The following is a 144179-nucleotide window of genomic DNA, read 5'->3' on the forward strand; positions in this document are numbered from 1 at the left end:
TAAATTGTCTCTGTAATTTGAATGAGTACACTTTAAATCCTTTTACAAGGATCTATTGGAGGGCAAGTCTGATGCCAGCAGCCGCGGGAATTCCAGCTCCAGTAGCCTCCACTAAAGCTGCTGCAGTTAAAAAGCTTTAATAAGGATCGAGCTTCGCCAGTCCCAGCCCCTGTGCCTTGGGGTGCCTCCCCGATGCTCTTCACTGAGTGTCCCGGGGGCCCGAAGCATTTCCTTTGAAAAAATTAAGTGTCCAAACTACAGGTGGTGTAGCTTGCTTAACAGCTGGGATAATCCGCTGACTAGCAGACACTGCTACTAGGCCCAAAGTATTTCCTGTGCTAGATGCAGTTAAAAATTTGTAATTAGATCTACAGGCGGTGGCTACTCTGCTGACTAGCAGACACTGCTACTACCCCCAAAGTATTGCCTGGGCTAGATGCAGTTAAAAATTTGTAATTAGATACTCTCGTTGGATGCTGAGAAAGCATTCCATAGAGTCTCCTGGCACGCCATATATTATTCTCTTAAAAAGCTTGGGGTAGGGGTCTAGGGGACCCTTTTATAGCCAAAATCATGGCCCTGTATCGCAATCCGTCAGCTAGGCTGAAGATAAAAGGAACATTTTCATCACCTTTCATAATCACCAATGGGACAAGGCAGGGATGTCCTCTGTCCCCTCTCTTGTACATCCTAGTGATGGATCACCTGCTCTCATCAATTCGTGAAAACCCCAATATTAGGTGGATTGAGGTGGGAGGCACCGAGTACAAGTGCTCTGCATTTGCTGATGATGTCCTAGTATATATCACTCAATCACATATATCCATCTGTAGCATCGGCGTCTCTGCCCCGTACTAGGCAGAGACGCCGTCCCTCTCACCTCCCCGCTCCAGGCGCGGCGTCCTCCAGCGCTTCTCTCCCTGCTGCTTCCGGCACGCGCTCCTTCCCCGGCAGTGTGCTTAGGGCGCGCGCGCGCTCCCCCTCTCTTAAAGGTACCGCGCGCGCCGTCCTAAGGAGTCCCCGACCAATTGCCGGAGGACCTCCCATATATAAGGCACCTCCTCCAAAATGGAGGTGCCCGAGCAATGTTGTTGCAAAGCCTTCACTCTGCTTCAGCCCTCAGGTCCCGTTACCAGTTACCTGCCAGTCACCTGCCAGATTCCTGCTTGTTACCTGCCAGTCACCTGCCAGATTCCTGCTTGTTACCTGCCAGTCACCTGCCAGATTCCTGCTTGATACCTGCCTGATATCCGCTTACCTGCTTGCAAGCCTGCGGTCCGATGGTCTGCCTTCCGACACCTGTCAGTCTGTCTATGGACCAGCCTGCCCTCTCACCTGGGAGCGCTCACCTACTACCTGTCTGCTAGCCTACCTGGAGGCTCCGCCGTCACGTGCTGTGACCACCTGCCTGTCCAGAGACTCTTGACCGCTCATCTGGGAGCGCTCATCTGCTACCTGCCTGCTAGCCTACCTGGAGGCTCCGCCGTCACGTGCTGTGATCACCTGCCTGTCCAGAGACTCTTGCCCGCTCACCTGGGAGCTTCCACCTGCTACCTGCCTGCTAGCCTACCTGGAGGCTCTGCCATCACTTGCCGTGACCACCCGCCTGTCTAGAGACTGTCCCCGTCACTTGCCGTGACCTCCTGCCCTTCTATCCAGAGACTGTCCCCGTCACTAGCCGTGACTACCTGCCCGCCTTCCCTGGGAGCCACCTGCTTCCTTACAAGGACTGCCCCCTTGTATAGTTGCTCAGAGGTTCCACCTCCCAGACCCGTTACACCATCCCTGCTGTTATGGCTGAAATAGATCACTTTGTTACATGGTCAAATTTTAAAATCAATGCAGCGAAGTCTGAGGCCCTTGATGTCTACCTCCCCAAATCCATACAGGATTCCATCCAGTCCAACTTTCCTTTTGCCTGGCCTTCACAGGGTATCAAATACTTAGGAATTCGTATTCATAGAGACCTCTCCCGTCTATTTTATCTTAATTTTGGGCCCTTTATTGAACAACTCCATAAAGATCTTACTTCTTGGACGGTGAAGGATTTTTTCTGGTTCGGCAGAATAAGTATACTAAAAATGAACGTCCTACCTAAACTCTTAAACCTCTTCCAAACCATTCTCGTGGTGATTCCCTCAAATTTTTGGAAAAGACTGCGGAGTAGCTTTTAGTCTCCCCAGGATGACACAGGTGGGGCAGATGGTGGTTGTCCCGGCCCGCTAGGCCGCATTGTAGCACAGTGAGCTTCGCACTGCAACTTATGCTTCATATCCATGTGACGGTTCATGCATGAAGTACTCAAACTATGGATTTTTTGGCCTCTACTTAGCTTTTGGTGACAAATGTTACAGATAACACGAGTTGGGTCATCCTTAGCGATCTGAAAAAATGCACAGACTATGCAAGGTTTAGAGCCCATGCGACTTTGCTACTAGCAATACTATCAAATGATTGGCTGGGTTAGATGCAGAGCGTCTGGGTTTGGTTGGGGGTCCCCACAGTCAGCCTAGGCTAGATTCAGTTAAAAATTCTCATTAGATACACAGGTGCAGCTTGCTTCGCAGCTGGGCTAATACGCCCAAAGTATTGGTAGACTCTATACTAAATAAGGAAGGATTCACTGACTGTGGTGGCCCCTCCATGGGCCATGGCAATTGATGGAGATTTGGTGGATGGTTATAGGAGAAAGCTCCTTAATAGAGAAAGTAGGTGGATTTATACTTTAAACAGCGGGTTTAAACATCAGACATGATTTGATGTATCATTATGAGTGATCATTTATAGATTATCATTATATATATGTTCCTTTTTTCTTCTTTTCTTTTTCTTTTTGATTATTTACATTTATATGCATTATTTCTATGCTATACGATTTTAACATGGTATGTGTGTTTAAATTTCTGATTAACTCAGCCTTGAACAGGTGCATAGCAGGACATGACATATAAATACCACTTCCTTGCTGTTTTTTTTGCTATGCAATGATTAAGTACTCGTATATATATTGTGCAGAAAGTAGGGTGAAAGTCCGCCCAGGCGGGAGGAAATTGGAGTTTCATAACACATATTTGAACTGAAGAGGTATTAGAGGCCTGCAATGGCCACAGATACTAATGGAGGTAATCAAGGTAGGGAGAGAGGCAAGAGGTCCGGTCATCTTAGTTATACGGGCCGGGTGAAACGACATAGCTTATCACAAGAGCGCATAACTAATGGCAATAATGAAACTAGACACTGAGCGCTTCAGAGAATTTTTCACAAAACTAACTATAGTATGGTCAGAGATTGTGCCGAGAACGGTATGGCATGGTACGTGAGACATCACGTCCATCGAATGGACAAGGCAGGTAATAAATATTTGGATGGTAAAATTTATAAGAGACAGAGGCTGTGTAGTGATACGACACCGACAACTGGAAGGAGATAACGCAGGTCTCATACGGCCCGACGGTGTTCACTTAATGGATATTGGACTGGACATATTCTTGTCAGGACTCCAGGACGGAGTGGAGCAAGCGTTAAGAGTGATGGTTGGGGGTCAGAGTCCTGCATACGAGTAAGCAGGCTCCTCCGTGGCCTGGAAATAGAAAGGACATGTTGGAGAGTTACACTTGTTGGCCAACTTGCCGTTGTGGAGATTAGAGACACAGGGCATGCTGCAACAAGCTGAATTATTTTAGAAATAAAATGCATTTCTAATGGAATGAGTATAAACAGTTAATAAAGCTGCGACCGATCCTCACCCATCCAGTTGTAAGAGTTACATGATTGTATTGTCAATGAAAGGGGGGCGTTAGGGGGTTGAGCATCTGGGTTTGGTTAGGGGTCCCCACAGTCTGCCTAGGTTAGATGCATTTAAAAATCATTATTATATACACAGGCGGTGCAGCTTGCTTCGCAGCTGGGTTACTACGCTGACTAGCAGACACTGAAGCTTTGGAGAAGACCTCTGAGTAAACAGCACTTCAGACTCAACCATCTGTGTTACCCCAAGCCATAGTGTATGTATTTTCATACGGTTAAAAGGGGGGGGGACCCAACCCATCTCTAATTGACGATGGCAACGTCACGTAAAACAAAGCAAGGGGACTCCAAAAAGAGTCTCCATTTTTTCCAAAAATTTGTGGCACAGACACCACTTAAGTGGCATCAATTGCCCCAGAGTTGCTTAAAACGGTTGGTTAGAATGAATACCACATACTGCTACTATGCCCAAAATTATTTTCCAGACAAGATGCAGCTAAAAATTATTAGTAATTTGCAAGCTGGTGGAGCTTAGTATAGATGGCATAATAGAATGAGTACCGCACACTGCTACAGGCCCAAAATTATTTTCCAGTCAAGATGCAGCTAAAAATTATTAGTAATTTGCAAGCTGGTGGAGCTTAGTATAGATGGCATAATAGAATGAGTACCGCACACTGCTACAGGCCCAAAATTATTTTCCAGACAAGATGCAGCTAAAAATTATTAGTAATTTGAAAGCTTAAAACGGTTGGTGAGGTGATTTTACAAAATCCTCAAGCTTTTACTCTCCCCAGGATGACACAGGGGTAGAAAAGTCCTTGCGGATCCATGATTTGTTCATCTTTATGAACGTGAGTCTGTCTACATTCTCAGTAGACAGCCGCGTGCGCTTATCTGTCAGCACACCACTAGCAGCGCTGAACACACGTTCAGAGAGAATGCTGGCTGCGGGGCATGACAAGATCTCCAAGGCGTAATTTTTCAGATTGGAAGCCCAAAAAGAGCAAGGGTCCAGTGACACAGTCATGGCTTCGATGTTTACTTGGAGATACTCCTGTACCATCCTCTCTAGGCGTTGACTATGTGTCAGACTTCTTGTCTCCTGTGGCCTTGCAAATGATGGGCTAAAAAAGCTGTGAAATGATTCCGCAAAATTGCTGTTATCAGCAGATACTGTGTTTCTGTTACGGTTTGAGTGGTGAAAACTCGACAGTCCCACGGTTGGCAAGTTAGAACTGTGAAATTCACTACGTGCACCACTGGTGTTTTGTGGAAAAGCACACGTAAGATTCTGCAACAGTCTCTGCTGATACTCCTGCATGCGTGAATCCCTTTCTATGGCAAGAATTATTTCGGCAAATTTACTTTTGTACCGGGGATCTAAGAGTGTGGCAACCCAGTAGTCAGGATTATTTCGAATAGTGCAGCAAGAAGGCACTCATGTGTCTTGCGCATCCAGGAGCACCAAGTCCCTGTTGTTTTGGTGGTGAGGTAACAATCATGCTTCCTTCCTCTGCCCTCTCCCCCCAACCTCGCACAACAGAAATGTGATCAAGGTCTCCCTCATCTGATGAGTCTTGCAGAGGTTAGCCCTTCCGCATACAACTCCTCCTCCTCTACTTCCTCCACCTCCTCTTGTCGCACCACCTGACTCCGAGTTCTGTTTAACATGTGCTCCAGCATGTAAATCACCGGAATAGTCATGCTGATAATGGCATCGTCAGTACTAAACATCTTTGTCGCCATTTCAAAACTGTGCAGAAGGGTGCATAGGTCCCTGATCTGAGACCACTCCTCCAGCGTGATTTGCCCCACCTCTGGATCCCGTTGGCCCAGGCTATACGTCAGAACGTATTGCACCAGGGCTTGTCGGTGCTGCCACAGTCGCTGCAACATGTGCAGAGTTGAATTCCACCGGGTAGGCACATCGCATTTTAGCTGGTGAAGTGGCAGGCCCAACGACTTCTGTAGAGATGTAAGTCGCTGAGTTGCGGGATGCGAACGGCGGAAGTGAGCACACAGCGACCGTGCCCTCTGCAGAAGGCCATCTAGTCCGGGATAGTGGCCTAAAAATTGCTGGACAACCAGGTTCAACACGTGAGCCATACAAGGCACGTGTGTGACATTGCCCCGGCGAAGGGCCGCACCCAGGTTTGCAGCATTGTCGCACATGGCCTTCCCTGGTTTCAGGTCCAGTGGAGACAACCATTCATGAAACTGGTTCTCCAGAGCTGACCACAACTCCTGAGCTGTATGACTCACATTTCCCAGACATTTCAAAGTAAAAACTGCCTGATGATGTTGAGCCCTGCTGCCAGCATAGTAAGGAGGCGGGCAGGATCCCTTTTGCGCAGTTAGAAAGCGTGTGGCATGAATAGACAGGCTTTGGGAGCAGGTGGAGGACCGAGAGGAGGTTGAGGAGGCAGAAGCAGTGGAGGAACTTCGAGATAAAGAGGATTGACACACAACTCGTGGGGACGGCAAGACTTGGACAGCAGCCCCTTGTCCTGCTGTCACCATAGTTATCCAGTGCCCAGCCAGCGACATATAACGCCCCTGTCCATGCCTACTCATCCAAGTGTCTGTGGTGAAATGCACCCTGTCACACACAGAGTTTCTCAAAGAAGCGGTGATGTTGTGTGCGACATGCTGGTGGAGCGCAGGCACACCTTTCTTTGAGAAATTGTGCCGACTGGGCATCTGGTACTGGGGCACTGCGACGGACATAAGGTCTCGAAAATCCTCTGTGTTCACCAGGCGGAAAGGCAGCATTTCTGTAGCCAAGAGCTTGCAGATGGTGAAATTCAACCTCTTAGCTTTCTCATGGCTAGGAGGAAATGGTCTTTTACTTGTCCACATCTGAGGGACCGAGGGCTGGCTGTTGTGCTTAGACGGGGTTGAGAAGGGTGTCCCCGGCAAACTGCCGTTCTGTGAGGAAGATGCAGGCAGACATGTTAGGTTGCCTTGATCCAAAGGTGGTGCTCTCGATGTCGGAGAGCGCTCAACACCAGCTGGTGTTTCCACCTCCAAAGAAAATGATGACCTGCCAATCACGCTGGCTGTTGCGGGCAAAGAGGTGGCAGGTCTGCATCCCAAAACAGGTGTGACTGCTGTCCCCCCAGTCACAGAGGATAAAGAGGCCGTGGATGCACAAGATGGGGCAGACGGTCAGGGCCGGCTCCAGGTTTTTCTGGGCCCCGGGCGAAAGAGTCTCAGTGAGCCCCTTTAATACATACCACGATTCATGATGCACAGATACCACAGAGAAATATATATATATATATATATATATATATATATATATATATATATATATATATATATATAGTACAATGCAAAGATTTCACTTCTTACATTACATGAGCGATATCTATGTAAATTCCACAATACCTCAGAAACCAGCGAATCGCTCCACACAGAATACTGGCCCCCATATAAGGCCCCATACGGAATACTGGCCCCCATATAAGTCCCCATACAGCATACTGGCCCCCATATAAGGCCCCATACGGAATAGTGGCCCCCATATAAGGCCCCATACGGAATACTGGCCCCCATATAAGGCCCCATACAGAATACTGGCCCCCATATAAGGCTCCATACGGAATACTTGGCCCCCATATAAGGCTCCATACAGAATACTGGCCTTCATATAAGGCTCCATACGGAATACTGGCCCCCATATAAGGCTCCATACAGAATACTGGCCCCCATATAACGCTCCATACAGAATACTGGCCCCCATATAATGCTCCATACAGGATACTGGCCCCCATATAATGCTGCATGCAGGCTGTTACCCCCCACATAATGCCCCATACAGGCTGTCCCCCCCTTATAATGCTCCATGCAGGCTGTTACCCCACATAATGCCCCATACAGGCTGTCCCCCCCTTATAATGCTCCATGCAGGCTGTTCCCCCCACATAATGCACTATGCAGGCTGCCCCCCCTTATAATGCCCCATGCAGGCTGTTCCCCACCTTATAATGCCCCATGCAGGCTGTCACCCCTCCTCTTTATAATGCCCCATGCAGGATGTACCCCCCCTCTTTATAAGGCCCCATGCAAGATGTCACACCCCCTCTTTATAATGCCCCATGCAAGATGTCACCCCCTCTCTTTATAATGCCCCATGCAGGATGTCACCCCCCTCTCTTTATAATGCCCCATGCAGGATGTCACCCCCCCTCTTTATAATGCCCCTTGCAGGATGTCACCCCCTCTCTTTATAATGCCCCATGCAGGATGTCACCCCCTCTCTTTATAATGCCCCATGCAGGATGTCACCCCCTGTATTTATAATGCCCCATGCAGGCTGTCACCCCCTCTCTCTATAATGCCCCATGCAGGATGTCACCCCCTCTATTTATAATGCCCCATGCAGGATGTCACCCCCTCTATTTATAATGCCCCATGCAGGCTGTCACCCCCTCTCTCTATAATGCCCCATGCAGGATGTCACCCCCCTCTCTTTATAATGCCCCATGCAGGATGTCATCCCCCCCCTCTCTATATAATGCCTCACGCAGGATGTCACCCCCTCCCTCTCTTTATAATGCCCCATGCAGGATGTAACCCCCCTCTCTTTATAATGCCCCATGCAGGATGTCACCCCTCCCTCTCTTTATAATGCCCCATGCAAGATGTCATCCCCCCATATTATGCCCCATGCCTCCATACATTAAAAAGAAAAAAAATCAAATACTCACCTCCCTCCTCCTCACCTGCTGCCGCTGCTCGGGTCCGGACTCCAGCGTTGCCGGCGTCGTCCCGCTCTGCGCTCCCTGTGACGGCTCAGGGGAGCGAGCGGTGGAAAGACGTCACCACGCCCTCTGACCTGAGACGTCACAGGGAGCGCAGAGCAGGAAGACAGCGGATCTGCGGAGGCACGGGGAGAGGTAAGTATCCGGCTGCTGGGGCCCTGAGCAAGCGTCGGAGAATGGCGGGCGCTGACATCGCTCTCCTCCGCCCATAGCCCAGCGGGGTGCGCGACCGCCAGTGGGCCCCCCTGCCTGCTCAGGGCCCCGGCACTTGCCCGGGTGCGCCGGGTGTTGACGCCGGCCCTGCAGACGGTGGTTGGCCCCGCCCGCTAGGCCGCATTGTAGCACAGTGAGCTTCCCACTGCAACTTATGCTTCATATCCATGTGACGGTTCATGCATGAAGTACTCAAACTATGGATTTTTTGGCCTCTACTTAGCTTTTGGTGACAAATGTTACAGATAACATGAGTTGGGTCATCCTTATCGATCTGAAAAAATGCCCAGGCTATGCAAGACTTAGCACCCATGCGACCTGAAGAGCAACCACAACTTGTGGTCAGTGTTAGAACTCTCCTGTTAGGTTTTTTTTAGTTTGCTGGTCACATGACCATTTTTGCCTATTTAATCCGGCTCCGCCCTCCTGGTCTTGCTGGACTTCATTGTATTTACTACTCTTGAGCTAGCTTGGTGCTCAGTTGCCGTCCCCTGTTAGTTTTGCTAGGTCTTCTGACATCTATGCTTTTTGTTGTGTGTTTGTCTTTGACTGCTACTATTTCTGCTAGGAGGTGTCCAACTTATCCCAGTCCCTAGTTCTTGTAGGGATCCCTCCCTCACATCTATAGGTCTTCGTACAGACTAGCCGAGGACTTTAGCGGGTCTGATCGCAGGATCAGGTTCCCCGTTACATCGTAGGGATCTAGTTTAGTTCTATTGTAGGGACAGTTCTCCTGTCTTTCCTTAGTGTTTGTAGCAGATCATAACAGTAAGTCCAGCCCTAAAAGAAAAAAAAAAAATTTTTCTAAGGAAATACCTCCAGTTTTCCATCATGGTCTCGGTTCAAGATTTGGCTCAATGCTTGCAGGGACTCTCTCTGGAGGTGGCCGAGCTCCAACAACATGTGAGTAGCTGTCCCTGGAGCGACTCTTCCTAAAAGTCGTTTATTTAATCTTACTATTCCTGAGAGAAAGGCTTTGGAGGAATACATACAGACAAGCTTGGCCGCCGGTCACATTAGGCCTTCCAAGTCTCCTGTGGCTGTTGGATTTTTTTTTGTAAAGAAAAAAGATGGCGGTTTACGTCCTTGTCTGGACTTTCGTGAGATTAATAAAATTACTGTACGCAATCCTTACCCACTGCCATTGATTCCTGATTTATTTAAGCAGTTAGTGGGGGGCCAAGTGGTTCTCTAAAATTGATCTCCGGGGGGCATACAATTTGTTGCGGATGAAGGAGGGTGATGAATGGAAGACTGCTTTTAACACTCCTGTGGGTCATTTTGAGAGTCTGGTTATGCCTTTTGGTCTTACCAATGCTCCAGCATTTTTTCAGAATCTTATTAATGACATCCTTAGACCTTTAATCGGCAAAAATGTGGTTGTGTATTTGGATGACATTCTGATTTATTCGCCTGATCTGGAGTCTCATTGGCGGAGCGTACGTGAGGTATTACAGTTATTAATGGACAATTCGCTTTTTGCTAAGCTGGAAAAATGTGAGTTCGCTGTACAGAGAATTAGTTTTTTGGGCTACATTATCTCCAGTGAAGGTTTTGAGATGGACCCGGTTAAAGTTCAAGCTGTGCAGGAATGGCCTAGGCCTATTGGTTTGAAATCGATACAGATGTTTTTGGGTTTCGCCAATTATTACAGAAAATTCATAAAAAAATTTTCTATTATTGTCAAACCGCTGACCGATCTCACCAGGAAAGGTGCTAATGCGGTTCAGTGGACTTCTGAGGCCATTGAAGCTTTTGTGTTTCTAAAGGAGAGGTTCACCTCTGCTCCCATCCTTATGCAGCCTGATGTGACTAAGCCGTTTTTGGTTGAGGTTGATGCTTCTTCGGTGGGGGTCGGTGCGGTGTTGTCTCAGGAAAACAAGGATGGAGTACATCCCTGTGCCTTTTTTTCAAAAAAATTTTCTGAGACTGAACTTAATTACGATATTGGTAATCGGGAATTGCTGGCGATTAAACTCGCATTTGAACACAGGCGTCACCTCTTGGAAGGTGCTGAATTTCCCATTCAGGTTTTCACTGATCATAAAAATCTGATCTATCTTGATGCTGCCAAGCGCTTGAATGCCCGTCAGGCTAGGTGGGCACTTTTTTTCTCGCGGTTTAATTTTTCCGTTACTTACATCCCGGGTACCAAGAATGTTAAAGCGGATGCTTTGTCTCGCAGCTTTTCTCCCATGGTCGGTGTTGAGGAGGAAGAGGAGAGCATTTTACAAGAAGGTGTTGTGATTGCTGCTTTGGACTCCTTTTTGGAGGATGAGATTCTTAAAGCTCAGGAGAATGCCCCATCTAACACTCCCCATGGGAGGTTGTTTGTGCCTAGGACCTTTAGGAGAGATTTGTTTGTTGAGTGTCATGAGTCTCGGTTGGCAGGTCATCCAGGAATTTCTGAGACCAAGAGACTTGTGGGTCGCAGTTTTTGGTGGCCTGGATGGCAGAAGGAAGTCATTAAGTGGGTGCGCCAATGTACTGTGTGTGCTAGATCCAAGTCTTCGCATGCTCCTGCTGCGGGGTTGCTTTGCCCTCTGGAGGTTCCTAGTGCACCTTGGACACATCTGGCTATGGACTTTATTACTGACCTTCCCCCCTCTGAAGGTTTCACGGTCATCTGGGTGGTCGTGGACCGTTTTAGCAAGATGTGTCACTTGGTTCCCTTCATCAAACTGCCTTGCGCTAAGACACTCGCTAAGTCCTTTGTCAAGGAAATTGTCAGACTACATGGTGTTCCTACTGACATTGTTTCTGATAGGGGACCTCAGTTCGTGGCTCGTTTTTGGCGTGCCTTTTGTGACAGGTTGGGAGTTCATTTGTCGTTTTCATCTGGATATCATCCTGAGTCTAATGGCCAGACAGAAAGGAAGAACCAGGATGTTGAGCAGTTCTTGCGTTGTTTTGTGGCAGACAATCAAGACGGGTGGTCTGAGTTTCTGCCACTTGCTGAATTTGCTCTTAACAACCATACATCCTCTTCTGCTGGGTGTTCGCCTTTTTTTTTGTTGTTCTGGGAGACATCCGTCTTTTGGGTCATTCTCCAAATTGGTTTCGGCTGTGCCTGAGGAGGAGAGTTTTTCCGGTGATTTGGAGAGAGTTTGGACGGATGTGCGTGGTAATCTTCAGGAGGCTAACAAAAAATCTAAGAGGTACTTTGATAGGAAATGGCAAGAGGTTTTGTTTGCTATTGGTGACATGGTTTGGTTGTCCTCTAAGAATCTGCGATTGAGGATTCCTTCTAAAAAATTGGGTCCCAAGTTCGTAGGGCCCTTTAAGGTGCTTCAGATAGTTAACCAATATGCTGTTAGGTTGGAGGTTCCTATGTCCTGGAAGATTAACCCGGTGTTTCATGTTTCTCTGTTGAAAAAAGCTGATGTGTCGGATGGTGACGCCTCTGCCACTGTTCCTCCGGTGGTGGAGGACGGGGAATATGAAATTTCCCGCATCCTAAATTCTAGACGGCATAGAGGGAGTTTGCAGTATCTCGTCGCTTGGAAGGGTTTCGGACCTGAGGATAACTCATGGGTGAGGGCGGATGATGTTTCTGCTTCCAGACTTGTCAGAGCGTTTCACTGGAGGTTTCCTGGTAAGCCTGGGCCTAGGGGATCCGGAGGATCCTCTTAGAAGAGTGGGTACTGTTAGAACTCTCCTGTTAGGTTTTTTTTAGTTTGCTGGTCACATGACCATTTTTGCCTATTTAATCCGGCTCCGCCCTCCTGATCTTGCTGGACTTCATTGTATTTACTACTCTTGAGCTAGCTTGGTGCTCAGTTGCCGTCCTCTGTTAGTTTTGCTTGGTCTTCTGACCTCTATGCTTTTTGTTTGTCTTTGACTGCTACTATTTCTGCTAGGAGGTGTCCAACTTATCCCAGTCCCTAGTTCTTGTAGGGATCCCTCCCTCACATCTATAGGTCTTCGTACAGACTAGCCGAGGACTTTAGCGGGTCTGATCGCAGGATCAGGTTCCCCGTTACATCTTAGGGATCTAGTTTAGTTCTATTGTAGGGACAGTTCTCCTGTCTTTCCTTAGTGTTTGTAGCAGATCATAACAGTCAGAGGCAGAGTTGTGTTTGAGGATGCAGTTGTTGACGTGCTTCCAGTACTACGTCTCTGTCCAGGAAGGCGCCACCTGACCTCGTCGTCAATAGCATCCTCCTCCACCTCCTCTGCTGACCTCATCGACTGGCTGACTGTGGGTTGACAGTAAGTGGGATCTGCAACCTCGTCATCATCACCCTGTGTGTTCTCACACCCGTTGTCCTCAGAGCCAACCTCTTCCTGCCCTGACAAAAAACTCAAGTTGTCGCTCTAATCAGGTATTTGAGTCTCATCATCGTCTTCCTCATTGTCTCCACCAACAGGAGTTACAGTTTGGGAACGAGGGTCTACATTATGGTCAGAACCTACTGCGTCTGGTCCTGGATCCGACTCATAAAGATTCTGCGCATCAGTGCAGATCATTTCCTCGCCTGGATTCACAGAAGCTCTAGAGCCGACCTCTGATTCCCAGGCTATAGTATGAGTAAACAGCACTGCAGACTCAACCATCTGTTCTACCCCATACTCAGACGGGCAGCTGGAGACTTGGGAGCTGTGAGGAAGCAAGTGCGATTGGGGTGACACCTCTGAGGACTGGAGTATTTGTGATGTTGAAGTTGAGGTGGAGGAGAGCCCACTTAAAGGAGCACTTGATATCCGTTGAAGCACCTGCTGTTTTTGTGCCTCATCTGGAATTTGTAGCGATTGGCGTGGCCGTAAGAAAGGGATCGTATCACATTGTAAGCTAAAAGAAGTAGACATCTTAGTTTGGCTGGAAGATGGTCTTTCTTCTGCAGATGTTACTGTTGCTTTAACACCTACCCCACGGACACAACCTTTTTTTCCCTTCCCAACACGCCTATTCCCCTTTCCACCAGCAGCAGGCCTTTTTCCACTCATTTTGGTGGTTAACTAATTGACAACGCTGGAGTTGTTTGCACAAAAAACGATGGATGGGAACCGAGCAGAGCTGAGTGGCCAAACTGTGGTATTAGCCCAAAAGGATTGGCTGGGTTAGATGCAGTAAAACAATTTTATTACATACACAGGTGGTGGAGCTTAGTATAGATGGATTAATAGAATGAGTCCCACACACTGCTACAAGCCCAAAATTATTTTCCGAGCTAGATGCAGCTAAAAATTATTTGTAATTTGCAAGCTGGTGGAGCTTAGTATAGATGGACTAAGAATAAGTCCCACACACTGCTACAAGCCCAAAATTATTTTCCGAGCTAGATGCAGCTAAAAATTATTTGTAATTTGCAAGCTGGTGGAGCTTAGTATAGATGGACTAAGAATAAGTCCCACACACTGCTACAAGCCCAAAATTATTTTCCGAGCAAGATGTTGATAAAAAATATTTGTAATTTGCAAGCTGGTGGAGCTTAGTATAGATGGCCTTATAGAATGATGCTATGCCCAAAACTTTTACTTGGCTAGGTGCAGTAAAAAAAATTGTATTCTATACACAGGTGGTGTAGCTTGCAACACAGATACACTACTCCACTGACTAACACACACTGCAAGAGGCCAAAAAGGATTTGCTTAGCTAGATTTAGCCAAATGCTGTGAAAAACACTAGCACAGCACTGGCACAGACCTGCCTGGCAAAAAGTCCTAGGAAATGCTGTAAACTAGTCCTCAAAAGGACTGCAATTACAATTAGTCCCTACTCCCAACCTATCTATTTAAGAGAACAGACCTGCCCGCTAAAAGTCGTAGGAAATGCTGGAACTTTGTCCTTAAAAGGACTGCAATCACAACTCTTCCCTACTCCCAAGCTATCTGTAGATTTGTGCGAAAATTGGCTTGAAATTAACAAGGTATAGCGCACACAGCAACAGCGGTGCCGTCTAACACGCAGCTGCAGCAGTGAGAAAATGGTAGCGACGGGGAAAATGGCTGGGTCTTATAGGGCAAGGATATGTGACATACACAGCCAATGACACATGCCCTTGCTTGTGTGAAAAAAAGCACTTCGCTCCGTGTGTGCGCTACTGATAGGCTGACAGATAGCACCTCCCCACTGTAAATGCGGGAAAGAGAAAAAAAAATGGAGATCTTCATTATCAGCATTACTGTGAAAAAATCCAGTTATGATTTTGGTGCACGAACAGTTATCGAACATAACCTCGAACAGCCGGATTTTTTTCAAATCGTTCGTGTTCGCCGAACGGCTCGAACACCGCCCAAAACAGCTCGAATTTGAGATTGGCGAGTTGAACTCTGCTCATCTCTAGTCGCTACAGAGGTATTGCATCTCACCTAGAGGTGTGATATCTCACTTCCAGGTAAGGATGGAGTGTGGCTCAGGACCCTAACACCCACATGCACTACACCACATTTCCGGGGGACAGGGCGACGATGCTCCCAAGAGTGAGCACAACAGCCCCTGCCCCTGGCTGGAGTGGGGGGAGGGAACACCTAGAAAGGGGGAACTCAGTAATGTGTGGGTGGGGAGAGTAGATCACGGGTGCACTGTATAGAGGAGTATATATGGTGGGCACCATCTTGGTAGAAGGGAGAGAGTGGTGAGAGAGGAGAGAGAGGAGAATTCAGGGAGCAGAGGCTCTGCATGAGCTCTGCTCCGCAGGCAGGCTAAATCACAAAGCCTGGGCCTGGAGGAGAAGAAAGGAGAGGAGAGGAACAGAGGAGGCTCCAGGAGTGGAATGAAGGGACCCCAGGGGTGCGGACCGGCCAGTCGCCACCGTACGCTACCAGAGTAGGGTGGTCAGGCCAGGAAAGGGAACCGGATCCCTCATCTAGTGGAGGAGAGCAACTACCCTCAGCTAGTAACCGGAGGCCGTGGGATTGCACATGCTACGGCCCCTCACTACACCCGTTAGGAAGGCACCATATAGGACGCAGGGAAATGGAACATACGTTTGCCCGCCAAGGCCCGAGGCAGCTGGACAGAAACGTGGTCAATTGTGGGGTACGACAGGCCAGAGGAAGGACACATGAAGGGGGTCCTGAAAAGCATTGCAGAGGTACCCGGGAGTTGACCGAGCCCCTCACCTGGTGAGCACAGCACGACGTGGGCAGCCATTACCTGCAGAAGTGGCTTGGAGTGTAAAACTGTGAGTAAAGACCCTAGACTGCATTACTGGACTCTGAGTCATTACTGTTGCTCCCGCGCACCATCACCCCCACCATCTGCACTCACTGCCCCGAGGCTATACTCCTCCCGTGGGGAGTTATACTACCCTCTGCTGCGCACACAACATCAGCCTCAGCGGTTTGCCCCGCAGCGGCGGTTCTCAGTGACCGCAATCCACGGGTGGCGTAGTCGAACATTTAAACGTTACAAAACCCAATAAACAGATCCGCCACGGGACCGGGTCGCCGCCACGGAGGCTACAACCCCCGGCATTACACAGAGACCCGGCTCCGGGTATTCCCCCACACACACACGGCCCAGGGGGCGCGTCAACTTTGGCGTAGTCGGCAGGATCGAAACCAACCTGTTATCATCGGGTATTGTGTGCCTAGAGACTGTTTCACTGTATTGAATGTGGCGCCCGCCCAAGAAGAACGGACTCCATTATGTGCACGCCAAAAGACAACAAGAAGCCACCTCCCATCGTGGGCCAGGTCCCAGAATGGCGCCAAAGACGGAGCCCACCCCCAACAGCCATGTGTGCAGCTGTAGAGATGTCCATCAACGTGGGGGGGCTGCCCCTGAGAGTGATTGTCAGCGGACCACCCCCAGCAGGGGCGGAAAGGAAAGAAAACCGAAGGGAAGGGCGTGGTTTGGATTAGTCTTGGCAGACCACACCCGGAGATGGCGGGGAGCGCCAGTCCCAGTATCCTGACCAGTGGCCTGCTGCAGGCCGAAGCGTCTCCGTGCAGCCTCGCGGAGCTGATGGCCCAGCTCCCCGGAGAGGACCCTGAATTCCTCGGGGCTGAGCTGGAGAATTTGGACCGGAGGATGGTCCAGGCGCAGCGAGAGGCCATCGCGGGGTGGAAAGAAGAGATGGACCGGCGGGTCGCGGCCCGGCAGCAAGTGGCGCTGCAAGCACCCGACAGCGTGCCTGCCCCTGAGGACAGAGGAGGACCGCAGGAGGCTGAGAGCGGCGCTGCGAAGGGAGCAGGTAAGGGGGGCGCCCCTGATACCAGCCCGGACGCCACTAGCCTGCCCCTGGACCCCGTCGCGGAGACGATCGCCACGGAAGTCGCTGCACCTCCTCCGCTCCCGCCACCTGCACCTAGGCCCCAAGCCCCGAGCGCAGAAGCCGGGCCACGTCCCACACCGTGCCCCTTGATTCCAGGTGCGGCCGGAAGCGGCCCGCTCCAGGCCCTGTCGCAAGGTCTGACTCCCCCGATGCCTTACAAGAACGAGCGCCCCCGGTCCCAACACTACCATCCCTGGGGACCGACTTATACAGTCAACTTGCCGGGGTTCTCGCAGGAGACGCGGGCGGACGCTGCTCGCAGACGGGAATTCTGCTGCCGGGAGATAGCACAGCTGGAGAAGGAGAAGCAGGCGCGGCGCCAGAGGCAGGAACAGCTGCAAGCCCGGAGCGCTGAGGAGAAGACCCGGACCCGCCGAGACCCCCAGGCTGCACGCAGTCCCAAAGTCATCGGGATCGTGGTCAGGTTCCACCAGGAGAAAGGATGGGGGTTCATTCGGGACCCGACAACCAACACAGACCTCTTTGTTAACCGGAGGGATGTGGAGAGTCGCCTGCCCGCGGGTCACCCGAAACGGGATCTGTTCCCGGGAGATCAGGTGTCATACACCCGACACCGAGGCCTGAGGGGGTGGTACGCCCTCAACGTTCAGCGGGTGGAAGAGCAGCGCTACCCTGAATCCTACTACGTGGAGGACCTGGATGGGTCTGAAGAGTACGAGGAGCAGGAACGTCCACCAGAGGGAGACCGCTATTGAAGAACAGCAGCAGGAACTGTACATAGTTACCAGTCAGGGTGAAAGAGTTTCAAGTCACGCCCGTTTGCAGACTATAAAAAGTTTGTTAAAGTTACCCGAAAAGGGTCTGTGAATTATCCGGCTGAGGACTGGGAGCAGCCAATCCTTTTTATCTGGCTGAGGACTGGAAGCAGCCAACCCTTTCTATCCGGCTGAGGACTGGGAGCAGCCAACATTTGTAAATAGTTGCACTTCTTAAAGTGCCCTCTATTGGTTTTATAAACACCTACCTCAACAGATACCCGAAGGTGTTTGAAAGTTTACACTTAGTAAAATTACACCTTATTGGGTGACATGGACACCTGGCCGCGGCAAGGACTGTGGCCTATTAAAGAGACTTTGCCGTTGAACTGTTGCCGATAATTTGTTGCGCATGAAGGAGGGTGATGAATGGAAGACTGCTTTTAACACTCCTGTGGGTCATTTTGAGAATCTGGTTATGCCTTTTGGTCTTACCAATGCACCAGCATTTTTTCAGAATCTTATTAATGACATCCTTAGACCTTTGATTGGCAAAAATGTGGTTGTGTATTTGGATGACATTTTGATTTATTCGCCGGATCTGGAGTCTCATTGGCGGAGCGTACGTGAGGTATTACAGTTATTGATTGACAATTCGCTTTTTGCTAAACTAGAAAAATGTGAGTTCGCTGTACAGAGAATTAGTTTTTTGGGCTACATTATCTCCAGCGAGGGCTTTGAGATGGACACGGTGAAAGGTCAAGCTGAGCAGGAATGGCCTAGGCCTATTGGTTTGAAATCGATACAGAGGTTTTTGGGTTTTGCCAATTATTACTGAAAATTCATTAAAAATTTTTCTATTATTGTTAAACCACTGACCGATCTCACCAGGAAAGGTGCTAATACGGTTCAGTGGACTACTGAGGCCATTGAAGCTTTTGTGTTTCTAAAGGAGAGGTTCAGCTCTGCCCCCATCCTTATGCAGCCTGATGTGACTAAGCCGTTTTTGAAGTTGGTGCTTCTTCTGTGGGGGTCGGTGTGGTGTTGTCTCAGGAAAACAAGGATGGAGTACATCCTTGTGCCTTTTTTTCAAAAAAATTTTCTGAGACTGAACTTAATTACGATATTGGTAATCGGGAATTGCTGGCTATTAAACTCGCATTTGAACACTGGCGTCATCTCTTGGAAGGTGCTGAATTTTCCATTCAGGTTTTCACTGATCATAAAAATCTGACCTATCTTGATGCTGCCAAGCGCTTGAATGCCCGTCAGGCTAGGTGGGCACTTTTTTTCTCGCGGTTTAATTTTTCCGTTACTTACATCCCGGGTACCAAGAATGTTAAAGCTGATGCTTTGTCTCGCAGCTTTTCTCCCATGGTCGGTGCTGAGGAGGAGGAGAGCATTTTACAAGCAGGTGTTGTGATTGCTGCATTGGACTCCGTTTTGGAAAATGAGATTCTTAAAGCACAGGAGAATGCCCCATCTAACACTCCCCATGGGAGGTTGTTTGTGCCTAGGATCTTTAGGAGAGATTTGTTTGTTGAGTGTCATGAGTCTCGGCTGGCAGGTCATCCAGGAATTTCTGAGACCAAGAGACTTGTGGGTCGCAGTTTTTGGTGGCCTGAATGGCAGAAGGAAGTCATTAAGTGGGTGCGTCAATGTACTGTGTGTGCTAGATCTAAGTCTTCACATACTCCTGCTGCGGGGTTGCTTTGCCCTCTGGAGGTTCCTAGTGTTCCTTGGACACATCTGGCTATGGACTTTATTACTGACCTTCCCCCCTCTGAGGGTTTCACGGTCATCTGGGTGGTCGTGGACCGTTTTAGCAAGATGTGTCACTTGGTTCCCTTCATCAAACTGCCCTGCGCTAAGACACTCGCTAAGGCCTTTGTCAAGGAAATTGTCAGACTGCATGGTGTTCCTACTGACATTGTTTCTGATAGGGGACCTCAGTTCATGGCTCGTTTTTGGCGTGCCTTTTGTGACAGGTTGGGAGTTCATTTGTCATTTTCATCTGGATATCATCCTGAGTCTAATGGCCAGACAGAAAGGAAGAACCAGGATGTTGAGCAGTTCTTGCGTTGTTTTGTGGCAGACAATCAAGAGGGGTGGTCTGAGTTTCTGCCGCTTGCTGAATTTGCTCTTAACAACCCTACATCCTCTTCTTCTGGGTGTTAGCCTTTTTTTTGTTGTTCTGGGAGACATCCGTCTTTTGGGTCATTCTCCAAATTGGTATCGGCTGTGCCGGAGGAGGAGAGTTTTTCCGGTGATTTGGAGAGAGTTTGGACGGATGTGCGTGGTAATCTTCAGGAGGCTAACAAAAAATCTAAGAGGTACTTTGATAGGAAACGGCAAGAGGTTTTGTTTGCTATTGGGGACATGGTTTGGTTGTCCTCTAAGAATCTGCGGTTGAGGATTCCTTCTAAAAAATTGGGTCCCAAGTTTGTAGGGCCCTTTAAGGTGATTCAGGTAGTTAACCAATCTGCTGTTAGGTTGGAGGTTCCCACCTCCTGGAAGATTAATCCGATGTTTCATGTTTCTCTATTGAAAAAAGGTGATGTATCTAATAGAGACGCCACTGCCACTGTTCCTCCGGTGGTGGAGGACGGGGAATATGAAATTTCCCGCATTCTTAATTCTAGACGGTATAGAGGGAGTTTGCAGTATCTCGTCGCTTGGAAGGGTTTCGGTCCCGAGGATAACTCATGGGTGAGGGCGGATGATGTTTCTGCTTCCAGACTTGTCAGAGCGTTTCACAAGAGGTTTCCTGATAAGCCTGGGCCTGGGGGATCCGGAGGATCCTCATAGAAGAGGGGGTACTGTTAGAACTCTCCTGTTAGGTTTTTTCGATTTTGCTGGTCACATGACCTTTTTTGCCTATTTAATCCTGCTCCGCCCTTCTGGCCATGCTGGACTTCATTGTAATTTCTACTCTTAAGCTAGCCAGGTGCTTTGTTACCGTTCTCAGTCAGCTTAGCTAGGTCTTTGGACCTCTATGTTCTATGTTGTTTGTTTGTCTTTTTACTGCTACAATTTCTGCTAGGAGGTGTCCATCTTTCTCCCAGTCCCTAGTTCTTGTAGGGATCCCTCCCTCACATCTATAGGTCTTCGTTCAGACTAGCCAAGGACTTTAGCGGGTCTGATCGGAGGATCAGGTTCCCCGTTACATCGTAGGGATCTAGCTTAGTTCTATTGTAGGGACAGATCTCCTGTCTTTCCTTAGTGCTTGTAGCAGATCATGACAATAGTTTATCCTTCAATGTTTGCAATGTTTGCAAGTCAACATTGGGGGATGAACTGTGGATGCTCCAGTAATGAGAATTAGTAACACCACCCCTTTCTCTTGACCTTTGGATGAAGTCTTGAAGAAGAACAGTTGTGAACTACATAAAGGAGTCTTTTTACAAAACCACTGCCAGGAACACTCTATGGGACAGCACTACAGAACACCATGAATCCATTAAGAAGGATACAGATTTGGTTTCTACAGGATGCCAGCTTAAGGGACCACAGCCCTGGCTGGAGGAATACAGATCTGCTCCATTGACTACCACAGAACCCATGGATACATCTGGGAAAACCAGGTTGGGACCCACCAGTCACCTGGTCCCATGGAGATGTTTGGAGAAACCAGGTTGGGACCTTCTGGTCACCTGGTCCCATGGAGAAATTTGGAGTAGCCAGGTTGGGACACTCCGGCCACCTGGAACTCGTGAATATGCTCAGAAAAAGCCAAGTCGGGACCTTCCGGTCACCTAGTTCCATGGATATGTTGGGAGAAGCCAGGTTGGAACCCTCTGGTCTCCTGGCCACGTACCTCAATGGACTGTCAGCTTTCTAAGCTTGTTGTTACCTCCTCTTTGTGGGTGCTCACCAAAAGTGGGGTGCCTTTGGTGGGGGTAGTCAGCCCCAGAAGCCCCTCGGATTGGCAGCTGCTTTAACCCCGGCGAGTCAGCGGAAGGGTGAGACTCTGTAATTTGCACCATAATAGGTATTTGCTGGGACTGTTCGATATGTTTATTGTGTGTTTGGTGGTTTAATAAAATATTACCTCACTGTTTTACAATCATCCTGTGTTGTTGTTTATGTATCTTCTATCAGTTATGGATTATAATGAGTGCGATCCGCTCCACCATGAGGGGCCCGATCCTCCCGGGGGCCCACGTTCAAAGATCCCAGCACAGCTCAGGACGGATTCTTGTAGTGCTGATGTTTGATAAATAGGATATTACAGCGCTCATAGAAAATAAATGTCTGACCTCTTCTTTCTGATGGGCATTTCAGAGTGAGGAGCTGCGCTCTGGACTCACCGCTGCACTCCCCATGCCATTGCGGCGGCCATCTTAATATCGATTTGTGCGGAGGAGACTGGGGAGTCAGACGGGGGTGTCAAATGTATGGACCCTTTTAACCGCAGGATGGAGGGTCACTGTGAATATTAATTCATGAACCACTGTGCATAGCAAAGCAATAAAATAAAAATACCAATCTCCTCCTGACTCTTTAATGCGGCTTCCAATTGCTGCTTTCCATTTTTTCACTTGAGCTCATGTTGAAGGACGCAGGCGGCGCAGCAATAATATCATCATCCCACCTGCGTCACACAGCCAGCGCCGGGCAGTGAGCTGAGGATGGATTCCTGCAGCAGCGCTGCTATATCCACCGCGGCGCAAGGGGGTGGTATGCCCTCAATGTCCAGAGGGTGGAGGAAGAGTACTACCGTGAGCACTACTGCTCAGAGGACCCGGACAGGTCTGAAGAACACTTTGAGGAGGAAGAAGGTGCGCAAGGAGGACACCGCTACTAAGGAGCAGCAGCGTACAATGTATATAGTTACCCGTCGGGGTAAAGAGACTGTTACCTAGAGTTACCCGTTATCGGGTCAGTTAAAGCCGGCTGAGGACAGGGAGCAGCCACTTTTTATGAACTATCCGGCCGAGGACTGGGAGCGGTCAATTCTGTAAATAGTTTCACTTCCTAAAGTGCCCCCTACTGGTTTTATAAGAGACTACAATAACAACTGACATCAGAACAAAAACCCGTTAGAGGTGGCCGAAGACGAGGTCCAGCAGCTGGATCAGCTACGCCGTGCAGCCACCCCAGGGCCTTCGTTGAGGGTTTACGAACGGGTCCCTCATGTTTGAGTTTACAAGTTTGTATTTTATAGAAAGATGGACACCTGGTTGCAAAGCGCACTGTGACCAGTTAACAAAAGTTTTACATGAAGAATGTTTATAAGAAAAATGTTTTATATGTGACAGATGTGGTTATAAAAGTGAAAAGAGTTTTAGAATGTTTTATATATGAGAAGAAAAGTCTTATAATATTGCTGAAAGAGAAAATGTGCCAATAACGTTAAAAGAGAAAAATTGCCTCCCATAAAGGGATGAGTAATAATGGTTTATAATTTTATATATGGATGCATTCTAAAACCTTGCATGTTTTTGAACTGTCTTTAGCTCTGATCCAGCCCGAGGACGTGCTGTGGTTTACCACTGGGGAATGTAGCGTCCCCAGGGTTCGGTTGCTACAGGGGTATTGCACCTCATCCAGAGGTGTGATATTCCACTCCCAGGTAAGGATAGAGTGTGGACCAGGGCTCAGTTAGCTGCACACACACACCCCATTCCGGGGGACAGCTCGACGGTGCTCCCAGCTGTGGGCACAACTGACCATGTCCCTGGCTGGAGTGGGGATGGGGGAAGAGAACCCAGTGGTTTAGGAGAAGAAAGGGGGCGGTTTCTGGAGCATAGGAAGGAGCTCATGGGGTGCAGGTCACCTGAGCTCAGGCTCAGAGAAGTAGATAAAAGGTGGGAGCCATCTTAGAGAGTTGAGAGAAGTGGTTGAGTCAGAGCAGAAGGGAGAGAGAGCTGACAGGGAGCAGCGGCTCAGCCTGAGCTCAGCTCCACAAGGCAGGCCTAGAGAGAAGGCCGGGGCCAGAGAGGAGAAGAGAAGAAGGAGAAAGAAGGAAGGAGAAGAGACAGAGGAGTGGAAGGGGTCCAGAAACAAGAAGGCAGAAGGGACCCTAAGAGTGCAGAACGGTCAACAACCGTTGCATACCCCATTATACCGGGTGGAAGGGTCAGGCAGTGGAAAGGTACCGGATCCCTAAGTTGGTGGAGGCGAATCTACCCTCAGCCAAGAACCGGAGGTTGTGACCATTTATTGGTGTGACCCCCCGCTAAACCTGCTAGGAGGGTACCATATAGGATAGCGGGAAGTGAAGGCCAACGCTTACCCGACACGGTCCGCGGTAGCCGGACAGAAGTCAGGACACTGGTGGGGCACGAGAGGCCATAGAAAGGACAGAAGGGGGTCCTGTGCCATAATCCTGAATTGCCTGGGGGTTGACCGAGCTTCTCACCTGGTGGACGCAGCACGGCTCGGGCAGTCCTTGCTGACAGAAGTGACTTGGATAACAACTGTGAGTAAAAGACCCTGGACTGCATCATTGGACTCCCCCAGCATCCACTTACACTGCCCTGAGGCTACACTCTTCCCGTGGGGAGTTATCCTACCCCTGTGCTGCACACTAACAACAGCCTCAGCGGTCTGCCTCGCAGCGGCGGTTATCTCTGACCGCAATCCACGTGTGGCGTAGTCGGACATTCACAAATCTACAAATAGATTGCCACAGCATTTGGTCTGACCACCCTGAGCCACGGGACCGGGTTGCCACTACTACCCCCATCAGCACCGTACACTAGAAGGCCCGGTTCCGGGTACCCCACGGCCCAGGGGGCGAGTCACTTATGCATCACTATTGCCCACAGACACTCATTATTGTACTGCTCTCCAGCCCTTCAGTGAACAAAATCTCTTCTGTAATAACAACATTTTTCATATTTTGACTCAACCGTCCAGAGCACATCCTGCCAATTTTCTGCACCCTGGTTCCTCTGTTTTAATGCATAGTTGAGTCACTTGGTCTTGTTTTGATGTGGAAGATATGACTTTTTCGCCACAATTCTGCTATGTAGACCACTTCTGGCCAGTCTTCTCTGAACAGTAGATGAGTGAAGCTGAGTCCCACTGGTTGCTGCCAGATGTGAGCTGATGGCACTGCTGGACATCTTCCGCTTTTGAAGGAAAGTAACCATAATGTGTCATACATCTGCTGCACTAAGTTTCCTTGGCCGACCACTGCATCTACTGACCTCAACGTTGCACATTTTCTTGTGCTTCTTCATAAGTGCTTGAATGACACATCTTGAACCCTCAATCTGCTTTGAAATATGAAATATGTGCCTTAGAGACCTTGCTGATGTAGTATAACTTCCTTGTGTATTCTTGCTCAGTCTTGCCATGGTGTATGACCAGACACCTGACTGTATTATTACAAAATCCCTGACTTTGCGCTGGTGTACCTAGAAGAATTGATGCTGTTTTAAAGTGAAAAGTTGGTCACACCAAATATTGATTGGATCTAGATTTTTCGTTTGTTCATTCACTTGTATTTTGTTAATTGATTAAATAAATCATTAACATTTCTATTTTTGAAGCGTTCTTACTTTGCAGCATTTTTTCTACACCTTTCTAAAAATTATTTTTATGTGATTGTGTCTTTTATTTGCTCATTAACCCCTTAATAACATCTGACGTACTAATACGCGTCTGTGCCCTGGGACTTAAGAGCCAGACCCGTATTAGTACGTCATCGCGATCGCGCGCGCACACAGGCTGTGCGGGCGCGATCGCCGCCGGGTGTCAGCTGATTGTCACAGCTGACACCCGGTACTATGTGCAGGGAGCGGTCCTGCACCGTTCCCAGCACATTAACCCCCGCGATGCTGCGATCGAAGTCGATCGCGGCATTGCGGGGGCAAGGGGAGGTGATCGGCGATACTCACCTCCTCTTCCGGCTTCCAGCGCAGTCTGCAAAGGCTTCCCGGGTGTTGCCATGACGACCCGATGTCGTCATGACAACATCCGGGTCACCAGAGAGCAGGAAGATTGCTTGGACATGCGCAGTGCATCTCCAAGCAATCTTCACACTGTGCACTTCTGACAGCCTTCATGGCATAGGGATCGTGCTCCATTCCTGTGCCATGCAGGCGATCAGAAAAAAAAAAGTGAAAGTCCCAGAGTGGGACAAAGTAATAAAGTGTATAAACTGTGTGAAAGTGGAAAAAAAAAAAAAAATGTGCAAAAATATTATAAAAAAATAAAAAAAATAATACACCAAAAATAAAAATATAATGTACCCATCAATAAATATTATTATAAAAAAAATAAAAAAAAAACAATAAAAGTACATATATTTGGTATCGCCGCGTCCGGAACAACCTGACCTATAAAACTGTCCCACTAGTTAACCCCTTCAGTGAACACGGTAAAAAAAAAAAAAAAAACGAAGCAAAAAACAATGCTTTATCACCATACCGCCAAACAAAAAGTGGAATAACACGCGATCAAAAAGACGCATATAAATAAAAATGATACCGCTAAAAATGTCATCTCGTCCTGCAAAAAAAAAGCCGTCATACAGCTCCATCAGCCGAAAAATAAAAAAGTTATAGCTCTCAGAATAAAGCGATACAAAAAAATATTTTTTTCTATAAAATAGATTTTATTGTGTATAAGCGCCAAAACATAGAAAAATGATACAAATGTGGTACCGCTGTAAACGTACTGACCCGAAGAATAAAGCTACCTCATCAATTTTACCACACGCGGAACAGAATAAAAAAAAAAAAAAAAACAATTCCTGAATTGTTGGTTTTTGTTTATTCTGCCTCCCAAAAATCGGAATAGAAAGCGATCAAAAAATGTCACGTGCCTGAAAATGGCACCAATAACAACGTCAAGTCATCCCGCAAAAAACGAGCCGTCACATGACTGTCTGCCAAAATCTGGAAAATTATAGCTCTCAAAATATGGCGATGCAAAAACTAGATTTTACAAAAAATGCGTCTTTTAGTGTGTGACAGCTGTCAGTCATAAAAACCCCATATGATTCTGGCATTGCTGTAATCACACCGACCCGAAGAATAAAGTCGTCTAATCACTTATACCGCACAAGGAACGGCGTCAAAAATAAACTCTTGGGTTAGGATTGGGCTAGGGTTAGGGCTGGGTTTGGGGCTAGGGTTGTGCTGGGGCTAGGGTTGTGCTGGGGCTAGGGTTGTGCTAGGGTTAGGGCTGGGGTTGGGATTTTTTTCAAAAGTAAGAAAAAAAGATGACGATATGGCGACTAGTGTTGAGAGCAAGTGCTCGCTACTTGAGTTTGCATCGGGTGCTCTGGTATGCATTGAGTATCGTGGGTATTTGAGTGACATGCTCGAGTCTCTGCCCCATATGCTTCGCAGCCAAAAAACTTTACGGGGATTGCCTGCCATGCACGAGCGATCCCCGCATGTTTTTTTTTGGGTGTCTAATAACCGTGAAACATGCGGAGCAGGGACTCGAGCATGTCACTCGAGCACACGCTGTACATGGTGCATACCTGAGTACCCGATGCAAACTCAAGTAGCGAGCACTTGCGCTCAAGAATAATGACAACTTATTCAATATGATGACCTAATGTAAACAAATTCTGTGCCGTACCTCTGGGTTCAAAATGTTCACTATACACCTTAATAAAATCCTTGAGGGGTATATTTTCCAAAATGGGGACACTTGTGGGGGAGCTCCACTGTTTAGGCACATCACGGGCTCTCCAAACGCGACATGGTGTCCGCTAACAAATTGAATGGAAAATCGGCTCAAATTGTTAGCGGACGCCATGTTGCTTTTGGAGAGCCCCTGTGTGCCCAAACATTGGAGCTCCCCCACAAGTGACCCCATTTTGGAAACTAGACCCCCCAAGGCACCTATCTAGATGCATAGTGAGCACTTGGAATCCCCAGGTGCTTCACAAATTGATTCGTAAAAATGAAAAAGTGAAAAAAAAAACACTTTTTCATTTTTATGAATCAATTTGTGAAGCACCTGGGGTTCCAAGTGCTCACTATGAATCTAGATAGGTGCCTTGGGGGGTCTAGTTTCCAAAATGGGGTCACTTGTGGGGGAGCTCCAATGTTTGGGCACGCAGGGACTCTCTAAATGCAAAATGCTATCCGCTAACAAATTGAATGGAAAATCGGCTCAAATTGTTAGCGGACACCACATTGCGTTTGGAGACCCCCTCTGTGCCCAAACTTTGGAGCTCCCCCACAAGTGACCCCATTTTGAAAACTAGACCCCCCAAGGCACCTTTCTAGATGCATAGTGAGCACTTGGAACCCCCAGGTGCTTCACAAATTGATTCGTAATAATGAAAAAGTGAAAAAAAAAACACTTTTTCATTTTTATGAATCAATTTGTGAAGCACCTGGGGTTCCAAGTGCTCACTATGAATCTAGATAGGTGCCTTGGGGGGTCTAGTTTCCAAAATGGGGTCACTTGTGGGGGAGCTCCAACGTTTGGGCACACAGGGACTCTCCAAATGCAACATGATATCCGCTAACAAATTGTCGGCTCAAATTGTTAGCGGATATCATGTTGCATTTGGAGAGTCCCTGTGTGCCCAAACATTGGAGCTCCCCCACAAGTGACCCCATTTTGGAAACTAGACCCCCCAAGGCACCTATCTAGATGAATAGTGAGCACTTGGAACCCCTAGGTGCTTCACAAATTGATTCGTAAAAATGAAAAAGTGTTTTTTTTTCACTTTTTCATTATTACGAATCAATTTGTGAAGCACCTGGGGGTTCCAAGTGCTCACTATGCATCTAGAAAGGTGCCTTGGCGGGTCTAGTTTCCAAAATGGGGTCACTTGTGGGGGAGCTCCAAAGTTTGGGCACAGAGGGGGTCTCCAAACGCAATGTGGTGTCCGCTAACAATTTGAGCCGATTTTCCATTCAATTTGTTAGCGGATACCATGTTGCATTTAGAGAGTCCCTGTGTGCCCAAACATTGGAACTCCCCAACAAGTGACCCCATTTTGGAAACTAGACCCCCCAAGGCACCTATCTAGATGCATAGTGAGCACTTGGAACCCCTAGGTGCTTCACAAATTGATTCGTAACAATGAAAAAGTGTTTTTTTTTTCACTTTTTCATTTTTACGAATCAATTTGTGAAGCACCTGGGGGTTGCAAGTGCTCACTATGCATCTAGATAGGTGCCTTGGGGGGTCTAGTTTCCAAAACGGGGTCACTTGTGGGGGAGCTCCAATGTTTGGGCACACAGGGGCTCTCTAAACGCAACATGGTGTCCGCTAATTATTCAAGCAAATTTTACAATCAAAAAGTCAAATGGCGCTCCTTCCCTTCCGAGCCCTACAGTGCGCCCAAACAGTGTTTTTTCCCCAAATATTGGGTATCTGCGTGCCCAGGGGAAATTGCACAACAAATTTTGCGGTCCATTTTTTCTTGTTACCCCTGTGAAAATAAAAAGAATTGTGTCTAAAGTAACATTTTTGTGAAAAAAGTTAAATGTTCATTTTTTTCTTCCATATTCAAAAAATTCCTGTGAAGCACCTGAAGGGTTAATAAAGTTCTTGAATGTGGTTTTGAGCACCTTGAGGGGTGCAGTTTTTAGAATGGTGTCACTTTTGGGTATTTTCTGTCATAAAGACCTCTCAAAGTGACTTCAAATGTGATGTGGTCCCTAAAAAAATGGTTTTGTAAATTTTGTCGGAAAAATGAGAAATCGCTGGTCAACTTTTAACCCTTATAGCTCCCTAACAAAAAAAAATTTTGGTTCCAAAATTGTGCTGATGTAAAGTAGACATGTGGGAAATGTTATTTATTAACTCTTTTGTGTGACATATCGCTCTGATTTCAGGGCTTAAAAATTCACATTTTGAAAATTGCAAAATTTTCAAAATTTTCACCAAATTTCCGTTTTTTTCACAAATAAACGCAAGTGATATCGAAGAAATTTTTCCACAATCATGAAGTACAATATGTCACGAAAAAACAATCTCAGAATCAGGGGGATCCGTTGAAGCGTTCCAGAGTAATTACTTCATAAAGTGACAGTGGTCAGAATTGTAAAAATTGGCCCGGTCATTAACGTGCAAACCACCCGCGGGGCTTAAGGGGTTAATAATCTGATATATCTTTTGGTATTTTGTGTATAGTTGTTTTTTTTACTGTTGGGGTAAATTGTAGGATATTGATTTCAGAGTGGTTTCCTGATCCTTTGATTGTAGGAATGAGTGGTATATATGTGCTAATAAATTAGGACAAAAGGTAGGAAATTTAGGAAAAAACTGAACATCTCAGCAGTAATAACATGCTGATTGTGATGTCATGAAGATGACTTGAATTTCCACCAATCAGATCAGCATGTTTCAGGTAACCCAGATAGAACAGTCCATGAAACATGAGTCACGGCCACTGTGAGGTAATAATGCTGATTAGAATTTCCACCAGTCAGAAAACAGAACCGCCCAGAAGAACCACCCAGGAGGTATGAGTCATCGCCACTGTGAGATCATAATGCTGACCAATCACAGAGCAGCCACACCCAGATTTTTCACCAATCTGAGAGCAGCCACACCCAGATTTTCCACCAATCAGAGATCAGCAGTGGGTATAAATAGCCGCTGCCGCCTGCCCGGCTTAGCCTTGCACTGGTTGGGTCTCTCTTTTTTTCTCTCTCTTGGTATCTCCCGGTATCTCTCCCTCCCCTCTCTCTCTCTCTCTCTTTGACCCAACGGCCCTCTTAGGGGCTACCCCAAATGTGTAAAAGATAGAACCAATATTTGTGTTGTTTGTCCGTTATATGAGCCTGTGATTAACCCCTTCCCACTCTTTGCCATATATATATATTATATACATAGTATGTGCAGGTGGGCCTTAAAGGGAATTTCCAGGACAAACATATTGATGGCCTATCCCCTGGCTAGCTCATTAATATCAGATTTGTGGAGGTCCGGCACGTGGCACCTCCACTACTCAGTTGTTTGAAACTCTGGCAGAGGTCAGATGTAAACATTGTTGAGGAGCTGAACATCACAGCTCTGGTCACTGTGTAGTGGCTGCTACCTGGTGCTGCAGATCAGCTCCTATTCCATGAATATTAGCTGACTTGCAGGACCCACAGTACAGTGAATGGAGCAGTGATGTTAAGATCTTCAAACTGTTTACATCTGAGTGTTGCAAACAACTGATGGGTAGAGCCAGTACCGCGTGTCGGGGCCCACCGATCTGATATTGATAACACATCCCCAGGATGGCAGCTCAGTAGATACCATACCAGGATGGGGACATTATACCAGAATGGGGTCACTATACTAGTATGGGGACATTTTACCAAGATGAAGGACGCTACAGTTAGGTCCATATATATTTGGACAGAGACAACATTTTTCTAATTTTGGTTCTTGACATTACCACAATGAATTTTAAACAAAACAATTCAGATGCAGTTGAAGTTCAGACTTTCAGCTTTCATATGAGGGTATCCACATTAAAATTGGATGAAGGGTTTAGGAGTTTCAGCTCCTTAACATGTGCCACCCTGTTTTTAAAGGGACCAAAAGTAATTGGACAATTGACTTCAAGGCTATTTCATGGGACAGGTGTGGGCAATCCCTTCTTTATGTCATTCTCAATTAAGCAGATAAAAGGCCTGGAGTTGATTTGAGGTGTGGTGCTTGCATTTGGAAGGTTTTGCTGTGAATTAAACATGCGGTCAAAGGAGCTCTCCATGCAGGTGAAACAAGCCATCCTTAAGCTGCAAAAACAGAAAAAAAACATCCTGGAAATTGCTACAATATTAGGAGTGACAAAATCTACAGTTTGGTACATCCTGAGAAAGAAAGAAAGCACTGGTGAACTCATCAATGCAAAAAGACCAGGGCGCCCACGGAAGACAACAGTGGTGGATGATCGCAGAATAATCTCCATGGTGAAGAGAAGCCCCTTCACAACAGCCAACCAAGTGAACAACACTCTCCAGGAGGTAGGCGTATCAATATCCAAATTTACCATAAAGAGAAGACTGCATGAAAGTAAATACAGAGGGTTCACTGCACGGTGCAAGCCACTCATAAGCATCAAGAATAAAAAGGCTAGACTGGACTTTGCTAAAAAACATCTAAAAACGCCAGCACAGTTCTGGAAGAACATTCTTTGGACAGATGAAACCAAGATCAACCTCTACCAGAATGATGGAAAGAGAAAAGTATGGCGAAGGCGTGGTACAGCTCATGATCCAAAGCATACCACATCATCTGTAAAACACGGCGGAGGCAGTGTGATGGCTTGGGCATGCATGGCTGCCAGTGGCACTGGGTCACTAGTGTTTATTGATGATGTGACACAGGACAGAAGCAGCTGAATGAATTCTGAAGTATTCAGAGCCATACTGTGTGCTCAGATCCAGCCAAATGCAGCCAAACTGAGGGGTCGTCGTTTCTTACTAGAGATGGACAATGACCCAAAACATAAAGCCAAAGCAACCCAGGAGTTTATTAAAGCAAAGAAGTGGAATATTCTTGAATGGCCAAGTCAGTCACCTGATCTCAACCCAATTGAGCATGCATTTCACTTGTTAAAGACTAAACTTCAGACAGAAAGGCCCACAAATAAACAGCAACTGAAAACCACCGCAGTGAAGGCCTGGCAGAGCACCAAAAAGGAGGAAACACAGCGTCTGGTGATGTCCATGAGTTCAAGACTTCAGGCAGTCATTGCTAACAAAGGGTTTTCAACCAAGTACTAGAAATGAACATTTTATTTACAATTATTTAATCGGTCCAATTACTTTTGGTCCCTTTAAAAACAGGGTGGCACATGTAAAGGAGCTGAGACTCCTAAACCCTTCATCCAATTTTAATGTGGATCCCCTCAAATGAAAGCTGAAAGTCTGAACTTCAACTGCATCTGAATTGTTTTGCTTAAAATTCATTGTGGTAATGTCTAGAACCAAAATTAGAAAAATGTTGTCTCTGTCTAAATATATATGGCCTAACTGTATATCAAAATGGGGACAATATATCAGAATGGGGACAATATACCAGGAAGGGGGACATTAAATCAGAATGGGGACATTATATCAGAAAGGGGAAATTATACCAGAATTGGGGACATTATACCAGAATAAGGGACACTATACCAGAATGGGGTACACCATACCCGGATGGGTGACACTATATCAGAATGGGGACATTATATCACAATGATGATGTTATACCAGGATGGGGGACATTATATCACAATGATGATATTATACCAGTATGGGGGATATTATAGCAGCATGGGGGACATTATGCCAGAACTGGAGATACTATACCAGGATCTGGGGCATTATACCAGCTTTGGGGACATTTTAGCAGAATTGGGAGCATTACACCAGCATGGGGGATATTATACCAGGTTAGAGACATTATGCCAAAATGGGGACATTATATCAAAATGGGGACACTATACCAGGATGGGGACATTAAACCAGAATGAAGGAAATGATGCCAGAATGGGGACATTACCAGACAGGGGCACAGGTGGGGGAAAATGTTATAGCATAAGGCCCAGCATGTGGGAGATTATTTCAATGAGGAGCCAGGATGGGGGACATTACTACATAGGGAGAGAACACATATACTGTATCTTTATAGGATCCAGAACGCTACAAGGGCCCATACATCTGACCAACATGCAGGTGGGGGCCTATCAGACTCTAGTTACTCCACTGGGTGGGACCAGATCATTTCCAGGACTCCTTGTTCTTTACATTGAAGATAATTCTTAATGATATTGGCTGTACGTTTGGGGTTGTTGTTCTGCTGAAGAAAACATTTGGATCCAATCAGACACCTCCATGATGATATTGCATGATGGATAAGTATCTGCCTCTATATCTCAGCATTGAGGGAACCAATAATTCTGACCCAATTTCCACCTCCATTTGCTGAAATGCAGCCCCAAACTTACAGGACCCTCCACCGTGCTTATGCATCACTATTGCCCACAGACACTCATTATTGTACTGCTCTCCAGTCCTTCAGTGAACAAAATCTCTTCTGTAATAAAAACATTTTTCATATTTTGACTCAACTGTCAAGAGCACATCCTGCCAATTTTCTACACCCTGGTTCCTCTGTTTTAATGCATAGTTGAGTCACTTGGCCTTGTTTTGATGTGGAAGATATGGCTTTTGCGCCACAATTCTGCTATGAAGACCACTTCTGGCCAGTCTTCTCTGAACAGTAGATGAGTGAAGCTGAGTCCCACTGGTTGCTGCCAGTTCTGAGCTGATGGCACTGCTGGACATCTTCCGCTTTTGAAGGAAAGTAACCATAATGTGTCATACATCTGCTGCACTAAGTTTCCTTGGCCGACCACTGCATCCACTGACCTCAACGTTGCACATTTTCTTGTGCTTCTTCATAAGTGCTTGAATGACACATCTTGAACCCTCAATCTGCTTTGAAATTTGTGCCTTAGAGACCTTGCTGATGTAGTATAACTTCCTTGTGTATTCTTGCTCAGTCTTGCCATGGTGTATGACCAGACACCTGACTGTATTATTACAAAATCCCTGACTTTGCGCAGGTGTACCTAGAAGAATTGATGCTGCTTTAAAGTGAAAAGTTGGTCACACCAAATATTGATTGGATCTAGATTTTTCGTTTGTTCATTCACTTGTATTTTGATAATTGATTAAATAAATCATTAACATTTCTATTTTTGAAGCGCTCTTACTTTACAGCATTTTTTCTACACCTTTCTAAAAATTATTTTTATGTGATTGTGTCTTTTATTTGCTTATTAATAATCTGATATATATTTTGGTATTTTGTGTATAGTTGTTTTTTCTGCTGTTGGGGTAAATTGTAGGATATTGATTTCAGAGTGGTTTCCTGATCCTTTGATTGTAGGAATGAGTGGTATATATGTGCTAATAAATTAGGACAAAACGTAGGAAATTTAGGAAGAAACTGAACATCTCAGCAGTAATAACATGCTGATTGTGATGTCATGAAGATGACTTGAATTTCCACCAATCAAAGAGCAGCATGTTTCAGGTCACCCAGATAGAACAGTCCATGAAACATGAGTCACGGCCACTGTGAGGTCATAATGCTGATTAGAATTTCCACCAGTCAGAAAACAGAACCGCCCAGAAGAACCACCCAGGAGGTATGAGTCATCGCCACTGTGAGGTCATAATGCTGACCAATCACAGAGCAGCCACACCCAGATTTTCCACCAATCAGAGATCAGCAGTGGGTATAAATAGCCGCTGCCGCCTGCCCGGCTTAGCCTTGCACTGGTTGGGTCTCTCTTTTTTTCTCTCTCTTGGTATCTCCCGGTATCTCTACCTCCCCTCTCTCTTCTCTCTTCTCTCTCTCTCTTTGACCCAACGGCCCTCTTAAGGGCTACCCCAAATGTGTAAAAGATAGAACCAATATTTGTATTGTTTGTCCGTTTTATGAGCCTGTGATTAACCCCTTCCCACTCTTTGCCATATATATATATTATATACATAGTATGTGCAGGTGGGCCTTAAAGGGAATTTCCAGGGCAAACATATTGATGGCCTATCCCCTGGTTAGCTCATTAATATCAGATTTGTGGGGGTCCGGCACGTGGCACCTCCACTACTCAGTTGTTTGAAACTCTGGCAGAGGTCAGATGTAAACATTGTTGAGGAGCTGAACATCACAGCTCTGGTCACTGTGTAGTGGCTGCTCCCTGGTGCTGCAGATCAGCTCCTATTACATGAATATTAGCTGATCTGCAGGACCCGCAGTACAGTGAATGGAGCGGTGATGTTCAATCTTCACACTATTTACACTTGAGCGCTGCAATCAGCTGATGGGTAGAGCCGGTGCCGCGTGTCGGAGCCCACCGATCTGATATTGATAACCCATCCCCAGGATAAATCATCATTATTATACTACTGGAAACTCCATTAATGGATTGTCTGGGATTAATAACACGAGCCCCTTCTTTAAGAAAATACAGTCCCTAACTGGTCACAGGATAAATGTGGGATTTCAGGTCACCCATTTACTGCAATATAGCTGGCAATGCCACCCAGCGGATCTAAGCAAGTCCCGGGGCCACAACAATATACAGCCAGAGCCCGAGTATAGGATGGAAGATTAAAAAAAATCTTCAAAAATGTATTTAGTATGAGGCATACATCAAAAATACATGCAATGCTTTTCCTGACAACTCTGAGTTTTATAATGTGGAAAAAAATGTTTAAAAAAACACTGAGTGAACACACCCCTAGCTGCATTGTGACTGTATATATACATATATAAGCTGCCCCTCCCCCACCATGTGAGCATTCTCAGCGTGTACTGACCAATGCTGTCCACCAGGTGGCATCAGCAGGAAATTACAGCGATGAGACAAGCACTGCATGACAGCCCCGCCCCAATCTGCCCTATACCAGACACGCCCCCTACCAACGCCCCGCCTCCGCTGCCATGACAACCGAATTATTTAATGGCAGAAAGAGAGACCTTATATGAGCAGAGAAGTAGCGGCCGGAGCGCGGGGTCCGCACAGGTGAGCGCCCCCATAACACAGTGTATGTACTGCACGTCAGCTCTATGGCAGACTGTCACCTGTGCTGGATCCAGTACGTGTTACACTTATATCTGTACAGAGACACAGAGGACGCTGCGGGGCCTGTAGCTATATATGTGTGTGTGTGTGTATATACAGTATATATATGTGTGTGTGTGTGTGTATATACAGTATATATATGTGTGTGTGTATATACAGTATATATGTGTGTGTGTGTATATACAGTATATATGTGTGTGTGTATATACAGTATATATATGTGTGTGTGTATATGTAGCACCCTGAGGATTCGGCTGCTACAGGGGTATTGCACCTCACTCCAGAGGTGTGGTATTCCACTCCCGGGTAAGGATGGAGTGTGGGACTGAGCTCAGTAGGCTGCATGGACTACATACATCCCATTTCCGGGGGACAGAACTACGGTACTCCCACCAAGTATATGTGCAGGTACGACAGCGTCTGTCCCTGGCTGGAGTGGGAGGGGGGTGGAACATCCCAGTAGTGTAGGGGCAGATAGGGGGAGTAGTCTGGGTAAAGCTAGGAGCTCATTGGGTGCTAGTCACCTGGGCTCACACATAGAGGGAGTATATAAGGTGGGCACCATCTTAGGACAGGGTTTTTTTAGCCTGAGGAGCAGAGCAGAAGAGTTCAGCCAGGAGGGCTGACAGGGAGCTGTGGCTCCGGCTGGGCCCAGCTCCAGAGCCAAGCCTGCAGAGGAGAGAGGAGAAAGAAGGACCCAGAGAGAAAGACAGAGGGAACCCCAAGAACCCAGAAACAGACCAGAAAGGGTGAAGGGTTGGCGGACACGGGTACCGGAACCCGAACTGGTGGAGGCCACTTATCCTCAGCCAGGAACCGGAGGTCGTGGTCAAGATTTGCCACGACCCTCACCAAATCCACCAGAAAGGCACACCAAGCATGGGGTCAGGGAACCCAGAGGAGGTTTGACCACTAAGAGACCCGAGGGAGCCAGCCAAAGGTGGATCCCTGGTGGGAACGGCCAGAGACAGAGAGAGAGAAGGGAGCTCAGGACCACGCTTCAGAACTGCCTGGGGGTTAGCCGAGTCCAGGACCTGGTGGACGCAGCACGGCTCGGGTGGTCACTCAAGGCCAGAGTGACTGAGAGAACACTTGTGAGTAAAACCCCTGAAACTGCATCTCCTGACTCTGACTCTTCTTACTGACCGTCACAACCCCCATCATCTTCACCTGCTGCCCTGAGGCCATACCCCTCCCGTTGGGGGTTATACCATCATCGCTGCACCCATACCACCGGCCTCAGCGGACTGTTCTGCAGCGGCGGCTGCAAAGCCGCACTCAACGGGTGGCGTAGTCGACATCCAAGTTAACATCTACTGCCATAGACTGCCACTTAGTTTAACACCCTGGGCACGGACCGGGTCACCGCCACAAGGACTACTACCCCCATCGAGATCCGGCTCTGGGTATCCCCCGCGTGCGCAACGCAGCGCAACATGGCCCAGGGGGCGCGTCATATATATACAGTATATATGTGTGTGTGTATATGCTGTATTACTGTATATATGTGTGTATGTGTGTGTATATACAGTATATATATGTGTGTGTGTATGTATACAGTATATATATGTGTGTGTATATACAGTATATATGTGTGTGTGTGTGTATATACAGTATATATGTGTGTGTGTGTATATACAGTATATATGTGTGTGTATATATACAGTATATATATATGTATGTGTGTATATGCTTTATTACTGTATATATGTGTGTGTGTGTATATATACAGTGTATATATGTGTGTGTGTATATATACAGTATATATATGTGTATGTATATGCTGTATTACTGTATATATGTGTGTGTATATATACAGTATATATGTGTGTGTGTGTATATATACAGTATATATATGTGTGTGTATGTATACAGTATATATGTGTGTGTGTATATACAGTATATATATGTGTGTGTGTATATATACAGTATATATGTGTGTGTGTATATATACAGTATATATATGTGTGTGTATATGCTGTATTACTGTATATATGTGTGTGTGTATATATACAGTGTATATATGTGTGTGTGTATATACAGTATATATGTGTGTATGTATATGCTGTATTACTGTATATATGTGTGTGTGTATATACAGTATATATAAGTGTATGTATATGCTGTATTACTGTATATATGCGTGTATATATATACTAGCTATTGAACCCGTTCAATTCCCGGGGGGCGAGCATTTTTATTGGTATGTGGTCTCCCATCCTGGTATTTGTGCTGCCCCCATCCTATTGTGGTATGCATGGCACCCCTCACCCCCTAATCCTGGTATGTATGGTCCCTCCACCCCCCAATCCTGGTATGCGTGGCACCCCTCACCCCCCAATCCTGGTATGCATGGCACCCCTCACCCACCAATACTGGTATGCATGGCACCCCTCACCCCCCAATCCTGGTATTCATGGCACCTCTCATTCCCCAATACTGGTATACATGGCACCCCTCATTCCCCAATCCTGGTATGCATGGTCCCCTCACCCCCCAATTCTGGTATACATGGCACCCCTCACCCCCAGTCCTGGTATGCATGGTCCCCTCACCCCCCAATTCTGGTATACATGGTACCCCTCACCCCCAATCCTGGTATGCGTGGCACCCCTCATCCCCAATCCTTGTATGTGTGGCACCTCTCATCCCCAATCCCAGTATGCGTGGTACCCCTCATCCCCAATCCCGGAATGTGTGGCACCCCTCATCCCCAATCCTTGTATGTGTGGCACCCCTCATCCCCAATCCCAGTATGCGTGGCACCCCTCATCCCCAATCCCAGTATGCGTGGCACCCCTCATCCCCAATCACGGTATGCGTGGCACCCCTCATCCCCAATCCCGGTATGCGTGGCACCCCTCATCCCCAATCCCGGTATGCGTGGCACCCCTCACCCTCAATCCTGGTATGCATGGTCCCCTCACCCCCCAATCCTCGTATGCATCGTCCCCTCACCCCCCAATCCTGGTATGCGTGTTACCCCTCACCCCCCATTCCTGGTATGCGTGATACCCCTCACCCCCCAATCCTGGTATGTGTGGCACCCCTCACCCCCCAATCCTGGTATGTGTGGCACCCCTCACCCCCCAATCCTGGTATGTGTGGCACCCCTCACCCCCCAATCCTGGTATGTGTGGCACCCCTCACCGCCCAATCCTGGTATGCGTGATACCCCTCACCCCCCAATCATGGTATGCGTGGTACCCCTCACCCCCCAATCCTGGTATGCGTGGTACCCCTCACCCCCAATCCTGGTATGTGTGGTACCCCTCACCCCCAATCCTGGTATGTGTGGTACCCCTCACCCCCCCAATCCTAATATATGCATGGTCTCCTCACCCCACAATCCTGTTATGTGCGGCCCCCTCATCCCTTTCACACTGTACACACATACGAAAAAAATAAACAGTTATACTCACTTTTCTTCTCTGTACGCCACCGCGCTGTCCGGTGCGATTTGCAAATGTGTCTTCAGTAAAATGGCGCCAATAGCGCAATGCGCACGCGCCGGTCCGACACCTTCACTCCCCCCCCCCGGTCTCCAGCGAAGAGAGGCACCGAGGCAACGCTCCTCCTGGTCAGGTAAGTATGTAAGTATGGCGCCGGAGATCGCAGTATGCGTTCAGTGTCTACGCATACCGCGATCTCCGGCGCCATACACCTCCTGTTACCTGTAACGACTGGATGCGTGCTTCTCTCTGGAGCCAGACTGCGCGTCACGCATGCGCAGTCTATAGAGGCTTCGGACAGAAACACGCATCCCCGGTTATATTATAGATATGTGTCACGGGTGTGTCGCCACGAAGATCGTCACGATTACACAGCCTGACTTCTCGCAGCTGACTTTTTGGTGCTTTGTGTTTTTCGGCAGTGAGGGAGTTAATTCTCTCTCTCTCTGTGCTAGACGAGGTCCAGCCTCGCCCAGCTGCAATCAATGCTGCTGTAGTGAGACTCCTTCAAATGCCTGCTGGTCTGTTAGGGAAGTGTCGGTGAAAGCATTTCATGCAGACTAACAGAGCGGATCGTGGTATTTGGAGTTTCAGAGATAAGTGCATTTGAAGTGTTTTTTCCCTTCCTCGCTTTATCATTTATCTCCTTTCCCGTTGGTGTTCCCTCTGTTGTAGTTGTGTAGTTTTTGTATGCAAGGTGGTTTTGGTTTTTCCCTTGTACTGTCTCGTTCGTCTAAGTACTGTGTGTGGGCATATTATTACTTGTCCCCTTTTGTTGTGATCGGGGTCCTTCTCAGGACTAGATTACTTAGGTGCAGGGATCCTCAGGAGGTAGGGGTTACGCTGGCGGCCTGGACCTCTGTACCTTTAACAGTACCTCCAGGTTGAGGGATTAGTCAGGGCCCCAGCTTAGGGTCAGCTTAGGCCCCCTACCTCCAGTATACAGAGACAGCGTGACATTTTCACCGACCACTTAGTTTTTCTCCAGCTACCATGGATCCAGTAGCCGGTCTAGCTCGGCAGTTGCAGAGTTTGTCCATGAAGCTGGCGGACGTTAGGTCCAAGGTTTTGTATCCTCGCGAGCAAGCCGGACCAGAACCTAAAGTAGCTCTCCCTGACAGGTTCACTGGGGGGCGGGACAAGTTTTTTGTTTTCCGGGAGGCATGCAAGTTGTACTTTCGGCTGCGGCCTCGGTCATCGGGGAGTGAAGAACAAAGGGTGGGAATTGTCATCTCGCTCCTACAAGGGGACCCACAATCTTGGGCGTTCTCTCTTCCCTCGGGCTCCCCGGCTCTCCAGTCAGTGGATAGGTTTTTCGCTGCTCTGGGACTCGTATATGATGACCCAGATCGGATCTCCCTTGCTGAGTCTAAGTTACGTAGGATTCAGCAGGGAGATCGTCCGGCGGAGGAATTCTGTTCGGAGTTCCGTAGGTGGGCCACGGACACCCAGTGGAATGACCCGGCTCTTAGGAGCCAGTTTTGTCAAGGTTTATCCGACAAATTACAGGATGTGTTGGCACAGTATGACTCTCCCGCGTCACTGGAAGCCGCTATGGCCCTTGCTATTCGCGTTGACAGACGGCTTCGGGAGAGGTGCGGGATAACTCTACCCCCTGTGATGACTCCACCTCCTACAAGGTCCCCTCATATGGTGGTTCCCCTGGTCAGTCCAGAGGAGCCTATGCAATTAGGAGGGACATCATTTCGGGGGAGGGGACCGGTGGTGCGCCATAAGACAGGAAGGTGTTTCTTCTGCGGGAGAAAGGGACATTTTATTGGGGGGTGTCCATCCCGTCCCTTGCAGAGTGAAGAGTCGTCGGAAAACTGTTGATCCCAGGTTGTGTGGTGGACGGCAATCTGGGAGTAGGTATTTCGTCCCTAGGTTCGTCTCAGTTTCTCGTACCGGCGGAGGTGGTGGTGGGTACGAGAACTGAGAGGATATCTGTTCTTCTGGATAGTGGGGCCGGGGCTAATCTGGTTGATGCTTGGTTTGCCCGGGTTCAAGGTATGCGATTGAGTGAGTTGGCTAAACCCATCCCCATATTCTCGATCGATGCCAGGCCTCTCGGTCAGGGAAGTTTTTTGCAAGCTGTGCATGACGTAAAACTTCAAGTGGGGGCGATACATAAAGAACTGTTGTCTTGCTACGTGTTGGAGGGTCTTCCCACTCCTATAGTGTTGGGCCTTCCTTGGTTAACTAAGCATAACCCGGTTATTAATTGGCAAACCAGAGAGATAAGCCAATGGAGTAAATTCTGTAATAAAAACTGCATGAACACGGTCATCGGTGCGGTTACTCCTTGGGTCTTACCTCCATTTCTGGCGGACTTTGAGGATGTATTCTCGGAGAAAGGGTGTCAGGAACTACCTCCTCATCGCGAGTATGACTGTTCTGTAAAACTGCTCCCTGAGGCCAAGTTACCTAAAGCTAGGTTGTATAACCTTTCTGGTCCTGAGAGGCAGGCCATGAAGGATTATATTTCAGAAAGTCTGGCTAAGGGGCATATTAGACCTTCATCTTCACCGGTGGCTGCGGGGTTCTTCTTTGTTAAGAAGAAAGATGGAGGCCTACGCCCTTGCCTGGATTTCCGTGAACTTAATCGGATTACGGTCCGAGATCCGTATCCGCTCCCACTTATTCCCGATCTCTTAAATCAGATCGTGGGCGCCAAATGGTTCTCTAAGTTGGATCTCAGGGGGGCGTACAATCTGATTAGGATGAAGGAGGGGGATGAGTGGAAGACGGCGTTTAACACTCCGGAGGGGCATTATGAGAACCTTGTCATGCCATTCGGTCTGACTAATGCCCCGGCGGTGTTCCAACACTTTGTTAATGACATTTTTCGCCGCCTGGTGGGACAGTTTGTTGTCATATATCTGGATGATATCTTAATTTACTCGCCGGATCTGGTGTCTCATCAGGAGCACGTTAGGCAGGTGTTACAGATCTTGCGGGATAATAAACTGTATGCCAAATGGGAAAAGTGTGTGTTCGCCGTACAGGAACTCCAGTTTTTAGGCTTCCTGGTTTCAGCGTCCGGTTTTCGTGTGGACCCTGGGAAAGTGCGGGCAGTTCTTGAGTGGGATCGGCCAGAGAATCTTAAGGCACTACAACGTTTCCTGGGGTTTGCTAATTATTACCGGAAGTTCATTCGTAATTTCTCGTCCATGGTTAAGCCTCTCACAGACATGACTAAAAAGGGGACGGATTTTTCTAGGTGGTCTGACAAGGCTTGTCAAGCATTCTCCTCCTTGAAAAAATGTTTTGCCTCGGCACCCATACTCATTCAACCTGATGCGTCACAGCCATTCATTGTAGAGGTAGACGCTTCCGAGGTAGGGGTGGGAGCAGTATTGTCACAAGGTTCGTCCCCTGGTAAGTGGCATCCGTGCGCCTTTTTCTCTAAAAAATTGTCGTCCGCTGAGAGGAATTACGATGTCGGCAATAGGGAACTCTTGGCCATTAAGTTAGCTTTTGAGGAGTGGCGCCATTTTTTGGAGGGGGCAGTCCATCCGGTCACCGTCATCACCGATCACAAGAACCTGCTATATCTGGAGTCCGCGAAACGTCTGAATCCCAGACAAGCTAGGTGGTCATTGTTTTTTACCAGGTTTAATTTTGTCGTTACATATCGTCCTGGGACAAAAAATGTAAAGGCGGATGCCTTATCTCGTAGTTTCCCTGGGGCCGGGAATACGGACGACCCGATTCCTATCCTTCAGGAGGGGGTGGTGGTTTCGGCAGTATGCTCTGAGCTGGAGGAGGAGGTATTGGAGGCTCAGGGGGACGCCCCTGTTGGACCTCCGGGGAGACTGTTTGTTCCAGATCAGTTGCGACAAAAGGTGATCGAGGCACACCATAACTCAGTTTTTGCAGGACACCCGGGGAGTAGAGCAACTGTGGATCTCCTCTCGCGTCGGTTTTGGTGGCCTAACTTACATAAGGAGGTGGTAACTTTTGTCGCGTCCTGTGGGGTTTGTGCGCGCTCTAAGACCTCACATACCCGTCCGTCTGGGGCCCTCTTACCTTTGAAGATCCCGGAGCGTCCTTGGACTCATCTGTCTATGGACTTTATTACGGACCTCCCTCCGTCTTCGGGTAAAACGGTCATACTCGTTGTAGTGGACAGGTTCAGCAAGATGGCACATTTTATCGCTCTTCCGGCTCTCCCTAATGCTAAAACTCTTGCGCAGGTGTTCATTGGGGAGATTGTGAGGCTTCACGGGGTACCCTCCGAGGTGGTGTCTGATCGGGGGTCTCAGTTTGTGTCCAAGTTCTGGAAGGCGTTTTGTGCATGGCGGGGGATGCATTTGTCGTTCTCATCGGCTTTTCATCCTCAGACCAATGGTCAGACGGAACGTATGAACCAGAGCTTGGAGACATATCTCCGGTGTTTTGTGTCAGAGAACCAGGAGGACTGGGCTTCTTTCTTACCTCTGGCAGAGTTTGCTCTTAATAATAGGCGGAGCGAGTCCACTGGTAAGTCCTCGTTTTTTGGGGCATATGGTTTTCACCCCCAGTTTTGTACTTTCAGTAGGGGGGGCTCTTCGGGGGTTCCTGAGGAGGAACGATTTTCCTCATCACTCGCTTCAGTATGGAGAGGGGTGCTGAAGAATCTGAATACTATGGGGAACCGATACAAACGTATGGCTGATAGGAGGAGAGTGTCTGGTCCGGACCTAAGTGTGAACGATCTGGTATGGTTGTCTACCAGGAATATAAAACTTAAGGTTCCCTCCTGGAAACTGGGTCCCAGGTTCATCGGGCCGTACAGAATCAGTTCTATTATTAATCCGGTGGCATTCTGTCTTGACCTCCCCCCTACGTTTAAAATTCACAACGTGTTCCACAGATCGTTGCTTAAGAGGTATGTGGCGCCGGTGGTACCGTCACCTTTACCTCCCCCTCCAGTGGTGGTCAAGGGTAACTTGGAGTTCCAGGTATCGAGGGTCATCGATTCAGGCTTTAATCGCCGGTCCCTTCAGTACCTGGTTCATTGGAAAGGGTATGGTCCTGAGGAGAGGATGTGGGTTCCTGCGTCGGATATTAACGCAGACCGATTAGTTCGGGCCTTCCACACGACTCACCCGGATAAACCTGGCCCTGAGGGTCCGGAGGCCCCTCGTAGAAGGGGGGGTACTGTCACGGGTGTGTCGCCACGAAGATCATCACGATTACACAGCCTGACTTCTCGCAGCTGACTTTTTGGTGCTTTGTGTTTTTCGGCAGTGAGGGAGTTAATTCTCTCTCTCTCTGTGCTAGACGAGGTCCAGCCTCGCCCAGCTGCAATCAATGCTGCTGTAGTGAGACTCCTTCAAATGCCTGCTGGTCTGTTAGGGAAGTGTCCGTGAAAGCATTTCATGCAGACTAACAGAGCGGATCGTGGTATTTGGAGTTTCAGAGATAAGTGCATTTGGAGTGTTTTTTCCCTTCCTCGCTTTATCATTTATCTCCTTTCCCGTTGGTGTTCCCTCTGTTGTAGTTGTGTAGTTTTTGTATGCAAGGTGGTTTTGGTTTTTCCCTTGTACTGTCTCGTTCGTCTAAGTACTGTGTGTGGGCATATTATTACTTGTCCCCTTTTGTTGTGATCGGGGTCCTTCTCAGGACTAGATTACTTAGGTGCAGGGATCCTCAGGAGGTAGGGGTTACGCTGGCGGCCTGGACCTCTGTACCTTTAACAGTACCTCCAGGTTGAGGGATTAGTCAGGGCCCCAGCTTAGGGTCAGCTTAGGCCCCCTACCTCCAGTATACAGAGACAGCGTGACAATATGTGTGTGTGTGTATATATGTATACTGTATATGTGTGTGTATATATGTATACTGTATATGTGTGTGTATATATGTATACTGTATATGTGTATACTGTATATATATGTATAGTGTATATGTGTGTATATATGTATAGTGTATATGTGTGTATATATGTATACTGTATATATATGTATACTGTATATGTGTGTATATATGTATACTGTATATGGGTGTATATATATGTATACTGTATATGGGTGTATATATATGTATACTGTGTATGTATATGTATACTGTACATGGGTGTATATATATGTATACTGTATATATGTGTATATATATGTATACTTTATATGGGTGTATATATATGTATACTGTATGTGTGTATATATGTATACTGTATATGTGTGTGTATATATGTATACTGTATATGTGTGTATATATGTATACTGTATATGGGTGTATATATATGTATACTGTATATGGGTGTATATATATGTATACTGTGTATGTATACTGTACATGGGTGTATATATATGTATACTGTACATGGGTGTATATATATGTATACTGTATATATGTGTATATATATGTATACTTTATATGGGTGTATATATATGTATACTGTATGTGTGTATATATGTATACTGTATATGTGTGTGTATATATGTATACTGTATATGTGTGTGTATATATGTATACTGTATGTGTGTATATATATGTATACTGTACATGGGTGTATATATATGTATACTGTATATATGTGTATATATATGTATACTGTATATATGTGTATATATATGTATACTTTATATGTGTGTGTATATATGTATACTGTATATGTGTGTGTATATATGTATACTGTATATGTGTGTGTATATATGTATACTGTATATATGTGTATATATATGTATACTGTATATATGTGTATATATATGTATACTGTATATATGTGTGTGTATATATATATATCTATACTGGATATGTGTATATAAATATATGTATATTGTATATACAGTACAGACCAAAAGTTTGGACACACCTTCTCATTTAAAGATTTTTCTGTATTTTCATGACTATGAAAATTGTACATTCACACTGAAGGCATCAAAACTATGAATTAACACATGTGGAATTATATACTTAACAAAAAAGTGTGAAACAACTGAAAATATGTCTTATATTCTAGGTTCTTCAAAGTAGCCACCTTTTGCTTTGATGACTGCTTTGCACACTCTTGGCATTCTCTTTATGAGTTTAGAGGTAGTCACCAGAAATGATCTTCACTTCACAGGTGTGCCCTGTCAGGTTTAATATGATAAAGTGCTTTATTCTTTGTCAGGTCCAGGGGTCCTGTAGAATGTGAATCCCTGAGGAGCAGCGTATCCTTGGCTTGTGCCAAGACAGAAGAAAAGTTGCTGAACACTTGGTACCCCAAAGTGATCAATCTATTTGCCAATCAAGATGTCCTGCAGTTGATTAAAGTGGACAAATTGGATTCCTTTTATAACTGCGTCTCGACACTTATGTCCAACCAGGTAAAGGCGGCTGCAAGATCCGTGATATATAAGGATTCATGTTCATTATTGTATCTCTGGATCAAACATAGACTCAGAGTGGTATTCCCATCTCATATATTTATGGCACATCCACAGTCTGAGGACGCACATCCGGCTGAAGTATATTGCTGCGCAGGGACATGCCGGGTCCCTGAGCTGCAATGCATGCCGCCAGACAATCAAAGGCCGGTAGCTGATGTCGGCGTGCCAGTCACGAGCGACGCATGGAAGTGACGTCATGCGCTGCCCGTGCCGGCACACTGAGATCAGCTACAGAAGAAGACGCCGCATGTCGTGGGAGCGGAGGAAGGTAAGAAGAATCATTTATTTTTGTTTATTTAATGCATTGGAAAAGAACGACAGAACATTATACCAGGAAAGGGTCAAGGATGGGGAGCATTATACAAGGAAGGGGCTCAGGGTGGGGAGAATTAGACAAGGAAGGGGCCCAGGATGGAGAGCATTATACAAGGAAGGGGCCCAGGATGGGGAGCATTATACAAGGAAAGGGCCCAGGATGGGGGGAATTAGACAAGGAAGGGGCCCAGGATGGGGAGCATTATATAAGGAAGGTGCCCAGGATGGGGGGAATTAGACAAGGAAGGGTCCCAGGATGGGGAGCATTATACAAGGAAGGGGCTCAGGGTGGGGAGCATTAGACAAGGAAGGGGCGCATTATATAAGGAAGGGGCCCAGGATGGGGAGTATTATACAAGGAAAGGGCCCAGGATGGTGGGAATTAGACAAGGAAGGGTACCAGGATGGGGAGCATTATACAAGTAAGTAGCCTAGGATGAGAGGCATTATACAAGGAAGGGTCCCAGGATGGGGAGAATTAGACATGGAAGGGTCCCAAGATGGGGAGCATTATACAAGGAAGTAGCCTAGGATGAGGAGCATTACACAAGGAAGGGGCGCAGGATGGGGAGCATTACAGAAGGAAGGGGCGCAAGATGGAGAGCATTATACAAGGAAGGGGTGCAGGATGGGGAGCATTACACAAGGAAGTGGTGCAGGATGGGGAGCATTATACAAGGAAGGGGCGCATGATGGGGAGCATTATACAAGGAAGGGGTGCAGGATGGGGAGCATTACACAAGGAAGGGGTGCAAGATGGGGAGCATTATACAAGGAAGTAGCCTAGGATGAGGTGCATTACACAAGGAAGGAGCGCAGGATGGGGAGCATTATACAAGGAAGGGGCGCAAGATGGGGAGCATTACACAAGGAAGGGGCGCAGGATGGGGAGCACTATGCAAGGAAGGGGCGCAAGATGGGGAGCACTATACAAGGAAGGGGCGCAGGATGGGGAGCACTATACAAGGAAGGGGCGCATGATGGGGAGCATTATACAAGGAAGGGGCGCATGATGGGGAGCATGTCACAAGGAAGGGGCCAAGGATGGGGAGCATTATACAAGGCAGGTGTTCAGGATGGGGGGCATTGTACAAGGAAGCGGCCCAGGATAGGGAGCATTATACCAGAATGGGGGTCATTATACCATGACATGGGCCAAGATGAAGGACATTAAACCAGGAAGGGCACAAGGATGGAGGTCATTATACCAGAATGGGGCCTAGGATGGGGGACAGGATACCAGGATGGAAGACATTGTTATAGGATGGGGGGCATTGTACCAGGATGGGTGACATTGTTATAGGAAGGGGCCAGGATGGGGGACATTATTACAGTAAGAGGCCCAGGACCAAGGACATTATAACAGGAAAGAGCCCAGGATTGGGACGTTATTGCTGAAAGGGGCTCAGGGTGGGGGCTATTATACACAGAAGGTGGATATTATAACAGGAAGAGGCACTGGATAGGGGATATTATAACAGGAAGGGGCCTAGAATGAGAGACATTATTATAGGATGGGGCTATGATGGGGGAAATTATTACAGGAAACATCCAAGGCAGAGGCGAACACGCGCATCATTATCGGATCTAGAATGCTACAAGGGCCCATACATCTGACCAACATGCTGGTGGGGGCCCAGGTCCAAATTTTGCACATCTACAGGAACATGACATATGACATAACAGTATGTCATATGTTGGGAAGGGTTTAAGCTACAGCACATTACATAGCCTCTTGCAGCTATATCAATGGAAAAATTAAAAAATGTATGGCTTTTTGAAGAAGAGAAGGAAAAAATGCAAAACAAAAAATTACCCGGTCCTGAAGGGATGAAGGAGTTCCCACCCACAGTAAATGTTGTCACGCAGCTTTCTTCTCTTATGGCCCAGTCCGTCTCCCTGTTTTCTGCACCACTCTCGTAGTCATGTATTTTTTCTCCTTATAAACACTAATATATACTTGCTGATTTCTCCCCCCACAGGTGAGAGACCTTCTGCAGAAAACTGTAGAAACTTATGTCCGTTTATTTGACCTGATAGACCTGCAATTTTTACCAATCTTCAAAATGCAACTTACATTTGATGACGAGAAAATGGATTTCTATCCAAGCTTCCAGGACGTAGAAGAAGTTGTACTATTTATATTAACTCGGATCTCCAAGCCCCTTCAGGAATCAGGATTTTTTTCAATGCTGACAACTTACTTTTTATAGTAGGTACATGTGTGACTCACAGGTAAAAACTGCAGTAAAAAAAATGGAAATTTGCTGCCACCATTTTGGAATATCACAGCAAAAAAAAAAATATAGTACTGGCTGATTTACAATTGCTATTGGCTGTCACCTAGTATATGAGCGTCCGCAGCAGTATTCTCCGGTGGGCCCCTGTAGCACCCTGAGGATTCGGCTGCTACAGGGGTATTGCACCTCAACCCAGAGGTGTGATATTCCACTCCCGGGTAAGGATGGAGTGTGGAACTGAGCTCAGATAGACTGCATGCACTACATACATCCCATTTCAGAGGAGCAGGCCGACGGTACTCCCACTTAGAAATGTGCAGGTACAACCGAGCCTGTTCCTGGCTGGAGTGGGAGGGGGGTGGTACATCCCATGTAGTGTAGGGGCAGATAGGGGGAGCAGCCTGGGTAAAGATAGGAGCTCATTGGGTGCTGGTCACCTGAGCTCACACATAGAGGGTGTATATAAGGTGGGCACCAACTAGAATCAGGGTCAGATGCAGAGAACAAGTCAGACGCAGAGAGTCAGGAGCAGAGGAGAGAAGAAAGATCAAGACCCAGAGTGAGAGAGGAGAAAAGAGAAAGACCCAGAGCGCAGAAGAGAAGGGACCCAAGAACCCAAATCAGAGCACCGGGTGAGGAGTCAGCATCAGGGTACCGGAACCCAAGCTGGTGGGGGTAAAAACAATCCCCAGCCAGAGACCGGAGACCGTGGGCAGTGTCTGTCACGGTCACCCACCACATTCACCCCGAAGGCACACCACATGAAGGGTCAGGGAACCCAGGGCCAAGGGTGTCCCAACAGAAGGCCCGAGGGAGCTGGACCTAGGTGAATCACTGGTGGGGACGGCTGAAGAAAGGACAGAGGGAGAGCTCAGGGCCACGCTCCGGACTTGTTTGGGGGTTGGCTGGATCCAGGACCTGGTGGACGCAGCACGGCTCGGGTGGTCACTAGCAGCTGGAGTGACCAGTACAACATCTGCAGTAAGTAAACACCCTTAACTGCACAACCCGAGTCTGTCTTCATTGCCGGCTGCACCGCACCACCACAACCCCCATCCTCTGCGCCTGTCCCCTCTGAGGCTATACCCCTCCCGTTGGGGGTGATCCCACCAAGCTGCGCATCCACCATCAGCCTCAGCGGACCCTGCTGCAGCAGCGGCCACAGCGACCGCATCACAACGGGTGGCGTAGTCGACACAAAAGAACTTTAGTAACATCTGTAAAGCTGCCACATAACACTGAGCTTGACGCCCTGGGCACGGGGCCGGGTCACAGCCGCTCGGAGACTACAAACCCCCATCTGATCCGGTGCCGGGTATTCCCCTCAAAAAGGAATATGTCCCAGGGGGCGCGTCAACTTTGGCGTAGTCGGCAGGATTACGTGCCCACAACAACCGGGTACTGCGTGCCTGAAGAAAAGTGCAAGTTTACCTCAGAAAGAAGTCTCCCGCCGGTTCCGGAGGGTCCACGCCATCGGACTCCATCACCAGTCGTTTCCCGCCGATTGTCCGCCATTTCCAGCTTGTTCCCGCCATCTGCAGAGTTTCCCGCCACTGGGCGACGCTTCCCGCCAAAACCGCAGATTTCCCGCCTTGGAAGAGCAGCGGACGCCATTATGGGCGTGCCAAAGGAGGGCAAGAGGCCACCTCCCATCGTGGGCCGGGACAGAAAATGGCGCCAAAAGTGGAAACCGCCCCCACCAACAGAGACTGTGATGCTGGAGGTGTCTGTCAGCGTGAAAGAACTACCCCTGGAGCTGACAGTCACCGAGTTGCCCCGGGACCGCCCTCTAAGTGGGAGGAGACGAAAGAGAAGAGAAAAGATGGGTGTCGCTTGGAGCAGTCTGGAGCGAGCGCACCCGGAGGCAGGAAGCCTGGAGAGGAGCAGCAGAAAAGCTCACCCGGAGATGGAGAGAAAGCAGAACAGCACCGGCCCGCTGGCCAGGAGTCTGCTAGAGACCGAGGAAGGAGGGCAGAGCAGCACCGGCCCGCTGGCCAGGAGCCTGCCGGAAGCAGAGCAGAGCAGCACCGACCCGATGGTCAGGAGCCTGCTAGAGTCCACAACCCCGCTAGGTCTAGCGGAGATCCTTGCACAGCTCCCCCGAGACCGGGAGTGTGCACAAACTGCCCTGGAGGGCCTCGCACGGAGGATGGCCCGGGTACAGAGGGAGATACTGGCGGAGTGGAGCCGGGAGATGGCTCAGCACGCAGAGACCAGTCAGCGGAGCACGCTACCCTGGAAGAGGAAGCAGACCGCCTCTGAGGATGGCGCGGGAGGACCCAAGGCCGGAGACGGCGCCGAGGAGGGAGCCGAACGCATGGAGGCAGGTAAAGGGGACGCCTATACCCCAAGCCGTGACACCGCTCACCTGCCCCAGCTCCCCGTCGCAGAGCCCGAAAGTCCCCCTGCTGTGCCCGTAGCCGCCACGTCACCGCAAGGGACTAGGCCCCGACCGGAAGCCGCCGCAGCGACCCCTGTGACGTCACGCGCCTCGACCCGGAGCGTGACAAAGCAGGAAATACCACCAGCCTGGTCGCAAGGCCTAGTACCCCCGGGCGCCGCATCACCAACAGCGCCCCCTACCTCCGCGGAGCCTCCGGCCTGGCCGCAAGGCCAGGTAGCCCAGGGCGCCGCCGTTCTTACGGTGCCCTTCACCTTCCAGATACCCCAGGCCTGGCCGCAAGGCCCGGGCAACCCGGGCGCTAACACCACCGCGCCCATCACAAGAGGACCCGGACGGGTCTGAAGCAACACCGTATCACTAAGAAAGAGCAGGAGGAAGACGCCGTTGAGTGCGGCAGAGCAGGTGCTGTAAATAAGTTACCCAATGGGGGTATAAAGAAACTGAAACTGTTGCTGCTAAAATAGTCCCCGTTGGGACCAGTGAACTGTTACCCGTTAACCCCTTCATCCTACAGGCTGAGGACTGTGAGCAGCCATTCCCTTCCCTCTACCTGGCCGAGGACTGAGAGCGGCCAACTTTCCCTGTATATAGTTGCGCGTCCTAAAGCGCCCCCTACCGGTTTTATAGGAAAACCAGTTTTTCTAAGAGACTGTCGCACTTTTCCCGGACACACGTTGCACAGTGTCCGGAGGAGGAACCAGAGACAAGAGAAGTCTACGAGAATGTTTATATAAAAAAGTTTTATATATATAATGTTTTATATGTTTATATGAAAAATTTTGTATGTTTTGGTGTTATTTATGTCTTTACAGCCCGAGGACGTGCTGTGATTTACCAGGGGGGAATGTAGCACCCTGAGGATTCGGCTGCTACAGGGGTATTGCACCTCAACCCAGAGGTGTGATATTCCACTCCCGGGTAAGGATGGAGTGTGGAACTGAGCTCAGATAGACTGCATGCACTACATACATCCCATTTCAGAGGAGCAGGCCGACGGTACTCCCACTTAGAAATGTGCAGGTACAACCGAGCCTGTTCCTGGCTGGAGTGGGAAGGGGGTGGTACATCCCATGTAGTGTAGGGGCAGATAGGGGGAGCAGCCTGGGTAAAGATAGGAGCTCATTGGGTGCTGGTCACCTGAGCTCACACATAGAGGGTGTATATAAGGTGGGCACCAACTAGAATCAGGGTCAGATGCAGAGAACAAGTCAGACGCAGAGAGTCAGGAGCAGAGGAGAGAAGAAAGATCAAGACCCAGAGTGAGAGAGGAGAAAAGAGAAAGACCCAGAGCGCAGAAGAGAAGGGACCCAAGAACCCAAATCAGAGCACCGGGTGAGGAGTCAGCATCAGGGTACCGGAACCCAAGCTGGTGGGGGTAAAAACAATCCCCAGCCAGAGACCGGAGACCGTGGGCAGTGTCTGTCACGGTCACCCACCACATTCACCCCGAAGGCACACCACATGAAGGGTCAGGGAACCCAGGGCCAAGGGTGTCCCAACAGAAGGCCCGAGGGAGCTGGACCTAGGTGAATCACTGGTGGGGACGGCTGAAGAAAGGACAGAGGGAGAGCTCAGGGCCACGCTCCGGACTTGTTTGGGGGTTGGCTGGATCCAGGACCTGGTGGACGCAGCACGGCTCGGGTGGTCACTAGCAGCTGGAGTGACCAGTACAACATCTGCAGTAAGTAAACACCCTTAACTGCACAACCCGAGTCTGTCTTCATTGCCGGCTGCACCGCACCACCACAACCCCCATCCTCTGCGCCTGTCCCCTCTGAGGCTATACCCCTCCCGTTGGGGGTGATCCCACCAAGCTGCGCATCCACCATCAGCCTCAGCGGACCCTGCTGCAGCAGCGGCCACAGCGACCGCATCACAACGGGTGGCGTAGTCGACACAAAAGAACTTTAGTAACATCTGTAAAGCTGCCACATAACACTGAGCTTGACGCCCTGGGCACGGGGCCGGGTCACAGCCGCTCGGAGACTACAAATCCCCATCTGATCCGGTGCCGGGTATTCCCCTCAAAAAGGAATATGTCCCAGGGGGCGCGTCACCCCCATGCAGGGATAGGACAACGAGTATATTGACTTTGTAATACACATTGCAAAAATATATGAGAATTATAAGTAGAAGAGTTGGATAGCATGAACACTTTTACAGGCTCGAACTGGCCAACAGGAGAACTGGAGAATCCTCCGGTGGGCCCCCATGAAGGGATGGCTCTCCACTCCAGTCCCCCATTAAAGTGCACCTGTCAGCAGGAGTGTGCTGAGTAAACCACATACACTGTCAGGAGGGCGACATTACACAGAGTAAAATGATACCTTAGTTGATGAAATTCGTCCTGTGGTTCTTGTGTAATCTTTGCTTTCAGTTTGGAAATAATGATATGCTTATGCTCCGGCGCGGCGTGTGGGGGCGCTCTATCTGGTGCTCTGCTTACATATTCATGTGTATGCTCTTATGACAGCTCACTGATCGTCCACTGACCTGCCTCCTATTTTACCTAGCCCCACACTACTAGATGCATTATGTAAAATAGGAAGCAGGTCAGTGAAGAAACAGTAAGGTGTCATAGGAGCATACAGATGAATATGTAAGCAGAGCACCAGATAGAGTGCCCCCCACAGGCCGCCCCAGAGCACGAGCATATCATTATCTCCAAACTGAAAGTAAAGGTTACACAAGAACCACAGGACGGATTTAATCAACTAAGGTATCATTTTAATCAGTGTAGTGGCACCCACCTGGCAATGTATGTATTTTACTGAGCTCAATCCTGCTGACAGGTGCGCTTTAAATGTATAAGTGGTTAACTCTGAATTTTTGGGGTGACAGATGGCCTTTAAGCTCCCTTTAGTGGCCACTGAGGATACACAGCATGGCAGCTTTTATTCCATGTCTATGCTGAGGATATGGAGCTTTGTATGGAGTTTTTGATTTATTTATATCATAATAGGTGGATGTTCAGGGGGTTTATATTAGAGACTTCTGCAGTATTCATGTCACTTTATAGAACGTTCTTCTTTGTCCAGAACATTCAGACGGTGCAGCCGTGGCTTTCTGGTAGTAACACGGTTCAGATCATCGAGGCCAAACTCCCTGATTACATCTTTGATTCTGCCGCGCTGAAGCTGAAGGAGGCCGACAGCCACAATCTACACCAACCATTCAGGCATTTCCAAACCTACGGTAAGCGGGACGTGCATCATTAAAGGGATGGTACATACGGAAAGCTGGACATGAGTCATTAAAGGGATGGTACATATGGTAAGCTGGACGTGAATCATTAAAGGGATGGTACATATGGTAAGCTGGACGTGAGTCATTAAAGGGATGGTACATATGGTAAGCTGGACGTGAATCATTAAAGGGATGGTACATATGGTAAGCGGGACGTGAATCATTAAAGGGATGGTACATACGGAAAGCTGGACATGAGTCATTAAAGGGATGGTACATATGGTAAGCTGGACGTGAATCATTAAAGGGATGGTACATACGGTAAGCTCGACGTGAGTCATTAAAGGGATGGTACATATGGTAAGCTGGAAGTGAGTCATTAAAGGGATGGTACATATGGTAAGCTGGCCGCGAATCATTAAAGGGATGGTACATATGGTAAGCTGGACATGAGTCATTAAAGGGATGGTACATATGGTAAGCTGGACGTGAATCATTAAAGGGATGGTACATACGGTAAGCTCGACGTGAGTCATTAAAGGGATGGTACATACTGTAAGCTGGACGTGAATCATTAAAGGGATGGTACATACTGTAAGCTGGACGTGAGTCATTAAAGGGATGGTACATATGGTAAGCTGCACGTGAATCATTAAAGGGATGGTACATACGGTAAGCTCGACGTGAGTCATTAAAGGGATGGTACATACTGTAAGCTGGACGTGAATCATTATAGGGATGGTACATACAGTAAGTAGAACGTGAGTCTTTAAAGGGATGGTACATACGGTAAGCTGGCCGCGAATCATTAAAGGCATGGTACATACGGTAAGCTGGACATGAGTCATTACAGGAATGGCACATAGGGTAAGCAGGATGTGAGTCATTAAAGGGATGGTACATACGGTAAGCAGGATGTGAGTCATTAAAGGGATGGTACATATGATAAGCTGGACATGAGTCATTACAGGGATGGTACATACGTTAAGCAGGATGTGAGTCATTAAAGGGATGGTACATACGGTAAACTGGACATGAATCATTAAAAGGATGGTACATACTGTAAGCTGGACATGAATCATTAAAGGGATGGTGCATACGGCAAGCTGGACATGAGTCATTGCAGGGATGGTACATAAGGTAAGCAGGATGTGAGTCATTAAAGGGATGGTACATACGGTAAGCAGGATGTGAGTCATTAAAGGGATGGTACATACGGTAAGCTAGACGTGAGTCATTAAAGGTATGGTACATATGGTAAGCTGGAAGTGAGTCATTAAAGGGATGGTACATATGGTAAGCTGGCCGCGAATAATTAAAAGGATGGTGCATACAGTAAGCTGGACGTGAATCGTAAGTATTAAAGCGATGGAACATATGGGAAGCTGGACGTGAATCTATGAAAGGGATGGAACAATCACAATCAGAAATCTCCTGCCGGCGCTTGCAGCGTGATCTTCCTGTGGACGCTTTGATCCTGATACCTTTCCAAAAGCCATTGAACCCAGTGTTAGGGGTTCCCAGAGGTGTGATCCTCATCTATCAGACATTATCATGCAGAAATACTATATATCATTGGTCTAATAAGCACTTCAAAGAGGATCTGTCTCTAGATTTCACCATATAAATGTAGATTATCAAATTGATCTCTTAGACCTGATGAAGCCAGAGAACTTGCTTTCATAAATCCATGTCCGATCAGCTGTATAATCCTCTTTGAAAGTTTTCTCCGTCCGACATTAAGATGAGTCTAGATACAACTATAAATTCTGTGTTATATTATTTGATAGTTGAAAGCTTCAGCTGGCTGGTGGATGGTTCAGCCGCGGAGAAAGTAGAAACTTTCTTATCCGAGGAGCACAGTTTGATGAATACACAGAGGTACGTATGTGTGATCATAATGTGTTTTTTTTTTACATATTGGACCTTCTTGCATATTATCTCAAACCGTCATTAAATTAACTCATCCCTGCACAGCAACACTGGCTTTGATGTTTCTAGTAAAAATCGACTGCGTATGCGCCGTTCATCATATGCAAGTTATCTAGGACTAGTCCAGCGGGACGTCACTTCCCACAAACAAATCCGACCTCAGATGCTGAGATCACACCCAAATCATGGCATCTTAGTCTCACCTGGCGAGGTGGATCTTCTAAGCCTCAGGTCCGGGTGGGCATGCGGACCCCGGGCGTTGGTGTGGTAAGCAGGAAGGCACATGAGCAGCAGGAATTGGCACTCAGGAATCTTGGGAGCTGCAGGATGGATGTAGCGTAACCCAGTAGGAATGGAAGAAAGTTAACGCAGAAGGTGGAGCACACCAAACAAAAGTCTAAAAACTCAATCCTAAGACCCAGGTGTGTGTCCTAACGGTCCATAAATAGGATTTAGGAGATTATGTCACTGAGCTACACAGGACAACCTGTAAAACCTGACGTGGAGCACAACACGGGACAGCAGACCGAAGTGAAGGAAGCAGAGCTCGGATACCCAAGACAGGTGTATAATACTTAATTTCACATGCCCAATTTGCATTTGACGGCCGGCACATAAAAAGTTTAGTTTTTTAAGGTAGAAACATTTTTGCCAGATATATACCGTGGATGTCAATGCAGGAATTTGGCATGCCTGAAGGACCTGACAGGTTCACTTTACGGGGACCCCCTTTGGTTCGTTTGAAGGGTCCCTTGACAATAAGCTGATCACAGCTGGAGTCGGGTGGACGCAGCAACAAGGACTAAGTTTCAGGAATCATTTTCTTACCATTCCCATTAGAATCAATACTGTCCTAAGTCCTACAGAGTGAGGGGTGCAATGTGTCCGATAATAATTGAGGGTCAAATCAGAAATCTCACTTGTAAACGAGACTGATGTATATTTGTATTCCAGTTTATAGAACAATTTCACACCCTGGCCAGAGATATCATGGGACCCGCACTTACTTCACCATGGTACACCTCGACTGCGATGACTTAAAGCAAGGCCTGGCTGACAAAGCAAAAAGTTTTGCAAATATATTACTAGATAGACTGGTGACAAATCACAGATTGGAGAATGAAGAGTGAGTAAAATCCTGGATTCAAGGAGGTTTCACAATAGAAAAAAATAATCTGTAATGGGCCTCTACCTGCCATGTGCCATTCAGGGGCCCTTGGGGTCGAGGTCAAGTGCTACTTCTGCTCTGATTTCATACAGTGAGTTATAGATGCTGATGCTACAGTAAAAGTTCAGAATCTCACATTACTTTACTTATGATACCATAAAATATCATCACATTCCAGTATATAATATACAGGTGCATCTCACTAAATTAGAATATCATCAAAAAGTTAATTTATTTCAGTTCTTCAATACAAAAATTGAAACTCCTATATTATATAGAGTCATTACAGACAGAGTGATCTATTTCACTTGTTTATTTCTGTTAATGTTGATGATTATGGCTTACAGCCAATGAAAACACAAAAGTCATTATCTCAGTAAATTAGAATACTTTATAACAACAGCTTGAAAAATATTTTTAAAATCCAAAATGTCTGATCAGTAAATGCCTCAATACTTGGTCGGGCTCCTTTTGCATCAATTACTGCACCAATGCTGTACGTACGTCCCTGGGTATAATTAGTGAAAAAAATAATATATAGGATTATTCCGATATTTCTTGTGTCCTGGTTAATATGTATTTTTCCATATATAGGTCATGTCATACTAGCTATACTTACCAGTCCCCCTCCAGGTTTCAGTGATGAGATCCCCAGCATGATCATGTGATTGCTGCAGCCTATCAGTGACTACGGTGGTAACCTGCTACAGCCAGTGATTGGCTACAGAAATCACATGTCCACATAGAGCAGGAAGAACACAAACCGATGGAGGGAACTGTAGTTGTGGAGCATCAGTATAATTTTATAACCTAAGTTTTTGGAAAAAATATAATTGGTGCAACCCCTGTGATTGTAGATGCTAGATACATTAATACATAGTGAGTTTCATTTTTTTAATTTTAGGAGTGTCAGCGGAGGATGAATTATCTTCTAGATGTTCATTTATTTGTACCTGAAGATATCATCCTGAACTCAACAGTGTTATTGTGGCCAAAAAATATCAACCCAGTGTTTGATGAAAACGACCAGGTATGTGGGCTCATTTCTGAAAATGGGGTCTCGGGTGCCAGCTCCAATGAAGCAGCAGCCCCCTGCAGTGTCCAGGTAATTAAACAGGGGACGCTCAGGGAGCATTTTTTGATAACTGTTCCTTTCTAAAAGCTGATTGAAAACGCCAAGCGTAAAGGAGAGGGCGAGCTTCTGGGGAAAAGAGAGAAGCTTGTGCTGGAACTGGAGAAACTTTTGCGTCGGATGGAAGAATTTGCAGAGTGCTCTGAGCTGGATATGATGCAGCAGGTATGATACTCACAGGCTGTGTTATAGTTTTCCCTCTTCTTATTTTCATTACTTTAAGACTCTTTTCATATTTGTACAGATCCTTTTTACCCCAAAACGCATCATTGTTGTCGTGAATGATAATTTTTTTGTGCAACACAAAAGATCATTTCACCCGACGAACAAGCGTTTGGCCATTCGTCGGTGATTGGCAGCCTATTTATACTGCACAATTATCCTTAAACGAGCGTTCCTGGGAAGTAGTTATAAAATGCTCCCTAACTCTGGTTTGGAGTTGCATTAGGCCTTTTTTATGTTGTTGGTTTTTTTTTTTGGGGGGGGGGTTCTATCCCTTTTTAAAGGCAAGAATCAAGAATATTGAGACTACAGCCAATAGTGTAACCTGAAGCTTCAATGCAAAATCTCCATTAGGGCCCCCAACTATTGCAGGTCTTTAATAGTAGTGATCTTCTCATATGAGTCAAAGAGACCTTTTGGGCCCCCCTTAGCTCCAGATGCAATTGCAACCCCCTGCACGCACTGTAGTTACGCCCTTGACTGCAGCATTATTTTTGCTATACAAAAAAAACCTATGAAAAAAACATAAACCCGACTGACCACCATTATCAGCCAGAACAGTCTTTATAGAGGCAGTCCCTAGTGCTTAACCTGAAGTGCAGTCAAGCAAAGGCAGGTCAGAGGCAGTCGTCACACCTGAGCACTGACGTATGAAAGCGTCCACTAGGCCTGAAACGCGTTGCGTCCAATAGGCCTGAAACGCATTGCGTCCAATAGGCCTGAAACGCATTGCGTCCAATAGGCCTGAAACGTGTTGCGTCCAATAGGCCTGAAACGATTTGAGTCCAATAGGCCTGAAACGCGTTGCGTCCAATAGGCCTGAAATGCATTGCGTCCAATAGGCCTGAAACGCGTTGTTCCAATAGGCCTGAAATGCGTTGCGTCTAACTCATTTTCTTTAATGGAGGCAGTCCGGTTAACCCTTTACTTATCTGTGTTTATTGTGCCTGGTTTCAGTAAGTGACAGATGTGAGGACTGTACAGAAGCGAATAGCAGATGCAGAGGAGGCGTTGGCTTATATTAACAAAGAAGAAGCACTGTATAAATGGGACCTTACAACATACCCTCAGCTGGATTCTTCAAAGTCAACATCGAACCTTACCAGAAACTTTTTGCACTGATTTACAAATGGCAAAAAACTGAAAAAAAGTATGTGCACCCCATTGGGGAATTCTGAGTTAACTCTTGGCATACCGTTATTTATTAACACCATACGTGATCTGTAGTGGAGAGTAAATGGCGCATTTAAACAAGCTGATGATCATTCCCAATTATCAGCCTGTGTAAATGTGCCAGTAATCACCCGATAAACAAGCAAAACACTAATTCGTCGGGAACGAATCATTTATGGCAGCAAAAATCATCTTTATCTACAGCACTTTGTCCCTTGTAACGTTATAGGGTCAAAGTATATCTAATAACCAATCGTTCTGTCCCCATCACTGTTCTTCGGTCCTGGAAATAACCAAGCGCCAAAAGTCTTGCATATATTACAAGGGGATTATGTGCTATTAAAGGGCTGTCCGGCCTTGGGGCACAAGTCTGCAGTCACTCCATGTGACTGCAGACATGTGAATCCTCACAGCATGTGTACTGTGCGCGTTATAAGGATTCCACTGCATCGGGAGCACAGGCGTGTGACAGCAAGTATGTGATTTGCATACATACGGTCACATCCCAACTAGACATATCCGGCCTTGCTCAATGCAAGCATATTGAGTGGAGCCAGACACGTCTAGTCGGAATGTGGTCAGAAGTATGCAAATCACATACTTGTGGTCACATAACAGCCCGTTCCCGGCACCGGAAAATCCTCGCAGTGGGTGCAATGTGAGAATTTACAAGTCCGCAGTTACATAGACTGTAGACTTGTAACCCAAGGCCGGACAATCCCTTCTGCAAAATAGGAGATAAATGTATGATCGGTAGGGGTGCTCTAACCACAGGGTCCTCCAGTAATCCTGAGGACAGAGGTTCCTAAGTCCACTGTGTGAATGGAGTGATAGTGCGCATGCGTAGCCAGTGCTCCATTCATGGGAGCAGTCATGCGCATGCGTAACCATCACTCCCATAGATGCACACATGCTTCATTCACAAAGCTGTATCTAGGACCACCGCTTTCAAAACTGCTGGGGGCTGCAGCAGTCGGACTCCCAGTGATCAGATATTTATCAACAACCTTGTGGATAGGTGATTAAACATTATTTATGGGACAACCATAGCCATAGATGTAGAAGAGAAAAAAAGCAGAATAAACAGTAATAGATGAGCTAAAAACATGAAATTTATCAAAATATGTCTTGAAAAATCTCACGCTTCCAGGTGGATCGACGGCGCTTTCCTTGACCTGAACGTAGAAAGCATGGAAGCCGAGGTGGACGAATTCTTCCAAGAGGTCTACAAGATGATGAAACTATTTCAGCAGAAGCAGAAGACGTTAGAAGAGGAGAAGAAAAAGGCGGCTCAACACCGGACACTGTCTGAAGATAAGGATTCGGTGGACGAGGAAAAGAAGGAAAGCCGCATAGTTCTCATGTGTTCTGCCATCACCGAGCAAATCAAGGCTTTTAAGGTAGATGCATCAAATAATGGATATATCAGTAATCTGGGCCCGGTTTGCTGGAGCGCGCTGTTACCTCCCAATCCCAGCCAACTTCAGCACAGTGGTTACTATCGAGACAGCAGCGGTGGTCGGTCTCCTAGGCAACGATCTCTAAACAAAAGAAAAGTGTTAATATCTCAAGAACGGCTGCAAATGTCAAGAAGCCGTAAATTGCAAAAGTGCAGGTTTTTACAATATCTATGAAGATGGGAATAACCCTTTAATTCATTTTTGTAGCCGTAATCCCGGGACACTGATTATGATTGACTCCTTTTCAGGAATATATCCCTCTGGTGAACATCCTTTGCAACCCAGGAATCAGAACCCAACATTGGCTCCAGATGTCTGAGATAGTTGGCTCTGAGCTCACTCCGAATTCTGGCACCAGCCTGAGGAAGGTTCTGGAGCTGAGCTTGGATCCGCACTTACACCAGTGTGAACAGATTAGTGTGGCAGCTAGTAAGGTAAGCATCTCTGGCTAATAAATGTGTATCGGTGGTCGAGAATACTATCCTGTTATTGAAATGAATAACAAACAATGGAAAACCGAAAAAAAACTAAAGGAGAATTGAGTTAAAAGAAAGCCGATAGCTGTCAGGGGAAAGTGCTGGAGCTTTTTACATTTTAGAAAGCAGAACATTTAGTTCCCACAAGGAATAAATTGCTGCAAACTGTTTGTCAGGGACTTTTTCCCATCTCGCTGTTTAATTAAGCATGCATGCTCAGCCGAGCAGGGTGTGAATGTGTATTGGGAGAAATAGCTGTCTACCAAATGGGCAGATTCGCCAGTGGCTATCTCAAGAGTGTGACAGTTTCGCCAGTGGCTATCTCAAGAGTGTGACAGTTTCACCAGTGGCTATCTTAAAAGTGTGATGGTTTCGACAGTGGCTATCTCAAGAGTGTCACAGTTTTGCCAGTGGCTACCTCAAGAGTGTGATGGTTTCGACAGTCGCTATCTCAAGAGTGTGACAGTTTTTCCAGTGGCTATCTTAAGAGTGTGATGGTTTCGACAGTGGCTATTTCAAGAGTGTGACAGTTTCGCCTGTGGCTATCTCAAGAGTGTTACAGTTTCGCCAGTGGCTATCTCAAGAGTGTCACAGTTTCTCCAGTGGCTATCTTAAGAGTGTGACAGTTTCTCCAGTGGATTTCTCAAGAGTGTGACAGATTCGCCAGTGGCTATCTCAAGAGTGTGGCAGTTTCGCCAGTGGCTATCTCAAGAGTGTCACAGTTTTGCCAGTGGTTATCTCAAGAGTGTGATGGTTTCGACAGTGGCTATCTCAAGAGTGTGACAGTTTCACCAGTGGATTTCTCAAGAGTGTGACAGATTCGCCAGTGGCTATCTCAAGAGTGTGACAGTTTCTCCAGTGGCTATCTTAAGAGTGTGACAGTTTTGACAGTGGCTATCTTAAGAGTGTGATGATTTCGACAGTGGCTATCTCAAGAGTGTGACAGTTTCGCCTGTGGCTATCTCAAGAGTGTTACAGTTTCGCCAGTGGCTATCTCAAGAGTGTCACAGTTTCTCCAGTGGCTATCTTAAGAGTGTGACAGTTTCTCCAGTGGATTTCTCAAGAGTGTGACAGATTCGCCAGTGGCTATCTCAAGAGTGTCACAGTTTCTCCAGTGGCTATCTTAAGAGTGTCACAGTTTCTCCAGTGGCTATCTCAAGAGTGTCACAATTTCTCCAGTGGCTATCTCAAGAGTGTCACAGTTTCTCCAGTGGCTATCTTAAGAGTGTGACAGTTTCTCCAGTGGCTATTTTAAGAGTGTGACAGTTTCTCCAGTGGATTTCTCAAGAGTGTGACAGATTCGCCAGTGGCTATCTCAAGAGTGTCACAGTTTCTCCAGTGGCTATCTTAAGAGTGTCACAGTTTCTCCAGTGGCTATCTCAAGAGTGTCACAATTTCTCCAATGGCTATCTCAAGAGTGTCACAGTTTCTCCAGTGGCTATCTTAAGAGTGTGACAGTTTCTCCAGTGGATTTCTCAAGAGTGTGACAGATTCGCCAGTGGCTATCTCAAGAGTGTGGCAGTTTCGCCAGTGGCTATCTCAAGAGTGTCACAGTTTTGCCAGTGGCTATCTCAAGAGTGTGATGGTTTCGACAGTGGCTATCTCAAGAGTGTGACAGTTTCACCAGTGGATTTCTCAAGAGTGTGACAGATTCGCCAGTGGCTATCTCAAGAGTGTGACAGTTTCTCCAGCGGCTATCTTAAGAGTGTGACAGTTTTGCCAGTGGCTATCTCCAGAGTGTGATGGTTTCGACAGTGGCTATCTCCAGAGTGTGACAGTTTTGCCAGTGGCTATCTCAAAAGTGTGACAGTTTTGCCAGTGGCTATCTCAAGAGTGTGACAGTTTTGCCAGTGGCTATCTCAAGAGTGTGATGGTTTCGACAGTGGCTATCTCAAGAGTGTGATAGTTTCGCCAGTGGCTATCTCAAGAGTGTTACAGTTTCGCCAGTGGCTATCTGAACAGTGTGACAGTTTCTCCAGTGGCTATCTCAAGAGTGTGACGGTATTGCCAGTGGCTATCTCAAGAGTGTAACAGTTTCACCAGTGGATTTTTTGCCAGTGGCTGACTCAAGAGTGTGACAGTTTCACCAGTGGCTATCTCAAGGGTATAACAGTTTCACCAGTGGATTTTCTCAAGAGTATGACAGTTTCACCAGTGGCATTCTCAAGAGTGTGACGGTTTTGCCAGTGGCTATCTCAAGAGTGTGACGGTTTTGCCAGTGGCTATCTCAAGAGTGTGATGGTTTAAACAGTGGCTATCTCAAGAGTGTGGCAGTTTCGCCAGTGGCTATCTGAAGAGTGTGGCAGTTTCGCCAGTGGCTATCTCAAGAATGTGGCAGTTTTGCCACCGGCTATCTCAAGAGTGTGACAGTTTTGCCAGTGGCTATCTCAAGAGTGTGACAGTTTCACCAGTGGCTATCTCAAGGGTATAACAGTTTCACCAGTGGATTTTTTGCCAGTGGCTATCTCAAGAGTGTGACAGTTTCGCCAGTGGCTATCTTAAGAGTGTGACAGTTTCGCCAGTAGCTATCTTAAGAGTGTAACAGTTTTGCCAGTGGCCATCTCGAGTGTGACAGTTTCGCCAGTGGCTCTCTCAAGGGTATAACAGTTTCACCTGTGGCTATCTCAAGGGTATAAAAGTTTCACCAGTGGCTATCTCAAGGGTATAACAGTTTCACCAGTGGATTTCTCAAGAGTATGACAGTTTCACCAGTGGATTTCTCAAGAGTGTAGCAGTTTCACCAGTTGCTATCTCAATAGTGCGACCAGATCAACTTTTTTTACAGTATGAAACTGGTCACTTACCCACTTACTTTAGATATATTGGCCGAACCTACATTTTTGACAGAACTAACCATCCAATGTGCATGGGGTTGAGATGGGGGAATGACGATCACAAATGTGGAGGTGATAACTTGAATTTCAACTGTCTGTTTGGCAAATAGTCCAGTTAGCTGAGACTGACATCTGCTTACTCTCCTCTTCATGTACAGGACATATGCACGCTGAGGTCAGATAGGCATGCATGTATATTTTGAGAGATGGGGTGGAATAGATAGCTGTTGGGTATCCTTAATGACCAACCTAAAGCTCAACCTAAAAGTCAACTTGATCAGCCAACAATCTAATGTGAATGAAGGCCGTCTCGCTATCCCCTGTTGGCAAATGTCGGAACAAAGAGGAATCTGCTACTAGTGAAAAGTTTCTGTGTTTTCTTATTAGGAGTTTTCCCTGTAGAAGGCGATGCATACCATGGAAGAAATGTGGGACTCCATATCCTATAATACCAGTCCCTATCGAGAATCTGGCGTTTCTATTCTATCAGCAGTGGATGAAATCCAAACCACTCTGGATGACCAAATTGTGAAGACTCAGACAATGAGGGGATCGCCTTTCATCAAGCCCTATGAGAAAGAAATCAAGGTATAAAATATTCACTTGCTTATTAGCAGAAGATAAGGTTTCATTAGGATCTCCGAGGCTAAAGTTACATGCGGCTCCAACTTACATGTAAAGGGGATGGTATCAAGGAGTCTCACCAAACTTTCCCTACAAATGTCCAACAATTCAGAATTCATATCCATTGAAAATTTATCTTCTAAAATGATAGCATTTTTTTTCTATCAATTTCATTTTATGTGTAATTAACTTTTTGCTCTCCTCCTTTAAGCAATGGGAGGAACGACTGATAAGGATCCAGGAAACCATTGATGAATGGCTGAAGGTGCAGGCCCAGTGGCTTTATCTAGACCCCATATTCTCTTCTGAGGACATCATGCAGCAAAGCCTGAAGAAGGACGCTTATTCCAGACTGTGGACAGAAACTGGAGAGAGATCATGAAACATTGCGTTAAAGACCCGAAGGTAAATGGATGCTTCATGGTGGACTGATACAAGAAAGCACGGTCATCTTGCATCCAGGATTGATGTTTTCCAAGAGTTCGTGTCCTGATGCTTCCATCACAAGGATTCCGGGTTATGGGGCTCCGCACTGCCTGGACTCCAGCCTCCCGCATCTTCTATTTTCTATCCAAATAGGTTCTCATTTTTTTTTCAATATGAACTATTGGCACAATAGTCAATGAATGTGACCTTTTTTCAGTCTCTATAACTATATAATGGAATCTTACTTATGGGCTATCTACTTTGTTTTAGGTTTTAAGCGCCACTTCTCTGACCGGACTTCTGGAAAAACTTCAGGACAGCAATGTGCTTCTGGATAAAATCATGAAAGGGCTGAATGCCTATCTGGAGAAGAAGAGGCTTTTTTCCCACGGTATAGTCCTTTCACTTGTTGCAATGATTCTATATACTACTTAAAGAAATTTTTTTTTCTTATTTAAACGCATTGAAATCATTTTTGTAATTGGATTTCATTAATAATTTTGCACTGTTTGCCTTCTATTGGCTCTGTGTTGCGCTGGCTATTGGACTTATTTGTAATCTGTCTTTTTTCAGCTCCTCTTAGCCGATTTATGACCACAGATCACATCAAAGCTGAATGTGCAGGAAACAAAAAGCCTAACGGTGCAACATTTTTAATGAAACTGAATTGTCGCAAATACTCGCAAATAAATAGGTATTCCCATCTCCAAGATCCTATCCCAATATGTAGTAGGCGTAGTAATAATAATAATATTAGCAAATACCTCCAGTTAGAAATGTAGTATAGTTCTTCTGATTCGCTATGTCGCTTTCCCCATGTGCAGGGCATTGCAGTAGCTTCGGTATCCATGGTTACGACCACTCATATAGTGACAGTTATTTGCTAGTGGTCGTAACCTAAGCTACTGCAATGCACTGCACATGGGGTAAGCGACAAAGCAAATCAGAAGAACTGTACTACACTTCTAATTGGAGCTATTTGCTAATATTATTATTATTATGCCTATTACATATTGGGGTAGAATCCTGGAGATGGGAATACCCATTTCAGTTAAGAAAAAAAAGTTCCCAAAGCTGGATAGCCCCTTTAAGCTAGCCATACGCATGAGATATGAGATACCCGTGGTCTGAATGGTTATTTGGCTATTTCTCCTGACTCCCACATATTCTGCTGAACAGTCATGTGTTTTTAATGGGGAGAGAGGAGAAAGTCGGTACTGGACACCTCCGGCAGCGGGTTATCTCCCCTGAGAACCAAAAGACCGGGTATTGAAATCCCATCTGCCCGATCCTTCTGGCCCTGACATCCTCTATCGGCGGAGAGTCTGAGACCCCCATACACATCAGTGGGTAGGCCGGTCCTGCTGCAATCGTCAGGTTTAAACTATTTTAATCCAATGTGTATGGGGACTGAATCTTTACTTTAAAGCTTTGCTTTTCTATTTTCTCACATAGACACTAATACAAATGGCGCCTGACCCAATACTTTAATGACATTTTTATCATATTGTGCATTTTCGCTTTAGCTTTTTCTTCCTGTCCAACGATGAAATGCTAGAAATTCTCTCTGAGACTAAAGATCCTCTGCGGGTCCAACCACATCTAAAGAAGGGCTTTGAAGGCATCGCAAAGCTGGAGTTCCTTCCTAACCTGGACATCAAAGCCATGTACAGCACCGAGGGGGAACGCGTAGAGCTCATCCAGACCATCTCCACCTCCGAGGCTCGGGGGGCCGTGGAGAAGTGGCTCATCCAAGGGGAAGATGTCATGTTAAGGAGCGTGCATGATGTTATTGCTCGGTCACGAATGGTACGGATCTACCTACAGACCAAAAGCATTAATTGGAACTAAACTAGTACTTTTATATTTGTATAAGATTATTTGGCGGCAGTGAATGATTTGTGGATGATGTATCTCTTGCTATAGAGCCAGGTAGCAGATCTTCTACCTGCAATCGGTAGAAATGAATTTGCTGGATAATACTAGTAAGGTTGTCCCTCTCTTAAATGCTTCTGTCAACGTAATTTAACTTTGTTTTTTAAAAGGCGTACCCTGAGACTGCAAGAAAAGACTGGGTGAGGGAATGGCCGGGACAGGTCGTGCTCTGTGTGTCTCAGATGTTCTGGACAAGTGAAGTGCATGAAGCTATCGGCAGTGGCCCAGAGGTACGGCATAAGCTCCTTTACTGATCAAGGTGGCTTCACTATAAAGTCATGGCTGGAAGTGTTGGCACCCTTGAAGTATTTTTCCATAAAATTATTGCAATTGCATGTGTATTTTTTGTTATACACATGTTTATTTCCTTTGTGTGTATTGGAACAACACAAAAAAACAGAGAAAAAAGGCAAATTGGATATAATTTCACACAAAACCCCAAAAATGGGCCAGACAAAATTGTTGGCATCTTTCCAAAATTGTGGGTAAACAATTTTGTTTCAAGCATGTGATGCTCGTTCAAACTCACCTGTGGCAAGTAAAAGGTGTGGGCAATATGAAAATCACACCTGAAACCCGATACAAAGGGGAAAAGTTGACTCAATCTTTGCGTTGTTACGTGCCACACTAAGTAGGGAGAACAGAAAGAGGAAAAGAGAACTGTCTGAGGACTTGAGAACCAAAATTGTTGACCAATATCTTCTTTTTGTGTTCCAATACACACAAATTAAATGAACATGTGAACAACAAAACATGTGTAATTGTAATAATTTTCTGGGAGAAATACATATATATACATTCATAGACAGACTTCATGTGTTCTCCTGCTAATAGATTGTCATATCCAGGGACGCAGCTTATAGGAGTTTCCAGGGGCGGATATACCATTGGTGCAACAGAGGTAAGGGGACCCACATTCACATCAAAAGATGCAAGTAGCTTCTTTCACAGTATGTTATTAGACTGCAAAGAGCCCATGTACTGTTCTTGCCCAGGGGTCTTCTCCTGGGGGTTGCAGTTGTTCAGCGGCTCAATATCTTGAAGGTACCCAAAAGGCTCCATAGTATTTGATAGTTGGGATTTTGCATTGATTCATGCATCTTGTCTAGAGATGAGCAACTAAATTTGCAGGACCTTGGTCTAAGAGAGCAGGTTAGTAGTCTGCGGCTGTTGGATAGGAGCCTTGCTAACCGCCTCTTACATGCCGGCATCCCTGGCTCCTCTTTTGATTAGCCGGCCAGGCGTGATGTCATTTGTGCCTCACACCACAACTATGACATCGACATCAAAAGAGGAGCCGGAGATGCCGGTTCATGGAGCTCCGGTCCTGCGGCCGTGGAATACTGACCCGACTGTTGGACCAGAGTCCTGCAAATCCATTCGCTCATCTTTACTCGCGTCATATCTACCAATAAGGGAAGACATTGTATGGGATTTCCCATAATACCAGCATAAAATGAATCCATCTGCATTGAGTTTTCCATGCTGTTTGTGGCAGGGTTTTATAGAGGTACATCTGGGTATTTGGAGCTCTGGGTTCAATCCAGATCTCCAACTTCTATAAAGATATGTTGTAAAATTGTTATGTACATTATAAAGTGCCTGCATATTGTGGAGTTCTCAATCTAGTCTGCAGCTTATAATCTGTATAGATTTCAGCCCCCTTGCAATATGTATGTTCTATGAATGTTTCTGCAGATGATTTCACCGTTACATCCTTCTTGTAGGGCCTGAAAAACTCCTATGATAATCTGCAGCTCCAGCTAAATGATATTGTGGAGCTTGTGCGAGGAGGCAAATTGTCCCAGCAGACTCGCACCACATTGGGGGCTCTCGTCACCATAGAGGGGCACGCTCGTGACGTGGTCATGGAAATGATCCAAACAGGTTTGTGCAAACATCATGGCTGGCACCAAACTTTCCAATACCATGTTCTATTTATTATACACTACATGGAGAAAGGTATTGTGCCCCCTCCACATTACACCTACAGGGGCTTTTATGGCCTCCTATTCTAAATCCATATACAGGATGTTAATATGGAGTCCGTCCCTCTACAGATATCACAGCTCAATATGCAGAGCACCTTCATACATTTCACCCCATTCCTATGTTCTTTCCATATCTATGTTATATTCCCCCCTCTTTTCTTTGAGTTTTCATAGGACACAATTGATCTTGTCACAGTAAAGCAATCTTGGGGTGTACTTACAATGACGTCTATGGGGCAGTAGTCATTTCTGCATATTGAGATGGTGGTCCCTATATAGGAATGTTTTGGCATCTGTATGTGTCGGCGTCCCCTGTATATGACTCATTGCCACAATTGATATTCTTTATAGTCAGTGTTTTGGATGGCCTAGGTGCAGTGTGTAATATTTTCTATCAATGGTGTGTGTGCCCTCCTCTGTGCAGTGTCCTTCCATAACCATGGATGTACTAATAAAGGGTTTTTATGTCAATTCCTTTAATGACCTTTTGTTCGGTTTCTTTGTAGGTATTATGTAATTCTCTGAATGGTCAGCCATTCTAAGCCTGAGCAGACATATGGCAATGTAATTGATGTGTGACTGACATTGTTCTTCCCTATGTTGCGGTGACATATTTATGCTGCCATTGTGCAGTATTTGTTCTTATTAATCATCCTAAAGGTGTTTAGTGGGGTTGAGGTTGAGAACGTGTGTGAAACAGTTCTGCTCTTCTATTCCCTTAGGGTTGGAAGCTACAATTGTTTAAAATGTCTTGTGCTGAAGCATTAAGATATCTTTTCACTGGAACTAAGGGGCCTAGACCAACCCCTAAAAACAAGGCCATACCCCCACTAGCAAACTGTACAGCGGGCACAATGCAGTTAATAGGGTAACGTTCTCCTGGCATTCACCAAATCCAGACTCGTCCATCAGATGCCAGATAGAGAAGTGTGATCCGTCACTGCACAGAACAGGTCTCCTCCAGAGTCCTGTGGTGGCGGCTTCACACCACTCCATCCGACGCTCGGCATCGTGCTTGGTGATGTAAGGCTGCATGCAGCTGCTCGGCCATAAAGCTCCTGGCGGGGGCGCAGTGTTTGTGGTGATGTTGTTACCAATGGAGTCAGGAAAGCGTTCTGCCCTCTGCTCCTCAGCACTCAGTGACCCTGCTCTGTAATGTTCCGGGGTCTCCTGAGTTGCTGCAGTTCCTTCTACTCCTTAATAATATCACTCACATGTGATGGGGGAAGATTTAGGAGGGAAGAAATTTAATATCCAGACTTGTTACCCTGGTGGCTCCTATTACAGGACCGCGCTGGTATCAGAGAGCTCTGCACCACCAGCCGTTCTGTCATATGTTAGTAACAGCACACAGCATGGGAGGGCGGATGTTATACACCGGGGGGCGTGGGGATTGATGTTATACACGGGTGGGGGCGAGAGTCTTAATGTTATACAAGGCCGAGGGGCCAGATGTTATACCCTAGGGGTACGAGGGGCTAGATGTTATACATGTCCGAGGGCTGGATGTTATACAGTGGGGTTGAGGGGATGTATTTTATACACTGGCGGGGGGGCGAGGGGCGGATGTTATACACCGGGGGAGGCGAGAGGCCGGATTTTATAAACTGGGGGCTGAGAGTCCGGATGTTATACACCGTGGGCAATGGAACTAAATGAAAAAAGCAGAATTCGGTGACTAGTAGTTTTGTCCTATAATGTATGTGCATTTGCCTTCCCTTTAGAAACTCTCCCTTGTGATTCTGCAGTGTCTTAGAGGTTGACTATCTTTTCCTACATTGCTCAGGAGTTTCTCATGAAACAGACTTCCAGTGGCTTGCCCAACTCCGCTATTACTGGGAGAATGAGAATGCGAGAGTGCGAATCATCAACTGCAATGTGAAGTCCGCCTATGAGTACCTGGGCAACTCCCCACGCCTGGTCATCACTCCGCTCACTGACAGATGCTAGCGGACTCTGCTATGATGTGATGGGTTATGCTCAGAAATCTTTTTGACTTTTGCATGATGCATGAAACTTATTAGAAAGTTTATTGATATTTCATACCAGTTCTTCCATGTTTCATTGGTAGATCGGTGCTTTTTATCTAAATCTTGGTGGAGCTCCAGAAGGTCCGGCCGGCACAGGAAAAACTGAGACCACCAAAGATTTGGCCAAGGCGCTGGCCGTGCAGTGTGTGGTCTTTAACTGCTCTGATGGTTTGGACTACATAGCAATGTCAAAGGTACATACAATGTTAAGCTGCTCCATTGCAGATAATAAACTGACTCCAACCGATGTTCTGCTGACATCTTTTGATTATATAGTACAGACCAAAAGTTTGGACACACCTTCTCATTTAAATTTTTTTCTGTATTTTCATGACTATGAAAATTGTACATTCGCACTGAAGGCATCAAACTATGAATTAACACATGTGGAATTATATACTTAACAAAAAAGTGTGAAACAACAGAAAATATGTCTTATATTCTTGGTTCTTAAAAGTCGCAGGTTAACAGCAGCTCAGATTAGAGACCAGGTCAATGCCACACAGAGTTCTAGCAGCAGACACATCTCTACAACAACTGTTAAGAGGAGACTTTGTGCAGCAGGCCTTCATGGTAAAATAGCTGCTAGGAAACCACTGCTAAGGACAGGCAACAAGCAGAAGAGACTTGTTTGGGCTAAAGAACACAAGGAATGGACATTAGACCAGTGGAAATCTGTGCTTTGGTCTGATGAGTCCAAATTTGAGATCTTTGGTTCCAACCACCGTGTCTTTGTGCGACGCAGAAAAGGTGAACGGATGGACTCTACATGCCTGGTTCCCACCGTGAAGCATGGAGGAGGAGGTGTGATGGTGTGGGGGTGCTTTGCTGGTGACACTGTTGGGGATTTATTCAAAATTGAAGGCATACTGAACCAGCATGGCTACCACAGCATCTTGCAGCGGCATGCTATTCCATCCGGTTTTCGTTTAGTTGGACCATCCAGGGCCGGCGTCAGCACCCGGCGCACCCGGGCAAATGCCGGGGCCCTGAGCAGGCAGAGGGGCCCACTGGCGGTCGCGCACCCCGCTGGGCTATGGGCGGAGGAGAGCGGTGTCGGCACCTGCCCTTCCCACCGCTTGCTCAGGGCCCCGGCAGCCCGATACTTACCTCTCCCCGTGCCTCCGCAGATCCGCTGTCTTCCTGCTCTGCGCTCCCTGTGACGTCTCAGGTCAGAGGGCGCGGTGACGTCTTTACACCACGCCTTCCCCTGAGTCGTCACAGGGAGCGCTGAGCGGGAAGACACCGACAACGCTGGAGTTCGGAGCCGAGCAGCGGGCAGCGGGTAGCAGGTGAGGAGAAGGGAGGTGAGTATTTGATTTTTTTTTTAATGTATGGAGGCATGGGGCATTATAAAGAGGGGGGGGGCATCCTGCATGGGGCATTATATAGAGGGGGGGTGACATCCTGCATGGGGCATTATATAGAGGGGGGGGACAGCCTGCATGGGGCATTATAAAGAGAAGGGGGGGGGGGCATCCTGCATGGGGCATTATAAAGGGGGGGGGACATCCTGCATGGGGCATTATATAGAGGAGGGGGGGGAACAGCCTGCATGGGGCATTATAAAGAGAAGGGGGGGGCATCCTGCATGGGGCATTATATAGAGGGGGGGGCAGCCTGCATGGGGCTTTATATAGAGGGGGGGTGACATCCTGCATGGGGCATTATAAAGAGAAGGGGGGGGGCATCCTGCATGGGGCATTATAAAGGGGGGGGGGACATCCTGCATGGGGCATTATAAAGGGGGGGGGGACATCCTGCATGGGGCATTATAAAGGGGGGGGCAGCCTGTATGGGGCATTATGTGGGGGGTAACAGCCTGCATGGAGCATTAAAAGGGGGGGGGGCTGTATGGGGCATTATGTGGGGGGTAACAGCCTGCATGGAGCTTTAAAAGGGGGGGGGGGCCTGTATGGGGCATTATGTGGGGGGTAACAGCCTGCATGCAGCATTATATGGGGGCCAGTATCCTGTATGGAGAGTTATAAGGGGACCGGTATCCTGTATGGAGCGTTATAAGGGGACCGGTATCCTGTATGGAGCGTTATATAGGGGACCGGTATCCTGTATGGAGCTTTATATGGGGGCCAGTATCCTGTATGGAGTTTTATTAGGGGACCAGTATCCTGTATGGAGCTTTATAAGGGGACCAGTATCCTGAATGGAGCGTTATATGGGGGCCGGTATTCTGTATGGAGCCTTATATGGAGGCCAGTATTCCGTATGGAGCCTTATATGGGGGCCAGTATTCCGTATGAAGCGTTATATGGGGGCCAGTATTCTGTGTGGAGCGTTATATGGGGGCCAGTATCCTGTATGGAGCGTTATATGGGGGCTAGTATTCTGTGTGGAGCGTTATATGGGGGCCAGTATCCTGTATGAAGCGTTATATGGGGGCCAGTATTCCGTATGGAGCCTTATATGGGGGCCAGTATTCCGTATGGAGCCTTATATGGGGGCCAGTATTCCGTATGGAGCCTTATATGGGGGCCAGTATTCTGTGTGGAGCGTTATATGGGGGCCAGTATTCTGTGTGGAGCGTTATATGGGGGCCAGTATCCTGTATGAAGCATTATATGGGGGCCAGTATTCCGTATGGAGCCTTGTATGGGGGCCAGTATTCTGTGTGGAGCGATTCACCGGTTTCTGAGCTATTGTGGAATTTACAATAGATATCACTCATGTAATGTAAGAAGTGAAATCTTTGCATTGTACTATATATATATATTTCTCCGCTGTATCTCTGCATCATGAATCGTGGTATGTGTTAAAGGGCCCACTGAGACTCTTTCGCCCGGGGCCCAGAAAAACCTGGAGCCGGCCCTGGGACCATCATTTATTTTTCAAAAGGACAATGACCCCAAACACACCTCCGTGCTGTGTAAGGGCTATTTGACCAAGAAGGAGAGTGATGGGGTGCTACGCCAGATGACCTGGCCTCCACAGTCAACAGACCTGAACCAAATTGAGATAGTTTGGGGTGAGCTGGACCGCAGAGTGAAGGCAAAAGGGCCAACAAGTGCTAAGCATCTCTGGGAACTCCTTCAAGATTGTTGGAAGACCATTTCCGGTGACTACCTCTTGAAGCTCATCAAGAGAATGCCAAGAGTGTGCAAAGCAATCATTAAAGCAAAAGGTGGCTACTTTGAAGAACCTAGAATATAAGACATATTTTCAGTTGTTTCACACTTTTTTGTTAAGTATATAATTCCACATGTGTTAATTCATAGTTTGATGGCTTCAGTGTGAATGTACAATTTTCATAGTCATGAAAATACAGAAAATCTTTAAATGAGGTGTGTCCAAACTTTTGGTCTGTACTGTATATACTTTTTTTTTGTTTTTCCAAGGGCTGGCCTCATCGGGAGCATGGGCGTGTTTTGATGAGTTTAACCGTATTGAGCTGGAGGTGTTGTCCGTGGAGGCCCAACAGATTCTCCGCATCCAGAGAGCCATCCAGATGAAGATGGACATGTTCATCTTCGAAGGAACAGAACTGAAGCTTAACCCAAATTGCTTCGTAGCCATTACCATGAATCCTGGCTACGTGGGACGTTCTGAGCTGGTAAAGAGTCCCAGTGCCTTGCATCGGGCCCTTCCACAACATTTCTATAGGATTCAGCTCAGGACTATGACTCGGCCATTCCAAAACTTTGTTTATTCAACCATTCTTTTGTAGAACGACTTGTGTCTTTGGGCCATTGTCTTGCTGCATGACCCACGTTTTCTTGAGATTCAGTACATGAACTGATATCCTGATATTTTCCTTTAGCATTTGCTGATAGATTTTAGAATTCATTGTTCCATCAATGATGGCAGCCGTCCTTGGCCAAGTGCAGCAAAACAGGCCCAAAGCATGTTACGATTACCATCTTTGTGTTTCATAGATGATAGGAGGTTCTTATGCTGTAATGCAGTATTTTCTTTCTGCAAACATATAGCTTCTCACTTAAAATCTCTATCTTGGCCTCATCCTTCCACAAAGCATTATTCCAGTTACCTATTGATGTGCCCAGGTGAGTTTTAGCAGTGGCATTTTAAATCGCATTGCCTTTCTCCTTGCAATCCTGCCATGCTCGCCATTGTTGTTCATTGTCCTTCTGATGGTGGACTCATGAACAATTACATTAGCTAATGTGAGGAGAGGCCTTTAGTTGCTTAGAGGTTACCTTGAGTTCCTTTGTGACCTCACAGACTGATGTAGCTTGAAGTCAAATTTATGCAGTAATATAGAAATTTTTGAGGGGTTCACAAACTTTCAAGTAAATACTAGGTTTACAAAAGAAACATAAGATTTCATAAAAGGGATTATTCTCCCCGAAATCTATATGAGATTGTACATTTCCTATGTATAATCACAACACCTGATGCCCTCATTTCTGCAAGCTCCTTAATATTGATGTCCCATTCTCCTATTTTCCAAAATGGACACAGTAGAGGTGTGGAGAGAGATTTGGAAAGTGTTAAAGGAGTATTCCCATCTCCAAGATTCTATCCCAATATGTAATAGGTGTAATAATAATATTAATAGCAAATACCTCCAATTGGAAATATAGTATAGTTCTTCTGATTAGCTATGTCGCTTAACCCATGTGCAGGGCATAGCAGTAGTTTAGGTATCCATGGTTACAACCACTAGCAAGTAACTAACTGTTACTATGAGTGGTCGTAACCATGGATACCTAAGCTACTGCAATGTCCTGGACATGGGGTAAGAAACATAGCTAATCAGAATAACTATACTACATTTCTAATTGGAGATATTTGCAAACATTATTATTATTATACCTATTACATATTGGGACAGGATCTTGGACATGGGAATACCCCTTTAACTACACTTTGACTGATTTCTTCTGATGTGGAATAGACACATCACTTTTAGGTCTGGGGTGGAGGATAGTGTAAATGGATATAATGGGTTCCCCGGCTCTATGCCTAGTTTACAGTAATTTAGTTTCATTTGTTGACTGACCCATCTGGTTTGCGCATTTCAGGTTCTTTTCCGGACTGTAGCAATGATGGTCCCCAACTATGCTCTGATTGCGGAGATCTGCCTTTATTCTTACGGTTTTCTGCACGCTAAACCTCTCTCGGTGAAGATGGTAATGACTTACCGGCTGTGCTCGGAGCCGCTCTCGTCCCAGTTCCATTATGATTATGGGATGCGTGCAGTAAAGGCTGTGCTGACCGCTGCTGGCAATCTGAAGCTGAAATTCCCTCATGAAAATGAAGAGATTCTTGTAAGTTCTGAACTGTTGGTCGCTTTACATCTCGTATAGGATAGCATTACCATCTTACCGAGAAGCATTTGGATCACAAAAATTAAAGATGTATGATTTTATAGTAGCAGACAGAGACTTGCAAATAATTTCTGCACATTACTGTTCCTGGCTTGTTAGATCTCATCTGTGCAAAAATGTCAAAACTATAGTTGTTAAACACGTAGCTTGTTCATCTTATGGGACAGTTTTGATTTTTAACTTAATCGCATGTATTTTAGGCTAAAAATCATTTTAACAATTGGGTTTTATTAAAAACGTTGCATCGCTTGGCTTTCACCGGCTTTTTGATTCCCTGCACATTCAATTTTGATAAGGTCTGTGGTCATAAATAAACTGAGAGGAGCTCAGAAAAAGACAGATAAAACATTTACAAACTCCCCGTCAGCCAGCAAAAACGAGTTCACTGACAGTATCTCACTTAACTCATTCTGCAGCCGGCAATTAACAGTGCAACACAGAGGCCACATGTATTCCCTATGGAAAAACAATTCTGCAGCATATTTTAGTGCAACTCAGCAGCGTTCCATTCCTCTTTTATCATTCCTGGAAATGTAGGAATTAATTGAAATCTGTCAATAACGAGTACCCTACACAGTCTGACAATGTCACCACTGTTTGGGCACAGTCAGATTGTATAGGGTTGTCCCCTATATAGATTATATATACATTATATATCATTTACACATACATTTCCAGGAGGTATAACAGAGGGACGATACAATGTAGAGTTTTAGGAAAAGAGGTTTCATCCTTATTTTTTGGAGAATACTATTCTTTACTAATACAGACATACCACAAGAACTGACGGCTCCTTTGTAATGGGGTTCCTCACTTTTAATATTGTTTCATGTCATATTGTATATGAATTATTTTATCATTTAATCCTTTTTCATTCTATTTAGCTCTTGCGGTCAATTAAGGATGTAAACGAACCCAAATCTTTGTCTCCTGATATTCCTCTGTTCAATGGGATTACCAGCGACCTGTTCCCTGGCATTCAACTTCCGAAAGCCGACTATAAGGTATTAAAATATAATAGTGTCTTAAAGGGGTTTTCCAAGACTTAAAGAGGACTTGTCCCTCGCCATAAATATGTAAATGCCGCTGTTCTCCTGACTCCGGCATTGTTTTTCTTTTCTTCCTGCTCCTCTCCGTTCCTGACATCTGTCACTCTCCTCTAGCCCTTTAAGCCAACTGGGCAAGGCCTTCCTGAAGACTCCCACAGAGAGGACTTGATGACCACACCCACTTGGCTATTAAAAATTATGAACTAGATTTCTATAAAGAGGCTATATCTCAGGAATGGAGAGGCGCAGGAGCAAAAGAAAAACAACACTGGATTCAGGAGAACACCGGCATGTACACCAGGTAATAAAATCGCATATTAATGGCAAGTGATAGGTCCTATATAGCTGGCCAGCTATCATTTAGATGACCGTTATCTTTCCCGGCTCCCCCATATTCAGGAATGCTCGCTCCTGTTTTCTCTATGACAGAGTCACTGCCAGAATCTTATGGCAGCTGCTAATTTCAGGGTCAGAAAGTAAGGATCGGGTGATTAAATTCCAACCGCCCGATTTTTATGTCCCCCAACATAATCTGTCATGAGGCCCCCATACACAGTAGATGGTAGACCAATCCCATTGAAATCTCCCGATCCTGATCCACTGCTTTGGAATTGGGTTACATGACCTTGTCACTCATCGTCCGGTCCCATTAGTGCAACCTGGGCAGCAGCACAGGGGCACCAGAGGTAAGGGGGCTCACTTATACCTCCAATGCAAGATGATCTGATGTAGAAAACAAATGGTTAAAACATGTTAGTGATTTATCGCTAGTTTAGTTGTAGGTTATGGAGACATTTTTTTTTTAGATGAATGAATCGATTTGCAGGAGCCTGATTCAATGGCCAGGTGTCATGGGTGCGTCAGATGTGACAGACAGTCGCCCTGCAGTTGGTTGCAGGAGATCCCTTCGTTTGGCATTACAGACATCTTCTTAGCGGTCTCACTGTAGGAACCAGCGGCTACCTCCCTCCTGCTCTAATTGACAATCAGGCCTGGGTGTTTAAATACTTCCTGGTTGCTACACAGAGGTGCCAGTGATATTCACATGTCCCCTTGTGAAGGCTTGGAGCAAGTGCAGTTCTTACTTCCTCTCTGGTGCTAAGAGGATGTGTGTGCCATCTCTCTGAAGTCGACTCAAGCTAAGCTACTTCCCCTGTGTCTGTCTCCCCTTGCTGTCTTTAGTTGTCAGTGGGGATCGACTAGTGCTCACCCCCCTTCCCTATCCAGGGCCAAGCGCTAAGGAAATACAGGGATAGGTTCCTGTGCGGCAATTGGTGAGGAACCAATATAGAGTGGGTAGGGGAGACAGGGTGATTGCAGATCAGCCTAGGAGGTCTCCATTTCCCCCTTTCCCTAGTGTCTGGGCTCCCTTCCCCTCATCCCTTTGTGTCGCACTTTGTCTTTCCTACACTGTGCGTGACATCAGGTCAGTGGTGGGCACTGAATGAGACCCCTGAGAGCCATCTTATTTCTTCCTGCACCCCGGCTCTTCTTCAGATTAGCCGGCCTGGCATGACGTTATGGTTGCAGCATGATGTACACCAGGCCATATAATCAGAAGAGGAGTCGGGGATGCCGGCAGCTAAGAGGCGGCTCTCAGGGGTCCCATCCAGCGGCCACAGAATACTGATCTGGGTCCTGAAAATGTATTCTCCCACCTCTAATTGGATCCACTGTAAACAGACTGATGAAATATTTTACCTTCCTTTTGCTCAGGATTTACTCGAATGCGCACAGGAGAGCTGTGCTGGACACAACATCCAGCCCGAGAAGGTCTTCCTGGAGAACATGATCCAGACGTATGAGATGATGATTGTCAGACACGGGTAAGCTGGAACTACAGAAGTCCATGGGACGGGGGATTTATTCTTCGCTGTTTCCATTTTATACAATGGACCATGCTGCATTTTGTTTATCCCGTACAGTTTTATGTTGGTTGGAGAGCCGTTCTCTGGAAAAACGAAGGTCCTCCACGTCCTCGCTGATACGCTGTCTCTTATGAATGAGCGAGGGTGCGAAGAAGAAAAAGTGATTTACCGGACAGTGAACCCTAAAGCCATCACCATGGGGCAGCTGTTCGGGCAGTTTGATCCAGTGTCACATGAGGTTCGTCTATGATTGGAATTATTGTTTATAATACTAATATCTTTGCTGAAAATGGGAAAATCTCCCCTTTTATGGCTTATAGACATGGTAGAAGGGGTTCCTTCAGAGACATAGACCCCAGCCATACATTGCCGGACAATCATTTTATTATGACTTACTCCCTGTTTGCACAAAAATTGGAAACTGTTTTATTTTCCCCATCAGACATGGAAACAACAAATTGTATTATTTATGGCAGAAATTAGCATAAGTTTGCATACTTCCAGATACATTCTGACTAGACTGTGTCTGGCCTCACTCAATACACTTGCTTTGAGTGAGGTCACGCACTTTTAGTTGGCATGTGACCGCATATATGCAAATCACTTACTTGGGGTCTCTCCCGGTGCCGGCACGTTCACATCAATAGGGGCCACGTGTAGTCAATACATGTGTATCATCAATATCATAATCCCAGGCGTTCCCTTTAATAATCCTTTCAATTGTTGGATTGTATTGGATTTTATGGGAAGAGCAATTTTATTGATGCCTCTCTTCATTTGCAGTGGACCGATGGGATAGTCGCTAATACTTTCCGGGAGTTTGCGTTATCTGAGACTCCGGAAAGAAAATGGGTTATCTTTGATGGACCTATTGATACGCTAGGGATAGAAAGTATGAACACAGTCCTAGATGATAACAAAAAGGTAACTCTCTATTTTACTTTGTGTAACTTTTTTTTTAAAATTTAACCACTTCCTGACCGCCCACTGTAGATAAAAGTCCGCGCAGCCTGGGCTCTGTGCAGCGCGGACGCTTAAAAACGGTGGGTTGTCCCGCAGCACTCAGGACCCCGAGGGTCCTGCAAGCGCTGCAGGTGCGGTGCAGAGCGATAGCTCTGACAGGGAACATCATCGGGACCTGATTGGATCAGGTCCCAGTGATGTTAACCCTTTGCTGTCTTCTATATGCCACGATCTATAGTGATCGCGGCATATAGAAAACAGCAGGAGGAGAGGGGGTCGTCTACTTACCTCTCCGACGACCCCTGATACCTTCCAGGACCTGGCGTTGCTATGGCAGCTGGAGGTCACATGACCGCCTCCAGATCTGCCATATATGGTGTCCTGCCAGGCTCAGCCTGCAGCTGAAGCCTGGCAGGAGACACTGACTGTGAAACAGTCAGCAAAGATCTCATGTAATGTAATACATGTCTATTACATTACATGAGATCAGTGATCAGAAAAATAAAAATTACTGCCCCATACAGGGACTAAGTAAAAATGTAAAAAAAAGTAAAAAAAATGTTTTCAAACTACTAAAAAAAATCACAAAATAAATAAAAATAAATAAATAAAATATTAAACCGATAAATCCGTATATACTTATGCAAAAACAAAAAAAGTACACATATTTGGTATCGCCGCATCCGAAACAACCCGAGCTATAAAACGGTCACACTAATTTACTCCTTCTGTGCACACCGTAATAAAAATAAATAAAAAACGGAGCAAAAAACTATGCTTTTTCCTCATATTGCCAAACAAAAAGTGGAAAAAAATGCGATCAAAAAGCAAAATGGAAATAAAAATGCTACCGCTGAAAACGTCATCTTATTCCGCAAAAAACAAGCCACCATAGAGCTCCATCAGCCGAAAAATAAAAAAGTTATAACTCTCAGAATAAAGCAATGCAAAAAAAATATTTTTTCTATAAAATTGTTTTATTGTGTAAAGCGCCAAAACATAAAAAATATACAGTAAGTGTAGTATCGCTGTAAACGTACTGACCCGAAGAATAATGCTGCCTCATCACTTTTACCACACGCAGAACGGCATAAAAAAAAACTCAAAAAACAATTCCTGAATTGTTGGTTTTTGTTAATTTTACCTCCCAAAAAACGGAATAGAAAGCGATCAAAAAATTTCACGTACACAAAAATGGTACGAATAAAAATGTCAACTCGTCCCGCAAAAAACAAGCCGTCACAAGACTCTGTCGGCCGAAATATGGAAAAATTATAGCTCTCAAAATATGGCGACACAAAAACTAGATTTTACAAAAAAAAGCGTCTTTTAGTGTGTGACAGCTGTCAGTCATAAAAACTCAATATGAATCTGGTATCTCTGTAATCGCACCGACCCGAAGAATAAAGTAATCTCATCACTTATACCGCATGAGGAACAGCGTAAAAAATAAATAAAACCAATTCTTCACCTGCTACTGATTTGTTTATTATGTCTCCCAATGTGCTCACCACACATCTAGATAAGTTCCCTAAGGGGTCTAGTTTACAAAATGGTGTCACTTGTGGGGGGTTTCCACTGTTTAGGCACATCAGGGGCTCCCCAAATGCAACATGGCGTCCACTAATTATTCAAACAAATTTTACATTCAAAAAGTCAAATGGCGCTCCTTCCCTTCCAAACCCTGCAGTGTACCCAAATAGTGGTTTTCCCCCACATATGGGGTATCAGCATACTCAGGAGAAATTGTACAGCAAATTTAATGGTACAATTTCTCCCGTTACCCTTATGATAATGCAAAATTAGGGGAAGAAAAACATTTTTTGTGGGAAAAATGTGAACATTTTATTTTTACGGCTCAATATTATAAACTTCTGTGAAGCACCTGGGGGTGCAAGGTGCTCACCACACATCTAGATAAGTTCCCTAAGGGGTCTAGTTTCCAAAATGGTGTCACTTGTGGAGGGTTTCCACTGTTTAGGCACATCAGGGGCTCCCCAAATGCAACATGGCGTCCACTAATTATTCAAGCAAATTTTACATTCAAAAAGTCTAATGGCGCTCCTTCCCTTCCGAACACTGCAGTGCGCCCAAATAGTGGTTTTCCCTCACATATGGGGTATCAGCGCGCTCAAGAGAAATTGCACAAAAAATTTTGGGGTTCAATTTTTCCTGTTACCCCTACGAAAATAAAAAAAAATATGTCTAAAGTAACATTTTTGTGAAAAAAGTTAAATGTTCATTTTTTTTCTTCCACATTCCAAAAATTCCTGTGAAGCACCTGAAGGGTTAATAAAGTTCTTGAATGTGGTTTTGAGCACCTTGAGGGGTGCAGTTTTTAGAATGATGTCACTTTTGGGTATTTTCTGTCATAAAGACCCCTCAAAGTGACTTCAAATATGATGTGGTCCCTAAAAAAATGTTTTTGTAAATTTTGTTAGAAAAATGAGAAATCGCTGGTCAACTTTTAACCCTTATAGCTCCCTAACAAAAAAAAATTTTGGTTCCAAAATTGTGCTGATGTAAAGTAGACATGTGGGAAATGTTATTTATTAACTATTTTGTGTGACATACAGTACAGACCAAAAGTTTGGACACACCTTCTCATTTAAAGATTTTTCTGTACTTTCATGACTTTGAAAATTTTACATTCACACTGAAGGCATCAAAACTATGAATTAACATATGTGGAATTATATTTTTAAGAAAAAAGTGTGAAACAACTGAAAATATGTCTTATATTCTAGGTTCTTCAAAGTAGCCACCTTTTGCTTTGATGACTGCTTTGCACACTCTTGGCATTCTCTTGATGAGCTTCAAGAGGTAGTCACTGGAAATGGTTTTCACTTCACAGGTGTGCCCTGTCAGGTTTAATAAATGGGATTTCTTGCCTTATAAATGGAGTTGGGACCATCAGTTGTGTTGTGCAGAAGTCAGGTGGATACACAACTGATAGTCCTTCTAAATAGACTGTTAGAATTTGTATTATGGCAAGAAAAAAGCAGCTAAGTAAAGAAAAACAAGTGGCCATCATTACTTTAAGAAATGAAGGTCAGTCAGTCCGAAAAATTGGGCAAACTTTGAAAGTGTCCCCAAGTGCAGTTGCAAAAACCATCAAGCGCTACAAAGAAACTGTCTCACATGAGGACCGCCCCAGGAAAGGAAGACCAAGAGTCACCTCTGCTTCTGAGGATAAGTTTATCCGAGTCACCAGCCTCAGAAATCGCAGGTTAACAGCAGCTCAGATTAGAGACCAGGTCAATGCCACACAGAGTTCTAGCAGCAGACACATCTCTACAACAACTGTTAAGAGGAGACTTTGTGCAGCAGGCCTTCATGGTAAAATAGCTGCTAGGAAACCACTGCTAAGGACAGGCAACAAGCAGAAGAGACTTGTTTGGGCTAAAGAACACAAGGAATGGACATTAGACCAGTGGAAATCTGTGCTTTGGTCTGATGAGTCCAAATTTGAGATCTTTGGTTCCAACCACCGTGTCTTTGTGCGACGCAGAAGAGGTGAACGGATGGACTCTACATGCCTGGTTCCCACCGTGAAGCATGTGTGATGGTGTGGGGGTGCTTTGCTGGTGACACTGTTGCGGATTTATTCAAAATTAAAGGCATACTGAACCAGCATGGCTACCACAGCATCTTGCAGCGGCATACTATTCCATCCGGTTTGCGTTTAATTGGACCATCATTTAGTTTTCAACAGGACAATGACCCCAAACACACCTCCAGGCTGTGTAAGGGCTATTTGACCAAGAAGGAGAGTGATGGGGTGCTATTCCAGATGACCTGGCCTCCACGGTCACTAGACCTGAACTCAATCAAGATGGTTTGGGGTGAGCTGGACCGCAGAGTGAAGGCAAAAGGGCCAACAAGTGCTAAGCATCTCTGAGAACTCCTTCAAGATTGTTGGAAGACCATTTCCGGTGACTACCTCTTGAAGCTCATCAAGAGAATGCCAAGAGTGTGCAAAGCAGTCATCAATGCAAAAGGTAACTACTTTGAAGTACCTAGAATATAAGACATATTTTCAGTTGTTTCACACTTTTTTGTTAAGTATATAATTCCACATGTGTTAATTCATAGTTTTGATGCCTTCAATGTGAATGTACAATTTTCATAGTCATGAAAATACAGAAAAATCTTTAAATGAGAAGGTGTGTCCAAACTTTTGGTCTGTACTGTATCTTTCTGATTTAAGGGCATGAAAATTCAAAGTTTGAAAATTGCAAAATTTTCGCCAAATTTCCGATTTTTTCACAAATAAAATCGAAGAAATTTTACCACTATCATGAAGTACAATATGTCAAGAAAAAACATTCGCAGAATCAGTGGGATCCGTTGAAGCGTTCCAGAGTAATTACTTCATAAAGTGACAGTGGTCAGAATTGAAAAAATTGGCCTGGTCACGAAGGCAAAAACAGGCTCTGGAGCGAAGTGGTTAAACAATTCTGGACTGCCCATATGATGATGCCATGTGTTTGGAAGCTTCTAATAGTTTTTTTGGCAACATCTGAGTTAATTAGAGACACACCTGTGGATGTTTGAACATTGGCGGCAGCCTAGGCACGGGAAATTGCCTAATCGTGGTGTAGATAATGTCGTCTGGTGTGTCCTTGGGTTAAAACTCCCAATGTCGGCCTGTACCAGTCTGTCCCTAAGGTTCAGAGGTCTTTTGTTACATACCATGACATATTGCCCATTATTATTGCTTTGTTCTGTATTTCTTATATTATGTTTTTACTTTTTTCACAGATCCTACATATATGAACCGGATATATCCTTTTTGTCACCCTATATAATATTTTCTATGTTACACTGTATTGCTTATAATGTTTTGCGGATGCTATATTACATGTACTCTATATAATATATATTTCCCCTGCCTCTCCCCTCTCACATGGATATGTATGTGTGTCTATTTATCAATCATCCCCCCCAGTCTTTCCCCTTCTCCCTGCATGTACCATCATATACTATCTGTATATGTTTCCCCAGCCTTTCTCCTCTTATGTATATGTTTATTCATTTTTTCCTTCTCCCAGGCATACATTAACATTTCCCCAATATGGTCCTCCCCTTCATCTATATTACCCTTATCAATTTTTAGCTACCGCTCCCTGAGCTCCTAATGGCTTTCTTTAGGTTCACTCAGCTCCCCAGTACGCATCCTGCGCACGCGCTGTTGTTGTTTTTTTCCCTCTATTTATATCTCATCCATTGTGTCGCGCGCATGCGCTGTCATGCGTTCCACGCAACCGGAAGTTGCGTTCCACGAGACCGAATGTTGCGTCATCGCATTCCGGAAGCAGCAAGTCACACAGCGCTATTTAAACACCGTCACCGCTCCTGACACCACACCACCACCGGCAGGATACACTTTCCAAGAGGCACATAGGTAAGAGCCTTCTGGGCTGATCATCATGACCCCATGTAGACTTCGGTATTTACCCACTTTTTCTGGTCTTAGGTCCACTTACCATACCCCGTAGGCATACCTCCTCGGCCATTACCACTATTATTGCTTAAGGCAAGTATTTTCGTGGCTTGATACAGGTTATATCTAGATACTGGTGACTCATTTTCCCTTTGCTGTCTATCCACAGCTACTATTGCCGGCTGACATTTTTCCCTTACGACAACAACGACTGGTTCTCTTTATTGTAATTTATCCTGAGCTTCTCTGCAGTCACGTGGATAGATTCCCAGATATTAAGCAGTACATAGCAACTAGGTATCTTGAAATTCTTTCACTTTACAACGGTCCGCTCCTTTTGTTTTGAGTGTATACGCTCCCTTTTCTCTTTACTCCCGTTGTTCTCCCTAATACTTTCCCTTTTTTCTCCCTTCCCCTCCTTTTCCTCCCCCTAGCCCCCCCCCCCTTTCCCCCCCTCCCCTTTTTTCCCCCTCGTCTTGTTCCATCAACATGTACCTATTTTTGTATATATTACTCAATGTATTATCTACTATATTGTATCTCACTTATGTCTTTATTTATGTTTATGCTCTGGTTTTTAAGCTCTTCTGATGCCCCTGAGGAAAACCCTGTTGGGGTTGAAACGTTGGGCAACTGTATACTGACCATGATTTGAACCAGTTGATATTGGAGAAATAAAGCATCTACTATTTTATCACCTATATGAGACTTTTCTATATTATTTGGTGTGCCGGAATCTTTATCTACATGGATGCATGTGTTGTATTCCTGGCACCCTTCTTTTTCAATAGTTGAGCTTGGTCTTTATTAATTATTGTCATTTAGTCATGTGACAGGTCATGTGACCGCTGATGTCGGCGGTCGCTTGACCTGTCACAAGACTAAATGACGTCATGGAAAGTCCTTTTACACCATCGCGAGCCGCCCAAGACACCGGACGCACCGGAGAAGGAGACCGGGGGCCATCGGAAGGCGAGTAGAATGTTTTTTTTGTTTACCATTTTTATTCTTTTTTTAACTATTAACTTGGTCACACTATATAAATCCATGCCGGTTGCAAGGATTTATATAGTGTGACCAAGTTGTCAAGCACTTTTCCAAGTGATGCTAAAATCGCTTGGAAAAGCGCTTGACAACCCGCATGCAAAAATGCATGCAAAAACGCTTGACAAACGCTTCTACCTGGCAGGAAAAACGCATGTAAAATCCGCATGCATTTTTCCTGCCAGGGAGATACAGAAAAAATCCGGAGCATTTTTGCTTCGTGGGCACTTAGCCTGCGAGTCTTATATGTTGGAAACCACCCAAAAGTGTTACCATTTTAAACACTGCACCCCTCAACGTATTTAAAATTGCTTTCATATAGTTCATTAACCCTTCTGGTTCTTTTCAGGAAGTAATGGAAAGTGGAATGACAAGAATGAAAAAGTTTATTTTTACAATCTAGATTTTGATAACTTCTGAACAGGCAATTATAGCCGGCATACTTTAAAGGTAGTTATTTGGCCATGAACTGCCAAGGCAAACATCAGGACCACACAATCAAGATATCAAGGTGCCGATAAAGTTAAAAGGAAGCCCCCACACTGTGTTAACTATTTAGATTCTATAATCACTATTGACAACAGAATCAAAGGGGTTAAACGTCCATGGTCTGTGCCAACACTGATCATGGCTGATGCAGCAAGTTGTCAGCTATAATGTACAGGTGACCGCTACAGGATAGTCACCTGTCGGGGAACGCTAGTCTCTTATATTGCAGATCAGTAAAAAGACGTCTATTGGTCAATAAGGGGTTAAGGATAACAAAGTCAATGTTTTGGAGCGGCCATCACAAAGCCCTGATCTTAGTCCTATTGAAAATGTATGGGCAAAGCTGAAAAGGCCGGTGCGAGCAAGACGACCTACAAACCTGGATCAGTTACACCAGTTGTGTCAGGAGAAATGGGCCCAAATTCCGACCTAAGAGTATGTGCCCACGTAGCGTTTTACAAGCGTATATGCTGTGGACTTTCCTCAGGGTAAACGCTTGTGAGACGCTAGGTAATCTGCCCCCCATGGTCCCCAAGGGGAATCCGCAAGTTCTATGCCCATGCTGTGGATTTTTCCGCAGCGTTTTTGATGCGCGCAATAATCCACAGCATGTCAATTAATTTTGCGTTTCCGCAAGCGGAATTGACTTTGCAATGCAATAAAAACGCAAGGCAATTCCGCATGTGGAAAACGCGTGATAAACGCAGGATAAACGCGCGTGGAATTCCGCATGTGGAAAACGCGCGATAAACGCAGGATAAACGCGCGTGGAATTCCGCATGTGGAAAACGCGCGATAAACGCAGGTTAGACGCGCGTGGAATTCCGCATGCGTTTTTCCGGGAGAGGACATGCGGAAATGAAGCAGAAATTTTCTGCTTCATTTCCGCAGCGTGGGCACATAGCCTTATATTGTGAGAAGCTTGTGGGAGGAAATCCCAAATGTTTCACCCAAGTCATTCACTTTAAGGACAATGGTACCAAATACTAATGAAATGGATGGAAAGTTTTGACTTTGTTTTAAGCATTTTTATTACTTACTGCATTCTCGCTCTCTCATTATTCTGGCATTTGGCAAATATTACAAATGATGGTAATCCTAATTGACCTAAAACAGGAAAGGTTTATTCTGATTTCATGTCAGATATGGAGAGAAACATGCAGATACTGTATGTCTTTTTATATAGTGTATGGAAACTTCTGGTTTCAACTGTATATGAGATATTGAAATTTAATTGGTCATATTGTAATTTATTTTGAATGAAGTAAGTGAATTCCCACATTAATTTGACATTATATAATAATGTCTTTATATTTAAATAAATCTCAGTGATTTCAACAATACAACAGGATGTTATTTTCTTATAATAAAACAATTAAAATAAAAAATTCTATTGTGGTGTTAATTTTGTAATATTGATTTCTTTATCTGTTTCATTTATGTCTCAGTGTTTGAAAAAGGCCTTTTGCATAAGGCTGAAACGTTACATTGAATTTTGGGATTTCTTTATGAAATAAAGAATTGCATTATCATTATGAATATTTGAGTGCCGAGTATCTATATATACACTGGCATGCCAGGCATGTCAATCTCCACAAGGAGAAAAATGACCCTTTAGATCCCAGTGAGAAGCCTCTCATACAGTCAAATCGGATCTCATGCTTTGTACTGACGAGGAGCAATACCCTGAAACACCGTGGCTGCAAATTGAGATTCTGGTTTGGCTTTTCTCCCAAGTCATGTGACAAGGCTCGTTAAAGGGTCGATATTGACTTTTAGGATTGCTACTTCCAATAGACTTGTCACTTATCTCACTTTTAGCAAATCAGAATATACCGTAGATCATATATAATAGAAATAATCATTATCCACTGTCTGTCTTTCCAAAAGTGATAATAGGAAGTGCAGCCATATCGGTTGTGAGCTTTGAATTCATTTCTCAGAAACAGACAGTGAACAGTCATTTTGTCAGGATGTTGTATCAATGACTAAGTCATTAGTTTCCAAGAAGCTGCTTTAAAATTGACAAACTACTTCTTCCTATTTTTGCAGCGGTGCAATATTGCCATCTTATTAGAGAAGAGCAGTTAAAGAGAATGTGTTATCAAAAAATAACCAATTGTTTAAATTACCTTTTTACATGAAATTTATTATTTTTTTTTACATTTTTTTTCACTATAGTAACCATCTAAACTAAAAAAACACACCCACAGATCCTGCAATTATCACCCTGGCCAAAATTAGTTTCATATTTCCTGTTGTATGCAGAAGATTTTTCAGCAGTTTTATTATCATGACTGAAAATGACAATGAAAGATGACACCTCTATATAAAGCAGATAAAGTAGCCACCATTCACTATAAATGATAGTCACAGCTCACCTCCTCACCCTTCCTTCACAATGAGTCTATTCTTAGGACTAGTGGCCAGTGTGAAAATTGTAAGACTTCAGGATTGCTTTTTTTGATTGTGATGTTAAAAAGTGAAAATCTAAAAAAAATGACATTTAAAGTAAATTTAATGTAATCCCTTCTCACCATGGACAGTTTTAGTTTTTGGGCTTTTTCTTTGTTCCTCTCCTTCTTTCTCCCCTTTCGTGTGACATAGCTGTATGAGGGCTGGTTTTTTTACCCTACAATATACTGGAAAACTGGAACAAAAATTCCAAGCGAAGTTAAATGGGATTGCGTTTTTCATTGTTTTTGGGTTTTGTTTCTAAGGTTTCATTGTGCAGTGAAAATGACCTGTGAACATGATTCTTCATGTCGAGCAAACTTGAAAAACCAGATATCAAACTTGTATAGTTTTATTTTGATGGTGAAAATATTTCAGTGATTCGGTCGATAGAGCTTTATGAGGGCTTGTTAATTGCTGAGGTTTTCATTAATAACATTTTTTGGGTTATATACGATGTTTCAATCCCACTTTTTCATGTACCAACATGGCAGCCATGGGGGCGGTCAGCAGGCTCATGGTTGCCACTGAAATCCATAAGCAGCACTTTCACTTAGTGAAGGGGGGTGGAAGGCAACATCCCATGGGCATCCAAAATGGTGAACCTCTGGGACATCGCACCTTAACTACCACGGTCAGGGATTTACTGCAGCATCTAAGGGGTTAACAGCAGCAACCAGAGCTGCTCTAATAGCGGCTTTTACAGACAAATACCGGCAGTATAACACAGCTGGAATCTGCAGGTATATTGCGGGTGGAGTTGCAGAGTCCACTCCACACACTCGCACCCAACATGCACTATACATGTAGGGCAGATAGGGGTTAAACAACAGAGGACACGTTCCTTTTAAGCACTTAAGAATGTATTTATTTTTTACTTTGCAGATAGTATACTGGCATATGCTTTGTACTTAAAAGGAATGTCTGCATTAGTTAATGTCTTTTTGTTAGAAGGGCCCCAATATGCTGACTAAAGGATGATCTGTTGCTGGCAATCTCAGCGATAAGCCATTTGTTGAAAAATCTGGCAACAAGCATTTAATTCTCCTGCACTGCCACCAAAGGAAACAGGAGGTACTGCACAGTATCCAGTGAAATCAATAAGCTGACTATGTAATGAATGAAGTCCTGGGACCTTCAAAGTGGGAATGACTCCATGTAACTGCTCTCTAGTCTGCATAAAATGGGTTCAGGTTTACAACGGAGAATCCCCACTATTAACCTGTATAGTGCCCCAAGTATGTGCAAGTGGTTTCTAAACCAGACAACCTCATTAAGTCTCATAACACCTTTGTCAATAAACAGGTATTCTCAAATTACTAAGTTGCTTTAATTAGTTAAACAGCATGAAAATACGCAAGTTTGCCACTGACTTGCTTTTTCTATCTGCTGTCATTCTCCTGCAATGAGAGCTTTTATCTTACATAGTGTAAAGCTCATTTCCATGGAGTTCAGCCACTAGTAGACCTTGGTAGAGAGTGTGCAGTAGTCACATTCCAGGAGAAAAGTTAACTCCTAACATACCGTTATCTCTGTCCAGCCCATTCATTTCTATACATCAGTTAGCTGCTCCCTTTAGGCTTTTGACGAGATGCTCTTATCCATCCTGTAGAATCACAATTCCTGGCACCCAGTATCTAGGCTCTCATTGTCTGTGGCTGCGTGCTTGCTCAAATACCCTGTTGTCTCTATGTGTAAAAATAGTGATAGTGATAGAGTACATTCCAGAACCAACCACTGATGGCTGAATGTGTTACAGCAGAACTTGTGCTGAGCTTTATAGTCCTAATAATACTACAGCTCTGCTGCTCATCAGAGCTATCACTCAGGGAGAAGAGCCCGTCCTGCCAGAAATCAGGAAGTAAGGAGACTGCACAGCTCTGAGCTGCTCAAGAGATCACTTATGAAAACTCCTTTTAGGCATCAAACATTTCCTTTGTTCAAATAGAAAGAATATAGATCTACATATTTTAGAATGTCGCTTGTCCTTGGGATCACTTGACATAACAATGTCACGTGATCCCAAGGAAAGCCAATGCCGACACGGCTGGAACACTGGAGGGGAGTATAGGTGTTATTATTTTACTGAGGGCAAAAATATATTTATGGAGAAGGAGATGTCCGAGTAGTAGAAAAGTGTTGGCTACTACTTTCATGGATGTGGACAGAAAGCTCTTTCTGAGTTCATTAAGTAGTTCAATCTGACAAAGGTTTCCAATAGAGTTGGTGCGAGTCAATTCGCAGGACCCAGTCCATCAGCCACATCCATAATCTGTGACCGCTGCATCGGAGCCCTGAGAACCACCTCCTACATCCCGGCATCCACAGCTGTTCTACTGATTAGCCGGCCTGATGCAATGTCACATATGCATCATGCTGTAACCATAAAGATGCAGCTAATCAGAAGAGAAGCAGGGAATCTTGGAAGGTAGAAGGCAGGTCTTGAGGCTCCTGTCCAGCATCCAAAGATTACTGACGTGGCCGATGGACCGAGTGCTGTGAAACGAATCGCACCAACTATAGTTTTCAAATAAAACAACAATGTCTAAATGGCTAACCAATATTGCATTAAAGGATCTATCTACTTTATTTCTCCCCAAAACTGTGCCTCTCTTGTCCATGGGGTGTGTCTGGTATTGCAACTCAGTGCCCCATTGATTTGGTTAGGGATAAGCTACAATATCAGGCAGCGCTCATGGGTAGTGTGAAATGTGTATGGAGTGTGGTCTGTATCTATGCTATTCTCTTTGTTTGAATTTTTTTTAATATATTTGTAGGTAACTCAAATGGATCATAAACTCAATCTCATAACCGATATGATTCACCACCTGATAGCAAACCAACAAAGCGGTCAGTCTACCAACAGAACACCGCACCGGAGCAACTCTCTGAACGACGGGAGCAACCTCTCCAGTACTCTGCCTACCTACCAACAGTTACAGTGCCAAGACGAGACCAAGATAATGCATCTTGATGAACAAACACAAACTAGTTCTTCTACTGTCCTCAATGCAGATATTCATTATTTTAATGAATGCATTTATAAGCAGAAAGTAAAATGAATGATGAAATTAGACTGAGTATCGAGTAAGTGTGTAACACTGTAAAGGACGTCTTGTCTATTCTCTGTAGATCCTATCAGGGTTCATTGAAGGTTTCTTAGAGGAAGGGACATGGAACATATGTGTATTGCTCCATGTAGAAACATGCAAGAAAGCATCTGATACATTGATGAATCCTTTCTCAGGAAGATTGTAGCTCATCGGCCTGTGGGATTGTAAATCGCTACGGGTCGTGCTGTAAAACTGGCAATACAACTGAACAATTACCCTGATTTTTTTTATTGTATTAAAATACACTTTTTACATTGATTTTCAATTGTTGGGGGGCCTAAAATGAAAATTCTTTTGAGAAAAATAGAAATAAATATTGTACTGTAGAAAATTACACTTCTTTTTTTTACAATGTATTTTTGGTAAAAATGGTATTAAAGAGTTAATTTTTCTTTATGATTTCTGATCACAATTTTTTTTTTCTGGAATATTTTTTGACATCTGATCAAATGTATTGTATTTTCTCAAAAATGTTGATATTTGCACATTGATTGGTTTAAAGCAGTGATGGCGAATCTTTTAGAGACCGAGTGCCCAAACTGCAATCCAAAACCCACTTATTTATCGCCAAGTGCCAACACAGCAATTTATCCTAAATATTGAGGTTTTACTGATACAAACAACTGATACAAAGAGCAGACGAGGGCAGCATAGAGCAGCCACAGAGAGGAGCAGGGGTAAGAGACTGCAGAAATAAAAAATGTGCTCACCCCCATCCTGGTGTATATGCTGGCCCTCCCCTCAATCCTGGTATATATGCTGGCCCTCCCCTCAATCCTGGTATATATGCTGGCCCTCCCCTCAATCCTGGTATATATGCTGGCCCTCCCCTCAATCCTGGTATATATGCTGGCCCTCTCCTCAATCCTGGTATATATGCTCCCCCCCTCAATCCTGGTATATATGCTGCCCCTCCCCTCAATCCTGGTATATATGCTGCCCCTCCCCTCAATCCTGGTATATATGCTGCCCCTCCCCTCAATCCTGGTATATATGCTGGCCCACCCCTCAATCCTGGTATATATGGTGGGCCTCACCTCAATCCTGGTATATATGCTGGCCCTCCCTTCAATCCTGGTATATATGCTGGCCCTCCCCTCAATCCTGGTATATATGCTGGCCCTCCCCTCAATCCTGGTATATATGCTGGCCCTCCCCTCAATCCTGGTATATATGCTGCCCCCCCTCAATCCTGGCATATATGCTGGACCTCCCTTCAATCCTGGTATATATGCTGGCCCTCTCTTCAATCCTGGTATATATGCTGGCCCTCTCCTCAATCCTGGCATATATGCTGGCCCTCTCCTCAATCCTGGCATATATGCTGGCCCTCTCCTCAATCCTGGTATATATGCTGGCCCTCTCCTCAATCCTGGTATATATGCTGGCCCTCTCCTCAATCCTGGTATATATGCTGGCCCTCCCCTCAATCCTGGTATATATGCTGGCCCTCCCCTCAATCCTGGTATAAATGCTGGCCCTCCCCTCAATCCTGGTATATATGCTGGCCCTCCCCTCAATCCTGGTATATATGCTCCCCCCTCCCCTCAATCCTGGTATATATGCTCCCCCCTCCCCTCAATCCTGGTATGTATGCTCCCCCCTCCCCTCAATCCTGGTATATATGCTGGCCCTCCCCTCAATCCTGGTATATATGCTGCCCCCCCCCTCAATCCTGGTATATATGCTGCCCCCCCCTCAATCCTGGTATATATGCTGCCCCTCCCCTCAATCCTGGTATATATGCTGGCCCACCCCTCAATCCTGGTATATATGGTGGGCCTCCCCTCAATCCTGGTATATATGCTGGCCCTCCCTTCAATCCTGGTATATATGCTGGCCCTCCCCTCAATCCTGGTATATATGCTGGCCCTCCCCTCAATCCTGGTATATATGCTGGCCCTCCCCTCAATCCTGGTATATATGCTGCCCCCCCTCAATCCTGGCATATATGCTGGCCCTCCCTTCAATCCTGGTATATATGCTGGCCCTCTCTTCAATCCTGGTATATATGCTGGCCCTCTCTTCAATCCTGGTATATATGCTGGCCCTCTCCTCAATCCTGGTATATATGCTGGCCCTCTCCTCAATCCTGGTATATATGCTGGCCCTCTCCTCAATCCTGGTATATATGCTGGCCCTCTCCTCAATCCTGGTATAAATGCTGGCCCTCCCCTCAATCCTGGTATATATGCTGGCCCTCCCCTCAATCCTGGTATATATGCTCCCTCCTCCCCTCAATCCTGGTATATATGCTCCCCCCTCCCCTCAATCCTGGTATATATGCTCCCCCCTCCCCTCAATCCTGGTATATATGCTGGCCCTCCCCTCAATCCTGGTATATATGCTGCCCCCCCCCCTCAATCCTGGTATATATGCTGGCCCTCCCCTCAATCCTGGTATATATGCTGGCCCTCCCCTCAGTCCTGGTATACATGCTCCCTCTCCCCCCCAGCCATTGTGCATCGCATATTAAAAAAAAAAAAAACACATAATAAACCCTCCTCCTCACCTTCCTTCTTCTCCCGCGCAGCGTCCTCTCCTGTAGTCGGCACATCTTGCTGAAGTGTATTGCCGCGCACGTACTAGCCAGGTCCGTGCGCGCTGCAGTACACGCTGCCGGCCAATCAGAGGCCAGCGGCCGCTGGCCTCTGATTGGCCAGCCGACGTCATGCTGGCCTCTGATTTGCCGGCAGCCGCTTCTGATTGTCCGGAAGCCACTAGCCTCTGATTGGCCGGCCGAATTCATGCTGGCCTCTGATTGGAAGGAAGCCGCTGGCCTCTGATTGGCCGGTCGACGTCATGCTGGCCTCTGATTGTCCGGCAGACGCTGGCCTCTGATTGACCGGTCGACGTCATGCTGGCCTCTGATTGTCCGGCCGAATTCATGCTGGCCTCTGATTGACCGGAAGCCGCTGGCCTCTGATTGACCGGCCGACGTCATACTGGCTTCTCATTGGCCGGCAGCCCTGGCCTCTGATTGGCCGGCAGCCGCTTCTGATTGTCCGGAAGCCGCTAGCCTCTGATTGTCCGGCCGAATTCATGCTGGCCTCTGATTGACCGGAAGCCGCTGGCCTCTGATTGGCCGGCAGCGTGTATTGCAGTGCACGGGCCTGGCTAGTTCGTGAGCTGCAATACACTTCAGCTCGATGTGTTTCCGTCCGAGAGAGATCGCACATCTAGCTGCAGTAGCGGAGCTGGTGCCGGCACTCGGCGGCTCAGAGTTCTCCCCGCCGGCCCGATCCAGTAGCGCTAGTGCTGCGGCCATGGTGCCCCCCAGGAGGGCTCTGCTGCCCCCTCTGCACGCTGCCATAGGTTCCCAGCACTGGTGTAAAGCATTTCTTCTTTTACAGCTGACGACCCAAAATTGGTGATTTTCTGAAAAAAAAATAAAATGGCCAGTCTGCATTATATATGGTGGAAGTGAGAATGTATCATCTGGATAAGGGGGTGGTCTTCACAGAGGGGTCTATGGAGAGAGGTCACTTTATAAGAAGCACATAGCATGGAATACCGGGGGGAAGCCTTCTGGCTCCTTATGTTGCTCCAGTCCGGAATGCTCCACTATGGTCCATCCTTCTATAATTCTTCTCTTACACTTTCTGCTGCTCGGTATATGGACGTATTCGCTCTATGCTGACAGGCACTCCCTTAGTATAGCCCATGTAATGCAAGGCACCACAATGTTGTAGGTTCTGACTACTGTGTAAGAAAACACCCACCCAGAGACCGGCCATAATCTTATAGTCTGGGTGTGAATACGCTGTAGGTATAGCTGCACTTTTGTTATTGAAATTTTGGTAATTTTATTTACCTTTTTGCATTTACCCGAATGAGGCTTGTGAGAAATCCTTAAATATGCTGCAGATTTCCCCTGTATGATGCTCACCAATCATAAGCAAGCAGCAACACAAAGAAAAGAAGAACACGCCCCCACCATAGCTCAAAGCGGGTTTCTTAGGGTATAAAGCTACGTTCTCACAATGAGTTTTTAGTGAGTTTTTTCGCTGCATATTTTAGAAATAATGCAAGTAACCTATCTTAATGGGTGCAGAAATTCTGCAACATCAAAAACTCACCAAAAGCTCATCGTGGGAACCTAGCCTAAGATGTGTAATGATGGAGAGTCCTGATCTCCTGGTCTAACCTTCTGCATGATTAGAAAGCAGAGGTAACAGCTCTTAGACAAGGAAGGAGCCGCACAGCTGAGTTTCTCTGTGTCACATTACAAACCCTTTTATTGACTCTCCTGATTATGGAGTGTGCCAGTATCACACTTATGTCTTCTGTGCTCAAGCAACTTGTATTCTTTCTACAGTGATATTAGGCTGTTATTACACCTCACACAGGAGCAGTGTGTTCTGGGTTACTTCTATGGTGAAATGCAATGACAGTCTGCTCTAATCTCACTGCAGAATGAGTACAAGTTGAGCACAACGGATCTAAGTGTGATACTGACACTGTGCTCTCATTTCTGGACAGGCAGTTTGGGATAGGCGCAGAACAGCAGAGGTGAGAGGGCCATAAGAGGAGGAAAGCTGTTAGAAAGGTTTGTAATGTTGCACAACTAAACTCTCTTGTGCTGCCCCTTCACCCACATAGACCTTAACTGAAAGGTATTAGTCAGTTGTGTGCTCTAATCATGCAGGAGGTTAGCCCAGGAGACCAGGTCTGTATCCTTACATCTTAGACACTGAGAAATCTGCTTTAAGCTATGGTGGGGATGTGATCATCTTTCTTTTCAGTGTTGTCGTCTGCTTATAATTGGTCAGCATCATGCAGGGAGAAGAATTTCTCACCCCCAGTGAAAACTCTGATAACATCTACTTGGACTTAATTTTTTTTAACTCATTAGGCGCCAAATACTTTCATTGCTAATATCTCTGCAAATGAAAGATAAAATAGAAAGAGCATGGATGAGATACCAGGACACTGTGTGTGGCACTTTATTATTATTATTTATTATTCTAGCTCCATTTATTCCATGGTGCTTTACATGTGAAAAAGTGGGTATACATAGCAAACACAATTGCAAAAATCTTGAACAAAAACGCAATGGCAAACTGGTACTGGAGGAGAGAGAACCTTACCTGCGATGTCTCACAATCTTCAAGGGATGGGTGAGGATACAGTAGGTGAGGGTAGAGCTGGTCATGCAGCGGTGTGGTGGAGCAATGATTACTGCAGGTTGTAGGCTTTTCGGAAGAGGTGGGTTTTCAGGTTCCTTTAGAAGGTTTCCACGGTAGGCGAGAGTCTGATGTTTTGGGGTAGAGAGTTCTAGAGTAGGGGGGATGCAGGGGAGAAATCTTGTATGCAATTGTGAGAAGAAACGATAAGAGGGGAGTAGAGAAGGAGATCTTGTGAGGATCGTAGGTTGCGTGTAGGTGTGTACCGGGAGACTAGGTCACAGATGTATGGAGGAGACAGGTAGTGGATGGCTTGGTATGCCACGCTTAGGGTTTTGAACTGGAGTCTCTGGGCAATGGGGAGTCGGTGAACCATTTGACAGAGAGGAGAGGCCGGGGAGTAGGCGGAAGGCAGGTGGATTAGTCGGGCAGCAGAGTTTAGGATAGATTGGAGGGGTACGGGAGTGTTAGCGGGGAGGCCACAGAGCAGGAGGTTGTAGTAGTCGAGGCGGGAGATGATGAGGGCGTGCACTAGTGTTTTTGCAGATTCATGGTTGAGGAATATGCGGATCCATGTTTTTGAGTTGGAGTCGGCAAGAGGAGGAAAGGGCTTTGATATGTGGCTTGAAGGAGAGGTTAGAGTCCAGGGTTACTCTGATGCAGCGAGCTTGTGGGACTGGGGAAAGTGGACAGCCATTGATTTTGATGGATAGGTCAGATGGGGAGGCTGAGTGAAATGGGGGAAAGATGATGAATTCTGTTTTATCCATGTTAAGTTTTAGAAATCTAGCAGAGAAGAAGGATGAGATAGCGAACAGACATTTTGGGGTTCTGGTTAGTAAGGAGGTGATATCAGGTCCAGAGAGGTAAATCTTTGTGTCGTTAGCATAGAGATGATACTGAAAGCCGTGGGACTCTATGAGCTGTCCCAGGCCGAAGGTGTAGATGGAGAAGAGCAGGGGTCCTATGACTTAACCTTGGGGAACACTGACAGATAGGATGCGAGATGAGGAGGTGGTGTGTGAGTGAGAAACACTGAAGGTTCTGTCTGTTAAGTATGAGTAGATCCAAGATTATTATGATCTGCAACATAAACTAGGGAAAGAAGGGGAGAGCTGTCCCCACAGTAAGACTAAGCTGAGTCCCTACGTTGTAGCAGGCAACCTGTTCCTTGTGAACAGACCCGCCTTCGTCCTCGGCTAGTCTGAACGGAGACCTATAGAGAAAGGAAGGGGTCCCTAAAAGAACTAAGGACTGGGACAAAAATGGGACACCTCCTAACAGAAGTTGTTGCAGAGCAAAAGAAAAACTGACAAAAGTACTAGAGGTCCAGAGGACCAAGCAAACTAGAGATAGATAGGCACAAAAGCACCTGGCTAGAAAGACAGTCTAAACAACACTGAAGTCTAGCAAGGCCAGAAGGGCGGAGCTGGAATAAATAGGAAGATGGTCACGTGACCGCAAAACACAAGATAGAAACAAAAACAAACAGGAGGGTTCTAACAGTACCCCCTCTTTTATGAGGATCCTCCGGATCCTCCAGGCCCAGGCCTATCTGGAAATCTCCTGTGGAAAGCTCTGACAAGTCTAGGGGCAGAGACATCATCCGCCTTAACCCAGGAGTTATTCCTCGGGACCGAAACCTTTCCAAGCGACGAGATACTGCAATCTCCCTCTATGCTCTCTGGAATTCAGGATACGAGAAATTTCATATTCGCCGTCTTCCACCACCGGAGGAACTGTGACAGTGGCCTCCCTATCCGATACATCAGCCTTTTTCAACAAGGAAACATGAAACACAGGATTAATCTTCCAGGAGGAGGGAACCTCCAACCTAACAGCAGACTGGTTAACCACCTGAAGCACCTTAAAAGGCCCCACAAACTTCGGACCCAATTTTTTAGAGGAAATCCTCAATCGCAGATTCTTTGAGGACAACCAAACCATGTCACCCACAGTAAACAAAACCTCTTTACATTTCCTCTTAAAATACTTCTTGGACTTTTTGTTAGCCTCTTGAAGGTTACAACGTACATTAGTCCAAACTCTCTCCAAATCACCGGAAAAATTCTCCTCCTCCGGCACCGCCGACCGCAATTTGGAGAACGAACCAAAAGACGGATGTCTCCCAGTACAACAAAAAAAGAACACCCAGCAGAGGAGGATGTATGGTTGTTAAGAGCAAATTCTGCGAGTGGCAGAAACTCAGACCACCTCTCTTGATTGTCTGCCACAAATCAACGCAAAAACTGTTCCACATCCTGGTTCTTTCTTTAAGTCTGTCCATTAGACTCAGGATGATAACCAGACGAAAATGACAAATGGACTCCCAACCTGTCATAAAAAGCACGCCAAAAGCGAGCCACAAACTGAGGTCTCCTATCAGAAACAATGTCGGTGGGAACGCCATGGTGCCTGACAATTTCCTTAACAAACGCCTTAGCGAGTGTCTTAGCGCAGGGTAGCTTAATGAATGGAACCAAATGACACATCTTGCTAAAACGGTCCATGACCACCCAGATGTCAGTGAAACCCTCGGACACAGGAAGGTCAGTAATAAAATCCATTGCCAAATGCGTCCAAGGCGCACTAGGAACCTCCAGAGGTCAAAGCAACCCCGCAGCAGGGGTATGGGAAGCCTTTGACCTAGCACACACCGTACACTGACGCACCCACTTGATGACTTCCTTCTGCCACCCGGGCCACCAAAAACTGCAACTGATAAGTCTCTTAGTCCCAGAAATTCCTGGATGACCTGCCAACCGAGACTCATGATACCCCACAAACAAATCTCTCCTAGAGGTTCTAGGCACAAACAATCTCCCATGAGGAGTGTTAGATGGGGCATCCTCTTGGGCTTTCAGAATCCCTTCTTCCAAAACAGAGTCTAATGCTGCTACCACAACTCCTTCCTGTAAAATGCTCTCCTCCTCCTCGGTACCAACCATGGGGGAAAAGCTGCGAGATAAAGCATCGGCTTTAACATTCCTAGTACCAGGGATATAGGTAACAGAAAAATTAAACCGAGAAAAAAAAAGTGCCCACCTAGCTTGACGGGCATTCAAGCGTTTGGCAGCATCCAGATAGATCAAATTCTTATGATCTGTGAAAACCTGAACAGGAAATTTAGCACTTTCCAAGAAATTATGCCAATGTTCAAACGCAAGTTTAATAGCCAACAATTCCCGATTACCAACATCGTAATTAAGTTCGGTTTCTGAAAATTTTTTTGAAAAAAAATCACAGGGATGTACTCCATCCTTGTTCTCCTGAGACAAAACTGCACCGACCCCCACCGAAGAAACATCAACCTCGACCAAAAAAGGCTTGGTCTCATCAGGCTGCATAAGGATGGGGGCAGAACTGAACCTCTCCTTGAGATACACAAAAGCTTCAATGGCCTCAGTAGTCCACTGAACCGTATTCGCACCTTTCCTGGTGAGATCAGTCAGTGGCTTAACAATTATAGAAAAATTCTTAATGAATTTCCTGTAATAATTGGCGAAACCCAAAAATCTCTGTATCGATTTCAAACCAATAGGCCTAGGCCATTCCTGCACAGCCTGAACTTTCACCGGGTCCATCTCAAAGCCCTCGCTGGAGATAATGTAGCCCAAAAAACTAATTCTCTGCACAGCAAACTCACATTTCTCCAGCTTAGCAAAAAGTGAATTATCACTCAATAACTGCAACACCTCACGTACGCTCTGCCAATGGGAATCCAGATCTGGTGAATAAATCAGAATGTCATCCAAATACACAACTACATTCTTGCCAATCAAAGGTCTCAGGATGTCATTAATACGGTTCTGAAAAAACGCGGGTGCATTGGTAAGACCGAAGGGCATCACCAGATTCACAAAATGACCTACCGGAGTGTTAAAAGCAGTTTTCCATTCATCACCCTCCTTCATTCGTAACAAATTGTATGCCCCCCGGAGATCAATTTTATAGAACCACTTGGTCCCCACTAACTGGTTAAACAAGTCTGGAATTAACGGCAATGGGTAGGAATTGCGTACGGTAATCTTATTAATTTCACGAAAGTCCAGACATGGACGTAAACCACCGTCTTTTTTTTTAACAAAGAAAAATCCAACGGCCACAGGCGACTTAGAAGGTCTAATGTGACCAGCAGCCAAGCTCGTCTGTATGTATTCCTCCAAGGCCTTTCTTTCAGGGATAGTCAGATTTAATAAGCGACTCTTGGGAAGAGTAGCTCCAGAAACAAACTCAATGGTGCAATCATAGTCCCTATGAGGAGGTAAAACTTGCGACTCCTCCTCTGAAAAAACCTTCCAAAAATCCTGAATAGGTACAGATAATTCTCCTTTTTCCACAGCCGCAATGCGACCATTACAACATTTATCATAGCACTTAGGACTCCAAGACTTAATCTCATTAGTAGACCAGTCCAGTAAAGGATTGTGCAGTTTTAACCAAGGCAAACCTGCACATGCGGATTTCAATTGGGGAACATTGCTGCCCTTCTACCATGCGTTTTTCATGCGTTTCCGCGGCGTTTACGCAACTGCAAAAATGCCGTGGAAACGCATGAAAAACGCATCGTGTGAACTCAGCCTCAGGCTATGTGCCCACGTTGCAGAAATGAAGCAGAAAATTTCTGCTTCATTTCTGCAAGTCCTCTCCCGGAAAAACGCATGCGGAATTCCGCACGCATTTATCGCGCGTTTTTCGTGCGTTTATCTCGCGTATTCCACATGCGGAATTGCCTTGCGTTTTTAATGCATTGCACAAGGCAATTTCGCTTGCGGAAACGCAAAATTAATTGACATGCTGCGGATTTTTGAACGCAGCATAAAAGCCGCGGAAAAATCCACAGCATGTGCATAGAACTTGCGGAATCCCCTTGGGGACCATGGGGTGCGGATTACCATGCGTTTTACAAGCATTTCCGCTGCGGAAATTCCGCATCAAAAACGCTTGTAATCCACAACGTGGGCACGCAGCCTAAAAGCAAAAGTATAAATACTAATTATTTATCAAAGCTGGACAAAATCTAGAAACCATATAATAAAACTGGCATAAAATATAGTGCTGAGCAAGGCTTTAGGGAGAGATGTACAACTGGCACTGGCCTTTAAAAGGAATTGTGTAATCGCACAAAACTAGCAAAAATGTAAAGTGCCTGTAAAACAAGGAATGTGCAATTTACCTCTTAGTAAAAATCCTATTCTTTCTCAAGAACGGGAGGAATTTTAATTTCATGATTTTTTTTTAATCAAATAATTTTTATTGAAAAACTCCAAATACAAATTTTCCATCTTTCAAATAACATACATGACATAGTAATTCCATAGTATAAAACATGAACAAAGTATCTGAACTTCAATTCCCTAACCCACCCTAAACCCAAATCCCAACACTCCAGAGAGAACCATTTTCAGAGCAGTTCTAGAATAACGGACTACAGCATTCGTAGAAGGGGAAGAAGATAAAAAAGTGACTAACAAAGGGATAGCAGCGTTTTAATTTTATCATTTACTGCTTGATGCCTGAGCCGGGAAGTGCACGCTTGAAAACTGTTGCAGGCTGCTGTAATCACAGGACACAAGCAAACAGCATGGCATTTCCTATCAGCAGGGAGGAAGTAAAGGGAACAGTAATGAAAGTCTCCTCCTACTCCGCTCCATAATGAAATGAACAGTGTGCATGCTACAAATGCGATGCATACAGCAAACAATTCATTTTCCATACACAGGTTTTGAGTTGACCACTGGATATACACATGTGTATAACTAATTACCAGAACTGGAAATCGAAAAAAAAGACGAGCAAGTTTGGGGTGAATCCTGCCTTCATTACTGCACAGCCGCTCATAGAGGGATCGGTGCTAGGAACAGCAGCAGTGCCGGCGATGTTCACAGATTTACCTGCTGCGGGACTGAAGGAGTCTGATAGTGCTCGGCTCTAAGCTTTTTACCTTGTTTACGACAGGAATAATTGAAAGCTGTGCTTCAAAGGCGAGGAAGAAGTTGGTCACCGTCTGCGCTTGAATACCCTTAAGGGGGGAAAAAATATATACATATATACAAATACTGAAACATCTAAATGCATTAGAACATCAAACCTGGTGAAGCGGTAAATGACTTGTCCTCCAGGGATACAGGCTACTGTCATTCAGTAATTATTTAATAGGAATTTTACATTTTATGTGATCACCACGCTAGAATGTAAATGATGAAAACACAACACAACTCCTCACCATATGAAGATATTTTGTGTTTTAGGCTATGTGCCCACGATGCAGAAATGAAGCAGAAAATTTCTGCAGCATTTCTGCATCTCCCTGGCAGAAAAAAACGCATGCAGATTGTGCATGCTTTTTTCCTGCAGAATACATGCGGATCCACATGCGGATTCACATGCATTTCCGCATGCAGATTGACAAGCACTTTCCAGGCGATTAGCATCACTTGGAAAGTGCTTGACAACTAGGTCACACTGTATAAATCCATGGAAACAGCATGGATTTATACAGTGTGAACCGTAAAAATTAAAACAAATAAAGCTATACTTACCCCCGAGGCCCCGGCGTGGCTGCAGCGCTGCTTCCTGGCTGGTTCCCGGCTGCCGGCATATCGCGAGACAGAGCGGTGAAGGGCCTGCGGTCACATGACTGTGACGTCACCGAAGGTACTTCAGCGCTGCTGGCATTCAGAGAGAAGACGCCGGACAGGTGAATATAAACTTTATTTGTTATTTTATTCTTTTTTTTACAGGTACAATGGTACCCAGGTCTGGATCAGAGTCTCCTCTCCTCCAGAACTGGGTACCATCCGCACATAGAGACGCATAGAAGCCGCTTGTAAAAATGTACAGTCGCGGTTTCTGTGCGTCTCAATGCAAGTCAATGGCTCGAGTTCCGCTGCGCTTCCGCAAAATTAAATGACATGCTGCGGATTTTTCTGCGCAGCATAAACGCTGCGGAAAAATCCGCAGCATGTGCATAGAACATGCGGAATCCCCTTGGGGACCATGGGGTGCGGATTACCTAGCGTTTTACAAGCGTTTCCGCTGCGGAAATTCCGCAGCATAAACGCTTGAAAAACGCTACGTGGGCACACAGCCTTATAGAACAGCATTTCTGTGGAATAACACGACTGATTTACTGTGTATGCACCATAGCCTTCATTTGATGTCACTTACTGTCACCTGTCACCTTGCCCCAACTCTGCAATCCCCAATATCAGTCCATGACCTCAATGGGGTCACTATAAAATTCTAAAGAGGACTGGTCATGTCTCTATTAGAAAATAGACAAACTTAGGATAGAAACAATATGAGCATATACCCTGCTATAAGTAAGTAAAAAGCAATAGTGAATATATATAATATAGGGTACTTAGTAAACATGGTTTTTGATTTAAAAAAAGCCATCCCACCCACACCAAGGTGTACCCAGTCAGTTATGTGAAATATATAATAAAATACACTTTAGTACAATATTAGTGTTTTGTCCCTTTAAATCTGCTGCTACTTCTGTCACCATGGTAACTGCATTCATACTCAGCCAATAGGATTGCTCGGTTTGAATTTGGAAAAAAAAAAAAAAGTCCTATATCGTCAGTTTGTTCCTTCTCATCTGAGTGTGAAGACAGACACCTGCGATCAGCGAGAGATTATAGGTATAAGACGTGATATAATATAACGGACGGAGCCACATCCCATCACACGCACTCAGCGATCACAACTGACAGGAATCAGCACATTTACCAGACAATAAGTTATTATTCCCCAACACATAATATGCTGAGACACCAGTGGGGGGCGCTGCACTCGTTACATCTCCCATCTGGATAGATCCAGCGACGAGATCCTGATATTTACCCCCAGCTCCGCTCCTCCATAGGGAATGGCCCAGATGCACGCAGAACGGACCGAAGTGTAATACTGCTAGAACTCTGCATGATATCACATCCTCCATATATACCACATAATAAAGGGGTGCTCCCACTGGGACAGGTCATCACCTATCCAGAGATCAGTGATAACTTGTTCCAACTAGACATCCCCTTTAATGGAAGAGATCACATCTCTAACAGTCAATACGCTATTCATTCCCAATCTTCCCTGGCCCCAGTAATGCCCCTGAGTATATCGCCAATATGAGCCAATCATCAAACCCTCTGCTGACTGTTCCCGATGTTTTATAGAGTTTGGAGACGTTGCTACAAGAGAAGATATCAGCGGACACCATGGGGGTGGAGTATTCTGCCAGCGATGGAGCAGGTAGTATCCACCAGTCTGTGATATCTGACCTTCCTCCATATTCTGCTCTTACATGCGTTTCTTCAGCTTTACCCCTTCCCGACATAACCAATTTATGTTTTTTTTCTGTTTTTTCCTCCGCTTTTTCCAAGGGCTATAACTTTTTGATATCTGTCCACATAGTGTGAGGTCTTGTTATTTTGTAGGATGAGCTGTCCTTATAAATGACACCATTCATTTACCACATAGTGCTAGAAAACGGGAAAAACATTCCAAGTGCAGTAAAAGTGCGAAAAAAAAAGCCTGACATTGTTTTTCTGGGAACGGTTTTAACGGCGCACATTGTGTGGTAAAAATGACCTGGTAATAGGATCCTACTCCTCAGTGTGATTACAGCAAGAACAAACTTCTCCAATAGTTTTGGCAAAAGAAAAAAACTTTTTTTTGATGCTGTCACCATTTTTTCTGAGACCCGAAACATTTTCAGTTTCCGGGTTGATGGAGCTGTGTGGGGGCTTATTTTTTGAAGGGCAAGAGGACTTTATTGATAACATTTTGGGACACATATGTCATGGTCATCGCTTCTTACAGGATTTTCTGCAGTATTGAGGCGAACGAAAAAATGCAATTTTGTCTTTTTGAATTTTTTTCTGTGTTCACTGATCGTTTTTTTTTTTATATTTTGATAGATTGTATTTCTCTGAAAGAGACCATACCACAAAATGTGTATATTTTTATTATCTTTATTTTTAGTGGGAGGTGAGTTGAACGTGTGGGGTTTTAATAAATATATATATACTTTTTTTCACTGTATTTGTATACATCATCTGATTGCTTGTGCTATATACAGCGATACCACAGTAATGCTCCATATAGCAAAACCACGGTCTTCTTTACAGCCCAAATGAAGCTTTATAATGACAGGCAGGAGGCTTCAGCAGACCCCCGGATGTCATAGCAGTCCATCGGCGCCCTATGATCGCGTCACAGGAGCGCCGGTGGGCGTATGGAACGACGCGTCCCAATGCTGGCGCGCTGTTAATGCTGCTGTTAGAGATTGACAGCAGCACTGAACAGGTTAACAGTGGTGGGCAGATCTTCGCTCCACTCGCAGCTGTTAGAGGCAGGTCCTGGTTGTTTGTCACAGCCATTATCTGCCATGTACGGGGCGAGCTGACCCTGCTCCATACACCCGCTACTGACTTATACCATACATGTACGGCAGATGTTGGTAAGGAGTTAAAGCGGTTGTCCAGCTTTGGGGCCATTTTTTTTACTTTAATGCAAGTATTTGGGGCTAAAATCGATTTCTGTAATTGAGTTTCATTAAAAATGTTGCCTTCTGTAGCATCTGTGCTGCACTGTCTATTGCTGGCTGCAAAATTAGCTAACTGAGAATCTATCAGTGAGCTCCTTAGTCTTAAGGGAGAGTTTGTAGATCTTTAATCTGTTTTTTTTTCCTGAGTGCCTATTAGCTGATCTATGCCCAAAGAAAACACAAAACTTGAATGTGCAGGGAAACAATAAGTCTGTAATAGTCGGTGTAAAACACTTAATGAAACCTAAATGTAAAAAATTACTTTTAGTAGTAAATACATGACATGAGAAAATATACACTGCTCAAAAAAATAAAGGGAACACTTAAACAACAGAATATAACTCCAAGTAAATCAAACTTCTGTGAAATCAAACTGTCCACTTAGGAAGCAACACTGATTGACAATCAATTTCACATGCTGTTGTGCAAATGGAATAGATAATAGATGGAAATTATTGGCAATTATCAAGACACACTCAATAAAGGAGTGGTTCTGCAGGTGGAGACCACAGACCACATCTCAGTACCAATGCTTTCTGGCTGATGTTTTGGTCACTTTTGAATGTTGGTTGTGCTTTCACACTCGTGGTAGCATGAGGTGGACTCTACAACCCACAGAAGTTGCTCAGGTAGTGCAGCTCATCCAGGATGGCACATCATTGCGAGCTGTGGCAAGAAGGTTTGCTGCGTCTGTCAGCGTAGTGTCCAGAGGCTGGAGGCGCTACCAGGAGACAGGCCAGTACACCAGGAGACGTGGAGGGGGCCATAGGAGGGCAACAACCCAGCAGCAGGACCCCTACCTCTGCCTTTGTGCAAGGAGGAACAGGAGGAGCACTTCAAGAGCCATGCAAAATGACCTCCAGCAGGCCACAAATGTGCATGTGTCTGCATAAACGGTTAGAAACCGACTCCATGAGAGTGGGATGAGGGCCAGACGTCCACAGATGGGGGTTGTGCCCAATGCCAGACCTCATGTGGCTGGAGTATGTCAGCAGTTCCTGCAAGATGAAGGCATTGAAGCTATGGAATAGCCCGCCCGTTCCCCAGACCTGAATCCCATTGAGCACATCTGGGACATCATGTCTCACTCCATCCACCAACGTCACATTGGACCACAGACTGTCCAGGAGTTGGTGGATGCTTTAGTCCAGGTCTGGGAGGAGATCCCACAGGAGACCATCCGCAACCTCATCAGGAGCATGTCCAGGCGTTGTAGGGAGGTTATACAGGCACGTGGAGGCCACACACAATACTGAGCCTCATTTTGACTTGTTTTAAGGACATTACATCAAAGTTGGATCAGCCTGTAGTGTGTTTTTCCACTTTAATTTTGGGGGTGACTCCGAATCCAGGCCTCCATTGGTTAATAAATTTGATTTCCATTGATGATTTTTGTGTGATTTTGTTGTCAACACATTCAACTTTGTACAGAACAAAGCATTCAATGAGAATATTTCATTCATTCAGATCTAGGATGTGTTATTTGAGTGTTCCCTTTATTTTTTTGAGCAGTGTGTATATATAATATAAATAATTACTGCAGCTTTAATGCTATTTATTACGTCTCAGGAGGAGGACGGAAGAGGAAGAGGACGGAAGAGGCGGAGGACGGAAGAGATGGAGGACGGAAGAGGCGGAGGACGGAAGAGGAGGAGGACAGAAGAGGAGGAGGACGGAAAAGGAGGAGGACGGAAGAGGAGGAGGATGGAAGAGAAGGAGGAAGGAAGAGGCGGAGGACGGAAGAAGCGGAGGATGGAAGAGGCAGAGGACAGAAGAGGCGGAGGACGGAAGAGGCGGAGGACGGAAGAGAAGGAGGACGGAAGAGGAGGAGGACGGAAGATGAGGAGGACCGAAGAGGAGGAGGACGTAAGAGGAAGAGGACGGAAGAGGAAGAGGACGAAAGAGGCGGAGGACAGAAAAGGCGGAGGACGGAAGAGGCGGAGGACAGAAGAGGCGGAGGACGGAAGAGGCGGAGGACAGAAGAGGAGGAGGACGGAAGAGAAGGAGGACGGAAGAGGAGGAGGACGGAAGAGGAGGAGGACAGAAGAGGAGGAGGACGGAAGAGGAAGAGGACGGAAGAGGAGGAGGACGAAAGTGGAGGAGGATGGAAGAGGAGGAGGACAGAATAGGAGGAGGAGGACAGAACTGCACCTTAAGATCCCTAGGGGGAAAGGGATGGTAGTAATATAGTGGTAGTATATCCGTATTAGTGTAATATGAGTAATAATACTAGTGATAATAGTAAGAAAGTAATAAAATAACAGTAGTAATAGTAGTAGGTAGAATAGCAGTGTGATCCAGGGTCCTAGGACTGATCGCCTTTTCTCGGGGTCAAGAAGGAATTTTTCCCCTGTGACACAAATTGGCTGAAGGTGTCCTGGGGTTTTTGCCTTCTTCTGGATCAACACTGTAGGTATAGGGCAGTATTAGTAGTGATAGGAAAGAAGAATAATACTGTAATAAGATAGCACAATGTAATAATAACCATATCAAATAGATTTATAAAAACAAATTAAAATAACTCCAGTAGTACAATAATTAGTGTAATATTATATAACTTGTAATAACATTAATAGGTTTGATCCAGGGTCCTAGGACTGATCGCCTTTTCCCGGGGTCAAGAAGGAATTTTTCCCCTGTGACACAAATTGGCTGAAGGTGTCCTGGGGTTTTTGCCTTCTTCTGGATCAACACTGTAGGTATAGGGCAGTATTAGTAGTGAAAGGAAAGAAGAATAATACTGTAATAAGATAGCACAATGTAATAATAACCATATCAAATAGATTTATAAAAACAAATTAAAATAACTCCAGTAGTACAATAATTAGTGTAATATTATATAACTTGTAATAACACTATTAGGTTTGATCCAGGGTCCTAGGACTGATCGCCTTTTCCCGGGGTCAAGAAGGAATTTTTCCCCTGTGACACAAATTGGCTGAAGGTGTCCTGGGGTTTTTGCCTTCTTCTGGATCAACAGCTTTAGGCATAGGGATTTTAGTAATACCATTATTAGAATCACAAGATTAATAAAAAAAAATTAGAATTAAATTTTTTTAATTCGTTTTATAACAGTTACAATTAATTGCATTAATGCAATAATAATAAATAGTAAAAATGGTGGTAATAATAATAATACAAAAAACTAGTCCCAGTTAGTAAGTTAGTGTAATGTTAGTGTAGGGACCCATCTGAAGAGGTCGCCTTGACGTTGGCAGATGGGCTCGCACAATTTGCTCAAAATGTGCGCTAAGAACCTCATATTTCTATGTACAGGAGATCTAGCAGTAATACCATTCAGGAGATAGATATCTGTGTACACACATTTTGTTATATACTTTGTGCAGCACACAGGGCAGGTATACAGGTACAGGGTGAGAGTGTTACAGTGATATTATAACTCGGCCTTAAGGATAAAATGCTGATAACTACAGATCCTGGAAACACATTCGAAACTAGACCTTGTAAGTAACTGGTTCCCAGCTAGTGGTAAATATGTACAGGGCAGTCCGGTACCAAGACCTGCTCTATAGGACACATTATCATCAGGCAGGTCCTTACAAGATCTGCGGCAGAAGTGTGGCTGTATAACACAGTCCTGCTCCTGCCTCAGCTGCCCACAGTGGAGCCAACCTTGATCCTGGCAGCTTAATCCATTGAATGACACAGTAGGGGGCTTCCACAGCATTTAGGCACTTTAGACAGTAGAGGGAGGCATGATCATGGTGCTAATGAGTTTCTATGGCAGCTGAGATCTAACAATGGACCCCATGATGGCCATTTTACTGCTCCTATTAGACCCCGGCTGAGGAAAGGTCTATGAGGACACCGGTCAGACTTATGTCGCCTGCTCTGCACATATTAGAAATACCTAGGGCTGATTAGTATTTATTTTTTACTTTGCAGATAGTATACTGGCATATGCTTTGTACTTAAAAGGAATGTCTGCATTAGTTAATGTCTTTTTGTTAGAAGGGCCCCAATATGCTGACTAAAGGATGATCTGTTGCTGGCAATCTCAGCGATAAGCTAGCGGCTTGTCCGGAAGCCGCTAGCCTCTGATTGTCCGGCCGAATTCATGCTGGCCTCTGATTGACCGGAAGCCGCTGGCCTCTGATTGGCCGGCAGCGTGTATTGCAGTGCACGGGCCTGGCTAGTTCGTGAGCTGCAATACACTTCAGCTCGATGTGTTTCCGTCCGAGAGAGATCGCACATCTAGCTGCAGTAGCGGAGCTGGTGCCGGCACTCGGCGGCTCAGAGTTCTCCCCGCCGGCCCGATCCAGTAGCACTAGTGCTGCGGCCATGGTGCCCCCCAGGAGGGCTCTGCTGCCCCCTCTGCACGCTGCCATAGGTTCCCAGCACTGGTGTAAAGCATTTCTTCTTTTACAGCTGACGACCCAAAATTGGTGATTTTCTGAAAAAAAAATAAAATGGCCAGTCTGCATTATATATGGTGGAAGTGAGAATGTATCATCTGGATAAGGGGGTGGTCTTCACAGAGGGGTCTATGGAGAGAGGTCACTTTATAAGAAGCACATAGCATGGAATACCGGGGGGAAGCCTTCTGGCTCCTTATGTTGCTCCAGTCCGGAATGCTCCACTATGGTCCATCCTTCTATAATTCTTCTCTTACACTTTCTGCTGCTCGGTATATGGACGTATTCGCTCTATGCTGACAGGCACTCCCTTAGTATAGCCCATGTAATGCACGGCACCACAATGTTGTAGGTTCTGACTACTGTGTAAGAAAACACCCACCCAGAGACCGGCCATAATCTTATAGTCTGGGTGTGAATACGCTGTAGGTATAGCTGCACTTTTGTTATGGAAATTTTGGTAATTTTATTTACCTTTTTGCATTTACCCGAATGAGGCTTGTGAGAAATCCTTAAATATGCTGCAGATTTCCCCTGTATGATGCTGACCAATCATAAGCAAGCAGCAACACAAAGAAAAGAAGAACACGCCCCCACCATAGCTCAAAGCGGGTTTCTTAGGGTATAAAGCTACGTTCTCACAATGAGTTTTTAGTGAGTTTTTTCGCTGCATATTTTAGAAATAATGCAAGTAACCTATCTTAATGGGTGCAGAAATTCTGCAACATCAAAAACTCACCAAAAGCTCATCGTGGGAACCTAGCCTAAGATGTGTAATGATGGAGAGTCCTGATCTCCTGGTCTAACCTTCTGCATGATTAGAAAGCAGAGGTAACAGCTCTTAGATAAGGAAGGAGCCGCACAGCTGAGTTTCTCTGTGTCACATTACAAACCCTTTTATTGACTCTCCTGATTATGGAGTGTGCCAGTATCACACTTATGTCTTCTGTGCTCAAGCAACTTGTATTCTTTCTGCAGTGATATTAGGCTGTTATTACACCTCACACAGGAGCAGTGTGTTCTGGGTTACTTCTATGGTGAAATGCAATGACAGTCTGCTCTAATCTCACTGCAGAATGAGTACAAGTTGAGCACAACGGATCTAAGTGTGATACTGACACTGTGCTCTCATTTCTGGACAGGCATTTTGGGATAGGCGCAGAACAGCAGAGGTGAGAGTGCCATAAGAGGAGGAAAGCTGTTAGAAAGGTTTGTAATGTTGCACAACTAAACTCTCTTGTGCTGCCCCTTCACCCACATAGACCTTAACTGAAAGGTATTAGTCAGTTGTGTGCTCTAATCATGCAGGAGGTTAGCCCAGGAGACCAGGTCTATATCCTTACATCTTAGACACTGAGAAATCTGCTCTAAGCTATGGTGGGGATGTGATCATCTTTCTTTTCAGTGTTGTCGTCTGCTTATAATTGGTCAGCATCATGCAGGGAGAAGAATTTCTCACCCCCAGTGAAAACTCTGATAACATCTACTTGGACTTAATTTTTTTTAACTCATTAGGCGCCAAATACTTTCATTGCTAATATCTCTGCAAATGAAAGATAAAATAGAAAGAGCATGGATGAGATACCAGGACACTGTGTGTGGCACTTTATTATTATTATTTATTATTCTAGCTCCATTTATTCCATGGTGCTTTACATGTGAAAAAGTGGGTATACATAGCAAACACAATTGCAAAAATCTTGAACAAAAACGCAATGGCAAACTGGTACTGGAAGAGAGAGAACCTTACCTGCGATGTCTCACAATCTTCAAGGGATGGGTGAGGATACAGTAGGTGAGGGTAGAGCTGGTCATGCAGCAGTGTGGTGGAGCAATGATTACTGCAGGTTGTAGGCTTTTCGGAAGAGGTGGGTTTTCAGGTTCCTTTAGAAGGTTTCCACGGTAGGCGAGAGTCTGATGTTTTGGGGTAGAGAGTTCTAGAGTAGGGGGGATGCACGGGAGAAATCTTGTATGCAATTGTGAGAAGAAACGATAAGAGGGGAGTAGAGAAGGAGATCTTGTGAGGATCGTAGGTTGCGTGTAGGTGTGTACCGGGAGACTAGGTCACAGATGTATGGAGGAGACAGGTAGTGGATGGCTTGGTATGCCACGCTTAGGGTTTTGAACTGGAGTCTCTGGGCAATGGGGAGTCGGTGAACCATTTGACAGAGAGGAGAGGCCGGGGAGTAGGCGGAAGGCAGGTGGATTAGTCGGGCAGCAGAGTTTAGGATAGATTGGAGGGGTACGGGAGTGTTAGCGGGGAGGCCACAGAGCAGGAGGTTGTAGTAGTCGAGGCGGGAGATGATGAGGGCATGCACTAGTGTTTTTGCAGATTCATGGTTGAGGAATATGCGGATCCATGTTTTTGAGTTGGAGTCGGCAGGAGGAGGAAAGGGCTTTGATATGTGGCTTGAAGGAGAGGTTAGAGTCCAGGGTTACTCTGATGCAGCGAGCTTGTGGGACTGGGGAAAGTGGACAGCCATTGATTTTGATGGATAGGTCAGATGGGGAGGCTGAGTGAAATGGGGGAAAGATGATGAATTCTGTTTTATCCATGTTAAGTTTTAGAAATCTAGCAGAGAAGAAGGATGAGATAGCGAACAGACATTTTGGGGTTCTGGTTAGTAAGGAGGTGATATCAGGTCCAGAGAGGTAAATCTTTGTGTCGTTAGCATAGAGATGATACTGAAAGCCGTGGGACTCTATGAGCTGTCCCAGGCCGAAGGTGTAGATGGAGAAGAGCAGGGGTCCTATGACTTAACCTTGGGGAACACTGACAGATAGGATGCGAGATGAGGAGGTGGTGTGTGAGTGAGAAACACTGAAGGTTCTGTCTGTTAAGTATGAGTAGATCCAAGATTATTATGATCTGCAACATAAACTAGGGAAAGAAGGGGAGAGCTGTCCCCACAGTAAGACTAAGCTGAGTCCCTACGTTGTAGCAGGCAACCTGTTCCTTGTGAACAGACCCGCCTTCGTCCTCGGCTAGTCTGAACGGAGACCTATAGAGAAAGGAAGGGGTCCCTAAAAGAACTAAGGACTGGGACAAAAATGGGACACCTCCTAACAGAAGTTGTTGCAGAGCAAAAGAAAAACTGACAAAAGTACTAGAGGTCCAGAGGACCAAGCAAACTAGAGATAGATAGGCACAAAAGCACCTGGCTAGAAAGACAGTCTAAACAACACTGAAGTCTAGCAAGGCCAGAAGGGCGGAGCTGGAATAAATAGGAAGATGGTCACGTGACCGCAAAACACAAGATAGAAACAAAAACAAACAGGAGGGTTCTAACAGTACCCCCTCTTTTATGAGGATCCTCCGGATCCTCCAGGCCCAGGCCTATCTGGAAATCTCCTGTGGAAAGCTCTGACAAGTCTAGGGGCAGAGACATCATCCGCCTTAACCCAGGAGTTATTCCTCGGGACCGAAACCTTTCCAAGCGACGAGATACTGCAATCTCCCTCTATGCTCTCTGGAATTCAGGATACGAGAAATTTCATATTCGCCGTCTTCCACCACCGGAGGAACTGTGACAGTGGCCTCCCTATCCGATACATCAGCCTTTTTCAACAAGGAAACATGAAACACAGGATTAATCTTCCAGGAGGAGGGAACCTCCAACCTAACAGCAGACTGGTTAACCACCTGAAGCACCTTAAAAGGCCCCACAAACTTCGGACCCAATTTTTTAGAGGAAATCCTCAATCGCAGATTCTTTGAGGACAACCAAACCATGTCACCCACAGTAAACAAAACCTCTTTACATTTCCTCTTAAAATACTTCTTGGACTTTTTGTTAGCCTCTTGAAGGTTACAACGTACATTAGTCCAAACTCTCTCCAAATCACCGGAAAAATTCTCCTCCTCCGGCACCGCCGACCGCAATTTGGAGAACGAACCAAAAGACGGATGTCTCCCAGTACAACAAAAAAAGAACACCCAGCAGAGGAGGATGTATGGTTGTTAAGAGCAAATTCTGCGAGTGGCAGAAACTCAGACCACCTCTCTTGATTGTCTGCCACAAATCAACGCAAAAACTGTTCCACATCCTGGTTCTTTCTTTAAGTCTGTCCATTAGACTCAGGATGATAACCAGACGAAAATGACAAATGGACTCCCAACCTGTCATAAAAAGCACGCCAAAAGCGAGCCACAAACTGAGGTCTCCTATCAGAAACAATGTCGGTGGAAACGCCATGGTGCCTGACAATTTCCTTAACAAACGCCTTAGCGAGTGTCTTAGCGCAGGGTAGCTTAATGAATGGAACCAAATAACACATCTTGCTAAAACGGTCCATGACCACCCAGATGTCAGTGAAACCCTCGGACACAGGAAGGTCAGTAATAAAATCCATTGCCAAATGCGTCCAAGGCGCACTAGGAACCTCCAGAGGTCAAAGCAACCCCGCAGCAGGGGTATGGGAAGCCTTTGACCTAGCACACACCGTACACTGACGCAACCACTTGATGACTTCCTTCTGCCACCCGGGCCACCAAAAACTGCAACTGATAAGTCTCTTAGTCCCAGAAATTCCTGGATGACCTGCCAACCGAGACTCATGATACCCCACAAACAAATCTCTCCTAGAGGTTCTAGGCACAAACAATCTCCCATGAGGAGTGTTAGATGGGGCATCCTCTTGGGCTTTCAGAATCCCTTCTTCCAAAACAGAGTCTAATGCTGCTACCACAACTCCTTCCTGTAAAATGCTCTCCTCCTCCTCGGTACCAACCATGGGGGAAAAGCTGCGAGATAAAGCATCGGCTTTAACATTCCTAGTACCAGGGATATAGGTAACAGAAAAATTAAACCGAGAAAAAAAAAGTGCCCACCTAGCTTGACGGGCATTCAAGCGTTTGGCAGCATCCAGATAGATCAAATTCTTATGATCTGTGAAAACCTGAACAGGAAATTTAGCACTTTCCAAGAAATTATGCCAATGTTCAAACGCAAGTTTAATAGCCAACAATTCCCGATTACCAACATCGTAATTAAGTTCGGTTTCTGAAAATTTTTTTGAAAAAAAATCACAGGGATGTACTCCATCCTTGTTCTCCTGAGACAAAACTGCACCGACCCCCACCGAAGAAGCATCAACCTCGACCAAAAAAGGCTTGGTCTCATCAGGCTGCATAAGGATGGGGGCAGAACTGAACCTCTCCTTGAGATACACAAAAGCTTCAATGGCCTCAGTAGTCCACTGGACCGTATTCGCACCTTTCCTGGTGAGATCAGTCAGTGGCTTAACAATTATAGAAAAATTCTTAATGAATTTCCTGTAATAATTGGCGAAACCCAAAAATCTCTGTATCGATTTCAAACCAATAGGCCTAGGCCATTCCTGCACAGCCTGAACCTTCACCGGATCCATCTCAAAGCCCTCGCTGGAGATAATGTAGCCCAAAAAACTAATTCTCTGCACAGCAAACTCACATTTCTCCAGCTTAGCAAAAAGTGAATTATCACTCAATAACTGCAACACCTCACGTACGCTCTGCCAATGGGAATCCAGATCTGGTGAATAAATCAGAATGTCATCCAAATACACAACTACATTCTTGCCAATCAAAGGTCTCAGGATGTCATTAATAAGGTTCTGAAAAAACGCGGGTGCATTGGTAAGACCGAAGGGCATCACCAGATTCACAAAATGACCTACCGGAGTGTTAAAAGCAGTTTTCCATTCATCACCCTCCTTCATTCGTAACAAATTGTATGCCCCCCGGAGATCAATTTTATAGAACCACTTGGTCCCCACTAACTGGTTAAACAAGTCTGGAATTAACGGCAATGGGTAGGAATTGCGTACGGTAATCTTATTAATTTCACGAAAGTCCAGACATGGACGTAAACCACCGTCTTTTTTTTTAACAAAGAAAAATCCAACGGCCACAGGCGACTTAGAAGGTCTAATGTGACCAGCAGCCAAGCTCGTCTGTATGTATTCCTCCAAGGCCTTTCTTTCAGGGATTGTCAGATTTAATAAGCGACTCTTGGGAAGAGTAGCTCCAGAAACAAACTCAATGGTGCAATCATAGTCCCTATGAGGAGGTAAAACTTGCGACTCCTCCTCTGAAAAAACCTTCCAAAAATCCTGAATAGGTACAGATAATTCTCCTTTTTCCACAGCCGCAATGCGACCATTACAACATTTATCATAGCACTTAGGACTCCAAGACTTAATCTCATTAGTAGACCAGTCCAGTAAAGGATTGTGCAGTTTTATCCAAGGCAAACCTGCACATGCGGATTTCAATTGGGGAACATTGCTGCCCTTCTACCATGCGTTTTTCATGCGTTTCCGCGGCGTTTACGCAACTGCAAAAATGCCGCGGAAACGCATGAAAAACGCATCGTGTGAACTCAGCCTCAGGCTATGTGCCCACGTTGCAGAAATGAAGCAGAAAATTTCTGCTTCATTTCTGCAAGTCCTCTCCCGGAAAAACGCATGCGGAATTCCGCACGCATTTATCGCGCGTTTTTCGTGCGTTTATCTCGCGTATTCCACATGTGGAATTGCCTTGCGTTTTTAATGCATTGCACAAGGCAATTTCGCTTGCGGAAACGCAAAATTAATTGACATGCTGCGGATTTTTGAACGCAGCATAAAAGCCGCGGAAAAATCCGCAGCATGTGCATAGAACTTGCGGAATCCCCTTGGGGACCATGGGGTGCGGATTACCATGCGTTTTACAAGCATTTCCGCTGCGGAAATTCCGCATCAAAAACGCTTGTAATCCACAACGTGGGCACGCAGCCTAAAAGCAAAAGTATAAATACTAATTATTTATCAAAGCTGGACAAAATCTAGAAACCATATAATAAAACTGGCATAAAATATAGTGCTGAGCAAGAGTTTAGGGGGAGATGTACAACTGGCACTGGCCTTTAAAAGGAATTGTGTAATCGCACAAAACTAGCAAAAATGTAAAGTGCCTGTAAAACAAGGAATGTGCAATTTACCTCTTAGTAAAAATCCTATTCTTTCTCAAGAACGGGAGGAATTTTAATTTCATGATTTTTTTTTAATCAAATAATTTTTATTGAAAAACTCCAAATACAAATTTTCCATCTTTCAAATAACATACATGACATAGTAATTCCATAGTATAAAACATGAACAAAGTATCTGAACTTCAATTCCCTAACCCACCCTAAACCCAAATCCCAACACTCCAGAGAGAACCATTTTCAGAGCAGTTCTAGAATAATGGACTACAGCATTCGTAGAAGGGGAAGAAGATAAAAAAGTGACTAACAAAGGGATAGCAGCGTTTTAATGTTATCATTTACTGCTTGATGCCTGAGCCGGGAAGTGCACGCTTGAAAACTGTTGCAGGCTGCTGTAATCACAGGACACAAGCAAACAGCATGGCATTTCCTATCAGCAGGGAGGAAGTAAAGGGAACAGTAATGAAAGTCTCCTCCTACTCCGCTCCATAATGAAATGAACAGTGTGCATGCTACAAATGCGATGCCTACAGCAAACAATTCATTTTCCATACACAGGTTGTGAGTTGACCACTGGATATATACATGTGTATAACTAATTACCAGAACTGGAAATCGAAAAAAAAGACGAGCAAGTTTGGGGTGAATCCTGCCTTCATTACTGCACAGCCGCTCATAGAGGGATCGGTACTAGGAACAGCAGGAGAGCCGGCGATGTTCACAGATTTACCTGCTGCGGGACTGAAGGAGTCTGATAGTGTTCGGCTCTAAGCTTTTTACCTTGTTTACGACAGGAATAATTGAAAGCTGTGCTTCAAAGGCGAGGAAGAAGTTGGTCACCGTCTGCGCTTGAATACCCTTAAGAGGGGAAAAAATATATACATATATACAAATACTGAAACATCTAAATGCATTAGAACATCAAACCTGGTGAAGCGGTAAATGACTTGTCCTCCAGGGATACAGGCTACTGTCATTCAGTAATTATTTAATAGGAATTTTACATTTTATGTGATCACCACGCTAGAATGTAAATGATGAAAACACAACACAACTCCTCACCATATGAAGATATTTTGTGTTTTATAGAACAGCATTTCTGTGGAATAACACGACTGATTTACTGTGTATGCACCATAGCCTTCATTTGATGTCACTTACTGTCACCTGTCACCTTGCCCCAACTCTGCAATCCCCAATATCAGTCCATGACCTCAATGGGGTCACTATAAAATTCTAAAGAGGACTGGTCATGTCTCTATTAGAAAATAGACAAACTTAGGATAGAAACAATATGAGCATATACCCTGCTATAAGTAAGTAAAAAGCAATAGTGAATATATATAATATAGGGTACTTACTAAACATGGTTTTTGATTTAAAAAAAGCCATCCCACCCGCACCAAGGTGTACCCAGTCAGTTATGTGAAATATATAATAAAATACACTTTAGTACAATATTAGTGTTTTGTCCCTTTAAATCTGCTGCTACTTCTGTCACCATGGTAACTGCATTAATACTCAGCCAATAGGATTGCTCGGTTTGAATTTGGAAAAAAAAAAAAAAAGTCCTATATCGTCAGTTTGTTCCTTCTCATCTGAGTGTGAAGACAGACACCTGCGATCAGCGAGAGATTATAGGTATAAGACGTGATATAATATAACGGACGGAGCCACATCCCATCACACGCACTCAGCGATCACAACTGACAGGAATCAGCACATTTACCAGACAATAAGTTATTATTCCCCAACACATAATACGCTGAGACACCAGTGGGGGGCGCCGCACTCGTTACATCTCCCATCTGGATGGATCCAGCGACGAGATCCTGATATTTCCCCCCAGCTCCGCTCCTCCATAGGGAATGGCCCAGATGCACGCAGAACGGACCGAAGTGTAATACTGCTAGAACTCTGCATGATATCACATCCTCCATATATACCACATAATAAAGGGGTGCTCCCACTGGGACAGGTCATCACCTATCCAGAGATCAGTGATAACTTGTTCCAACTAGACATCCCCTTTAATGGAAGAGATCACATCTCTAACAGTCAATACGCTATTCATTCCCAATCTTCCCTGGCCCCAGTAATGCCCCTGAGTATATCGCCAATATGAGCCAATCATCAAACCCTCTGCTGACTGTTCCCGATGTTTTATAGAGTTTGGAGACGTTGCTACAAGAGAAGATATCAGCGGACACCATGGGGGTGGAGTATTCTGCCAGCGATGGAGCAGGTAGTATCCACCAGTCTGTGATATCTGACCTTCCTCCATATTCTGCTCTTACATGCGTTTCTTCAGCTTTACCCCTTCCCGACATAACCAATTTATGTTTTTTTTCTGTTTTTTCCTCCGCTTTTTCCAACTTTTCTAACTTTTTGATATCTGTCCACATAGTGTGAGGTCTTGTTATTTTGTAGGATGAGCTGTCCTTATAAATGACACCATTCATTTACCACATAGTCCTAGAAAACGGGAAAAACATTCCAAGTGCAGTAAAAGTGCGAAAAAAAAAGCCTGACATTGTTTTTCTGGGAACGGTTTTAACGGCGCACATTGTGTGGTAAAAATGACCTGGTAATAGGATCCTACTCCTCAGTGTGATTACAGCAAGACCAAACTTCTCCAATAGTTTTGGCAAAAGAAAAAAACTTTTTTTTGATGCTGTCACCATTTTTTCTGAGACCCGAAACATTTTCAGTTTCCGGGTTGATGGAGCTGTGTGGGAGCTTATTTTATGAAGGGCAAGAGGACTTTATTGATAACATTTTGGGACACATATGTCATGGTCATCGCTTCTTACAGGATTTTCTGCAGTATTGAGGCGAACGAAAAAATGCAATTTTGTCTTTTTGAATTTTTTTCTGTGTTCACTGATCGTTTTTTTTTTTATATTTTGATAGATTGTATTTCTCTGAAAGAGACCAAACCACAAAATGTGTATATTTTTATTATCTTTATTTTTAGTGGGAGGTGAGTTGAACGTGTGGGGTTTTAATAAATATATATATACTTTTTTTCACTGTATTTGTATACATCATCTGATTGCTTGTGCTATATACAGCGATACCACAGTAATGCTCCATATAGCAAAACCACGGTCTTCTTTACAGCCCAAATGAAGCTTTATAATGACAGGCACGGAGGCTTCAGCAGACCCCCGGATGTCATAGCAGTCCATCGGCGCCCTATGATCGCGTCACAGGAGCGCCGGTGGGCGTATGGAACGACGCGTCCCAATGCTGGCGCGCTGTTAATGCTGCTGTTAGAGATTGACAGCAGCACTGAACAGGTTAACAGTGGTGGGCAGATCTTCGCTCCACTCGCAGCTGTTAGAGGCAGGTCCTGGTTGTTTGTCACAGCCATTATCTGCCATGTACGGGGCGAGCTGACCCTGCTCCATACACCCGCTACTGACTTATACCATACATGTACGGCAGATGTTGGTAAGGAGTTAAAGCGGTTGTCCAGCTTTGGGGCCATTTTTTTTACTTTAATGCAAGTATTTGGGGCTAAAATCGATTTCTGTAATTGAGTTTCATTAAAAATGTTGCCTTCTGTAGCATCTGTGCTGCACTGTCTATTGCTGGCTGCAAAATTAGCTAACTGAGAATCTATCAGTGAGCTCCTTAGTCTTAAGGGAGAGTTTGTAGATCTTTCATCTGTTTTTTTTTCCTGAGTGCCTATTAGCTGATCTATGCCCAAAGAAAACACAAAACTTGAATGTGCAGGGAAACAATAAGTCTGTAATAGTCGGTGTAAAACACTTAATGAAACCTAAATGTAAAAAATTACTTTTAGTAGTAAATACATGACATGAGAAAATATACACTGCTCAAAAAAATAAAGGGAACACTTAAACAACAGAATATAACTCCAAGTAAATCAAACTTCTGTGAAATCAAACTGTCCACTTAGGAAGCAACACTGATTGACAATCAATTTCACATGCTGTTGTGCAAATGGAATAGATAATAGATGGAAATTATTGGCAATTATCAAGACACCCTCAATAAAGGAGTGGTTCTGCAGGTGGAGACCACAGACCACATCTCAGTACCAATGCTTTCTGGCTGATGTTTTGGTCACTTTTGAATGTTGGTTGTGCTTTCACACTCGTGGTAGCATGAGGTGGACTCTACAACCCACAGAAGTTGCTCAGGTAGTGCAGCTCATCCAGGATGGCACATCATTGCGAGCTGTGGCAAGAAGGTTTGCTGCGTCTGTCAGCGTAGTGTCCAGAGGCTGGAGGCGCTACCAGGAGACAGGCCAGTACACCAGGAGACGTGGAGGGGGCCATAGGAGGGCAACAACCCAGCAGCAGGACCCCTACCTCTGCCTTTGTGCAAGGAGGAACAGGAGGAGCACTTCAAGAGCCATGCAAAATGACCTCCAGCAGGCCACAAATGTGCATGTGTCTGCATAAACGGTTAGAAACCGACTCCATGAGAGTGGGATGAGGGCCAGACGTCCACAGATGGGGGTTGTGCCCAATGCCAGACCTCATGTGGCTGGAGTATGTCAGCAGTTCCTGCAAGATGAAGGCATTGAAGCTATGGACTAGCCCGCCCGTTCCCCAGACCTGAATCCCATTGAGCACATCTGGGACATCATGTCTCACTCCATCCACCAACGTCACATTGGACCACAGACTGTCCAGGAGTTGGTGGATGCTTTAGTCCAGGTCTGGGAGGAGATCCCACAGGAGACCATCCGCAACCTCATCAGGAGCATGTCCAGGCGTTGTAGGGAGGTTATACAGGCACGTGGAGGCCACACACAATACTGAGCCTCATTTTGACTTGTTTTAAGGACATTACATCAAAGTTGGATCAGCCTGTAGTGTGTTTTTCCACTTTAATTTTGGGGGTGACTCCGAATCCAGGCCTCCATTGGTTAATAAATTTGATTTCCATTGATGATTTTTGTGTGATTTTGTTGTCAACACATTCAACTTTGTACAGAACAAAGTATTCAATGAGAATATTTCATTCATTCAGATCTAGGATGTGTTATTTGAGTGTTCCCTTTATTTTTTTGAGCAGTGTGTATATATAATATAAATAATTACTGCAGCTTTAATGCTATTTATTACGTCTCAGGAGGAGGACGGAAGAGGAAGAGGACGGAAGAGGCGGAGGACGGAAGAGATGGAGGACGGAAGAGGCGGAGGACGGAAGAGGAGGAGGACAGAAGAGGAGGAGGACGGAAAAGGAGGAGGACGGAAGAGGAGGAGGATGGAAGAGAAGGAGGACGGAAGAGGCGGAGGACGGAAGAAGCGGAGGATGGAAGAGGCAGAGGACAGAAGAGGCGGAGGACGGAAGAGACGGAGGACGGAAGAGAAGGAGGACGGAAGAGGAGGAGGACGGAAGATGAGGAGGACCGAAGAGGAGGAGGACGTAAGAGGAAGAGGACGGAAGAGGAAGAGGACGAAAGAGGCGGAGGACAGAAAAGGCGGAGGACGGAAGAGGCGGAGGACAGAAGAGGCGGAGGACGGAAGAGGCGGAGGACAGAAGAGGAGGAGGACGGAAGAGAAGGAGGACGGAAGAGGAGGAGGACGGAAGAGGAGGAGGACAGAAGAGGAGGAGGACGGAAGAGGAAGAGGACGGAAGAGGAGGAGGACGAAAGTGGAGGAGGATGGAAGAGGAGGAGGACAGAATAGGAGGAGGAGGACAGAACTGCACCTTAAGATCCCTAGGGGGAAAGGGATGGTAGTAATATAGTGGTAGTATATCCGTATTAGTGTAATATGAGTAATAATACTAGTGATAATAGTAAGAAAGTAATAAAATAACAGTAGTAATAGTAGTAGGTAGAATAGCAGTGTGATCCAGGGTCCTAGGACTGATCGCCTTTTCTCGGGGTCAAGAAGGAATTTTTCCCCTGTGACACAAATTGGCTGAAGGTGTCCTGGGGTTTTTGCCTTCTTCTGGATCAACACTGTAGGTATAGGGCAGTATTAGTAGTGATAGGAAAGAAGAATAATACTGTAATAAGATAGCACAATGTAATAATAACCATATCAAATAGATTTATAAAAACAAATTAAAATAACTCCAGTAGTACAATAATTAGTGTAATATTATATAACTTGTAATAACACTATTAGGTTTGATCCAGGGTCCTAGGACTGATCGCCTTTTCCCGGGGTCAAGAAGGAATTTTTCCCCTGTGACACAAATTGGCTGAAGGTGTCCTGGGGTTTTTGCCTTCTTCTGGATCAACACTGTAGGTATAGGGCAGTATTAGTAGTGAAAGGAAAGAAGAATAATACTGTAATAAGATAGCACAATGTAATAATAACCATATCAAATAGATTTATAAAAACAAATTAAAATAACTCCAGTAGTACAATAATTAGTGTAATATTATATAACTTGTAATAACACTATTAGGTTTGATCCAGGGTCCTAGGACTGATCGCCTTTTCCCGGGGTCAAGAAGGAATTTTTCCCCTGTGACACAAATTGGCTGAAGGTGTCCTGGGGTTTTTGCCTTCTTCTGGATCAACAGCTTTAGGCATAGGGATTTTAGTAATACCATTATTAGAATCACAAGATTAATAAAAAAAAATTAGAATTACATTTTTTTAATTCGTTTTATAACAGTTACAATTAATTGCATTAATGCAATAATAATAAATAGTAAAAATGGTGGTAATAATAATAATACAAAAAACTAGTCCCAGTTAGTAAGTTAGTGTAATGTTAGTGTAGGGACCCATCTGAAGAGGTCGCCTTGACGTTGGCAGATGGGCTCGCACAATTTGCTCAAAATGTGCGCTAAGAACCTCATATTTCTATGTACAGGAGATCTAGCAGTAATACCATTCAGGAGATAGATATCTGTGTACACACATTTTGTTATATACTTTGTGCAGCACACAGGGCAGGTATACAGGTACAGGGCGAGAGTGTTACAGTGATATTATAACTCAGCCTTAAGGATAAAATGCTGATAACTACAGATCCTGGAAACACATTCGAAACTAGACCTTGTAAGTAACTGGTTCCCAGCTAGTGGTAAATATGTACAGGGCAGTCCGGTACCAAGACCTGCTCTATAGGACACATTATCATCAGGCAGGTCCTTACAAGATCTGCGGCAGAAGTGTGGCTGTATAACACAGTCCTGCTCCTGCCTCAGCTGCCCACAGTGGAGCCAACCTTGATCCTGGCAGCTTAATCCATTGAATGACACAGTAGGGGGCTTCCACAGCATTTAGGCACTTTAGACAGTAGAGGGAGGCATGATCATGGTGCTAATGAGTTTCTATGGCAGCTGAGATCTAACAATGGACCCCATGATGGCCATTTTACTGCTCCTATTAGACCCCGGCTGAGGAAAGGTCTATGAGGACACCGGTCAGACTTATGTCGCCTGCTCTGCACATATTAGAAATACCTAGGGCTGATTAGTTTGCCATTTGTAAATCTGATCCAGCAGCGCTGGGCTACCACTGACGTGATCAGGGCTATTGAGCTCCTAGATTGGGCAGAGGAGCTCAGTATTCAGCAGGAGCTGGCCGAGGAGAGCAGAGCAACTTGCATGGGGCTGCTGCACAAGAAGCAACTCACAAGGTGGAGATTTACCCGGAGACGCTGTGCTCGGGCTGTGATCTGCTGTGCAGGCTGCATAGTAGATGCCTCGAAGGACCCGAACTTCACCCCTAACAGGCACAGCAGAGCTCGGACGGCTGCAAGTGAACAGAGAGCGACTGATTAGTAACTGCTGCGTCCCCTGCAGCTCAGATAAGAGCCGCACAGAGCGGGGGTTCAGTAATGATGAATATGGGAAGTGTCCTCCCCTCACATGCCCTATATGCGGCCTCCAGAGGTAAAGTCTCCTGTGTAACCAGCGCCTCCTCCCACCTTCTCTGCTGGTGACGCGCCCCCTGGGCCAGTGTTGTTTGGGGGATACCCGGAGCCGGATCAGATGGGGGTTGTAGTCTCCGAGTGGCGGTGACCCGGTCCGTGCCCAGGGTGTCAAGCTCAGTGTGTGGCAGTCCTACAGATGTTGCTGGATGTTCTTTAGTGTCGACTACGCCACCCGTTGATTTGCGGGCAATACGGCCGCCGCTGCAGCAGGGTCCGCTGAGGCTGGTGGTGTGTGTGCAGCTCTGGTAGTATAACCCCCAACGGGAGGGGTATAGCCTCAGGGGGTCAGATGTAGAGGATGGTGGTTGTGCAGGTGCAGGATGAATCAGCAAGAAGACTCAGAGTCGGGCTGTGCAGTTCAGGGGTTTTTACTTACGGGTGTTCTTATGGTCACTCTGGCCTGAAGCGACCACCCGAGCCGTGCTGCGTCCACCAGGTCCTGGACTCGGCCAACCCCCAAGTAATTCTGGAGCGTGGTCCTGAGCTCCTGTCTGACTTTCCCTCTCTTCTGGCCGTTCTCACCAGGGATCCACCTATGTCCGGTTCCCTCGGGTCTCTTGGTGGGTACACCTCTTCTGGGTTCTCTGACCCTATACTTGGTCTGCCTTCCTGGTGGATTTGGTGAGGGTCGTGGCAGATCCTGCCCACAACCTCCGGTCTCTGGCTAAGGTGTGCTTTTCTCTCTGCCAGCTTGGGATCCGGTACCCTAGGTGCCAACCCTTCACCCTGTTGCTTGTATTCTGGGGTCTTGGGGTTCCTTCTCCTTCTCTCTGGGTCCTTCTGACTCCTCTCTCTCTCTTGGCCTTGGAGCTGGGCCCAGCTGGAACCACAACTCCTCTCTGGGTCCTTCTGGCTGAGCTTCTCTGCTCTGCTCCTCTGACTCTACAAAAGACAGACTGTCTCACTCTACAAAAGACCCTGTCCTAAGATGGTGCCCACCTTATATACTCCCTCTATGTGTGAGCTCAGGTGACCAGCACCCAATGAGCTCCTAGCTTTACCCAGACTGCTCCCCCTATCTGCCCCTACACTACTGGGATGTTCCACTCCCCTCCCACTCCAGCCAGGGACAGACACTGTCGTACCTGCACATATACCTAGTGGGAGTACCATCGATCTGTCCCCCGGAAATGGGATGTATGTAGTGCATGCAGCCTACTGAGCTCAGTTCCACACTCCATCCTTACCCGGGAGTGGAATATCACACCTCTGGCTTGAGGTGCAATACCCCTGTAGCAGCCGAATCCTCAGGGTGCTACATTCCCCCCTGGTAAATCACAGCACATCCTCGGGCTGTAAGAGAACAAAAACATCCACAAACATACAATTTTTTTCATAAAACATAAACATATAAAACATCATATATACTATCAGCATAAAACTTTTTCATATAAACATTTTTCATAAATAACACTCTTGTTCCTCCGGCCACGGTGCAACTTGTGACCGGGTAAAGTGCGACAGTCTCTTCAAGAAAAACAACAGTTTCCTATAAAACCGGTAGGGGGCGCCTTAGAAAGCGCAACTATATACAAGGGGATATGGCCGCTCTCAGTCCTCGACCAATGGGGAAAAGGGATGGCTGCTCACAGTCCTCAGCCTGTGGGGAGATGGGACACACTGGAACAGTTCACACTTGTCCCAACGGGGACCTTATTTTAAGTTAGCAGCATGGCATATACCCTGACGGGTAACTATGTACAGTCTCTTTACCGTACTTTAATGACGGCGTACTCCTGCTCCTCCTTCAGACCCGTCCGGGTCCTCTTGCTCCTCTTCACACCGTAGCTCCTCCTCCGTCAGCCGGTGTACATGGAGGGCGTAGGGTCCTTTGGCACACTTGTGCCGGGTGAACGTGACCTCGTCCCCTACATATAGGTCACGACCTCTGTGTCCCTCCGGCAGATGGGACTCCACGTCTCTGCGGGTGACAAAGACGTCGCCGGGGGTGTGATGATCCCTGATGAAACCCCAACCGTGCTGCAGTTGGAATTTAATTACAGTCCCGGTGGTACGGGGACCGTGGGCTGCACGGGGGTTCCTCCTGGTCCGGCTCTTCTGCTCTGTACTCTGTTCCTGCAGCCGCTGCTCTCGGACCCGCCTCTCTCTTCGCTCCCGGTCAAAGACCTCTAACTGCTGCCGGCAGCACTCCGCACGCTCAGCTGCGGCTGCCCGAGTCTCTTGGGTGAATCCCATGAGGTCTCCTCCGGTGGGGTCCCACGCAAACTGCGCTTCCTCCAATGAGAGTGGGGTGATCTTAACGGGCTTCGGAACCGGAATCAGGGGCTCATCTAGGGGTCTTTCTTTCCGGAGTCGGGGATGGTGGAACTCCGGTGGCCATATAAAGGGCTGCCCATCCGGGCACGTGTGCTGGGCAAACAAGTCTTCACCCAGGTGCGGCACGGTGGACGTTGAGGGCGCGGTGGTGGTAGCGGCGCCCGGGTTCACTAGGCCTTGCGACCAGGCTTGGGGCACCCTGAAGGTAAAGGGCACCGCGAAGATGGCGGCGCCCGGGGTAACTTGGCCCAGCGACCAGGCCGGTGGCTCAGTGGAGGTAGAGGGCGCTGTTGGAACTGCGGCGCCGGGGGGTACTAGACCTTGCGACCAGGCCGGTGGTGTTTCCTGCTTTGCCGCGCTCAGGGTTGAGGCGCGTGACGTCACAGGGGTCGCGGCCGCGGCTTCTGCTTGAGGCCTTGTCTGGAGCGGTGACGATGCAGCGACGGGCACGGCAGGGGGAATTTCGGGCTCTGCGACGGGGAGCTGGGGCAGGCTCACGGCTTCTCGGCTCGGGGTAATGACGTCCCCTTTACCTGCCTCCGTCTGTTCAGCTCCCTTCTCGGCGCCGTCTCCGGCCTTCACTCCTCCTGCACCATCCTCAGAGGCGGTCTGTCTCCTCGTCTCGGGTGGCGTGCTTCGCTGGCGGGTTCTTGCCTGCAGGGCCATCTCTCGGCTCCACTCCGTCAGCGTCTCTCGCTGTACCTGGGCCATCCTCCGTGCGAGGCGCTCCAGCTCGGTCTGCGCACACTCCCGGTCTCGGGGGAACTGTGCCAGGATCTCCACTAAGCCTAGTGGGGTTGTTGCTTGCAGCAGGCTCCTGACCACTGGGTCGGTGCTGCCTGACTCTCCTTCCATCTCCGGGTACGACTTCTCCGGAGTCCTCTCCAGACTTCTTGTCTCCGGGTGCGCTCTCTCCAGACTCCTCCAGGCTGCACCCATCTTCGCTCTCTTGTTCTGTCTCCGCCCACATTGAGGGTGGTCCCGGGGCAACTTAGTGATTGTCAGTTCCAGGGGCAGTTCTCTCACGCTGATGGACACTTCCAGCATCACAGTCTCTGTTGGTGGGCGCGGTTTCCGCTTTTGGCGCCATTCTTCGACCTGGCCCACGATGGGAGGTGGCCTTTTGCCACCCTCTGGCACGCCCATAATGGCGTCCGCTCTTCCAAGGCGGGAAATCTTCTGGAAATGGCGGGAATAAGCTGCAAATGGCGGACAACCGGCGGGAAACGACCTGTGATGGGGTCCGTTGGCGGGGACCCTCCGGAACCGGCGGGAGACTTCTTTTTGAGGTAACGGTGAACTTTTCTTCAGGCACGCAGTACCCGGTTGTTGTGGGCATGAAATCCTGCCGACTACGCCAAAGTTGACGCGCCCCCTGGGCCAGTGTTGTTTGGGGGATACCCGGAGCCGGATCAGATGGGGGTTGTAGTCTCCGAGTGGCGGTGACCCGGTCCGTGCCCAGGGTGTCAAGCTCAGTGTGTGGCAGTCCTACAGATGTTGCTGGATGTTCTTTAGTGTCGACTACGCCACCCGTTGATTTGCGGGCAATACGGCCGCCGCTGCAGCAGGGTCCGCTGAGGCTGGTGGTGTGTGTGCAGCTCTGGTAGTATAACCCCCAACGGGAGGGGTATAGCCTCAGGGGGTCAGATGTAGAGGATGGTGGTTGTGCAGGTGCAGGATGAATCAGCAAGAAGACTCAGAGTCGGGCTGTGCAGTTCAGGGGTTTTTACTTACGGGTGTTCTTATGGTCACTCTGGCCTGAAGCGACCACCCGAGCCGTGCTGCGTCCACCAGGTCCTGGACTCGGCCAACCCCCAAGTAATTCTGGAGCGTGGTCCTGAGCTCCTGTCTGACTTTCCCTCTCTTCTGGCCGTTCTCACCAGGGATCCACCTATGTCCGGTTCCCTCGGGTCTCTTGGTGGGTACACCTCTTCTGGGTTCCCTGACCCTATACTTGGTCTGCCTTCCTGGTGGATTTGGTGAGGGTCGTGGCAGATCCTGCCCACAACCTCCGGTCTCTGGCTAAGGTGTGCTTTTCTCTCTGCCAGCTTGGGATCCGGTACCCTAGGTGCCAACCCTTCACCCTGTTGCTTGTATTCTGGGGTCTTGGGGTTCCTTCTCCTTCTCTCTGGGTCCTTCTGACTCCTCTCTCTCTCTTGGCCTTGGAGCTGGGCCCAGCCGGAACCACAACTCCTCTCTGGGTCCTTCTGGCTGAGCTCCTCTGCTCTGCTCCTCTGACTCTACAAAAGACAGACTGTCTCACTCTACAAAAGACCCTGTCCTAAGATGGTGCCCACCTTATATACTCCCTCTATGTGTGAGCTCAGGTGACCAGCACCCAATGAGCTCCTAGCTTTACCCAGACTGCTCCCCCTATCTGCCCCTACACTACTGGGATGTTCCACCCCCCTCCCACTCCAGCCAGGGACAGACACTGTCGTACCTGCACATATACCTAGTGGGAGTACCATCGATCTGTCCCCCGGAAATGGGATGTATGTAGTGCATGCAGCCTACTGAGCTCAGTTCCACACTCCATCCTTACCCGGGAGTGGAATATCACACTTCTGGCTTGAGGTGCAATACCCCTGTAGCAGCCGAATCCTCAGGGTGCTACACTGGCATGCTCCATTACTTAAAGGGGATGTCTGAAGAAAACAAGTTATCACTTATCCACAGGCTCGGTGATCACTTACTGATCGTGGGGTCTGACCGCTGCGAGCCATCGTCTGATCGGGAAGGAGTGGAAAGTCAGGGATCAACTGCAGCTCCATTCATTCTCTATGGGGCTCCGGAAAAGCCGAGCTCAGCGCTTGAATGCCACATAGGGAATGAATGGAGCGGATCCTGGAGTAATAACATGCCCTCCTCTCCTCAGCTTTCTGTCTGTGTAAGTGGCTCAGCCCTTGTCTCCCCTTCTGCTCCGGCTTCTGTGCTGGTCCTTGTGAGGAAGAGGAAACCCTCTGCCCTTCTGCTCCGGCTTCTGTGCTGGTCCCTGTGAGGAAGAGGAAACCCTCTGCCCTTCTGCTCTCAGTCCTCTGCGACTTTTCACAATCGCTCAGTGCACCCATTATATGTAATAAGGATCATTCTTCATCCCTTTTCCAGCTTTCATCCCCCCCAGTCTGACCAGCGGACAAGATAATAAACATGTGAGTGGAAGGTTCACAATTATTAGATGTGTTGTGAAAAGTCTCCACAGCATTATCCGGAGAAAACTGCAGGGTGACCGCTTGTGAAACCAGCACAAAATCCAGCAGACAGCGCTTCCCTGCCCCCCGCCGATCTCTGTATCCTGGCATTCAGCTATTCCATTTGGTGCTTATTCTGGAAGGAAAACAAAAATGTGATGTTCTTACACAGACGCCTGAAGACGCAGCTTTTCATCATCCATGTTGGGCTGTTGTATGACATGTGGATTACTCTGCTTGCTGGATTCTTGCATTACCACAAACACTGCCTTTATTTTGTGATTTCTGTGCCGCTTCCCACTTCTATTGGCACTGTGATATATCAGCACGTGAGGGCTGCCACAATCATGTGTCAATAGGTTATTGCTGGAGCCTGTGATATAGAGACCATCCTGGACCAGGGAAGACTTGGTACAGAAGCACCTAGAGAGGGGGGTACAGGGGCTTCATTTCAATTTTAAACTTAGCTGGATTGTGTTTAGCTACAAGAATGGAAAGTAAAATAATAAAATCTTAATTTTTTTTTCTATTTGGCAAAATCGTCCATCAGAGGTTTGGCCACTACCGAAAAGTTTTTGATGAACTTACAGTAGTAGCTGGCGAAACCCAAAAAACTTTGTAACGCCTTTAAGTCTTGAATATAATACCAATCCAGTACCGTCCGGACTTTGGCCAGATCCATGCAAAAACGGTGAATGATAAGAACTAACCCTGAATGGAGAACATGCATTTCTCTGGTTTGACAAATAATTTATTATCTTTGAGTATCTGTAAGACCTGCCTGATATGTACCTGATGTGACTGGAGGTAAGTAAATTAATATGTCATCAAGATTGGTTTGTTGTGATCTACCTGCCAGATGACTAAAAATGTCACTAACAGTGTTGAAAGAAAGCGGGAGCATTAGTCAACCCAAATGCCATCACAAGCTTTTCATAGTGCCCCTCAGGAGTATTGAAGGCCATCTTCCACTCATCTCCTCAATGTGAATGAGATTATAAGCCCCCCTGTGGTCTAGTTTAATCAAATCGTAGGAGCCAAATTTTTTTCTAAAGAGGTCGGGGATGAGAGGGAGAGGATATGCATCCCAGACCGTGATCCGATTAAACTCGCGAAAATCAAGGCGGGGCCGCAACCCCCAGTCTTTTTTTTTGGACAAATAAAAACCCCACTGCAACGGGAGATGAAGAACGTCTTATAGGGCCCAATGGTAGACTGACTGACCATTCTGTTCTGAACTGCCACCCTAAGATGGCTTCCCATTATATACCTACTGTATAAGTGCTCCCTCTAACGGCTTCCTCCACCCACACCCACTACTGGTTCCCCCTACCTTTGGGTTCCCCCCACTCCAGCCAGGGACAGGGCTCAGCAGCTGCACTCTGCATGTTGGATGCAGGTGTTTTGGGGGGTTCTGTGCAGCACTCCCATCTTACCTGAGTGAAGGGAGACACCACACCTCTGGGTGAGGTGCAGTACCGCTGTGGCGACTGAACACTCAGGGGCGCCACATTCCCCCCCCGGTAAAACACAGCACGTCCGCGGGCTGGAACAGAGCAAAACCAGGCATAACTGACATGCAAAATTTTTAAGATGCATCAGCATATTTGACCATAAAACAACATTTCTTCCCTTTATGGGAGGCACATTTCTTTTAACGTTACTGGTTACATTATAAAACATCATAAGAGTATTGTCATATAAAACAATTTTCAAGACAGTTCCAGCACCAGGGTGCAACAGTAGCAGCATGAGGGACCCGTCCACAAACCCTCAACGTAGGCCCTGGGCATGGCTGCAGGACATAGACGATCCAATCCTGGACCTCGTCTTCCGCCACGCCAAACGGGTTTTTGTTCTGAGGTATATTTGTAATTATAAAACCAATAGGATGCACTTTAAGAAGTGCTAAACTATGTACAATGTCAACGTCCGGCTTCTCACAGTCCTCAGCCTGTCAGTCTCTGTACCCTGACGGGTAACTGGGTAGCAAACATGAAGTCATCTGCACCCTTCCGGGCAACTTATGTACAGTCCAGTTAACTAAAACAGTTTAACAGTGGGGCCCCCTCCGGGGGAACCCCTGGTTTCTGCAGGCTGACCCAGCCTGGTCATCAGCCTCAGGCTGCAGGGGGACCAGGGATGGAGCAGCGCCAGCCGCATTTGGGACAGGGACATCACTCCGACCTGCTCCCGCGACTGCGTCAGCTCGGCCTGACACCTCCCGGTCTTTACGCAGCTTCTCTCCACCGCCTCTCCTCTTTTGGGGGCGGTCCCATGGCACTTTGCTGTCGGTCACTCCCTGTGTCGGCCTCCCCGCTTTGACGGACACATCTATGCGGACAGTCACTGTTGCAAGGGGCAGGGCCTGCTTTTGGAGCCATTCTGGGACCCGGCCCACGACGGGAGATTCCATTCTGTTGTTCTTTAGCACGCACATAATGGCGCCCGTTCTTCTGGGGCGGGCGCCACATTCAAGGCAGAAAACACTTCTTTAGGCGCACATTACCCGCAGATGGCAGGCTGGTCACGTATCCTGTTCGTGACGCCAAGTGGTGACTCGCTGCCCCCTGGGCCGCGGGGCACACGGCAGCCGGGCCTTATGGCTGCTTTGGGGAATATCACGGTGGCTGGCCCGGGGCGGTCAGTGCAAAAGGGATTATTTATAGGATTTGTCGTGAAGCCACCTGTGGTGTCTGGTGAGGATCACCAGCGCTGCAACAGTCCTCTGAGGCAGATGTTAGGGCAGCTAGAGATGGAACGGCTCCCCACAGGTGGAGCGGGCCTCAGGGCAGTGTAAATAGATGGAGGGTGCGCTGGGCGTTGTAGTGCAGGGAGGGAAATGGCACCAGTGAAGGAATAGACGGAGGCAACTCAGTGCAGTCGTCCAAGATTTTAATTCACAGTTCTTCAGGAAACACACAAGTGCAAGTTACAGGTGAAGGCCTCCCACGTTGCGCCGTGTTCACCCTGGCAGGGGTTCAATCCTTCCTCAGGAAGTTTAGGAATGCTTGGCAGAACCCCACTTTCTCGTGTTCCTACTTTGACCGTCTTCACACTAGGTCCTTCTCCCTGCTGCCCTGCGCTGCCCACTCTCAATCCCGCTCGGGTATGCTGAAGTCCTTCCTGTATGTCGGATCCGGGACCAACCTGACCCCCTGGAGATTAGAATGGGGCAACCGATCCCTCTGTCTTCTGACAGATGCGGGGCGTACGGGTGCTGTCCTGCACGCGCCGTACCCCTGGGATCCCTTCTTAGAATGGAGCCTACTCCCTTCTCCACTCCGGGGCCTCTATCCCGGGCCCTTCTTGTGGAGCAGAGCTCCTGCTGAGCCTCTGCTCCCAGACAGTCCACACTGACCGTCTGTACTGTACTGACTGACCATTCTGTTCTGAACTGCCACCCTAAGATTGCTTCCCATTATATACCTACTGTGTGCTCCTTCTAACTGCTTCCTCCACCCACACCCACTACTGGTTCCCCCTACCTTTGGGTTTCCCCCACTCCAGCCAGGGACAGGGCTCAGCAGCTGCGCTCTGCATGTTGCCCTTCCAGCCGGTCTGAAGCAGTGTAATGTTGGATGCAGGTGTTTTGGGGGGTTCTCTGCAGCACTCCCATCTTACCTGAGTGAAGGGAGACACCACACCTCTGGGTGAGGTGCAGTACCTCTGTGGTGACTGAACCCTCAGGGGCGCCACATGCCCACGATGCAGAAATGCTCCGGATTTTTCCTGAGTGTTTCTGCATCTCCCTGGCAGAAAAAACGCATGCAGATTTTACATGCGTTTTTCCTGCCAGGGACAAACGTAAGTGAAGCATTTTTCACATGCATGTCCGCATGCGGGTTGTCAACCACTTTCCAAGCGATTTTAGCATCACTTGGAAAGTGCTTGACAACTTGGTCACACTATATAAATCCTTGCAACCGGCATGTATTTATATAGTGTGACCAAGTTAATAGTTGAAAAAAAGAATAAAAATGGTAAAAAAAAAAAATAGAATTAGACTTACCGGTAATTCTGTTTCTAAGACCCTCCACGACAGCACACCTGGAGGTAGCCTCCCCATCCTAATTAGGGACAGGAAAACAAGATGTTAAATAGCCCCTCCCTGCTACAATCCCCAGTGTTTTCAAAGGACCACACAGTATGAATGCTCTAAATATTTATTAACACTAAGGATTTTTCCAATCAAAGAAATGGAGGGAACTACCCATGCTGTTGTGGAGGGTCTTAGAAACCGAATTACTGGTAAGTCTAATTCTATTTTCTCCAATCCCCTCCATGACAGCACACCTGGAGTAATACCAAAGAATGAATTTTAGGGAGCGACAACAGCCTGAAGGACTTTCCTTCCAAATGCTAAATCTCTATTAGATATTACATCTAGTCTATAATGTTTAGCAAAGGTATGGACAGACGACCATGTAGCTGCCCTGCAAATCTGCTCAATGGATGCACTAGCTTTTTCCGCCCAGGAGACCCACATAGCTCTAGTAGAAAGAGCTTTCAAGGATTTCAGAGGAGGCAAATCTTGAACTATGTATGTTTCACAAATTGCTTTCTTAATCCAATTTGCTAGCGTATTTTTGCAATTTTCTTTCCTTTATTGGGGCTTCCATATTGGACAAATAGGTTCTGATCCTTCCTCCAGGTTTCAGTCTGCTTCAAATAGCGGATTATAGTCCTTCTTACATCCAACGCGTGGAATTCTTCTTCCTTGCTATTTGATGGATTTTGACAGAATGACGGAAGAATTATTGGCTGAGACATATGAAAATTAGACGACACTTTAGGTAGAAAAGAAGGATCCAACTGGAGGATGATCCTGTCCTCCAAAATACGACAATAAGTCTCTCTGATAGACAGGGCTTGGATTTCACTCACTCTTCTGGCTGTAGTCAGAGCTATAAGCAATGCCGCTTTCCAAGACAATTTGTCTATGTGTGCCTCGGCTATTGGCTCGAAAGGATGCATAGTTAGGCCTCTAAGAACTACGTTGAGATCCCAAGGTGGAACTATTTTAGCTCTTGTTGGATTAATCCGAGAAGCAGCTATCATGAACCTCTTAATCCATCTGTTTTGGGCCAAATCAGCATCAAAATAGGAACTTAAAGGCGAGACTTGGACCTTCAGCGTGCTTGGTCTTAATCCTTTAGACAGACCGTTCTGTAGGAAATCCAAGATTCTGGCCACGTCAGGCCGAAAGGGATCTAATGGACGAGGCTCATACCATAGATTGAAAGCTTTCTAGATTTTTCCATAGATGGAAATTGTGACTGGTTTTCTGCTTTTCTGCAGTGTATGTGACTCGCCCCCAGGGGTGTCGCGGGGCACCCGGCAGCCGGGCCTAAGACTGCCTGCGGGGATTATCGCGGTGGCTGGCCCAGGGCGGTCAGTGCCAAAAGGAATTATTTGTAGGGAATTTGTTGTGACGCCACCTGTGGTGTCTGGTGAGGATCACCAGCGCTGCAACAGTCCTCTGAGGCAGATGTCAGGACAGCTTGAGATGGAACGGCTCCCCACAGGTGGAGCAGGCCTCAGGGCAGTATAAATGATGCAGGTTGCGCTGAGCATTGTGGTGCAGGGAAAGCGATGGCACAGCAGGAGTAACGGACAGAGACAGGGGATTTGCTTCATTTCCTTTACTGGTACAGCTGTTAGGTACGGTCCAGGGTACTCCAGATGAAGGGCGCACTTTTGGACTTCTCCCCAGGGAGCAGGTATAGGGCCTCCTGATCCGTGTCTGTCCCTATGTATGCTCCTGGCCAGCCTGCAACTGGGCCTAGCTTATGTGTCCTGCTTTTACTTCACCAGATGCTCAGAAATAGGACCTCTGGTTGGTAACCACTTTCCCTGGATGTCGGGGCCTTCGTGGTTCCTGATCCTGTGTGTGTCTAGCCTTCAGGTTTGTCAGGGACTTGTAGTCCTCCTGGGATTCCGGTTATCCCCACTGGGTGTAAAGGGTCCCTGTAGGCGCGGATCCGGTGTCCGGTAGATATAATGGGGTGAGCTTATTGTGCTCCTCTGCCCCCTTGGTTTCACTCCCCTTTTTCTCCTTGCCGTCGGCCACACTCGGGGCCCTCACTACTAGGCAGCTGACGTGCTGCGTCTTCACCGCTATCTGAGTGTCGGCACGCTCTCAGGCTCTCTCTCAGCCTGCCTGCTCTGCTCTGACTCTGAGCACTCACTAATCAACTGAGCTGCCTGGCTCCACCTTCCCTATATATATCCCTATCTGGGCTCCCTCTGCTGGTATGAGTTGGAAGGTAGAGGTGTTTGTATCTAGTGAGGGCCTCTTGTGGAGAAATCCATCCATGCACCCTTGTGGGTTCTGTGGCACCAATGCACAGCAGGGCGCCACATTTGGATCACCTGTACTGAGAAGCCTCTGGCTTTTCAGAGGGCGGTCTCAGAAGCCAAGCTGCTAGAGCCAAATTCTGAGGGGCCGGATGGAAAATCTGGCCCTAATGCAGCAGATCGTGGATTTGAGGAAGCATCAATGGATCATCCATTCTTAGACTGCTCAATGTTCCGAACCATGCTCTTTTTGGCCACATTGGAGCTATTAGGATAGTCTTGAGCCCTTCCGACCTGATTTTTTGTAAAGTCCTTGGTATTAACAGAATCAGGGGAAAAGCATTAGCGAGCCCAACTTTCCAAGGGTGAGCGAATGCATCTATCCCTGTTGCTGAATCCTCGGGTTTCAAAGAGAAAAAGGCTCTTACTTTTGCGTTTTCCTGGTTCGCAAACAGGTCCACATCTGGGTATTCCCACTTTTGAACAATCATCTGAAATATCTTCGAGTTCATGCTCCACTCCCCTGGATGAATGTATTTTCTGCTCAGAAGATCTGCATGATAGTTGTCGGAGCCCCTCAGATGCAGAGCCGATAAGGATAGTAGATTATGCTCCGCCCAGTGGAAGATCCTTTCGGAGATCATCTGTAACTTCCTGTTTCTTGTACTTCCCTGATGTCTCAAGTGGGCTATAGTTGTCATATTGTCCGAGTAGACTCTGACATTCGACCCCTGAAGCACAGTAGTGGCTGCCCATAGGGTTTCTTCCACCACTTTCATTTCTCTTAAGTTTGAGTACTGCTCTGCTATTTCTTGCAACCAGACCCCTTGGAAGGCCACGTGGGAGACTACTGCTCCCCATCCTCTTTTGCTTGCGTCTGTTTTGACGGATAACAAGGGAAGTTGAATCCATGCTGAACTTTTCTCCAGATTTCCTGGACAGAGCCACCAATTTAAAGATGCTTTCACCTTCTCTGGCAGATGAATTCTGTTGGAGAGGGAACTTGGAGATCTGTCCCAACAGGAAAGGATGTAGTTTTGAAGGACCCTTGAATGAGCTTGAGCCCAAGGTACCGCCTAAATAAATGAGGTCATGGACCCGAGGACGGACATGGCGAATCTTAATGACACTCCTCTCTGGTTCTTTAGTGCATAAACTTTCGACCTCAACTGAATCTGCTTCTCTTTTGGCAGAAAAGAGGCTTGTTGCTGAGAATCCAGGAGAATTCCCAAGGAGGTCTTCCTGGTGGAGGGAATCAGATCTGACTTTTGGTAGTTTATCAACCATCCCAAGGATTCCAGGATCTGGAGGGTCATCTGGAGGTCTCTTTCCAAACTTGAAACCGAGGGAACCATCACCAAAAAATTGTCTAAATATGGGACGATGCAGATATTCAGTTTCCTTAGATAAACCTACTACCTCTGCCATGATCTTTGTAAACAGGCGGGGTGCTGACGAAATGCCGAAGGGGAGTACATTGAATTGAAAATGAAGTACCTCTCGGTTCTGAGTTACAGCAAATCTGAGAAATTTTCTGTAATCCGGATGAATTGGCACGTGGTAGTAAGCCTCTGGCTGGTCTACTGTTGCCACGACAAATCCTTTTCCAATCAATAAGCTGCCATTGAGGAAGGAAGTTCGCAATTCTGCCTCCTACCTTCTTGGCGTCATTGTCTGTCCTGCCTAGAACCTTGAAAGATATTCCTACCTCTTCCCCCTTTTGTGTAACTCCAGCGACCAGTTTTACCCTTGCCTCTGTACTGAAATGCTTGCTGCTGTTGTTGTTAAGGGAGAAGAAATGGTCTCTTTCTGAAACTTTTTGGATTCTTTGGCTCTGGCAGAGACTTCTTCTTGTCGGATGCTTTCTCCAACAACTCGTCTAGCACCGCCCCAAACATATACTCTCCTTTAAATGGAATGGAACAAAGCTTAGATTTTGATGCGTTGTCCCCACTCCACATCTTCAACCACAGAGCTCTTCTCATAGAATTTGATAATGCTGCCGATCTTGCCGCAATCTTGACCGACTCCGCCAAGGCATCCGCTAGGAATCCAGTGGCCTTCTGCAGAAAAGGAAGAGATGCTAGGAGGTCCTCTTGAGTGGTACCTTTCCAGAGATGTTCCTCTAGTTGTTGGAGCCAGAGGAACATGGAACGAGCTACACAAGTTGAAGCGATATTAGTCTTCAGTGAAGCCGCCGATGTTTCCCATGCCTTCCTTAGAAGGCTGTCCATCTTCCTATCCATAGGATTTTTGAGCTGTGACGAGTCTTCAAAGGGAAGGGTTGTTTTCTTCGCAACCCTTTCCACCTGTACATCAACCTTCGGGACTTCCATCCATAGCTTAGCCGCCTTTTCATCTAGAGGGAATCTATCCTTCATTTCTCCTGCCATACTAAGCCTTTTCTCAGGTGACTCCCATTCATCCAAAATAAGACTCCAAATGTTGTCATGCACAGGGAACACTACCTTCTTCTTGGATTTCAGACCGCCAAACATTTCATCCTGAACTGTACGGGTTTCCTTCTCCTCTTCCACCTGCATCGTGTCTCTCACCTGCGACAACAATTCCTCCATATTCTCAGACGAAAAGTAATATTTCCTATCTTCCTCATGATCTTCACTTAGGACCCCTTCTTCCGGTTCCTCCATAGACCCTAATTCTGAATCAGAGGTCTCCCTAACCGTATATTTTCTCCTTTTGGGGGGAGATGGACCTTCAGCTCTGGCTTGTGAGAAAGAGGCTAGGGAAGATTGTATTTCCTGCCGAACCATTCCCCTGACTTCTTCCATAAGGGAAGGCTGTTCTTCCTTCACAATGTTGTCAGTGCATTTCCAGCATAGGGGTTTCTTATGCCCTGAAGCCAGCTTTTTTATACAGATGGCACATTTGCGAACTGTAGTGCTTTCTCCCACTGTCGGTGCCGGATCCTTGTCTCCCTAAATTAAAAATAAAAAAAGGGGAGATTTAAAATATATTTAGGATCCTGCTCAAAAGAGAGTGGGGAATAACCTAGGACCTAGTACTTACTGGGGCCGGGTTAGCGCTGGGCTCTGCAGACGCAGGCTTTGGAACAGCACCCTCCATACTAGCAGAATATTCTGTCCTACCTTAATGGAGTCTTCTCATCTGGGTCTTTTATAGGGGAGACCGAGATCCAGTGCCAAATTTTCACCTATCTGGTGAAGGATCCTCATTTTCAGGGCAAACCGCGGCTTCTCCTTTTGAATTTCCCGCCGCGGCCCCATGCGTTCCACAGTGGAACGCACCAGAAGTGACGTCCCGCTGGCCAAAAGCCTGACTTCCGGCACGCCGCCATGGAGGACAGAGGAGACTCCGGCCGGGGAGCTACAGGAGGCCCCCAGCCCCCAAAACCCTACTCGGCTTTACACGCAGGCGAGTGTGTGTGTGGGGGGTCCCGCTCTCAAGGAGACACGGGAGCTGCAAAGGAAGGAAGGTCGGAGGCGATCGCTCCCTGCAGCCCGGCAGGTAAATTTAATAGGGCCCTGCTTGCCGGCCGCAGGCACCCCAGGTAACCTCTTCATCCCATAGGGACAGGAAAACACTGGGGATTGTAGCGGGAAGGGGCTATTTAACCTCTTGTTTTCCTGTCCCTAATTAGGATGGGGAGGCTACCTCCAGGTGTGCTGTCATGGAGGGGATTGGAGAAAATAACATTATACTTACCTTCTGATGGCCCCCGGTCTTTTCTCCACTGCGTCTGGTCTCTTGTATGGCTCGCGGTGGAGTGAAAGGATCTTCCATGACGTCATTTAGTCATTGGACAGGAGACGAGACTGCCGTGACCTGTTGAACATCCGCAACAAGACCACAGAGAAACAAATCAAGAAGAAACGTCACATTCACCGGAGTGTTGATCAGGTTCAGGAGATACTTCTTTCCCTCGTAAGTGTAAAACAGAGACGCAGTCAGGGCCTTCACCGTAATCCCGCACTCCCTCTCCACCTGCAGCTTGTCCAGAACTTGCTTATTGGAGGAGGCTTTTGGAATACACCCTGAGGGAAGGAGCGAGACACCAGAATCCACACTGTTAGCTCGTAGTGGCAGTGTCTCCCTCCATACTAGTCTGTCAAAGGTAGCTTATTTCTTTGTTTTATATATGTATTTTAGGTGTGTAAACCCTCTTCATGTGTACAGCAGCCTGGAATGAACGCTGCTTAAAAAATAAATAATAGAGTAAGGCCTCATTCAGACTTTCATCAGCTTTGTTTTGCATCCGAGAAGCTCTAA

The 144179-nt window shown here is 46.2% G+C and overlaps 1 pseudogene; it reads left to right on the forward strand.

Annotated features, from left to right (window-relative positions):
• The first annotated feature begins 16560 nt into the window (after positions 1-16560).
• On the forward strand, positions 16561-86504 carry LOC141219573 (dynein axonemal heavy chain 12-like; annotated as a pseudogene).
• Positions 86505-144179: the final 57675 nt, after the last annotated feature.

Source organism: Phyllobates terribilis, unplaced genomic scaffold (genome assembly GCF_046119375.1).
Source record: "Phyllobates terribilis strain yellow unplaced genomic scaffold, ASM4611937v1 Scaffold_277__1_contigs__length_2500907, whole genome shotgun sequence".
In the NCBI taxonomy this organism is placed as follows: domain Eukaryota; kingdom Metazoa; phylum Chordata; class Amphibia; order Anura; family Dendrobatidae; genus Phyllobates; species Phyllobates terribilis.